The 144,179-nt window shown below is 41.9% G+C and overlaps 1 protein-coding gene and 1 long non-coding RNA gene across 6 annotated transcripts; one reads left to right on the top strand and one right to left on the bottom strand.

Annotated features, from left to right (window-relative positions):
* Positions 1–44,061: 44,061 nt before the first annotated feature.
* LOC110145252 (uncharacterized) lies at positions 44,062–83,380 on the bottom strand. 4 transcript variants are annotated; one of them, XR_011483371.1, is made up of 5 exons: positions 83,249–83,380; positions 80,450–80,612; positions 67,971–68,083; positions 60,465–60,694; positions 44,062–44,295 (listed from the first exon to the last, which is right to left on the bottom strand). It is a non-coding gene; the product is annotated as an uncharacterized lncRNA (long non-coding RNA). The 4 variants fall into 4 exon arrangements; XR_011483372.1 differs by having other exon boundaries at positions 68,034–68,083; XR_011483373.1 differs by lacking the exons at positions 44,062–44,295; positions 60,465–60,694 and adding an exon at positions 67,709–67,940 and having other exon boundaries at positions 68,034–68,083.
* A 46-nt stretch (positions 83,381–83,426) lies between these two features.
* Positions 83,427–123,924, top strand: DYRK2 (dual specificity tyrosine phosphorylation regulated kinase 2). 2 transcript variants are annotated; one of them, XM_020905476.2, is made up of 5 exons: positions 83,427–83,560; positions 94,550–94,626; positions 104,912–104,954; positions 105,626–105,787; positions 115,940–123,924. In XM_020905476.2, the coding sequence occupies exon 5, from the start codon at positions 115,961–115,963 to the stop codon at positions 117,539–117,541; it is 1,581 nt and encodes a 526-aa protein (XP_020761135.1). In that variant the 5' UTR covers positions 83,427–83,560; positions 94,550–94,626; positions 104,912–104,954; positions 105,626–105,787; positions 115,940–115,960; the 3' UTR covers positions 117,542–123,924. The 2 variants fall into 2 exon arrangements, with proteins under 2 accessions (XP_020761135.1, XP_070310736.1); XM_070454635.1 differs by lacking the exons at positions 83,427–83,560; positions 94,550–94,626; positions 104,912–104,954; positions 105,626–105,787 and adding exons at positions 107,204–107,707; positions 108,297–108,445.
* The last annotated feature ends 20,255 nt before the right edge of the window (positions 123,925–144,179 follow it).

The raw sequence follows: 144,179 nt of genomic DNA, 5'->3' as shown, positions 1-144,179 counted from the left end.
GGAGTGAGAGAACACAGCCTTATTGTCAGTTCTTGACTCTCTGGGGATAAGCCTGTAGCCTCTGGTAGAGAAACAGGAGGTTGCATTCTGGAATGACACTGATACCATAAGAAGCAAATACTTTTCTCTTTCAGCTGCCATAGGTTCCCCGGTGGCTTAGACAGTAAAGAATTTGCCTGCAATGCAGGAGACTGGAGTTCGATCCCTGGATCAGAAAGATCCCTGGGAGAAGGGAATGGCAGCCCACTCCAGTATTCTTGCCTGGAGAATCCCATGGACAGAGCAGTCTGGCAGGCTATAGACCATAAGTTTGCAAAGATTCGGACACTACTGAGCAACTAAGACTTTCACTTTGCCCTAGCCACCGAAGGATTGATCAAGTGGCTGGAGGTTGCAGGGAGACACCACTGTTTAAGAATCTCTGCTCAATGTTATGTGGCAGCCTGGATTGGAGGGGAATTGGGGGAAGAATGAATACATGTATATGTATGACTGAATCCCTTTGTTGTTCACCTGAAACTATCGCAACATTGTTTGTTAATTGGCTATACCCTGATACAAAATAAAAAGCTAAAAAAAAGAATCTTGATGGGTTTTATAATTTGAGTATTTTGAAATGTAGTATTATTCCGGGAGCTTTACCTCATATATTTTGGTTGATGTACTTGTTTAAATTGATACATTTTAAATCAATAAAATAAATGTGCATGCACTTAGTTTTTAAAATCAATATACCTGGTTTGCATGCACACTTGTAAAGTTCTTAGAAGTCTTGGAGACACTGAAGGCTTTACAACTTTTTAAAAGGATTTCCCATTTATCCTCTTATTTTATGTCAAAACCCCACCGAAGGAGGCAGAGCTGGAATAAGCTATTTCCTCCAGTGTGGTTGACTCACAGGTCACCCTTCCGGATGCTGTGTCTTCTTCCTGCTTCTGTGGCTGTTCTCCTCTTCATCTTCCAACCATGACATGTTGGCACGACCTAGGACTCAGCCTCTGGGCATCTGCTTTCCTCTACACTGGTCTCCCTGGTGGCCTCATTTGTTCCCTCGACTTGAAGTTACCATGTTGATGCTGATGATGTTCAAGTGTCTATTTCCAGCTCAGTTCTGTCTCTCTGACATCTCTATTAGCCCATTTGACACCTCCGTTCAGTTGTCTCAGGGGTATTTCAAACTTAACTTCCCCAGACTGGGGCTTCCAAAGTTGTTCCTTTCAGCCTTCCCCATCTCAGCAAAAGACCACTCCATGCTGCTAATTGCTAGGCCAAAGACCTGGGGCCATCCCTGACACTCCCCTTCTGATCTGTCATAAGTTCTGTTTCTACTTTACAAATATGGTGTGTCCAAGACCTGGCTTTTTTTGTGTGTGTGTGTGACATTCTGCAGTTGCCGCCCTGGGCCAGACCACTGTCCGCTTTTTCCTGGTTAGCTGCAACAACCTCTTAGCTGGCCTCCTGATTCTTCTTTGCTGCCCTATGGCCTCTTCTCAGCACAGTGGCCAGAGGGATTCTGTTGTCAGATTCTGACCCTTCTGCACCCCAAATGCTCCAAGGATGTCCCCCGTCACTTAAAGCCCGTGACCCTCAGTCACTTCCACCACCGCCACGCTCTGGTTCCCTTTCCTCTGGTGAATCCCCGACTACTTCCCACCCACTCCTCCTTGCCACCCTTCAACATTCCCTGCTTCAGGTCCTTTGTACTTGCTCTCCTGTCTGCCTAGAGTGCCTTCCCTCACTCCCATAGATTTCTGTGGTTTTCCCCTGGCTTCCTTTAGGTCTTTATTCAAATGTTACTTTCATGACACTCCCTCACCACCCGATTTAAAATTGCCAGGTGACCTGGCCCTCCCCACCCTCCTTCCATGCGTCTTCATAACACCTAGGTCACTATGTAGCATTCTACAGGTGTTATCATAAGCCTTATTTCCTACCTGATATAAACATAGAGATCATAATGGTCATGATGTTATCAAGTTGTTGTGAGGATTAAACAAGGTGGTGCTTGACGCAGAGTGAGCTCCTGGCACGTGTTCACATCCTTATATTTTGCACACCAGAGTCCTCAGCTCAGTGTCTTTTTATTCAAAGTATAATTGATTTACAATGCTGTGTTAATTTCTGCTGTACAACAAAGTGATTCAATATACATATATATTCTTTTCCATTATGTTTTATCTCTGGATATTGAATATAGTTCCCTGTGCTATACAGTAGGACTTTTTGTTTTATCTATCCTATATACAGTAGTTTGCATCCGCTAATCCCAAACTCCCAGTCCATCCCTTCCCCCTCCTCTTGGCGAGCAAAGATCTGTTCTGTGTGTCTGTGAGTCTATTTCGATTTGTAGACAGGTTCATGCGTGCCGTATGTTAGATTAAACACATCAGTGATACCATATGATATTTCTCTTTATCCTGACTTAGTTCACTTAGTATGATAATCTCCAGTTACCTCCTGTTGCTCCAGGTGGCGTTATTTTGTTCCTTTCTGTGGCTGATCAGTATTCCATTGTGTGTATGTACCATTTCTTCTTTATCCATTCATCTGATGACAGACATTTCAGTTGTTTCCATGTTTTGGCTATTGTAAACAGTTCTGCTATGAACATAGGGGTGCATGTATCATTTTGAATTATAGTTTTGTCCGGGTATATTCCCAGGAATGGGATTGCTCCATCATACGGTAATCCTATTTTCAGTTTTCTGAGGAATATCCAGGCTGTTCTCCATAGCAGCTGTCCAATGCATGTTCCCACTAACAGTGTAGGAGGGTTCTCTTTTCTCTGCATTCTCTCTAGCATTTGCCATCTGGAGATTTTTCATGATGGCCATTCTAACTGGTGTGAAGTGGTGCCTCACTGTAGTTTTGATTATTTCTCTAATAATTTCAGCTCAGTGTCTTAGTGCAGTAATGCCCGATACATTGCTTTTAAACAAGTGAAAGACTTGAGTTGTTGGTCAGCATTTCCATCCTTGACTTTGTTCTGGAGAATAGGGGTGGGGGTGGGTAGCATGACACCAAGATGATGCTTGAACACAACCCCCGACTGTTGTAGCCACTACTGCTTTAGCAGTGATCCGAATCAGTCTGACTTCAGTAAAGGTTCTGAAAAGTAGGAAGGCTTGCCCCAAAGAGAAAGCTGCTCCATAGGAGTGTGACCTTTAACATGTACTCAGTAATAATGCCTTCTGAAACTTTGATGCAACTAGGTGTGTTTCATTAATCATGTTCTCTGAGCTAAGCAATTTGAAGAACATGTTCCCTTCTATCTCATTGTCATGTTTGCATCAGTTCTTCCACAAATTAATCCGAATAAAAGCAACTTCCCCTCAGCGGTGAGTTAAAATAAGCCACCATCCACCTGATTATTACTTCATTGTGCTTTTACGCACATTCCTTGGTGCTTTTTAATTATATATAATTACCAGGGAACAGGGAGTAAAATCTGTTTAATCTAAAATGAAACATGCTAAATAGATAATGTTTCCAGTTCCTGTTTTTTTGAAGGTATCTCTCTAACTCAGGGAGACCAGGTTCAAGAGTGTAGACCCAGAGCTTGGAGAAAGTGCAGGCTTCATGATTAAATGTTATTTATTTCATGGGTGTGCGATACTTTTCTTAAATCGTCATGCAACTTGGTGACTCAAGTAGTGACATCTGGGGTGCAGTTATTTTAAATGCCAATGTTTTTTCACCTTATAAAATAATTGCAATTAACTGCAAACAAGAGTGAAACTTGAGGGCAGCATATGGTGACTTCCATACAACAGCATGTTTTTACTTCAGTTTTCAATGTGTGTGTTTTCAAGGATGGACAATTTGATTAAAGCTTGTTACAGCAATCATTTTTAAATGCATGGTCAAGAGGTGCCCTAGCTCAGTAGTTAAGATCTCAGGCCCTGGAGACAGACTTCCTGTTCCTGAATCTAGTTCTACCTTCTGCATTAGTTATACAATTTGCATAACTTCTCTGTACCTCTGTCTCTTTATCTGTGCCACAAGGATGCAACACTAGTCATCGTGAAGGTGTGTTATGAGGATTAAATAAGGATATATAAAGTGGTAAGAATTGTGACCCCACGGACTCTAACCTACCAGGCTCCTCTGTCCATGGGGATTCTCCAGGCAAAAATACTGGAGTGGGTTGCCTTTCCCTTCTCCAGCCAATCTTCCAAACCCAGAGATCGAATCCAGGTCTTCTGCATTGCAGGGAGAGTATGTACCATCTGAGGCACCAGGGAAGCTCACAGAACACTCAGGGATAGTTAATTATTATTATCAGGATTGGCAAGGTTAACTTAACAAATAACTGCAAAATCCCAGTGTCTTCTAATAGCAAAGATTTATTTTGTACTTAGGCTACATGTCCCTCATGGAGTAGCCATCATCTCAAATGCTGCCAGTTACTGTGGCAGAAAGAAAGATAATTCTGGAGGGTCTTGCACCAACAATGAAATGCTCCAGGCTGGAAGTGGTGCTGTCTCTTCTGCATCTAACTCATAGGCCTAAATTAGTCACACGGCCACACTTGACCACCTAGAGACCAGGACGTGACATGCTGTATCACATGTCCAGAAGGAAGAGGGCAGGGATTTTTGGCAGACACCACTTAGGACATCCACAGACTCTATTGATATGTTTCTATAGTGAGAGAGTTTGGTGCTCTATGTCTGAGTGGCCTTAACCTTTTTGGTCTCTGACTGTCACCATGAGTTAAGGCAAGCTGCAGGATTCCAGGAAGGGCTCTAAAGGTAGAGCATGAGGGTGTCTTGGAGAGCAGCAGGCTGAGCAGAAGGCTCTATTTAACTTTTGCATGTCAGTCGGAGCCACTGAACCATCTACAATATAAATGACTTATCAATGTTCTCCATTAAAAACAAAAAGACCAGTTCTGACACTGTAAACGTGTCAGGTCAAATGCAGCATTGGAAATACCGTCCATACCTTCCCCTCATTGAGGTCCACCCCCTCTATTCAAAGCTCTGCATGGTTTCCAGAAGCATGGTAGATGTGGTTTTCTTCAGACATCCCCAGGCCTACATTCATATATTTGCCTTGAAGTCCTATAGGGCCATCCACATGCTAAAAACAAATGACCTACAGTTAGCCCTTGATTATCTAGGCAAATTGCTGGTGACCTTGAACAACGTGTACTTGCCTTTGATCATGCTTTTTCTGTTCTGTCGCCAAGATCCCTACTCCTTACCCTTCCAATCCTCCTGAGGCTCCTTATAACATAGGAAGCATCACCCATTTTATTGATTTCTGGTCTCCTGTCATTTGTCAAATGGACTGGGCTCCTGTTTGAGGGTGTGGGTTTTTGGTTTATTTATCATATCTGAATACTTTGATAATTTATTCTGGGCTTTCCTGTTGCTATAGCATTGATGGAGAAGAGAGAAGCACAGATTAGACTTCAGAAGTCAAGACTGGTTTAGGAAAGGGAGATCAAAGTGGATTCCTTTTCCTACAAAAATATTACTGAAGGAAAAGTCACAGTCATTGTCACTCCCAGCCTCCACCTACCATGATAATACATACCTCCTTGCCTTTCCTTATACCGTCTCCCAACCAACCGGCTTGGGCTCTGGAGGCAGAAATATCTGCATTCAAATTGTAGGACTATACTCATTATTGCTGTAGGACTTAGGGGAAATTACCCAGCTCCTCTGACCTTCAGTTTCTTCATCTGTAAAGTAAGGTTTAGTAACATAATGTGAAGGGCTGTTGTGACAATTAGAAAATACATGTCAGTTCTTGACATAGTCCTTGGCAAAAAGGATTCTAAATTAATCATAGCTGTTAGTTAAAGCCTAGATTTGGTTTTATTTCTTCTAGGAACTCTATCCAGACTACTTCAAATCCTTCTAGACAGTGTGCATGCATGTACACTAAGTCAGTTCAGTCATGTTCAACTCTTTATGACCCTATGGACTATAGCTCACCAGGCTCTTCTGTCCATGGGATGCTCCAGGCAAGAATACTGGAGTGGGTTGCCAGGCCCTCCTCCAGGCTGATTGTCCCAACTCAGGGATTGAACCCATGTCTCTTATGTCTCCTGCATTGGTAAGTGGGTTCTTTATCACTAGCAGCACCTGGGAAGCCCTCTAAATGATGTATTGGTCTTATATATTGATTAGATTGGACTAAATTCTTATGACCAACAGGCCCAAAGTATATTACTAGCTTAAATGTAGTAGAGACTTTTTTTTTTAATTTATTTTTATTTTTTGGCCACCTTGCACAGCATGCAGACCTAGATCCTGAACAAGGAGGGAAGCTGTGCCCCCTGCAATGGAAGTCTTAACACTGGGCCACCAGGGAAGCCCCTGTAGTAGAGGTTTATTTCTCCTATTATAGTCCAGGGAAGAAGTCCCAGGCTGTGGATGAGGGGCGTTGGTAGGCAATCATCTCCTCCCTGTCCAGTCATTTAGGAACTCAAGGTGATGTCACCCTGCTGTTCTCAGTACATATGCCTCAATGTCACTCTAGTCACTGTCTGGCAAATGTGAGATATTATATGACCCAAGCATCCCAACCGTGTCATGGAGAAATTGATCAATACAGGTTATTGCAAGGGAGGATGGGAAATGTGCTTAGTTGATCTTCCAGATACCCTACTGCTAAGAGGTGATCATCTCCCTATCTCAGATTTAGACCCTTGTCAATGTGTTAGGAGTATCTTTTCAAAGGCAATATTGGTTGCTTGAATTACAGATCTTGTTTTAAACTTAACCTACAAAGTTATGTTTATGCATTGTTAAAGTCATCCTAAGAATACTTCTTGAACTGACAGTACTCCTAAATGAATAGAAGTATATTCTTTGGGTAAATATATCTGAGTTGGTCTCCACTGAATCTGAATGCAACTCCTTAGTTACTTGTGAGCAAAACAAAATCAAGTTTTAACAGGTTGGGTTAGGGATTACGTGTCTTGGACAATTCATTCTTTGCAATAATTCAAACAAAGCCAATAACAACAAAAGCACTGAGCATTTTCCAGTGATATGTGAATTCCATTAGCAATATTGTTTCTAAAGTTATTCATTATAATTATTTACTGAAACATTATAGAGTCCACTAGGTTCTCTGTATTATTTTTCAGTGGTCTTTTACAATTGCAGATAAATATGTATCATTTTCCTGATAATAAATAGCATTTATGAAAATAAGTATGGTGGAGACATCATAATTTCGTAGGGCTTCAGGTTAGAAAAAAATCTGCTGTTATTATTATTTTTTTCATCTCTAGTTTTAATCTAAAAGTCTAAAAAAGACAACATATTGGGGTTGGTAAGACAATTTTCTTACCTTAGTTATTATTGTTTTTTTTGTTTGGCTGCATCAGGTCTTAGTTGTGTCAAACAGGATCTTTCATTTCAGTGCAGGAATTCTCAAGCTGTGGCGTGTGGGCTCAGGTGCCCCAAGGCAGGTGGGATCTTAGTTCCCCAATCAGAGATCAAATCCACGTCCCCTGCATCGTAAGGTGGATTTTTAACCAGTGGACCACCAGGGAAGTCCCTTACCTTAGTTATGATAGGAAGTTTGCAAACAGGAGCCAAGCCAAATATAGGAGGCAGATCACTAGATTGGGTATAAATTATGATAAAGTGAAACAAAATATTTTAAAATGTTCCTTCCTCTAGGCACATGTGCCAACTGGCCTTTCTTCCCTACTCCTTTGTGATGTCAACCAGACTTGAGTCTGCAAAGCATGTTTTTGCTTTGCCAGCTGCTTTCAGGTTCAGCTCTGTGGACTGCATGTGCTAAAAACAAGAAGATAGGAGGAGGGTTTAGTAAAGGCACTTCCTTCTTTCCATTCGGCTCCTGTCCTTGAATCACCCAAGCAAAGCTTCACCTCCTCAGTCACATTTCATTCCTGGAGAGGCAGTTGGATCCAGGAGACAGTTTTCCTAACACTCAGAATCAGCCTCCTCACATCCCTCTGAGAAGTCAGCAGCTGCTGGGTGAAGCCCTTTCTTTCCGGGTCTGGGTCCCAGGTCCACAGAACCCACCCTCCACCCTGAGGAAACTGGCACCACCCAAACAGCTGCCCCTTTTTCCGAATCGTAGTTCGGCAGACTTGTAATTCTGGGTTCATTTCAGCTGCACAGCAGACTGTCAGTATTTTGGCTGCTGCTGCTGCTGCTAAGTCACGTCAGTCGTGTCCAACTCTGTGCGACCCCATAGACGGCAGCCCACCAGGCTCCCCCGTCCCTGGGATTCTCCAGGCAAGAACACTGGAGTGGGTTGCCATTTCCTTCTCCAATGCGTGAAAGTGAAAAGTGAAAGTCAAGTCGCTCAGTCGTGTCCGACTCTTCGAGACGCCGTGGACTGCAGCCTACCAGGCTCCTCTGTCCATGGGATTTTCCAGGCAAGAGGACTGGAGTGGGTGCCACTGCCTTCTCTGCAGTATTTTGGCAGTTACATTCTATTATCTGTGATTGCAAGATAATTAGTCTAATGCCCTTTCTAAGGCATTTGAGTCTCAGCTCCCTGGCACCCCACCTCCAAGGGTAAGTTTTACTGGTTCCAACATCTTTCCTTTGCTCCTCCAGGTCTAGGATTGGTAGCTGCTTCCTGCTGCTGCTGCCTCCATGATAGCGTTCTCTGTTCCTTTTCAGTGAGTGTTTCAGCACCAAGTTAACAGCTTTTTATATTGTCTTCTCTCTGTTAAAGTGACTGGCATCATGTCTATCTCCTGACTTGATCTCAATTGGTACCATATTTGAAGTTCTTTTCAACATGCGAGACCACCAGAATGCTATATATTTGAGTCACATCATCTCCCCTGGAGATTTGGATTTTTTGAAGGTTCAGTTTAATGATATGCTCTTTTACTAGAAGTTATACTTAACAATGGGTTTCCTGGTGGCTCAGATGGTAAAGCGTCTGCCTGCAATGTGGGAGACCTGGGTTTGATCCCTGGGTTGGGACGATCCCCTGGAGAAGGAAATGGCAACCCACTCCAGTACTCTTGCCTGGAAAATTCCATGGACAGAGGAGTCTGGTAGGCTACAGTCCATGGGGTCGTAAAGAGTCGGACATGACTGAGCAGCCTCACTCACTCACTCATACTTAACAACTTGGGGAGATTTGCTTTTGCATCTGGTATTTGGATGAGGCCTTGAGAATGAATGGAGTTTTTTGGATAAGTTTTGTCACTGATTCTATTATCTTGGAGCCAGATGTTTCTCTGTGCCTCATTTTCCCCTAGCTGTCCTAAGGGAAAATAGGGCCTGCCACCTAGTGACCTTTACAGTGCCTTACACAGGTGGACTATAGATCATATTGTCATATGGCTAGGGACAAAATGACTTATAGATGGGGACTCTTCTGAAGTGCTGACATTTGCAAATGTTTGGGAGAGGTTCCTAAAATACTAAACTTACTTCCTGAAATTCTTAAGCAGATATGCTTAGCATATTTAGATTTTTTTTCTAATTAGCTCAGGTCCATAATCATTATCCTTAATGGTCATATTGCATTAGGATACATTTTCCTCCTTAGAGGTCATTGGTAAGTGGAGGTATGTTTCCCCACAAACAAAATTGCCCCAAATTAATGGTGGTGCTGGTGGTAAAGAACCTGCCGGCAAATGTAGGAGATGGAAGAGAAATGGGTTTGATCTCTGGGTTGGGAAGATCAGCTAGGGAAGGGCATGATAACCCACTCCAGTATCCTTGCCTGGAGAATTCCACGGACAGAGGAGCCTAGCAGGCTGTAGCTCATAGGACTGCAAAGAGTTGGACATGACTGAACCAACGTAGCAAGCAGCAACTGTAATAAAGATGGAAGGAACAAGACAATTGTAACTATGGCTAACTGTTACTGAACTCTTACTAAATGCCAGGTGCCTTTTTAAGTCCTTTGTACACATGGCCTCATTTAAGCCTCCAACAGCCCTACAAAGGAGGTCCTGTGATTTTTCCCTTCTTACTAATGAGTAGATTAGGGACAGATAGAATTCATGTCCAAGATTCCACAGACGGTATTAACAGAGCCAGAACTGAAGTCCATATGATTCCAGAAGCCACCCTCTACTTCTCTATGCTTTTATGGGTTCTGTTTATTTGCTTTTACTTCTTACAGTTATGTATGAAAGAAATTCAGGACCAGTTATGTGAAAGTCATTATGTTCACTCCTCATACCAACATGAGGAAGATATAGCCTTGCCTTTAAGGAATTTACAAGCCGGGTGGTTCCGTGGTAAAGAATCCACCTGCCAAGCAGAAAACACGAGTTCAATCCCTGGGTTGAGAAGATCCAAGGAGAAGGAATGACAACCCACCCTTGCCCATTCTTGCCTGGGAAATCCCGTGGGCAGAGAAGCCTGGAGAGCTACAGTCCATAGGATCACAAAGAGTAGGACACAACTTTGCAACTAAACAACAACTGCTATATGTGAGAACCTGGAAGGTGTTAGATTGAGGATAAACGGGTGAGACATTAGAACCTAAAACACAGAAGGAAAATAATAACTTCAAAGTGGCTCGTACCATGCCTGAGTCTGAGGGCTTTAAATCTTCACAACTACTCTAGGAAGCAGGGACGGTCATTCTCTCCTTTTGACAGTGGGAAATGTGAAGCTTAGAGGGGTTCAGTAACTTACCTAGGGTCACTCAGCTAGTAAGTGGCTCAACTGGGATTTGAACCCCATCTGTCTTGCTCCGCAGTCTGCTGGTCTTGATCACTATTATGCGATGCCATTAAAAAAAAAACTGTAAAGAGAGGGTAAAGTCAACCCTCTCTGAAGTTTTTCCTGAATGCAAATAGTGCTCAGAGGGAATTCTCTTCCCATCCTTCCTCTGTCCCATGGTATGTTATGCTTTCCCAGGGTAGGGACTTGCCACAGTGGACTCTGCCACCCAGAAAGTTGGTCTGGTCTTGAGGAGGGGACAGTGTCTCAGCCATCAGTAGGTGTTCAGTGCCTGGTGAGTGCCTAGCTTGTGCTATTCTGAGCATCTTGACTGAACAACTGTGTTCTCTCTGGGAAAAGATAGACATCTTAAATGGTTGCACTTAGCTCTCTACTATAAAACGAAAGAAGTGTCCTCTTACATAATTTTGAATTTAAAGAAACTTTTCCTCCAGGTGGGGTCAGTCATTTCAAGATCCAAAGAAATGAAGCCATCTGTGACTCTTCTTGTCGCTGGCCTGGCAACTTTCTGATTTTAGACAAACAAACAAACAAAACCCTGAAAACCATTGTGTCTTTTCTGGATGCCAAGAATAACCGATGGAAATGAGACAAGTTCAAATGAAAGGAGATTTACTTACAAGGGGAGAAATATCAATGCAAACCACAGCCTCACTATTGAAGTTTAAAGATTCTGGTGGAGTAATAGCGGAGACTTCATCTTTTTTGAACTACTCTGATTTGTCTCTCATCTCCTGAGAATTTCCCAGGAAGAGAATTAGAATATACTTTTTAAACCTGAAGTGAAAAAAAAAAAATAAAAATAAAGCTGAAGTGGGCAAAAATTTATCTTTTGTTTATGATTTTGAAGCTCATTTAGGATATTGCACAATGTTGTAACCATTAATATGAACACTACCTGTTTTCACAAAGATCATTCTGATTATTTGAACTTTGAGGTGTTTCAATTTTAGATAAATAAGAGTTTATGTTCATATCTATGAAAAAGAAACAGATTCAGATATAGAGAACAGATTTTTGGTTGCCTAGGGAGAGGAGGTGGGGGGAGGGATAGATTGAGAGTTTCAGATTAGAAGATGTAAATTAATATGTATAAGGAGGATAAACAACAATGTGGTCCTATCATATAGCACTGGGGACTATATTCAATATCCTGGATAAACCATAATGGAAATGGATATATAAAATATATATATATATATATGAAAAGTGAAAAGTGAAAGTGAAGTCGCTCAGTCGTGTCCGACTCTTTGCGACTCCATGGACTGTTGCTTACCAGGCTCCTCAGGTGACAGTCCATGGAGTTTTTCAGGCATGAGTACTGGAGTGGGTTGCCATTTCCTTCTGGGATCTTCCCAACCCAGGGATTGAACCTGGGTCTCCCGCATTACAGGCAGACGCTTTACCATCTGAGCCACAGGAAAGAATTAGTATATATATAATATATATAATAATATATATTATATATATATATATAATATATATAATATATATATATACATATGTCATGCTAGTGTATGCGCCTCGGTTCTTTGTCTCCTCACAACAAAAATTTGGAGTGACGGACAGTGAAGCCCCCTTGGTGGGTCGCAGCTCTTGGAGGACAGACCGTGTTATAGCTCTTAAATAAATCAGTGTTACAGCTCTATTTATTTAGATAATAGCAGGAAAATCCATCTTCGAGGCATGAGGGCACGTCAATCCAAATACACCAAGAGAAGATCGCCCCATCGCGCGCGGAGGGGTAGGGGGTGGGGGAGGGAGAGAGAGGGAGAGAGAGAAGAGGGCCTTGGCTCCTCTTTTTATATGCTTTTTGTTCCCCCGGGCCTGTCCTATGCAAATCGGGCTTAGGCAGGAGGGTTGTTTGTTTTACCTGAGATTCTCACTCTGGTCCTCGGACCTTCCTTTGTTCTGTTTTCGGGGGCTTTTCCCTTCCAGGTCTTTTAGTCACCGCCATTTTGGACTCCTTTTCCCTATTCTAACTACCTAACATATATATATATGTATATATATACACACATTTATATAACTGAATCACTTTGCTGTATAGCAGAAATGAATGAAACATTAAATCAACTGTACTTCAATAAAATAAAAAAAGAACTTTTAATGTTCAGAGTTTGCATGAAACTTTTGGAGTTTAAATTTACCAAAATTTTAGGATAATAAAAATAATAAAGAAAATGCCTGTTTATAAGCATGATTGCAACCTAGAAGGAGTTTAGAGATGACTAAATCTCGTGATTGTTTATTTTCCAGGCTCACTCAGGAGTAACTGCATGTCTAAGTTGGACTTCAGAACTGAGTCTCAGCACTCACTCCTCAGGGCTGTTTCTCTGTCTAAATATTTCTGACTAACAGAGCAAGGCCTGACTGCCTGTCTCTGATATTGCCTCCATCTCAGTGAGGTGGTTTAGCTATCAGTGGCGATGAACAGCTTAGAGGAATCCAAATCTGACTGTTTCTTTAACCTTTTTATCTTCCCCCTGATATCAAACGGAAAGAGTGGAAAATAGTTGGTGTCAGACATAATAGTACTTACACTCAAATCAGGAATTGCAAAGTCATTTGCTCTTCACTTCGCCCATATGCTGTGGTACAAATGCTAAGGTTTTAGAGCTTATTTTGCAGCTGTGCAGAGACTCTAAATCTAAATCCAATTTTCCTTCATTGACCTAAGTAAGCAATATTTTTAGGTAAAGTTAATTTAATGCCTCTGAATAGAAAACCAATTAAAAGTACCTTTAGCCACACTGAAGTAGACTCTGGAGGCTCATAAAATACCCTCTTGGTTACCCATGCTTGATGCTACCTAGAGAGGAGAAGGGCTCTGTGTGCAGTTTTTTAGCTACTTGTACAAATCATGCCCCTTCTCTGCTGTCCAGGCCAGATCTGCTTTTCCCATAACCCTGCAGAACCCCGGGAAGGCTTCAAGGCACAGCTTTGCTGCTCACAGCTCCATTTGTTGTTTTCTAATTCACAGCTACTGTGCCCAGCCTTTGGGAAAGGAGTATGTCAAGGCTGTATATTGTCATCCTGCTTATTTAACTTATATGCGGAGTATATCATGCCAAATGCCAGGCTGGATGAAGCACAAGCTGGAATCAAGATTGCTGGGAGAAATATCAATAACCTCAGATATGCAGATGACACCACGCTTATGGCAGAAAGCGAAGAGGAACCAAGAGTCTCTTGATGAAAGAAAGTGGAAGAGGAGAATGGAAAAGCTGGCTTAAAATTCAGAATTCTAACAATGAAGATCATGGCATCCAGTCCCATCACATCGTGGCAAATAGATGGGATAACAATGGAAACAGTGACAGACTTTATTTTGGGGGGCTCCAAAATCACTACAGATGGTGACTGCAGGCAAGAAATTAAAAGATGCTTGCTTCTTGGAAGAAAAGCTATGACAAACCTAGACAGCGTAGTAAAATTCAGAGACATCACTTTGCCGACAAAGGTCCATCTAGTCAAAGCTATAGTTTTTCCAGTAGTCAGGTATGGATGTGAGAGTTGGACCATAAAGAAAGCTGAGCACTGAAAAATTGATGCTTTTGAACTGTGGTGTTGGAGAAGACTCTTGAGAGTTCCTTGGACTGCAAGGAGACCAAACCAGTCAATCCTAAAGGAAATCAACTCTAAACATTCTTTGGAAGGACAGGTGCTGAAGCTGAAGCTCCAATACTTTGGCCATCTGATGTGAAGACTCATTGGACTGACTCATTGGAAAAGAACCTGATGCTGGGAAAGATTGAAGGCAGGAAACGAAGGGGATGACAGAGGCTGAGATGGGCGGATGGCATCACCGATTTGAAGGACATGAGTTTGAGCAAAGTCCAGGAGTTGGTGATGGACAGGGAAGCCTGGCGTGCTGCAGTCCATGAGGTTGCAAAGAGTCGGACACGACTGATTGACTGCACTGCACTGAACTGAACTGTGCTCAGCCTTATCAAATGGAAGAGCCACTGAAAGTCCATCCTTACCTCCCTCATTTCAAGCAAAGGCAGGGATTAAGGTTTAAATGATTTTTTTTACATATGTATAACTCCATTCACAAGCTTAGAGCTCATAATACTCTTCTTCTGAGTGTCATTTTACCTACCAGATTGCTGGTCTGGTATTTTGTGAAATGCAAACTCTGCTCAAAAGAAAGGTGATTTAAGGATACTAAACTGACCCAGCCTGCAATGGGAATCAATCAGTTGGTTTTGGTGGGCCTGAGACAAACTTTTAGTACCTTTTTAATGTTCAGAGGAATTGAGGCCATTTGACAGGAAGTTTATTAATTTAGCAGGGATTTCATAATCCCATTGGCTTTCTCCCAGTCCATTCATCTGTCTTAAGTGCCTAAGTGTGGTTTTGCTCTCCAACCTTTGATTTGTTTTCTTGGTCATCTGAAAGATCAATACTTGGTGAGTCCAAGGAAAATATGGCCAAAATGGAAAGTACCCCAACTTTGTCATTGTTAGAGAAATGCATGGAAGGTAATCAATGAAGAGAGAATTGCCTTTGGGTAAAAGCAAGAAATATTATGTGAAAACACAAGCTTAAGGTGCAGAATGGGAGAGACTTCAGAAATTATGTTGCTAGTTATGAATCTTTGATTGCAAGTAGCAGAAAGTGATTAGTTAGACAAAATTTTTTTAAAAATTCTATTAAAAATAGAATGGATACTGAAGTATTTCACCAGCATCTGAGAAGAACAGCTTCAGAAAGTCTCCCCTAACAAAATCAAGCTCCAATGACTCTCTCTGAATTTGGAGTGTGTGTGTGTGTGTGTGTGTGTGTGTGTGTGTTCTGAATGGAACAGGCATCCACTTGGACTCATCAGCCAAGGCCAGGATGCAGCAAGATCTCATGTTTTAGATATGTCTGTCGAGGATCCACCTCTGGGCTGAGTAAATCTCAAAAAAGCTGGCAAGCCATACTCAGAAGTATCTAAGACCCGTCTTTCCTTGTTGGCTTGAACACTGTGTTCACAGCATATTTCTGGAAGGGTTTGGCAAATAGGTAGCAGGGGCTGGAGGAAAGAACCTGAAGGTCAGGTTTAATGATAAAGCACTGCCGTTTGCCAACTTTGTGACCTTCACTTTCTTATGCCTCAGGTTCTTTATCTGTTAAATATCTACCCTGTGTGCCTTACAAAGGCATTGTGAGGATGAAAGGAGGTGGCAGATGTGAAGGGTACCTTGGAGCACACCCGGGGGGACTAAGCTTGTCCTGGTACTGTTATGTAAGGAGCACTGGTTATCTGAGCTCTCCAGTCTGGGCACTGGAGTCCTGACTTTCCTTGGCAGAGGGGTCTATCTGTCTAGACCTGTTAGATACCTATCTGTTAAGAGAAAATCCTGAAAGGATTCTTTACCTTGGGAGTTTAAATATCTATATAAATTCAAAATGATTGCACATAAGCTATAGAGTAAGAATCATATTGAATTCTACTACATGGTATCTTCAGTACAGCCATCATGGTAACAACAATAATATGTTCCTTTGGATTCCTGCCCGTGAAGGAAGTGATGAAACTACCTTTGATTTGGTCCAGTTGATGCCCTTTCCTGCTCTCCATCATCTAACTCACTGATGCATTCTTCCAGTGCCATTTTGGAATGTCCTTTTCTCTCGAGTGTTGTTTAGTTGCTAAGTTGTGTCCGACTCTTTTACAACGCTGTGGACTGTCCAGGCTCCTCTGTCCATGGGGTTTCCCAGGCAAGATTACTGCAGCGGGTTGCCATTTCCTTCTCTAGGAGGTCTTCCCAACCCAGGGATCAAACCTGCGTCTCCTGTATTGGCAGGCGGGTTCTTCACCGCTGACCCACCAGGGTAGGACTTCCAACAACAGCTGCAGCAGCTTCTCTGCTTCTTAGTCTCATTGTTTGAGGTCGTCTCAGTCCATTTGGGGTACTGTAGCAAAAATGCCACAGACTAAGTGGTTTATAAGCAATAAATATTTATCTCTCATCCTTCTGGAGGAGCTTCTGGAGTTTAGTGTCCGATAAATGCCAGATTCCTGCTTCTTAGGTAATTTTTCTCTGCATCTTCAGATAAGGGGAGAGGCATGGGGCCTTTGGGGTCCCTTTCTCAAGGGCATGATTTCCATTCACAAGGACAGAGTCCCCAAGACCTAAGCACATCCCTGAGGCCCTACCTCCAAGTGCCATCATTTTAGGGATTAGGTTTCAGCACATTAATTTGGAGAGGACACATATATTCACTCTCAAGCAAAAATGTAGCCTTGTGTTAGGATTTTTACCAATTTTTTTCCCTTGTTTTTTCCAGCTGCTTCTGTTCTTCAAATTTGGGAGGTTCCAGTTTCTATGATGTGCTGTTTGGAATGTGTGTTGCTGGTAACTAATTGTTCTGGGTATGACTTCTCTGGGAGCTGTCCAGCTCCCCATCTTCCTCTAAATGGAGCCAACACTGATTTATATGTCTGTGAATCTCTGCTGAATCGCAGAGGTATTTGTGGAGGGGGTTGAAGCAGTACCATTTGCCCTGACTTCAAGCTCAAAAAAAGAGTCAAATTTTGGCTGCCATTCAACACCAAAATTTGGGCAGAAGAGCAGAATTAGGTCTTAATTGTACAGAAATGTGATTCTGACTAGAATTCATCAATTCTCATTACTGGTTAACTTGCTTTCAAAGTTGGGAAGAGGCAGTTCTGAACGTTTTCTAGGATCTCCATGCCATCTCCGAGAGTTTCTCAGCCCCTCTGGGCTGGAACCAGAGTGTTAAAAACACCCTTCCCCTGAAAATCCTTCTGGCCTTTGCATCTGATTGTTCCACATCCAGGGGTGTTTAGGTCACCATGCCACCTTGGAGAAAGCAGTGCCCTCCAGGCTGACTGTGACACAGCAGATTCTCCAGACATGCTTGCATCCATGAGGAATAAACAGCATCCATAGGCTGGGAGAAATAGGATTTTGGCAAATGTTTCCTGGCTTCGCACTCCACTACCTTTCAGCATTCCCTTAGGAAAATTCCACCCTTCACTTTTCCACACCTCTTCAGGCAATCCAGTATCGCCACCGGATATGGAGCTTTGAGTCAGACGTAGATGGAGGAATTGACGGAGGGAGGTGGGCATAGGTGAAATGGTGATGCAGGACCCCCCCACCCCCCACCAAGAGAACTCACTCTGCTCCAGAGCCCTTGTGTGACTGGAGGGAAAGCAACACTGAAACCCTAAAGCCAAATGTTTCCAAGGTGGTTTTAATGCAACTCTCTGCTTTTCCCCAAGTATTTACACTTCCTTTTCAATTCTCACCATTTGCTACTCTGCATTCTGGAATGCTGAATTCACAAAGAAAATAGCAAACGTGTAAAACCTTTGAGGAGGTGGTTTGTGTATATTTCTGACACTGTTTGTTTGTTTCCTAGGATTTTCAGATGATAGGTTATACTTATTTTTAGTCTTAGTTGGATGATCTAGGTAATTATGAATTAAGACTCTGTGTTTCTAATACAACAGGAGGCATCAGAGAAAGGCTAGAAACACACCTTATTCAGGATAGACTGACTGGGTTGTGTTGTCATAACACCGCCTCTCAAATCACAGGAGTAACTACATTAAAGTTCTTGCTTTTGCTTGAGCTATGTACTCACATCATGGGTCAGCTGAACTGTCTACCATGTGGCTTTCATCCTGGGGCCCTAGAGGATGGAGTGGTATCTCTCTAGAAACATTAATAATACTCTTACAGGGGGTACTGAAACACGGGAGGCATTCTTGAAGCTCCTGTTCTTATGTGATATCTGTCATTCCTGCTTGCATTTGATTGACCAATGAGTTATATGGCCCCATCTAAGTTGAACAGGGCAGTTTATCCTCCTGCAGGAGGTGTACTATAGAAAGGGACTAGGTTATGGTAATAATATCAATAATTTATAGTAGTGGCTGTTGAAGGCTTCTTTATGTGTGAAAAAAAGGTGAAAATTATAAAGGCCAAGGTAAAGCTGACCAAATGAAAATAAAATCCTTCAATAAGGAAAAAAGAACATTAACAGAACTGAAAGGTAACAGCAAATAGGATTAAAGTATTTGCAGTTTAAATAGCAAGGAGTCAATATTATGAATAGAAGAATTCTTATTCATCAGAAAGATAAAGCAGTTGCTCTGGTTGGTTGTTCTAAACACCTGGTGTTACAACGTGGGGGCTCTCTCCACCCTTTCCCTGTCACCCCAAAGTCATCGATCTTTCCAAAGTGTCGAAGAACTAATAATCCAGCCAAGGAGTTGAAGAAAGGGACTCCAGGAGCCTCCAATTCTCTTTCCCAGAAAATGTTTTCATGCAACCTTCTGGAAACATTGTCCCCCTCTCTGTAATATGACCCAGATGAGGAATTTTATGTTAGAAGAAAGGGTGGGACATTTACCAGAAATCTTCCCTGTTTTTCTCTTCTTTCTATCCGAGTGATTCTTTCTCCATTGAAGACCCAAAGATCTTCTGTATATCTAAGAAAGTCAGGGTGATGAGGGAGGCTTTTTAGGACCCCAGAGTTCTCAGGTTCCCAGCTCTACTCCTGCCAAAGAAGACTGGTCTTTTTTCCCAATATGCAAATTATTGATAAATGATTCCCAAGCAGCTCTCACTCACTGCCTAATCTAGAGTTCTTAAGAGCAATCAGATTTTAGCCTGGAAGCTTCCCCAGAACATATTTCCCCCATTTCGTGTGCTATTAGATTTGCTTCCATCTCTCCTGGGCAAAATAGAGGTCAGAAACAAAATGACTTCCTGTATCAACATTAGCTTTATCAAGCAGATGGCAAGCGCTTTCAGCCTCAAAGGAGGACAGTGGCCTCAGGCAGAACTACAGCCAGATGCTACCTTTTACAGTGAAATGTTTGGAAGCCTTAGAAATACTCCAAATTCCTCCAGAATAACCTCAATAATTTCCCCCTTACTTCTCTTAAATCTGTCTCTCTCTCTCTGACTACCTCAACCCACCTGGATTCTAGATTCTAATTTCTAATCAGCTAACACATTTCTCTTCTGTGATCTGCAGTTTCAGGTTAAATATTTACAAAAGTACTTTGTGTTGTTAATTCTCTTATTTTGTGAACTTTAGCCAGTCTACCTGTAGGCCGCCACAAGAACCTGTGAGAATCAGAAGGCAGAGAGTGGCTTTGTTCCATGTAAACCTTTAGTCGGCTGGTGTAGCAGCTGGCACTTGGTAAGACAAGGAACAATTGTTGAATGAATTTGTTGCTAAGGGTTTCCACCATGAGGGTAAGCAGTGTGTTGGTTAGAGCTGAGCCATGGCATTGGTGGACCAGCGATGTCAAATTGTTGAGGGCTGGACACTTTCTTTTAGCCTTCTGTTGGATCTTTCTGAAAACCAGGACAAATTGTTAATGCCCACAGCGGGAAAGTTCATTTCCGTAATGACTACATCAGTCACATGGCTGGCTGAACATCTTAGGAGAATCCCCTCAGATTGGCCCAGCTGCCTTCAAAGCAGGACGGCCATGGGTTGCTGAGTGAGGGTTCAACATCCTCGGAGTCGTTGGAGCCCTACTCATATTTAGCGAAGAGAGACTTTGAAGTGAAAGTAGTCAGATTTGACATCTTAGCTTCTCTGTGCCTCAGTTTCCTCATATACAAAGTGGAGATGGTAGTTTATACTATACAGTTATGAGATTCAAATACGATAATAGGGGTAAGGCGTTCAGTATCTGGTACAGAGTGAGTCCTGCATAATTGTTAGCTACTATGGGTTTTATATAACTCACCAGTGTGTCCCATGGTACCTCCAGGGATGTGAAGCCACAGTCCATTACCAAAAAGGACATAATCTTAACAATGGTGGATCCTCAGTCTGCACCCCAAATCCAAGAAATGGGGCTTTGCTCTTTGAATCAGATTTCCCTGCAGCCGTGCAGAGTCAAGTTGGGGTTATGCTTTTGGCTTTCTTCTGGCCCTCCCCAGATCCAGTCGGCTGTATTCCACTGACTTCTCAAGTGGCACTCCACGTGGTCAGGGCCAAAAGACCCACTGCCTTCCCAAGTGGCAGTCAGAGCCAAAAGACCCATGTAGACAAGGTTGGTTTGCAATGGGCTTCTGTAGCAGCAGGCCGAGGACTTTTGGAATGTAATCATACCTTACCACCTTTTCCATGGCCACCATCCTCTTCCCTCTAGGACACTGCAATCCCTGCCAAACATCCTCTTGCCTTGTATCCCTGCCTCCTGCAAGGCATTCTCCCCGCAGCAGCAGATCGACTCCTAGAACTACTCTGCTTAGAGTTCTCCAGGGGTGGGCTTCCCTAGAGGTTCAGTGGTCAGGAAACTGCCTGCCAATATAGGAGATGTGGGTTCAATTCCTGATCCAGGAAAACCCCACACACCATGGAGGAACTAAGACTGTATGCCACAACTACGGAGCCTGTGCTCTAAAATCTGGGAGTGCAGTTACTGAAGCCCATGTACCTAGACTCCGTGCTCCAAAGCAAGACAAGTCAGTGCAAGAAGTTCTCGCGCTGCAAGGAGAGAGTAGCCCCCGCTTGTCCCAGCTAGAGGAAGGCCTGCAAAGCAGCAAAGACCAGCACAGCCAATAAAATAAACAAGTAAATAAGTAAAAAAATAATTTTTGGAAAAGCTCTAGTCGTACTAGAATAAAATCCCATCTTTGCCTTGATTTACAAAGTCCTGAGTAAGCTGAACTCTAAGTCTGTGTATTCTCCAGGCTTCAGCTACACAGACTCTCATTTCACTGCTTCCAATGCAGGATGTGTGTTCCTGCCTCCAGGCTCTATCCTTCCTCTCCTGGGTTCCCTCTGCCTGGGATGCTCGGCCCTGCATCCTCACGTGGCTGGCTCCCTTCTGACATTTCCATGCTTAGAGGCCTTCCCTGACCAGGTCGTTTAAGCACCATTATCTTTCCCCATTACTCTTGAGCCCCTTGTGACATTTCATATTGTTCACAGCAGCTGCTGCCATTTAATATCATTTGTTTGGGGTTTATTGTCTTTCTGCTCCCACTAGAGGGAAAACTTCATGATGACAGAGCCTTATCTGTCCCCCTGTTCAACACTGCATTTCTAGTTCCTGGCACATGGTATGTACTCAATAAATACTGGAGGAATGAATAATTCCTTCAGAGGATTTTATCTATTTAAAAGACCTTTCTTTTGCTATTACTGACAGCACGACTCTGATGGCTTATTGTGCTATAAAACCTCCTCTCCGCAGCAAGGAGAGAAAAGAGGGTGAGTGGGGCCGAAAAGCATATCTTTGCCACAGTGAGAGGCTGATGTTTCTGTTGATTGTCTTAGGGCATCGGCCTGTGGAGAGACGCTTTATAGGGCAGGATGCTGTGTCTCCAACAAGAACGCAGGTCCTCTTTCAGAGATGCCTGAGGTACAAAGATGCCTGGGTATTTTTCAGGGGTGTCATGTTTACTCTTGGCTCAAGCTTATACCCAGAAACTTGGATAAAATTCTACACTGGACAACCCGGTAGTTGGCAACACTCCCCAACCTGTAAGTGAGCTGACTGCAACACAATAAAAGGGGAACTTTAAAAAAACAAAAAAAGAATCAAAACTTAGATAAATTCAAAGAACTGAAAATTCCACAGTACTACATCATCCCAAATAAGGAAGCTGCTTGGCACAGTGAGAAAAATATGGAATATGGATCCCCAAAGCCTGGGTTTCAAACATAGTTTCACCACAAAGAAGCCGAGTGAATAGGTAAATTTATTTTAATTCTCTAATACCTTGGTTTGGCAGCAATGAAAGCACACTACTCAGATCTCCTGCTGCAGGCGCCTCATCCCCTTCCTCTACCCCCTTCACTTTCTCTCTCCTTCACCCCCCTCTTTCATCCCCCCTCCATCCTTCTCCTCTACACCCCTCCTCCACCTACTCTTCCATCCCATCTCCCCCCTTCATCCCATCCCCTTCCTCCATCCCGTGCCATGTGCTGCCCTTTCAGATCCACCCCAGCCAAGTTTCCTGCAGGCTCTTTCCAGCCAGCAACAGGCACAGTGGAGATCAAGGTAGATCCATTCTGGACACGCTGAGACTTCCCCAGGGCAACTTTGGCTTGATGACCTTGCTAAACCTGGCCGAGCCTTTCTTGGAACTACCCTGCAGCCCTAGACTCTTCCTAGTCCTCCTGCTTTCTTGCTCTTCTTCCTCACGGGGGTCAGACTGGCATTGCGTCTGAGGCGCTTCCTGCCTACTCTTGTTCTTTTCTTCAATAAATCACTTGCAGTTTTAAGCTGTCTTGGATTCTGCTACTTGCTGGACCCAAACAACACATTTGGTTTTCTTGTTTGTAAAACAAAACTCCTTGCTTTACTCCCATTTGGATGGAATGGAGGGAATGTGTCCTTAAATCACCATGAAATTGTATCGTTGTTAGGGTTGGAAAATGAGGTTTGCAAAATTGCTGAGCATGGCATTGACATAGAGCTGGCACTCAGTTAAGAACCGAGGAATCTGAATAAATTTCCTCTACTTTCAGGCAAGTTCCTGGATGAGGAAGATCTCTCTGTGAACTGCTGTGTTACCCCAAAGAAAGACCAAACTTGCGTGTTCAGGGTACCTGTGACTCAGAGGCACTGTATTTTTTTCTTGTCAAATTATTTGATGTCCTAGGGGAAAAACAGAATTTCTTGGGCTCTTTCATACTTATTTTATGGCTTGTCATTGTTTATTTAAGCACTGACTCTGTGTGGAAGACTGCATTGTATTCCTCTCAATGCTGAGGGCTTCTGTGGGTCTTAACTGGTCCCTGCATCTTCTCCTTCCATGACGGGCCCTTGGCCGCCAAGTTAAGCAGTTCCGTACCTTCTCCTGGGCCACTGTCTATTCGCTGGTGCCTGCGTACTGTGGTTAATTTGATCATGCTGGCAGACAGATTCCCGAGCAGTTTCTGCCTCTTTTGCATTTATTCTTCCTGTTCTCACTCAGACCTCTGCAGACCCAGAAGTCCTAGGGAGTAGGGTAGACAGGATCACTTTAGAATGGCTCTAAGTAACCACATCTCTGGTCCCTGGGGGAGGTGGCTGGATGACAGTAGTGCTGACCATGGTCATGGGGATCTTCTGGATCATGACCTCTGTCTCCCCTCCAAACCCTGCCTGGCTGCACCCTTCCTCGGGGAAGCAGTCCCTATTTTATTTGTCTATGATTTTGTTGAAGGGTGCGTCATTGAAACCCTCTGATTCATCCCTTGGGCAATACAGGAAATTTGTCATTCAAATCTCTGTGATTCCCGGTGACAAGGACGGCAACACCTCCTCCATCAAGAGGCTTCCTAATACAACTTGAATGCTCTCTATAGTTTTAGGCATTTTTGAGACTTTTCATTCATGGACTTTTAATGAAATCTGAAGTATTCTTGTTAAGAATGATTTCTTAAAAGGAGATAAGAGACCTGTAAACAGGAAAGAAAAGGGGATGACAGAGAGGTAGATTCTGCATGGTGGTTTTGGAGAAGCAAAGTAATCACAGAGGGCTCCAAAGCCCTCTGAGTGGGAATCAAGGACCCAGGAATTAGGAAATGCAGAAAGCACTGAATGTTGGGACAAAGAACTGCATAGAGCAAACTGTTACTTAGTATGCGGTAAACTGAGAATGCTTTCAGTTACTTAAACATATTGACTGGCATACGATGAAACCTGTAGGGACTGCCAGCATTGTGGAAAAATTAGGGGGTTTTGGAGCCAAATAAATCTATTTGGGTCTCAGAGGGTACTTGTCTTTTTGTGGGTGTTTGTTTTTTAATTTTCAAATTTTATATATTTTTAAAATGAAGTGTAGCTGATTTACAATGTTGTGTTAGTTTCAGGTCCAGATGTACTTGTAGCTTGGGGACAAATTTTAAAGTCTAATGAGACTTTAGAAGACATCAACCAGAAGGTTATGGAATCAGGGAGTTCCCTAGTGGTCTAGTGGTTAAGACTGCATGCTTCCAATGCAGTTCAACCCCAGGTCAGGGAACTGAAATCCCACATGCCAGGCAGCCTGGCCAAAGAGTAAATAAAATAAAATAAAATAAAATAAAAGATGGGCTCGTATTCCCTCATCCCTATGTAAAAAATAATAAGAAGGCTATGGAATCACTCTTCCAGCCCACAGACATACAGGGGCTTGTCCCAAAGGTTGTATTCACCTTAGACAAATTACCTAATCACCATTAACATTCATTTCCTCAGCTAGGAGATGAAGATACACAAGATAACGCATGTACAGCAGTTGGTGTCAAAATTAGAACTCATTCATTCATTCACTCAGCAATTGCTTTTCGAGTGCCAGTTATGTGACTTTATCCTAAGAGATACAGCTATAAACAAATCTACAAAATTTGTGCCTTCATTGACCTACAATCCAGTGAGAGTAGATAGACAAATAACGTACCAAGATTAAGTGGTGTGTTTGGAGGAGTCCTGCGAAAACATTGAGAGAAGACAGGGAGGGGTGTTGCAGTTTGAAGAACCTGGTCAGGGAAGGCTTCCTGAGAGGCTGACAGCTGAACAAGTTCCGGGAGGAGATGAGGGAAGGACACTGTGTGCAGTCATGTAGGGGGACGGCATTCCAGGCTGGAAACAGCCAGTGCTAAGACACAGAGGTGGCCGCACACTAAGCCAGCCCCATCTGGCTGCACCGGCATGAGTGAGGGGAGAGTGACGGATGATGGGGGGGCCAAGGAGGACATGCCGGCCCTGCAGGCTCTGCAGGTCACTGCTCTGACTTCCTTTTCATTCCTAACAGCATGAGAACCTACTGGAGAGTTCTTAGCAGAATGTGAGCTGACTTCTTATTGCAGGATCACTCTGACTGCTGCATGGAGGGTAGATCAATGCAGGGCAACAGCAGCCACGAGATCAGTACGGAGGCTGTTGTAATAACCCAGCAAAGAGACCAAAGTCATTTGGACCTAGATGGTAGTGATGCACGTTGTGAGCCATGGTGAGACTTTAAATCCAACAGGATTGTTCATAGATCTGATATGAGTTATGGTAGAAAGAGAGGTGTCAGGGATGACTGAATAATTTGGGCCTAAAGGATGGGATTACCAATCCGTGAGATGGGGAAATGAAGCAGGATTGTGGAGGCAAGGCAGGATGAGAGTTAGATTTTGTATGTGTTAAGATTGAGGTGCCTACTGAATAGAAATAATGGTGGGAGTGTTGAGAAGGTATATGAAAACATGTACAATTCATATATCCTTCTGGAGAGATCAACAGGCTTGAGGTATATATTTGAGAACCATTCTCCTTGGAAGGAAAGTTATGACCAATCTAGATAGCATATTAAAAAGCAGAGGCATTACTTTGCCAACACAGGTTCGTCTGGTCAAGGCTATGGTTTTTCCAGTGGTCATGTATGGATGTGAGAGTTGGACTATAAAGAAAGCTGAGCGCTGAAAAATTGATGCTTTTGAACTATGGAGTTGGAGAAGACTCTTGAGAGTCCCTAGGATTGCAAGGAGATCCAACCTATCCATCCTAAAGGAGATCAGCCCTGGGTGTTCATTGGAAGGACTGATGCTGAAGCTGAAACTTCAATACTTTGGCCACCTGATGCGAAGAGTTGACTCATTGGAAAAGACCCTGATGCTGGGAGGGATTGGGGGCAGGAGGAGAAGGGGACGACAGAGGAAGAGATGGCTGGATGGCATCACCGACTCAATGCACATGAGTTTGAGCAAGCTCCGGGAGTTGGTGATGGACAGGGAGGCCTGGCGTGCTGCAAATCATGGGGTCGCAAAGAGTCAGACACGACTAAGCGACTGAACTGAACTGAACTGAACTGAACACATGGATGGTATTTAAAAGCTGTGGGACTAGATTATGTAGGGAGTGAGTGCTAAGAATAAAGAAAAAAGGTCCCCAAGCTGGGGAGACTGTCTCCAAGTAAGGGAGTAGAAGGAAAATCAGGAAAGTGGGAGGGTTGGCTTGGAGATCTGCTGAAGAACTATTTCATGGATGAGGGAGCAATCAGGCATGTCAAATGGGCCATGAAGATGAGAACTGGACTTGGCAATGTTGCCAATGATTTTGACAGTAGCAATTCCAGGGAACTGATAGGGAATGAATACCATCTGAACTGGGTTCTGGAGGGAATGGAAATGGAGCGGAGGCAGCCAATACAGACAGTCCTTTCAAGGACTTTTGCTTTAAAGCAACGATTCTCAAAGTATGGTGTCTGGACAAGCAGCATTAGCACCATCTGAGATCTTAAAAATTCACAGTCTTGGGCTCCATCCAACTGAATCAAAAATTCTGGCAGTGGGACCCACCATAAAGGTTATAAAACTGAAACTATCAAGGACAAACCCCTATGATACTTGTTACCACCCTTCCCTGGAGAAGATTACCCTGTAATCTTCAATAGTGGGGCACCTGGTAAAACATTTAAACCCAGTGATCGCTCCCATGAAGGTTCTAATTCAGAAGGTCAGCAACTTGAGAAAACGCATTTGTTCTGTGTGCATGCACGCTGAGTCTTTTCAATCATGTCTGACTCTTTGCAACTCCACAGACTGTAGCCTGCCAGGTTCCTCTGTCTGGAGTACTGGAGTGGGTTGCCATGCTCTCCTCCAGAGAATTCTCCCGACTCAGGGATCAAACTGGCGTCTCCTGCATCTCCTCCATTGGCAGGCTCCTTCTTTACTGCTAGCACCACTCGGGAAGCCTGCATTTGTAACTAAGTAACCCAAATGGTTCTTAGATGGGGAAACTGTGGGAAGCTCTGCCCTGAAGGACTCATGCTTGGGGGAGCCCGCTTGAATTTTTGACCTGACACTGAGGCCAGCAAACACTCAAGGTCTGGAATCATTTGATCTAGATTAGTTTAGCTACAGAATTTTGCAATTGTATAACTGCATATTTTATAGTGCATTTCTCTTTTCCCAGTGGTTTCCTTTTGCAGTTCTAGGGTAACATGTCTGATGTAAAGCAATGTACTAATCTGGTTAAGTTTGGGGCCTGGAATTCAGGAGAAATTACATAAAAATCATCACATCAATCAATATTGACGGTCTTCAAATCACAGAACCTGGGCTTAAATATATCCTCAAATACAAATACAAAAAAAAGAAAAGAAAAGAAAATCCCAAACATATGAAGATGCCACTGCCCCATCTTCTGTTTCCATCTGGGAGTCGCTGATGCCATGGAAACTGCAGGGAGAGAAATATAAAAGTTCAGGAGTAAAGGAAGAAAAGAAATGGTGACAAGCCTGGGTAGTTAGGGACAGGTTTCCTTGAAGAGTCTGGCTAGCCAGTTTCTTGGGCCTGCCCCTCGCATGCCTCTGCCCACTCTGCTTGAGCGTTTCTCCCATAGGTACTCTTCTGGAAACATCATTCAAGGAGCTAGCCACACTCTCACTTCTATGTCAGTTAATTAGGTTAGATATGAGTTTCTTCTTTGGATTTTAGTTGAGGTCAGTGGCAACACGTATCAGCGAGGGGCAGAAGGCAGGAGGAAGGTCACTGTACATAGGTCGGGCTGGGGGAGGGATATGCCTTGAAGCCCTGGGACAGCAAAGAGATAGAGAGCCTCTCAGAGGTGAAAGAGAACATAAGAGAGAGGAGGGTAGAGGCTAAATATGAATTTCACATTCCTTCAGTTTAGTGTGAGAATTTATTCTGTGTGGCAGTGGCTTTGTGGGAGAGATGAGGTAGTTTGGGACAAGGCAAGGAGAATTCTGTTTCCGTAGAGACTCTTGCCCAGAAAATCCCATGAACAGAGGAGCCTGGTGGGCTGCAGTCCATGGGGTCGCTAGGAGTCGGACACGACTGAGCAACTTCACTTTCACTTTTCACTTTCACACATTGGAGAAGGAGATGGCAACCCACTCCAGTATTCTTGCCTGGAGAATCCCAGGGACAGGGGAGCCTGGTGAGCGGCTGTCTGTGAGGTCGCACAGAGTCGGACACGACTGAAGCAACTTAGCAGCAGCAGAGATTTAGCGCATCACCAAACCAATGACACACTGTGATAATGTTAGAAAGAGAATTAACAGATGACTGTGGCAGAGAGTAGTATGGGGGATGGGACATGGCTACTTCTGATAACTGGTCAGGAAACCTCTGGGAGTGACACTGGAACTAACTGAAGGATATAAAGGATCCAGATGAAGTGCTGGAGAGTCCCTTGGACTGCAAGGAGATCAAACCAGTCCATCCTAAAGGAAATCAACCCTGAATATTCTCTGGAAGGACTGATGCTGAAGCTGAAGCTCCAATACTTTGGCCACCTGATATGAAGAGCTGACTCACTGGAAAAGACCCTGATGGTGGGAAAGATTGAAGGCAGGAGGAGAAGGGGACGACAGAGGATGAAATGGTGGGATGACATCACCGACTCAACGGACATGAGTTTGAGAAAACTCTGGGAGATGGTGAAGGACAGGGAAGCCTAGAGTGCTGCATTCCATGGGGTCACAGAGTCGGACATGACTGAGCCACTGAACAATGAAGTGTTAAGGATTGGCTTTTCTGCCCAAGGGAACAGCACATGCAAAGGCCCTGTGGAATAGAGAAGCATTGTTCTCTGGAGGGAAACCAGTGTGGCTGGAGCAGTGAAAGCAAAGGCCTCTGGAAAGCTATGGCTGGCAGGCTGAGGCAGGGGCTAAATGATGCAGAACTCTGCCGGCAACTTGAAGAGTTATCATTTTTCCTAAGAACAATGGGAAGTCCTTGGGGATTGTGAATGGGTCACATCTGAGTTTCAGGAAGTTTACTCTGGCTGCAAGAGGAAGAGTAAGCCGGGGAAGCCAGGATTTAACACAGGGAGGTGGTTAGGAGGCTGCTGGGGTTCTCAGAGGGTAGCTTGGACCCAGAGTTTGTGGTGGAGATGGAGAGAAGTAGAGAGAGTTTCCCTGGTGGCTCAGATGGTAAAGAATATGCCTACAATGCAGGAGACCTGGGTTTGATCCCTGAGTCAGGAAGATCCCCTGGAGAAGGGAATGGCAACCCACTCCAGTACTCTTGCCTGGAGAATCCCATGGACAGGTGGGCTATAGTCCATGGAGTCACAAAGAGCAACCGAGCAACTAACACACACCGCCCCCCTCCCACACACACACGTGCACAGACTAGGTGAGGACCAGGGAGAAAGGCAGCGTCCAGGGTAACTCCTGGCTGTGTGAGTGGGTAGCTGCAGGGACAGTGATGGACAGCCCTGCTGGCGTTTGAACTCTTTCTTTAGGTGTGTCCTCAGAGTTTTGCTTCTGTATCCCAAGAGGCCCTGTACCCGCCATTCAGCACGTCTGGCTATCTGAATACTCTGATCAGTTCCCCTCAGCTTTATATAAAACAGCTTTATTAAGATATGATTTACATACCATACAATGCACCCATCTAAAGTGTATGATTCAGTGATTTTTAGTATATTCACAGATATGTGCAACCATCAACACAGTCAATTTTAGAACATTTCTCAAAAAGAAACATAAAATCCTTTAGCAATCTTCCTTTATTCTCCCCTTCTCTTGCCCTCATTCATAGACAGTCATGAATCTAATTTATGTCTCATAGATATCCCTGTTCTGGGCATTTTCTATGAATAAAATCATATATGATCATACATGGTTTTCACTAGAACGAAATCATATGTGATCATACGTGGTCCTTTGTGACCGGCTTCTTTCTTTTAGATTCATCCATCTTATGGCATATGTCAGACCTTCTTTTCTTTTTATAGGCAAATAACATTCCATTGTCTCGATATACCCCATTTTGTTTTTCTTTCATCAGTTGATGGATATTTGGGTTTTTCCACCTTCTGGCTATTATTAATCTAAACAGAGCTCCCATAAACATCTGTGTACCAGTCTCTGTGAAGACAAATTTCTTGGCATGTGTACAACCTGCCTGAATGCTCTGATCGCATCCAGGGCAGAATAAACAGCAGGGGTTTGGATGGGATAAGGTGGTCCCATATTTGCCTGTCAAGGGAAGGGGCTTCAGTTTTACACCCATGAAACACAGCCTTTTGTTTGTTTTATGATGAAAAGAGTTTCTTTGTTTTTCTCCTACAACCTCTGTGTCCACTTACAATTTTCTCCAGCTGGTAAGGAAAAGGAGGCAAAATTCAAGGACCTGGCTGATTTAACCATTCCTTGTAACAAGTCTAAACTTTCCTCTGTTCATGAACCCATTTGTTCCCTCCTTATCCACTAAATGCTCCCCTCACTCCAGGATGCTTCTGAGTATTTAAGATAACTAGAACTGTGACCGCCCACCAGCCCCTCTCCCTCTCTTCCCCTGGTGGAAGGCTTGGCCACCTGCTAGTCACAGCAGAGTGCCTTGATTCCTTCGGCACGTGTTCAAGAGGGTCCCCTGTGTGTGCAGCTTCTGGGCATAGCTCTGTTGCCAGGGCAAGAGGAGCCTGGCTGCTTCTCATCTTTCCAGGCCATTGTTGTGGGACTGGGGGGTTTCAGCTTTGAACTTTACCCAAAGTGCAGCTGAGCATTATTGACTATCTGAGTCCTTAGCAGATCTCAAGGATTCCCTGGTGGCTCAAATGGTAAATGCAGGAGACCCTGTTTGATCCCTGGGTCAGGAAGATCCCCTGGAGAAGGGAATGGCAACCCTCTCCAGTATCCTTGCCTGGAGAATTCCATGGACAGAGGAGCCTGGCAGGCTACAGTCCACGGGATCACAAAGAGTCATCTGAACAACGAACACATTTCTAAAAAAAATAAATAAGCATCTATGATAAAGCACATTGAAATTTCTATCAGATCTTCACTGTAGATTCTGTCCCAGCCAGCGCCCATGGAGATGGGGTGGTGACCTCTCAGGATGCCTGGAGATGGCAGCCTCTTGCAAAGAGCTGCTCGAGGACCTGCAGAAGTTGGCCCCTGTGACCTAGTGTTCGCTGAACTCTTATACTCCAGCTACTGGTTCTTGTCTGTCCGTCTCCTCCGCTTCTGAAATGTTCACAAAGGCAGTGGTGTCCTGGGGTCCGTTTGTACCAGCCCCCGAGAGCTGATTGCTTTCCTACCTTCCCAGCTCTGCATTCAGTCCTGTCACATTGGTAGTTTGAAATCAGCCAGGGTAAGTATTTCCTTTACAGAAACGGGCACATGCCAAGACTCAGAGCCTTGTTTACCTCCTGGAGAGTCTGTTGTTAAACATTTACTAGCACCTAAGTGCTGCTCTGCAGTGAGAAAGAGCTGCCTCTCTGGTTTTGATGGGCACAGTGGAGTCTTTGGTTAATAAAAAATAAGAGTTGCAATAACAAAAAAAAACAAGCAACCGAGTCAAAAAATGGGCAGGGGTTACCAGTCTTGGGGTAATGGTAATGCTGAGTAGACAACAAATCCTCCAGCACTTGGGGTACAATGCCTTTTTCTGAGAACAATTTGTTACTATAACCTTAAAGGAAAAAAATCTCCACTGGTGAAGAAGAAAAAGGAACATGCATGTTTTGAAGGTCCCACCATTCTCTATTTTGGTTTTGGGGTTTTTTTGCCATTTGTGATAGTTAATGGGGACCCATTGAGACTGATTTAGTGCAACAGAATCATTAAATTAACTGTTTATGGTCCTTGGGCTTCCCAGGTAGCACAGTGGTATAGAATCCACCTGCCAACGCAGAAAACGCGAGAGACCTGGGTCTGGAAGATCCGCTGGAGGAGGAAATGGCTACCCACTCCAGTATTCTTGCCTGGAAAATTTCATGGACAGAGGAACAGGGTGGGCTACAGTCCATGGGGTCACAAAAAGTCTGACACAACTGAGTGATTAAGCACACACATGGTCCATTGAGGCAAAATTCTGAGATTCTCCAACATGTTAAGAATCTCAGCTTTAGACTTATTTCTCAGCTGGTGTGTGAGGTGGTCCATGAGGAGGTCAGTGAAGCTGTTGACTATTGAGACTCAAAAGGCCCCAAGTGATGGATAGATGGATGGCAGCAGTGTCCTGGGCATCTCCCTTCAGCCAGCACCGTCAAGCATCCTCTATGTAGATGGGGCCATGTTAGCCTCTTATAGAGCAGAGGGAAGAAATACACCGTACGACCTAGCCCTTCTGAGGGTTTAGAGGTGAGTTGAGCAGCTATGTGAAGCGGTTCTGTCCCTCCTCTTTTTCAAAGACCATACTCCTGGTGACCTGTGTTCACCACAGAACTCTGTGTGACATGCTGAAGATGCTTTGTGAAAGGTCCCGGCATGACAGGACCAGAAAGACAACCAAGTTGAGCCCAGTAAGAGCTATGAAGTTTCTTCTGCCCCATATAGAAAAGTCTGTGATAGAATATTGAGGCAAGTGTCATAGTGACCCCAAGAATGTTCATCAGATTTCACACTTAACAAAGAAAGAGGGAAGGAGACTATACTGACCAGAAACTCCTCTTCATAAGACAATTGCCATGTCATATTGCAAAGGTAGGTTAGTCCCTGCCATCATCAAGCATCAAGTTATTTTGCATCACCCTTTGACTTCAGAAGTAATCTGTAACCTGAGCAACACTTATTTTTTTTATTTGACATTTATTTTAGCTTCATTAGTTTTTTTTTTTTTTTGACAATTTCATTGAATAGGATATTCATGAGCAGGGGAATTAAAGAACAGTGCTATTCTTCTACTTCTCTATTTGTTTCCCTAAGCACTTGCAAGAATAAAATAATCAGATTCTACAGCAGGAGTCTGCCTGCTGCATCCTATGAGCCAAATCTGGCTTGCCACCTGCTTTTGTAAATAAAGTTTTATTGGATAAGTTTATCCATTTACATACACTTTCACACTCAGTTGAGTAGTTGTAAAAAGACTTGATGGTCCACAAAGCTGAAAATATTTCCTATGTGGTTCTGTATAAGAAAAAATTTTGCCAACCCCTGCTCTTTAGAAATACGACTTCTTAGTAAAACACAAGTCCAGTAAAACAAAAATCTTTTTGTAAAAGTTCCCCTCCTAATCCCTCACTCTTTGGGGGGAGAAAAGCTTATTATGATATTGATTTTGACCAGACTTGAGTTCTAATCACAAACTTTCATAGGACATCTGACAATAGTTGAATAGAATTAAAAAAAGATTTTATTTGTGGAATCCACAAAGCTATTTCCCCCATTGTGTGCTGATTTCTGAGTGTTAGGCAAATTCAACTTTTAACAGGAACTCAGAAAGAGGGAAATCAGAGTAATTTTAAGCCAAAATCATGATAGCAATATCACATGTAAATCTCAAACACATAACTCAGGACAGAGATAATTCCTTTCACCGTAGGGAACACAGCTCCAAGTCGCAATTAAGCAAATTGATCATTTCAACTGTTTAGTCTACGCTGCTTGATAAAAACAATAATGGAAGAGATTATCTGGCAGATGTGTAAGTTAATCATAAACGTCTTCTGGCTTCCCACTTTCCAAGGGCCTGACGTATCTTTCTGGTTGAGAACAGCAGGGCTGGGTGATTCGAGTCTGTAGTCAGATCGTGTGGATCTCTACTGAGAGCTCGAGAGTCTAGAATGGCTTCTTGCTGGAAGTCAGCCCAGAGCTATCCTGGAGACACTGGCACTAGAGGTTCTTTCTGTGGGTATGGTGGGTGTGTGATAGCCCCTCCCACATCCCTAACCTCATTTCCCACCTCCCACCACTCTGACCCCATGCTCACTCCAGCCACACGGCTCTCCCGGGTGTTCCTCAAGCACGCCCAGCAGCCTCATGCTTTTGCATTTGAACTTCTCATGCTCATTACTCTTCTTAAATATGTGCTTGGCACCAGTATCTGCTCCAGTATCAAATGTCCTCTTAACAGAGAAGCCTTTCCTGGCCACCCATTATAACGGGGCACCCTGCCTTCTTGCTATCACTCTGACCTTCTTAATTGCTTTTTCCTTTTTTTCATGGCATTTATTGCCATATGGCGTATCATGTATTTATTTGCTTTGTACTGCCCGTTTCCTTCCTTGAGGGAAGACACTTTTGATTTATTCACTGATGGATTACTAACTTCTAGAACTTATGCTTGGCACATACTACACTTTCAATAAAGGTTTTTGAATGAAAGAAAATGTATTTGAATATGTAGTGAAGCTGGCTTTTTATTGAGAAAGGGAGAAATAGAGGAACTGTCTTGTCTTCTCTGTATTAAGCCTTTGAAACATACCTTGTATCTCCATTTCACTAATGACAGTGCAAAGAAGCCATTAGGAACACATATTTATTCCATAGACAGACCTGAGTTCAGGTCTTCACTTTGACATTTAATAACTATGTTCGTGACTTAATCTCTCTAACTCTTATTTTTTTCACCTATAAGGTGGCTATAGCAACAGCACTTATTTTATAGATTTGTTAGAATTAAATGAGGCAGTAAATGTAAAGGTCTTACCTTGACATATGTGTTTTAAAACACTATCTTTGTTCTTTTAAGCATATTTCAATAGTGCACATTTCAGTTCAAGGTGACCATCACCAGACTCCTAAATATGGATCCATACTGTATAACTAGCTGCTAAACTAGAATCTTTACTATGATTTCAAAAGAAACAGTTAAAGTGATTAAATGGTAGATTAAGGTGATATTACAAGGCTAGGAGAAAACTGAAGATCAGTTCAGTTGAGTGATCATGTTTGATATTTTTCCTCTACAGAGAATTTTAAAACATATCGTGTCAAATTAATTGATTTTCCCCTTATGATTTTAGTTTTTGCAGCACTCTTGGAAATACTTTCCTCACTCCAAGATCATAGGGACATTAATATATTATTTTCCTATAAAGTTTTTATGATTATTTTCTGTATTTAAATGTCTAGATTTATCTTGATACATGAAGTTGCTTTTTTTCAAAAGAGCTATTAATGTATCCTTAATTAAATAATTCAGTACTGCAGTGTTGATAATTTGGAGCATAATAGCACATTTTGACTCTTTAGTAGAATTAGTCTCCTTCTTTCATCCTTTTAATTCCAATTGGGAATAAGCTTTTTGATGGTTTAATCACTATCATGTTATTTTTATTTTTAAAAAATCATTATATTGATAATATCAAATCTCTCTGCCTATGAATAAGATATCTACTTCTTTTTATTTGGTTAGTTTTATGCCCTTTAGTCATATTTTAAAGTTTTAAAAATATACGTTTTAGTTAGCGTTTTGTGATTGCATGCCAGAGACTATAACTCTGTCCAACTTAATCATATATTAGAAAGGTACTGGAGAGTTCACATAGTCAAAAGGAAGGCCAGAGAATCAGGCTGAGAAATAAGACAGGAACCAGGATAAAAATTGCCTGATCATTAAGGAAACACCTTAACACCTGGAACCAATGAACTGTTAGCAGTTTCTTTTGTCTTCACATCAGTCTGTTCAGGAAAGTCTTAAGAGAAAACTTGATTGTCTAAGCTTAGGACACATGCCTGCCCCGTGGATGTACTGAGGCAGCAAGAAGAAGGATCAGGCAGAACAAATTTCAGGAACCTTTCAAGAGGGCAGAACACCTGGATAATCTTTGGCATCAAGGCTGAACATAGTATTTTTAGACAAAAAATTTCCAAGATGAAACAGAATTTGTAGAAAATGAAAGTTGTCCACTATCAGAAGAGAGTAGACATTTATTGGAAAACCATTCCAAGCTGGTGAAATAGAATTTTGTTTAAATCATCAACTACTCATTGATTTCCTTGGAAGATATTTGTATCCCTAGAGAGATTAAGTTTATCAAAGAGATCCAGTTTTTCTCCCAGTCTCACCCAAACATGAAATGGCTGCTTTGGGATGAGAGCATGGCTCATTCAAACCTCATCCCACTCATCTTTTCTTCAAGGGCAGGTAACGAGTGAAGACTCCACAGAGGAAATAGGAACCCATTGAACAGACAGTAAGCAGGAAGAAATTTTGGCAGCAAGGAGTGAGATACATCCAGCTATCTCCAATGTTAGATTATGTGGGTACTAAGTATTAATTCTGGAGCGGGAAATGGCAACCCACTCTAGTATTCTTGCCTGGAGAATTTCATGGACAGAGGAGCCTGGCAGGCTACAGTCCATGGGGTCACAAAGAGTCAGACACGACTGAGCAGCTAACACAGACACACACAAGTATTAATTCATTAATTTATTTGCTTGCCTAATAAAAGCATACTGATTCCTATGTGACATTACGGCATTGGCAGGACAGGTCTAGTGGTAAAGATAGTCATTTTTAATTTTATTTTTCAATTTATTCAACAAGTGTTTATTTAACAACTGCTATTTGCCACATACTGTTCTTGGTTTGGTGTAGAAAGCCTATAGGAAGCTCTGTTGTAATCATTAGAATTTGCCCAATCTGCTCTTCGGATAACGACACAGGCTGAATTGTGTCCTCCCAAAATTCATTTATGTTGAAGCCCCTCAGCCCTAGAGTGATGGTATTTGGAGACCTGGCTTTTCAAAGATAATCAGATTTAGCTGAGGTCATGAGGGTGAGGCCCTCAGGATGGGATGGTGTGTGTGCGCTAAGTCACTCTGTTGTGTCCGACTCTTTGCGACCTCAAGGACTGTAGCCTGCCAGGTCCCTATGTCCATGGGATTACCTGGGCAAGAGTCCCAGAGTGGGTCACAATTTCCTTCTGCAGGGGATCTTCCCCACCCAGGGATCGAACCCAGGGATCTCCTGCACTGCCAGCAGGTTCTTCACCACTGAGCCACCAGAAAAGCCCGGAGTTGGCATTAGCACTCTTACACCAAGGAACCTGCACTTTCTCTTTCTCTCTTGCTCTCACTCTGCCATGTGAGAACACAGCCATCTGCAGATCAGGAAGAAAGCTTTCACAGAAACTGACCATGCTGCACCTAGATCTTGGATTTCCAGTCTCCATAACTGAGAGAAAATCAGTGTCTGTCATTTAAGCCACACAGACCATGGCATTTTGCTATGGCAACTTGAGATAACTAATACAGATGGAGTCTAGATCTGCCTGAGGGAGGCATACTCTAAAACTGGGCATTTTGTTCACTGAAGCTTCATCTGAAATATTGGAAACTTTGGTAGCAGAAATCTCAGAGGCACTCCATTAAGAAACTCCTTTATTCTGAATGGTGAGGGAGCTGTTGTGATAGGTCCAGGAAGATTCTTTGACACCTGATTTCTCCAGCTTCAAATTTGTTGATAAGTAAACTAAATATACTGCTAATAAACACAGTGAAATAAACTTTGGGAGTAAGCAGAGATTACAACAGATGAGGGCTAGCAGGAAGTTCGGTTCTATCAAGTGACAGATGTGAACATAGCTGCATCACAACTTGCTGAGACATTAGGCTGTCCATCAAAGAAATGCCGTATGATTATAACAGCAGGAGAGTGAGAATGGAAAGATATTTCTGGAAAGGAGTTATTGAGTTGGTCCAAAAGTTTGTCCAGTTTTTTCCATTAGGTGGTGTGGAAAAACTGAATTAACTTTTGAGCCAACCCATATAATAAGTGAGCAGCATGACGTGTTAAGTTTTGTTCAAAAGATGGTTGAAAGTGCAGAACGCCTGAAAGACCTGAGGTTATCTACAGAGCAGCAGCTGATTAAAGGATGCACAAAGAGACATAGATCATTGGAGGGACATTTGACCCACTGTCAGAAACAGAGTGTGGGGTGTTCCTCCTTCCTCAAGAGTCATGCCCTCCTAGGACCTAAGTGTCTTTGGCTCTGAACACAGGAAATTCTAAGTCCTGCATCTTTCCCAGCTGGTTTCATACCTTTGCAGGAGGTCAAAGGGCTCCATAGGTATCATTCTAACATGTGGACAATGCAATAATGACCCTGTTTTTTTTTTTCTTTTACCATTTTAACCAATTCTGGTTTCTCTTCATATTCAACATAATTATAATAATATGAAGAAGAATTTTTCTATTTCCTCTGTTAGTAAAGTTCTTAGAACTATCCCAATACACAATCTCTGTGAATGACTTTATTAGATTATGCACATGGAACCAGATCCTAGTGACTATCTGCTCACGTAGAAGGCAGAATAATGCCCCCTCCCCAAAGATGTTTACATCCTAATTCCTGGAACCTGTGAATATGTTATATTACATGGTAAAGGGGAATCAAGGTTGCAGATGGAGTTAAAGTTGCTCATCAGCTGATTTTAAAGTAGGGAGATTATCCTGGCTTATCTAGACGGACCCACATAATTACAGGGATTTTTAAATGTGAAAGATGAAGGTGAAGAGTTAGCTTTAGATTGATGCTAATGAGGGAGTGAGGATTTGACCTGCCATCACTGGCTTTGAAGGTGGAGAGCAGCCATGAGCCAAGGAATGCAGGTGACCTATAAAAACTGGAAAAGGCAGGGAACAGATTTACCTCTAGAGCTTCTAGGAAAAAAAAAACACAGCCCCATGGACATTTGATTTTAGTCCAGTTTGACTTATATTGGGCTTCCCTCATAGCTCAGTTGGTAAAGAATGTCCCTGCAATGCAGGAGACCTGGGTTCAATCCCTGGGTCAGGAAGATCCCATGAAGATGGAAATGGCAACTCACTTCAGTATTCTTGCCTGGATAATCCCACAGACAGAGGAGCCTGGCAGGCTACAGTCCATGGGGTTGCAAGCGTCGGACATGACTTAGCGACTAAACCACCACCACCATGACCATTTCAGAAATTCCCTGGCAGCTCAGTACACAAAGAATCTGACTGCAGTTCAGGACACCCAGATTTGATCTCTGGGTCAGGAAGATCCCTTGGAGAAGGAAATGGCAACCCACTCCAGTATTCTTGACTATAAAATCCCATGGACAGAGGAGCCTGGTGGGCTACAGTCCATGGGGTCGCAAGAGTTAGACATGACTTGGTGATTAAACTACGACCAGACTCATGCTGGACTTCTGATCCTCAGAACAGTAAGATAATAGAGTTGTTCTAAGCCATTATGCTGGTGGTGATTTGTTACAGCAACCGTAGGAAATTAATATACTTGCTAGTGTTAGACACATTTGTCTAATACTACAAAGGCAGAGCATGTAAATGGTTAGAGCAATTAGGCAACTCAAGAATATGGTTCTATATCTCATGGGATTCTGATCAAAAGCATGTAGAAGTACAACATAGAAGTTGAGTCTCTTCAAATAGTAATATGTAGATCAGAAGGAATTTTGATCATTCATGTAACGATTGAAATAAAAATCACAAAAGCTGGTGAAAATAGCTTTTTCCTCAGATGCAGAACAGCCTTATGGCAGGTTTAAAAACCAAGTCTAAATTTCAGTTTCTTTGAAATAATGGATCCTTTGAACCGTTTTGCTTTTTACCAGATTAGAGGACATCTAAAATGAAGCATGAAGGAAATTCAATCTATGAAAACAGATCTTTTAAAACTGTTATAGTAATTATTCCTGATCCCAAGTTCTTATGCAAAATTTCCATATTTTTTTGGTAACTGGAAAATGTGTATTTCTTATATAGCTAAATTGTGAGTTCTGCTCACTGGGAATAAGTGGGATAATAATAATGAGTTACTCCTTATTCTTTCTTGTTTCTCTTAGATGGACTTGGCTTGTCCACACAAAAGTGTATCTGGAATGAACAAACTAATGAACTAAAATGTAATTAGCACCTTACAATGGGGTGACCAGATGTGCAAAAGGATAACAATAATAAAATAATATTTGCATAGTAGTTTATACTTTACAAAGAGATTTCACGAGTGTTCATCTGTAAAAATTCTGTGAAGTAGACAAGAATTATTCTCTTTTTTCTTTAATAGACAAAGAAATAAGTTGACTTGCCCCTGACCACACCTTATACGTGGGAGAATCCAGGTCCTCTGGTTACACACTTGCCACCATCCCTCATTCCACTGGGGAAAAAGAATTGCTACCCAGCTCTTCAGACTCACAGCAAAAGAGAACTTGAAATCCACAGCAGGGATGTGTGTGTTTGTTGTGATGCGACTTACAGGGCTCATTACAGGAAGAGATGCTTTTCTTTTTAATGGAGTTAATGCCTTGTCTCTGACTTCTGTGCTCTGAGCTGTTGCTATTTTTGCTTCTTTATCTCCTTCCTCAGCAATTTGTTGGACTCTAAGTCTCAACTTTGGTAATTTGTCCTGTGCCTCACCCCATATTCCCTTGACATTGATTGATCTATTTGGGACATACTCCCCCGGTTCCCCTTTAGTGCTTCAGGGCACCGGTTTTCTATTTGCTCTCTGGTCTCATGCAGACTGGCAGGAGGTGCAAGGCAGCCAGCCTGCCTTCCATCCCATCCCCACCTCCCACAGCCAAGTCTATGGGAAGTGCTCACCCTCCTCCAGCCCAGGAGAGCTTTTGTCCCTACCTGCCATATCTTTTTTGGAGAGAGAGGCAAAGCAAGTACCCCACACCATCACGAGTTTCAAACGGTGAAAACGTCTCATTGATTGTCTTTACAGAGTGTGCTATTGCAATTACTTCATTGAAATTGATAGAAAGGTATTTGTAAGAAACTTTTAAGGTTTACAGTGAATCCTAGCTCTATAGTCCTGTTTTTGTTTTTGTTTTTTCTTTCTGCATGATCTTTCATTTCTCAAATATAAATTCTTCTACCTTGGAGATTTTCAGAAATCAAATTTTCTACATCTGGTGAGGAATTATATTGAAAATATGGACTGCTTACATTATACAATATTTGAGATTTTAATTAGGTGTCATTTCCAAAAACATCATCACCTTTTCAATGAGATCATTTTTTAAAATAAAAGCATGTAGGAGATTTTAAGGATAGTGCTTTCAAGCAGTCTCACCCAGATGAGATGCAAATTACCATTTTATTAAACTAGAGCAGCAATTGTCTTTAATATCCAACAGGGAAACAGCTGTAGTTGGGTTTGAGATCGAATGCAAGGCTGTCAGAACAGAAATCCCTACACTGGAAGCACACTTTTGCCATACAGCTTTATCTGTAGTGGCCTGGAAGAGATCTGATTACTGGCCTGCATCTAAGGAAGTTTATTGAAGGCTAAGATGAAAGTCTCTGGGTAACGTGGCAAGCATCCTGCTGATGGCTATGGTATTTCCTGGACTTTTCAAGGTGCCCAAGTAGCTTCTCCCTCCTGAGTTTGGCTTTATTATGGTTAATGTCAGGGAGTCATAGCATTGTTGGGAATGATGAAGAGGATCCCAGATAAGTGAGAATTGCTCAGGATGGGCATTGCCGAGAAGCTGCCATTCTTTGGTCAGGTGCCACAAAGGACAATCAGATCCTCCTGTGATGTAATTAGCACCTTACAGCAGGGTGACCAGATGTGCAAAAGGGTAACAATAATAAAATAATATTTGCATAGCAGTTTATACTTTCCGAAGAGATTTCATGAGTACTTATCTGTAAAAATTCTATGAAGCAGACAAGAAAAATTATCTTTTTTTTTTTAAATAAATGAAGAAATAGAGAGACTGACTTGCCCCTGATCACACCTAATATGTGGGAGAATCCAGGTCCTCGGGTTACATGCTTGCCAACATGCCTCACTCCGCTGGGGAAAGAGTTGCTACCCAGCTCTTCAGACTCACGGCAAAAGAGAATGTGAAATCCACAGCAAGGATGTGTGTGTTTGTTGCAGTGCTACTTACAGGGCTCATTACAGGAAAAGATGCTTTTTTTTAACAGGGGATAAACAAGAATGGAAAAGAAAGTGAAAGTAATAGAATGAGGTAGGTAGGGCTTGAGGAGAAATTGAGAAGCAAAATGAGATTTGGGAACTAAAACTGAAAACCAAAATGAATCCAAATGTTTTCTCAGGAAAAAAAGACTAAAAGGGAGAAAACCCACAAACATGAGATCACTTGTGACCCCAGCCCTAATCTCAGAATAGCAAAACACTGTCATTAACAAGAAACACCTGGATAAACACACAGCATGAACTCACTTTTTTGAACCTCCTTATTTGGAAGGGGCATCGCATCCGAACCTGGAGAAGGGGATGGGAAACCCACTCCAGTATTCTTGCCTGGAGAATTCCATGGACAGAGGAGACTGGTGAGCTGCAGTCCGTGGGGTTGCAAAGAGTCATACATGACTAAGCAACTAACATTTTGCGTCTGAAAGAATGGCAACACCCATAAAGCAGGATGAAAACCGGCTCAAGTTGGGCAAAAGTTTTCCCAAGATTGGCAGCTCAGTGGGGGCAAGTATAGGTGACGGAGCCAGTGGGTGACCAGCTCCAGGGAGCAGGGCTCATGCTTCCATTTTTCATCACCCCAGCCTCACTGCCTCCCAGGTGTTCTGTGTGACTTGGAGACAGCTAATGGGAGTGAGGAGGAAACCTGCGTCTGTGCTCTGGTCCCTCAGCCGCTCTGACTTGGTCACTTCATTGCATTGAGCCTGAACAATTCTTTAAAACTAGGAGGGAAGGCAAATATCTAGTGTGCTCTTCACCCATGTTGGACATTGCCTGTCAACCACTTTTTTCTTTCCACCAGGCCTGGACACAGCTAGTTATGCCATTGTCATCAATCCACCAATCCGAATTATCATGATGAATGACAATCCCCTTTGCCAACCTTCTCCTAGCTATTTGGGTAACTCAGAAGGCCTGTAACTCTTTTGTGACAGACAGAAGTCCAAGTTGCAGGTGGTGGCATGCAACCTTAGGGGAAGCTGGGATGAGTTCAGATCTCCCTGGTGAATGCTTGCTCCCATCTTTCCATGGGCTAGTCGTTAACTACTCAAGCCCTTTGTCAGATGTAGAGGCAAGAATGGGAAAGTTAAGGAGAAAGGTCACACAAATTTGGACCACCCCAAAGGATACAGGGAAATAGGTGCTCTTGGAAACATATCTGGTGACTGTGGACAAAAATAAATGGGCCAAAACCAACTCATCCTGGGATAGTGTATCATCACAACCAAAACTCAAACAAAATCAAATAAAACAGCGGTGGTGAAAGAAAAACAAGGAGAGGATCTCTAGCTGCTTAGGTTTTTCAAAGAAAGGTGTCTGACTTCCTCTATCTTTACATGTCCGGTGTAACCCTAAAGCCACAAAATAAGTCAACAGTGATTTACTGGCTCTAGGAAATAATGTGTTGCTGTTTTGTGTCTCAAACTGAACCTCAATTTGGTAGTGAATTGAACTTAGCTATGGTAAAATGCAAACTCCGTTTAGTATTGGGCTAGAGCCTAATGTCAAAACAATCCCTTGTTTCAATCACAGAAGTGGTTGATTTGGGGGAAAAGAAAACAATTGTTTGAGTGGCTTGGTAGAAAAGATCTCAACCCAGAATCTCAACCCAGGCCCAGCTATTGAGCCTGTGGTCATGTCATGCTCCCTCCCTGCAGACTGTGCTCTCTCAAAGGCACCAATGTTTTGTGATTATCTGATGAGACCATTAGAAACCCTGAATGGGTGGGTTGTCTCTCCTGCCAGTCTCTTTTTCTCATAACTAAGGCTTATTATGTGTGAAAGAAAGAAAAAATATGCTAAGTTGAAAAGTGATAGAATTGAAAAGACAATGAACAGCTGAATTTAAATATATCTTTTCAATTTAGTGCTTTATTTAAGGGTTTCAACTCAAAGCTTACACACATTAGGTTTTCTTGAGCCCATCCAGGAAGTCATATCAGTTTCAAGAAGGTTGACTCACTTGAGCCCTTATTTGCATGACCATTTAATGGAGAAGATAAAGGGCTGTATTAGCTTCACTGCTTTGTCCTTTGCGGGATTCCATCTGCATTCTCTCCAGTCCCCCACATGCTTTTTTCCAAAGACCTATTGAGGATAGAGAGGGTTAGTACTTCAAATGCAATTTGGTTAGGTGTACAAAAGAAAAATGCTTAAATATCAGAAACCACTCTCTGAGCTAATTGCCCTTTGAGTACAAAGTAATAAAGTTGAGAATCTATGGCAAAATTAGAAATGCTTCCAACATGACAATTTGAGCCTTGGGTTAAGGTCAAATTACTTACACTTCTCCATAAATGAAGTTTCCCCTCCTTGTTTTACTACTGTAAATTATATAGCACATTGAATAATAATATAAAAGTTCCAAACATATGTTTGATGTAGTAGTTTGGGGATTGGGAAGATATAAAAGGGCCCAAATTCTAAAACTGAGATTTATATTTTCTCACTGTATGCACTTATTGTCCCTTTTATAGTGATTAATATTTCCCCCATTATCTTAGCATTCCCCCATTATCCATATATATTCCATATGTACATTTTATTATCTTTTTACTGGTATGACTCTTCATTTGGACAACTGTTCTTTAGACCTGTGAGAGTGGGGACCCTGTTGGGGCAGCTGATCAGTTCTAAGATTAAAAACTCATTAATGTTCACAAGTTTATTACAGTGTCCATGCCTAAGTAATGTAAATTGCATTTAACATACAAATCCCTTGAGAAGTCAAAGTTAAAAAATACGGTAGAAGTTGACGTGACTTCAAGAAAACCTTATTTGTTCCATCATCATCTCTGTTTAAATTTCCTTATTCCTTTTTAGCTTTTTCCAACCATCTTCCAACATTTCCATTTGTACTGAACAATGTTGAGCATAATTCATTTCTCTCTAAATCTGTGGAATATTTTCCCAACTTTTCTTCTGTTAGATTACTCATAACTTATGAAAATTTAGTGGATAGGCTATCAATAAAAGGGGAGCATTGACCAAATAGAACCACTAGGAAATTGTGTGAGGTTAGGAGGCTACTGTGCCTTTTGGGGCAGGGCTGATGATTATGAAATCAAGACTATTCAGAGTAAATGGGAACTAGTAGGGATGGTGGGTTCATTCTAGGACTGCATAGGAAGAGGGATGAAAATTACACCCATGGGAATTCACATTTTTTAACTTTTCATATTGGTAAAAAAATAAAAGCATGAAGATGTATGAAAACTCATAAGTCTTTGGCAAGCATGTACATTGATAAACTCTATTGAATGCCAATATCTATTAGAATTATCATTGCATATACATTTTGATTCAGAAATCCTATCTCTAGGAATTCATTGTACACATCCATATGTGTGCAGAGCTATATGTAGGAAGATATTCCTTGTAGCATTGCTTATAGTAACAACTGAAATAAACAGTTGAGAGAAATGGTAAAATAAATAAAATAAGGTACATACAATGCAATGCTGAGTGTAGCCATTTTTAAAAACGAGGCAGCTCTCTATGTACTAATGTGGAACAACCTTTGCACTGGTTATCTATTGCCACCATAATGTCATGCAACACATCATGCAGAGTTTGGTGGCTTAACATAGTAATTATTTATTTAGCTAAAGAGTCTGTAGGTTGTTGACTTAGGCTGAGCAGTTCTTCTGGTTTTGGCTGGATATTGGCCAAAGTAATCAAGGAGCATAGTCTTACCTTCCACCACCAAATGTGCATCATACCTGTGTTGGTACCCAACTATATTGTCTTCCCTTGGCCCAGAGGGGGTGTGCTGTTCTGCCTCCTGTCTCAGGCTCACTTCTCTATAAGGTTCCCTATTCAACGACATTGACTCTGTAGTTGCCGCCCTCTCTTGCATCATCCGCTTTCCCTCTATGCTATATAATTAAAAACAAAGCATGTTGTGCTGCCTTGCATCTAAAAACAAAATAGCTTTATAAATCCACAGACCCATTTCCTGCTTCCTCTTTTCAGCAAGAATCCAGAGTGGTCTATACTCATTATCTCCATTTCCTCATCTTCCTTTCTTTCTTGAGCTCTGACCTATGTCCCCATCATAGCTATTGCTTTGTCCCACATCTCCAGTCATTTCCACACTGTCATGTTAAATGGCTCCTTCTTGGTCCTCACCTTACTGAACCTCTTGGTGGCATTTGTCAGGGCTGATTCCTCCACCCTTCCTGAATCTTTCTTCTCTTCGCGAGTGGAAAACTACTCTCCTTGTTCTCCATCTACCTCACAGGCCACACGTCTTGTTGTCTCTGACTGTATCCTCTCCATCTTCCCGACCCCCTCATATTGCAGTGCTCCAGGACTCATTCCTCAAAATATTTTCTTTTCCCACTAGTTTCCTAGGCAATTTCATCCTGTAAATAGCAACTGTATGTTGATGGATCTCAAATTAATTGTCTTTTATGAGAGATTTCCTTTTTTTTTTTTTTTTGCAACTGTGGGAAGAAATGCAGTAAATACCTTTACATATGTATCCTTGATTTCTTGATTAATATTAATTTTACTTGTAGATAGTTGGGTGAAATGGCATATCTATTTTAAAATTTACCAGCTATTATTAAATTGTTTTTAAAAAGACAGCAATGCCACATTTCCACCAGAAATCTATGAAAGCATAATTTTTCTTGTACCTTTGCAAGTAATAGGTGTTATCATTTCATTTTTGTGTCTGATAGGTGTAAGGAGATGTCAGCATTCAGGAACTGGGTAGCACCAGTGAATCTAGTGTAACTAACAAGAGTAGTGGAGGGAAAGGCAGTGGGAGGGTTATTATTGAAATAACAAACTTTCTGTACTGGGTACTCTAAAGGAAGACGAGATGATAAGATAGCATTTTCGGCAAAGGTCTTAGTAGAACAACTGAGCAAGCTTCCTAGTATGAGGAAGATAATGGCTCAGAGACTTTTGGAAATATAATAAATGTCTACTTCAGCCAGTTGCCTTGGTTAATATCAGGTTTAGCTGGAAGTAGCAGAGGCTCATGATAACACTGGAAAAAACAATCTCTTATGCAGTAGTCTGGATGCAACAGTTTAAGAAGTTGTCTAGAAGACTTGTAAGGCTCTGTCATCATGTCAGTTTTTTCTGTTTCTGCAGCACATGTGGCCTCAATTCCCCAGATAACCTCATAATCAAATATAGGCTGCTGGAGCTCCAGCAATTACATTCCCCTCAAGCAGCGGAAAGAAGGAAAGAAGAAAAGCACATTTCCTTCCTTGAACATTTCTAGAAATTGTGCACGTTAATTCTGCTTATAACTCATTGGCAAGACCAGGAAATATCTTGTTCTGAACACCCAGCTAGAAATCAGAGGTTATTCTTGCAGGATAAGGAAGAAAGAAAAACAAATAGTGGGAAAAACTAGAAGCTTCTGTCATAGGTATCACTGGGCCCCAACTAGAAATTGTTTAAGAAAAGGCTTAGCTACAATGATGACAACACGTCTCCAGGTTTGGATTATTACACAGAGCCTTAGATGGGAACTGATTATCTTGAAAAAATAGGCATGATTGTGTTCATTTCTGCTAAACATCCTAAACTAGCAGTTCTTAATGGGAGGTGATTTTGTCCCCATTACCCAAGAGACAGTCGGTAATTTGAGACATTTTGACTTGTCCCAATTGTCCAAAAGAGAGGAAGGGGGATGGGGTTGGGGGGTAGGTGCTACTGGCATTAGTGAATGGAGGCTAAACATGCCATAATACACAAGATAGCCACCACAACTAAGAATTCTCCAGTCCAAAACATGCCAAGGTTGATAAATGCTGCCCTAGACAACTGATAGATGTTTGGGTCAACTTTCAGGGTCTGAGCAAAGAAGAGTGTATATTGCCAATTTTTAATGATTAAAGTAATTAAGTTCCATAGTTCTTTGGCTTCATTTGTGCTGTGGAATCCTCATTTGATCCATTAGGCCAAAAATTAAGGAACTGTTTTGCAGATACATAGTGACCTCTTTTATGCAGAACTATGTTGCTCTGTGACAACATGACTCTCTTTATAACATTAGTATGTCCATTTCATAATCATTTTTAACCCTCTAGACCCATGTATCCTCCTACATTGCCCTGAAATGGGTAAAATATTTCTGCTTCTCATTGCTTCCCTTTCACTGCCCTTACCACATAGTGCAGGGATCAGATGTTGAAGTGTCTGAATCCCCTACTGTGTTGCAAGCTTGTGGAAATCAAAGACCATATTCCCTTTATCTTTGTAGTTCTAGTACCCAGTTCAGAGTATGCAACTTAGCAGGTGCAACAATATTAATTGAACTGAACTGAACTCCTGTTTATTCTTAGAGTGTTCTTCATGCCAGGCCTGGTTGGATATGTTCTGGTTTGGCTCCCACGGGAAAAATTGCAGTGCTACTTATGTTAAGCAAAATGTTTCCCATTCTGTTACTTTATCTCAAATCCAGAGTATGGGAAAATTCAGAGACCAGGGGCTGAGGTGTAAATAGTTTGGTTCTTCTGTGACTTCTCTGGGTGGGCTACCTCTCTATGGTTATATTTTTGCCCCATCATAGCTGACTTTCAAACACAAATATGTACTAGAAATTCATTGAGATGATTTCTGTTGTACCCAACAGAAATTGAGTATGTTCCATTTTGAAGTGTTCTTGAGAGAAAGAAGATCGGAGTTGGCATCAATTTGGTAGGTTGGGTGCAAGGAAGTTGAAGAATAAAGATGGAGGAGGCAGAAAGCCATTGAGATACAGCAGCTGGCAGTCATTGGAACAGAGCAAGGGGAATTTGCAGCGACTTGGCATATAGTATTAATTCTATATTTTGGTTAGTGAAAAAGATTAGCTTTTAGGGGAGCTAGTACTCACACATCTTTTACCAGGTTCCTTCTGAAAGGTTGCCCTGCCTGGAGGCTAGTTATGGTGATTTCTCTTTCTTTTTTCTGCACTGGATCCATAGAACCCAGCACATCCTATTTTGAGATTTCCTTGAGAACAACATTTTTACAATCTAACATCTGTTAGTTAGAGAAGGAGGATCTTCTCATGGCACTTTAAATAGAGCCCGCTCTTTCTGACCACACATCCACCCCTATGGTTCTTCGGAGGATGTTGGGTTGAGACTTTATCTAATAAGTGGCTAGTGAATCTTGTCCTCTATAAGATTCAGGAATAAGTATCTTCTGTAATGCTGCAGTAACCTCTGATGAGGCTCACTGAATGGCCATGCATGTAGTCTTAACTAAGATCATTTACTCTTTCATTCACTCTTGTATTCATGTATGCAATCACACATTTAATTAATGTTTATTGAGCTCCTATGAGGATTTAGATGCTCATAAGAATTGTAAGACATTTAAATCATGGCACTGCCCTGATAGAATCCAGGTGAGAAGGTAAAGCATAAATGGGAACAGTATCATAAGACCAACTATGACTAAGAGTCTAGGAGTTTGGGGCTCTTAATAAAGAACAGAAATGGGTCTACCTCCCAAGAACCTGGAGTCAGTTGTTAGTTTACTGAAGAATGACAAAGTTTCCTAGCTATAGATAATGACAAAGGCCTATACCTACCTCATGGATACATGAGGGTAACAACCTATGGAGAGTGGAAGCTTTCCCCTTTCCTGTTAGGTGGTATAACCCACATGTAGGTTGATTCTGGGAGGATGCTAAATGTACCGATCAGGCAGTTCTTTCATTTGGGAAATTCCGAATGAAGCTCATATCAGATTTCAAAGAATAAAATTTAGTTCCTCTTGTGGCTTCCACTGAACTGGAACGTCCTTGAGAAATTCTGAGATTGCACACCCTCCCCTCTGCCTACCACCAACTTGCTCCTACCTCTTCCTACCTTCATTCCCTTTCACTTCAGCTTTCTCAGTTCTGGCTTACATGTGGGAAACTGATTTAGTTCTAGAGCCTCCCAAGCATTCAGTCATAAAAGAACGTCCCAGAGGCAGCATGAAGCCAAGTGACCCTGTTTACTGCCATCATGAGCCAAACACCATCCTGCCAGCTCTTCTCCCTTCCCTGGGGTGCCCTTCAACTCGACCATGCACTCCTTGAGGACAGGGCCTAAGTGTAATAAATCCTTGGTCTCCACATTCTATTCTGTGATTCAAGCAGAAAATCTTCCTGGTGTATTTGTCATGTGACTCAGGAATGGCTCAGCTGTTCAGATGCAGTTTACCAGTTCTTATCTATTAATAATAGGAAGCCTATTGGGGACTGTGCAGAGCCAGTCTTTTCAAGGCTGAGTGGGATCAGCCCCACTGACTCTGGTTCGGAGGGAGAGCAGTTTCAGTGACCTACAAATTGTTCCTCAGCTGATAATAATGGGAGAGTCTCTTTGCTTAACCATCTCACCTTCCCCTCTTATGTCCTTATGCGCTTGTGCTCAGAAAGGCTCCTAGGTTCCGGTTTCACTTTCAACAGGTTTGGCCCTCTCTACTTTTAGTCTTAGCAATGTGAGTAGGGTCAGGCTCCTTACTTGGGAGGTGGCTGGGCAAGTATTAATGATTTCAGGTCAGAGCTGCAGTAGAACTGAGACAAATAAGAAATGACAGTATCCCATTCTGTGACCTGAAAGAAATCTTACAGATCTATTAAGATGTTTAAAAATGACTCTCTTCTTACTTTACAACTAATAAAAATAAGTGAAAAAAAAAATGACTCTCTTCTGCTCCATGTGAAATTGCTCACACTATGTGTATTATTCACACGCAAAATAAACACATGAATGACGTGTCTGTTCATTTCACCACCCTGCCTTGTAAATACAATTCTGACCATTGGAAGAGTTGGAAGATCAGTAGAAAGGGCCTGAGAATCAGGTTCTAACTTCCCAATAATTTAATTGGCTTTATTCTTCTCAACTGTAAAATGAGGAGCTGGACTAGAATGGCTCCTAAGAGCACTTCTAGCACTCAGATTCCCTGACTCATTAGCCTGCCAGAAAAATACATCACCTGCCAAATATGGACTCAGCGCCGACGTGTTACAGAAGCTCCCAGGCTAGCCCTCCACACTTCCCTGGCTTCAGCCTCCTACTTCCCAAGCCTCTCAGGTACTATTGCCAGCCCATTCCTAAAAAAAAAGAAATGACTTTCTCTTCTTTTATCAGCCCTTTCTCTCTGCTTCCTCTTACTGTATTTAATTCATATTGGTGGTCCAGTGACTAAGATTCCACACTCCTACTGCAGGGGTCACAGGTTTAGTCCCTGGCTAGAGAACTAAGATCCTGCATGTTGTGCCATGTGGCAATAAATACATAAATTAAATAACTATTCTCATTTTAAAATAAATAAATCATATTGGTGACCAGTATGTTTTTTTCTCTCTGACTTCCATTAAGAATGCATAGTCATTCATTTTAGTTATTCCTCAGACATATGTTAAGCAACCAAACATTTCCCATGTCTTGGGCTAGGTTGTGAATTTACCAAGACAGGAAAATGTAAGCTCATGGAGCTGGGTCTCCTGTGTGACTTTCATGCACCCTAGGCACTCTCAATTTCCTGGGCCCCTTCCTCCATGAAAAAGATTAAAAGTGGTATTTTATAACTGTGTTACTATGAAGATGAAATTTTAAGCTTATTAGGTATTTAAATATTTTCTTTAGCCTCAGAATTCTCTGGGGGAGGGAGGTGGTGCCTAATGCATAGGTTGGCCCTGGAAAAGACAAAGTAAGTGACTGCAGAGCAATATGGCAATTATATACATGCCCTATGAAGAAAATTTCTACTTCTAGACCTATAGCCGCACCCCCCCCCCCTCCAAATTCCATTGTGTCTTCTGTGGAAAGAGAAAGACAGGGCAGAAACAACCCAGGAAAGCTAGAAATGGTAAATTAGGGCTCCAGGAAATCCTTCTTTACTGGGATGGGCTCCTGTGACCTTGAGAGCAGCCCATTTGCTCTACATGGCATGCGTCATTCATTCACTCACTGAGTATCTTCTATGTTTCAGGCACTGACCTAGGTTCTTGGGGGTACATCGGTAAGGAGAACAATGTTTCTTGCCCTAACTCATCTGTCACATAAATCTGCAACTGGAAACAGAGCTTTTTGAAATGCATATTTCCCACTTTGTACACTGGGAGCAAAGGCCTGCTGTATTTCCCAGATGAGTAGATACTTATCTACTTCCATGCTCCCTGGCATGCTCGGTGGGGAAGAGCCCAGCTACCAAGAAGTGGGTACCTGAGGAGCCTCTCAGTGGCAGTTCGCATGATCACTTTTTTCTGAACCCTAATTGCTGTTCTGAAGCATGATTTGGGCAAGTTTCTGGCAGACTTTTTATTTCTCTAGGAGTTTCATGTTAAATACACCTATTGAGTATTAATGTAAATTTTGCAACAAATATTTTGCCTTAAAATAGCAGTCTTGGTTCCATTTAGATTTTTAATGACAAAATGGATGACCTATTTTTATTTTCAACAGGTGGATGCTTCCAAAGTTTCTACATGGCAGAAAGAAAAAGAACACCAAATGTTGCATTTTCAGGGAAAACTCAAAGCATAGCTAATTCAAGCAACATCACCTATGAATGTATCACAGGTAGGAGGTGCAAAGAGGACTTTGAAACTGAACATTAGTAATTTCACATAAGGGTCCTCCTTGCTGTTGGCCATTTTTCTAGACAATTTGTATTCTTGTTGTTCAATCAGACTTGATGCTATTCTCCCATTAGTTTAAACTCTGAGCTGGCTGATCTCATTGTTTCTAAAGTTCTAGAAGAAAATGTTGGCTCCCAGTTGAAAAGAAGGTCTTTCCAGGTGGTAAAGAACCCGCCTGCCAATGCAGGAGACATAAGAGATGCGGGTTCAATCCCTGGCTTGGGAAGATCCCCCGGAGGAGGGCATGGCCACCCACTCCAGTATTCTTGCCTGAAGAATCCCATGGACAGAGGAGCCTGGTGGGCTACAGTCCATAGGGTCACAAAGAGTTGGGCATGACTGAAGTGACTTAGCAGGCATGCACTCACGCAATGGGAAAGAAAGAGGGATAGTAGATGCTATCCTGTTGAGGGTGATGCATCTTCTTTCCAGGCTGATACATAGAAATCAGTCCTGTGAAAGACAATCAGATGAGATGCTGCCAAAGATGGAGGTTCTGCCAGTCTCCATTCTAAGTCTTCACTGTGTCAAAGTGCTCATCATGTTCCATAGACACCATTCCTCCTGGGTTAGAGCCACAGCACTGAGTATATGATTAGATTAAAGGAATAAATGGGCTTCCCTGTGGCTCAGACTGTAAAGAATACACCTGCATTGCAGGAGACCTGGGTTCGATCCCTGGGCTGGAAAGATCCCCTAGAGGAGGGCATGGCAACCCACTTCAGTATTCTTGCTCGGAGAATCCCCATGGACAGAGGAACCTGGCGGCTACACAGTCCATGCAGTCGCGAAGAGTTAGACATGACTGAATGGCTAAGCACAGCACAGCACAAGGAATAAGCAGTCATTGGAACATCAACTGTTACAGGACCGAGTTACTCTTTAACAAAAAAAATAAATAAAAGATATATTAAGTGAGTTTAATTATCTATTGCTTATAGTAACAGTCTTATGAACAGCAAGTGGACTTTTGAAAACAGAATCCTCCCACTGAGATTTTAGCTTGAACTGCAGTGTGAATGGTCTGGAGTCTATATTGTGAACTAATAAATTCTGTTTAGCCTACTCCTCATATGAGTTCATTTCCATGACTTTCTGTTTCTCTTAGATTTCTTGTTTTGCAGGGTGATCAACTATAGACTGACAACAAAAAGAAATACAGACAGACTTCCATGCCCAAGGATGAAGGAATCATTTAAGCCTAAACATGTGACATGTACTTCTATTCTGGCCTTTTGTTTTGTTTGGGGTTAGTGTTAGCTGGAATCCCGGGAGAACTTTGGCAAAGAGAACAGTATTGAATTAAAACTTCCTTGTGTCCTTTTAGTCCATTGAATGTAGCAGCAGGAAAGAAGGAAGTTATTAGTCACTATGGATAGAGAAAAGGCAGCCTGGGCTGTATATCACTGAGATGCTGGGATTCCTCCAGATGTGGGCTCCCACGGGGCCGAGACACAACCCATGGGTCCCAGGAGTCCTCCAAGTTCAGAGATCAGGCCCAGCAGCGTTAGCAAGGCAAGTCAGCGAGGAGTAGACAACAGGGATCAATTAGTTGCATACGCCATTGGTCAGACTTTTCTGGTGGCTCAGATAATAAAGAATCTGCCCGCAATGTGAGAGACCTGCACTGGTCTACGGTTGGGTAGCTGGTGCGAAGAGAGTTTTTATGGAGGTTTTAAGGGAACTGACTAAAGGAGGAAAAAAAAAAGATGATCACAACTCTTCACAGGCTTGCTCTCTAAGGAGATACCATAAAAGAGACAAGGAGCCTCGTCTGCAATAATTAGAGGCACAGTGTTGTCTACACATAAATATTTTACATTTTGGCACATGTAACAAGTTTGTCATAAATACCGAGATTGAAGGAATCCTGACACCAAGCTGATCTCAAAAGACAGCATAAATGGTTCTGACAAGAAGACTGATTCCGAAGCCTTTTGAAAATCACATGAAATGAAGAAAAAAGCCCATCCAAAGCATCATTTTACAAACCATCACATGTGATTAGAGAAAATTGCACTTTACATGGCAAAATAAGGTCAGTGCAAACATGGACATAAAATCCAATCCAGGTACGTGTTATACATTGTTTCATTAGAGGGAAATTGTCTAAGAAAGCTTCTATTTCCCTCCATGGCTTTCTCTCTGGAAAGGAAAATCTAAAAATTATGACAAACATTAAATTTTTCAGTTATTCCTGATACACAACTGAATTTGATTCAAGATACTGAATCTTATCTTCAAAGCTCTGAATAAATTAGATCTGGGCTGTCTTTCCAGCAAAGAATGATAATGGAATCACCAAAGTTTTAGTGATTATCAGCTTCTGTGGTACAGTTTTTCAAGCCCCGAAAATTGTAATTTTGAGTCAGAACAGAGAACAGAGAATGACTGTGCCAGTAGTGTTATAAATAACCACACCTTCTAGGCTCCCAAACAAATGCTACATCATCACCATTATTTCTCTTAAAGCAGTTGTAAACCAGTGTCCTTGACTTTGCTTCCACAGAGTCAACAAACAAAATTTTCTTGACCCCAAACCCTGTGGTCATTGCCCTGGAGAAAACTTAGAGGTTATTATTGCAGTTTGGTATCATCCAAGGGAAAAAGTCTTCCTTGCTCATTATCAGGTCAAGCACATTCAGGTCTCAACTGACCTTTATGGAAAGTTATCTTAACCTGTGACAATTGCACCTTGGTTGTTAGGATAAAAATCTGTAACATGTAAACAGAACATTTGAATGTTGCATATACCACCTTATATTGTAATTTAAATGATTTATCAATTCCAATAATAGAATCTGATAAACTCTATGAATGTATTAAGCAGTACTATCTGTTCATAAGTTCTCTAGAATCTTAAGTCAATATCAGGAAACATAGATTTTATACTTCAGCTAATATTATAATAGATTGATTTTATTATAATGTATGCATATTTATGAATACACCAATCCATTAATTATCCATAATTCCAAGATATTAAAATTTATGAAAACTGAAACTAATTTGGTGGCAAAACCTAAACTAACCTGACCTCATTTAGCAGCACAACCCAGCCTGGCTGACATAAGCCTGTGTGTGTGTATGTGTGTGTGTGTGTGTGTGTGTGTGTGTGTGTGGGTGTGTGTGTGCATGCGAGTGTGGGGGTTCAGTGGCTTCAGTCATGTTCGGCTCTTTGTAACCCTGAGGACTGTAGTCCATCCGTCTCCTCTGTCCATGGGATTCTCCAGGCAAGAATACTGGTGTGCTGCCATTTCTTTCTCCAGGGGATCTTCCCGACCCAGGGATTGAATCATGTCTCCTGCATTGCATGTGAATTCTTTACCACTGAGCCACCTGGGAAGCCCCATTTATTCTTTAACTCATTGGATCTAAATATTAACATTTCTATAGAAATATCAGTGTGTCTGATTATAGGGTACTATACTGGAGCTTCCATGTATTATAAGCAGCACTGTAAAATGCGTTTCTAGATCCCGTCTAAAATTTAAAAAGTCCTGTATCCTATATCTGTCTAGAAAATTTCCCTAAGGAATTGAGGATGTCTTTTACCTGTCTATTAGGTATGAATATCAATTCTCAAGCTATGGTGTGCAAAAAAACAACAGTACAAAACTTGACTTTCTTTGTTTCCTTTAAAACAACTTAAAGTTGAATCTGAGTCCCCTAATGTACTTGGCCACAACTGACAGACCTTCTTCCCTCATGGGTAACTTCCAGGTGCAAAAGCTATACATGGAGCTACAAATCAGAAAGTTTTTGTTTTTTTTTGTTTTTGTCTTTTTAAATAATATGTATTTATTATCTGGCTATGCTGGGTCTTAGTTGTGGCATGTAGGATCTAGTTCTCTGACTGGGAATCGAACGTGGGCCACCTGCATTGAGAGTATGGAGACTTCGCCACTGGACCCCAAGGGAAGTCCCAGAGAAGGTCTTCTTATCTCTATGCCATCACGGCTGCCACTTAGTTACCCTTGGGGTAACCAATCCATCCTATTTATCCAGGGCTTCCCTGGTTTTAGTACAGAAGATCCCATGTCTCATGGACTGTCCCAAGCAACATGGGCTTTGCTCTCTGGAGGCCGCTGATAGGTCTGTTACTTCCTTGGGACACAGCCAAGGAATGGTTTCAAATCTCAGGTGCTCATGAAATCCACAGATTTCCCCTTCCCGTTCCTTCCCCACTTCCTTGTCTTGGAAAGCATCCATCTTCTCCCTGCCTTAACCAAGATGCTTCCTGTATCTTCTTGAGTTTTTGTTTTACAAGTGGCAGAAAAGAACACTCAATTCAAGTGCCCTCTTCCTTCTTCCTAGTGAAAATACCTGAGGCATAGAAACCCTAGAAACCTACTTCCAATGAACATTAAAATACATGAACAAACTGCCCTCCTGCAATAGGTGTATTTTAGAGAATCCTCCTTCCTTATCGATCGGGCAGACCTGGAAGTCTTTAGAGGAAATGTCTTTCTCATCAGTATTTTGTTTGGACAGTGAGCACTGGCTGTAGTAATATCTTATACTCTTTAGTTGTTTTATTTTTTACTTTACACTGTGTGTGTTTTAATCATTCAATGAGTTAGACTCATTGAGACCTCATGGACTGTAGCCCGCCAGGCTCCTCTGTTGGTGGAATTCTCTAGGAAGAATGCTACAGTGGGTTGCCATTCCCTTCTCCAGAGGATCTTCCTAACCCAGGGATTAAAGCTGGGTCTCCCACATTGCAGGGAGATTCTTTACCCTCTGAGCCACCAGGAAATTACAGAACTCTTTCACATACATTATCTCATAGCAGGGCAGGTATTAGAATCCTTGCATCTAGATGGAGAAATAAGGACTTGGAGGAGTTGAAATGGCATCAACACCAGCACTCTTCAGATTAATTTTTTGGCAACTCCAACAAATAGTTTTTAAAAGTCTTAAAAGTCAAATGTGGCCATCCAAATTGCTAAAACTTGGTGTCCTAAATTCAGAAGTTTTCTTCTTTAAAAAAGATTCTTCAAGAGTTGATATCTCCAAATATAAATAGTTGGCATTATAAAGTGGATGCAAGTACAAAAATAAAAACATACTGCATTTCTACTCTTGTCAGAGGACAAGAAAATCTCAGAAACAATTAGCCACAAATATGTTCAACACACAATTGGGTATGCCACCCCAATACAGTAACCTATATCTGAGAGAAAGAATGATTTGGAAAGAATTATATATGGTAATTAGATGCCAAGGTGGCATCCATTTTCACTTTTTCATTCCTAACAAAATTCTAAATTCATTCAGGTATCTACCCTTCTCCATGAACCTCAGGGGGACAAACTGAATTTCAGGAGTGGATCTAATAGGCCTAAATCAATGTCATCCCTCTTCTCAAGAATTAGTATGTGATCCAATCCAGGTTAAAAAGGCCTAAGGAAACATTTGCTGGAAGCTTCTGGTAAAGTTCTTTTGCATAGTTAAGAAAGGCCCAGGGAGTCAATTTCTCTCCTCCACCTGATTAGAATACTGGAAAGAGGTTGCCCCAAACACTGTGGGCAGTCATGCTACAACACTGCAGGAGCCAAACTGTGATGGTAGAGAACAGAGTGATAGAAGTACCCGTGTCCTTGATAAAATCAGTGAATCACTAACACAGCCAGCCAGTGCTGAAGCCTGTCCTAACTCTGGACTTCCTTTCATGAGGACTTTCTTTTCTTTAGTATTTATCTTCACTATTCAAGCCAGTTGGAATTGAGTTTGCTGTTCCTGGCAGCCAAAAGCGTCCTAACTGATGCAGAGACCTATTCCTTCTCCAGTCTGTCTTCCTCTTAGAAATGAAGAAACAAGGCCAAGAGAGGCTCCCTAATGTCCCAAGTTTTCATAACCAAGATTAAATGCCAATTTATAAACCTGAGATGAGTTGTAAAAGAAACTGAAGAAATGGCTTTCAACACGGATTGGATAGCTGATTTACAACACAGTCTGGCTGATGCTTAGAACAGTAGAAAGTTTTAAGTTAAGGTTTACTCAATAGGGAGCCTCAGATAACTTCAACTGGCCAATTGGTAACCTGAGGTTTCAATCCAACAAGTTCTTATCCTCACTCATTGTGTCTGCAGCGCACGTACCTGGGATGTCCCAGACAATAAGAAGTTCTATTTAACACTTTTCTTATAAGCCAAGGGCCAGGCTTAAGAGGCCAGATTCTTTTCCTCTTTCCTTTCTTTAAGATTCTGTCTTGGCTTCAAGACTATCAGAATCAAGTTGTCCACAGAGCAGGAACCACAGTCCAAATTGGAGAGAGAGAGAGAGTTTGGATCCTGAAGATCCTCAAATCCTCATTGGCTCAAAGCTTTCCTCAGTGATACCTGTCTTCAGAACATAAACTCCCAGAAAGTTCTAAAGATATGTTGTAGCTCTCAAGCCACACCCCACCTCCAGGGTTAGAATGGCTCAGAATTCTTTCGGGTTATGCTTTCTTCTCTCTTTCTCTACACTTCCCACAACTCCCTCCAACCACCATCTCTAGCCTTGTAAGAGTTTCCAATATGGCTTGGGAAGAGGGATTCAGTGATGTATCACTCCCAACCCAGGTCTCAGCCCCAGGGTGGGAAACTATTCCATCTCCTAATTTTTATACATCTCCTGTGGTTCCTGACTCCAAATTCTCCACAGAGGTTCTCAATGACACCGGGGCTCTGTCTGAGGAAAATAGAAACCTGGGGTCAGTAATCTCTCGACCCTCACCGATTAATCTGATGTCTCAGGGTCTGTGTTGGCAACCTGGGGTGCTATTTGGCACCTGCCTTTGGTAGGCAGCTCTTTTTCAGAATCTCTCTGCTGCTCCTTATCGTTTGAATCTCCTTTTTTGTTTTTAATGTTGATAAATTGACTCTTCTGATTAAAAATAACTTTCTGTATTATTTCACAACCTGTTTCCTTTTTCAGTTTGTGGCATTATGTTAAGAGAATAAAATGTGATAGGTGTGGAGAGGAGTCTATTCCTTCTAAGGCAGTTAAAGGAACTCTTTGTTGTGCAGGCTGGCACCAAAGCAGGAAGAAGTGGTTATTTTTTGTTGGCTGTGCTCTGAGACTTTTCCCAGAGGCTTAATAGGAGACGTTCCTCTGTGAAGGATGCTGGCAGAATCAGAAGCATGTTCAGTGCTCAGGGGAGCATGCTGAGAGCTCCTTTTTAAGCAGCACACACAAAATGATGCTAATGCTACTTCTTGCTTCCCTGTCAGTATCTTTCCTGCCCTTAGGCCTTCAGAGTGAGAGTGATGGAGAACAAGAGAGAAGGAGGTGTGCCCTGGCAACCATTGCCAGAAAACAGGTTTCACTGACGCTATAAATTAGATAACCCACTTCCGGGAGGTGGGTTCATAGGCAACACTGAAAAATCTGCCTGTGTGGGAAACATTGCTGCCTTTAGTTTCAGTTTAAAAAATACCACTTATGTTTGCTAGTTACATACAAGTATAAAGAAGGAAAAGAATGGCTCAGTATTCTATCATTGTATAATCCCTGTTAACATTTTTCTCATATAAATGTTTTCTTATATAAAAATGATCAAAGTACATGGTGAAACAGATCAAACAGAAAAGTACAAAAGAGAAAGTAAAAATCTGTTTACATATGATTCCAGAAACTACCTTATTTTTGTGTGTATGCTCTTTTATTTACTTACATAACATAGGTAATGCAGCTCATATTTTTTTTCTTGCATCTGGATTTTTCACTTTTGGGAACTCTGATATTTTAATTCAACGCTGTATCATATTTTACTGAAACAATCTCCTTTGCAGATGTACTGGTGGACATTGTTTTCAATGAATTTTTAAGGGATTTTGACACTTCAGAATCAAGATAGGGAGGAGGTATTGAGATGGTAGAGTAGAAGGTTGTGAAGTTCACCTCCTGCCACAAATAGAATAAAAGAGTGATCAAAAACGATTACTTCAATTATCATTCATTAGTTTATGCACCTATTCAACAAGCACTTATTGACTACTGACAACAAGCACTATCTAGAATAGAACCAGAGGCTTTGTTAGATGCTGGGAATATCAAAGAAAGGCAGTGGTCCCCGTGCCAAATGGGTTATAGCCCAAATGGAGGGAGAGAGCTCACTGTCAGTCGTTACTATCACTGCTGAGATACAGCTCAGCGAAGGATGCTGCAACTACAGAGATTAGATGCTTGTGTGTGCCTGCTCAGTCGAGTCTCTTTGCGACCCTATGGACTGTAGCCCACCAGGTTCCTCTGTCCATGGGATTTCCCAGGCAAGAATACTGGAGTGGGCTATCATTTCCTCCAGGAGATCTTCCCGACCCAGGGATCGAACCCACGTCTCCTGTGTCTCCTGCATTGGCAGGCAAATTCTTCACCACTGAGTCACCTGGGAACCCCTGATCCACCTTGACACCCAGAATAAACTTAAAATTAGAGGGTTAGGGAGGAGGAATTCTCAGAGGAAGCCACAGGTGGGAAGGCTTGGAGCCATGAACCAGCTCAGTGTTCAAGTTTCTGCAAGGATTTTGGAGGTGTCAGAGTGCAAGTTTCATGAGGGGGCCCTGGAAGGACCTTAAGCTAAAGTTAGAGGCTGAGGTCAAAGCTGTATCCCAAAGACTTCTGGAATCTGAACTTTGTCCTAAAAGCCAATTGAGGTTCTAAGTATTGATGGGGGAAGGGAATTGCTGGATGACATGAAGATTTTTAGATAATCAGAGGAGCTTGGCAGGCTACAGTCCATGGGGTCTCAAAGACTCAGACCCAACTGGGCATATACACACATACACACTCCAATTAAAAAAAAAAAAAAAGCAGAGATAAAACATAAAAATAGGAAGAAAAAAAAAACCTGGCTACAGATTAGTTCTCAGCACAGAAAGGGAATAAGAGATGCTGCTGCTGCTGCTGTCGCTTCAGTCGTGTCCGACTCTGTGCGACCCCATAGACGGCAGCCCACCAGGCTCCCCGTCCCTGGGATTCTCCAGGCAAGAACACTGGACTGGGTTGCCATTTCCTTCTCCAGTGCATGAAAGTGAAAAGTGAAAGTGAAGTTGCTCAGTTGCGTCCTACTCTTAGCGACCCCATGGACTGCAGCCTACCAGGCTCCTCGGTCCATGGGATTTTCCAGGCAAGAGGACTGGAGTGGGGTGCCATCGCCTTCTCCAGAATAAGAGCTAGGTAGGAACAAGAGACAGACTTCAAAAAATGAGCATCCCTTCTAGAGTAATGGAAATAAAAACAAAAGTAGATAAGTGGGAACTAATTAAACTTAAAAGCTTTTGCGCTGCAAAAGAAACACTAAACAAAGTGAAAAGACAACCCTCAGAATGGGAGAAAATAATAGCAAATGAAACAACTGACAAAGGGTTAATTTCCAAAATATACAAGCGGCTCATTCAACTCAATGCCAAAAAAACAAACAACCCAATCAAAAAGTGGGAAAAAGACCTAAACGGACATTTCTCCAAAGACATACAGATGACTAACAAACACATCGCTATTATTAAAGAAATGCAAATCAAAACTACAATGAGATATCACCTCACACCAGTCAGAATGTCCATGATCAAAAAGTCTACAAACAATAAATGCTGGAGAGGGTATGGAGAAAAGGGAACGGTCTTGCACTGCTGGTGGGAATGTAAATTGATACAGCCACTGTGGAAGACGGCGTGGAGATTCCTTAAAAAACTAGGAATAAACGACCATATGACCCAGCAATTCCACTCCTAGGCGTATACCCTGAGGAAACCAAAATTGACACATGTATCCCATTGTTCATAGCAGCACTATAGCTAGAACATGGAAGCCACCTAGATGTCCATCAACAGATGAATGGATAAAGAAGTTGTGGTACATACACACAATGGAATATTACTCAGCCATAAAAAGAAACGCCTTTGAGTCAGTTCAAATGAGGTGGATGAACCTAGAACCTATTATACAGAGTGAAGTAAGTCAGAAAGGGAAAGATAAATATCGTATCCTAACACATAAATGTCATATTCTAACATATATATGGAATCTAGAAAAATGGTACTGAAGAATTTGCTTACAGGGCAGCCATGGAGAAACAGACACAGAGAATAGCCAAAAAAAAAAAAAAAAAGAGCATGGTAGGGTATTGAGAATATGACCAAGATGCCAAGTTTCTAAAGGAAAGTAAAGAAAGTTAAGGAACATTTTCGATAGAATTATTTTAATTTCAATCACTTGGATAAAGCTTAATTCTTAATAGACATATCTTCAGGACCTGCATCAGGTAAGACAGACCTTGGCAAAGGAAAACAGAGTCCTTCCAGTGGTATGTTGGAGCCAGCAAAATCGGTCATGGTGGGAGTATTTATACTATGGAAACTAGCAAACACTACAAATCAGATTTAAATTTTTTTTCTCTTCAGAATGCCTGTAGACAATTTTCAGCACATCACTGATCCCTTTGCAGTGAAAGAGCTGGGAATCATTAAAAACATTCACAGTTTAGTTCCTATTCCCCTTTCCAAATCCCTTAAGTTCTAAAATCCATTTCACTATTAAGATTATCAGCATTTCAAAAAAAAAATAAATTCTGAAAGATGTCATTAAAAGCATAGAGAGATAAAAACTTTACAAAATATAAAGACAGGTCCTGTGATTCTTACGCCCAGCCCTGGGAAGACCAAGAAGTTGGCAAGTGGAGATATGGCAGCTCTCCCTTTTAAAAGCCTGTTTCCCACAGGTGAGGTGGACCTGGGCTCATGGGTGCCAGCCCATCTGAGGCCTGAGGTTATTCTGATGATTCACAGGAAAGCAATCCAGCTCGTTCGGCCAGTTCCTGGTTTGTTTTCCTGACCGCTTTGGAACCACTGAAGTCTCCTCTGATCACCCAAAGTTTTATTTCTTCTATGAAATTCAAAGAGAAGTATTGATCCTACTGCTACCATGTCGGTATCATTTTATGTCTTCTCTGTCCATAAGCCAATATACTAGAGCCAGAGCAGTAGGGCTGGATCTGTCCTTTTGCACTGGTCCATGATGGTACTACAGAGACGCCCACAGCCTCAGAGCTCCAGAGCCGAAAGAAAACAACAGGCTTTTCATCAGGCAGTCTGTACACCCCTGCAGGTCACCGCAGCAGGATCCTGGCCCTGCCAACCTCTTTCCATGCTCCTGGGGAGGATGGGGGTGCAGAGGACAGAGCTGAGGCGTTGCGAAGGGAGGAGGTGAGATGAATTGAGGGGTTGGGGTTGACATATACACACTACTGATACCGTGTATAATACAGATGACTAATGAGAACCTATTGTACCACACAGGGGCGTCTACTTGGTGCTCTGTGGTGCCCTAAACGGGAAGGAAATCCAAAAGTAGGGGGATTGTATGTATAGGTATAGCACTGTAAAGCAGCTATACTTCAATAAAAATTAACTGAAAAAAACAATTGAGCTGAGTTGAACAACTCAAAGCTGTTGGGAGCTCAAAGTTCAAGTTGAGATAATTGCTTTATTGGCGTGGTTTTTAAAAAAATGACCATCCTGCATCATCTCAACAGGATGAATAATTTCCCATGATTGTGAAAGTGCATGAAATACCAGACAGCTCTCTGGATGTGCGTGGGAAGGGATAGGAGGAAGTGGGGAGAGCAGAGCTGCCTGGGAGTAGGCTCTGGGCTCAGAGATTCCCACTCTCACAACCAGCATAGAACACTGGGATCTGCCAATGGGCACAGAAAAGTGAGTCAGGCCTGATTTTAAGGATGGTATCTTGATTAATTTCAGTTTTTTAAATTAATATATTGCTAAGTATCAGTTATAATGATTTTTCTATCTCCTTCTCAACAATGGCCACCCAGTTTACCCCTTTCTCTGAAAACCTCTTTGCTTATAGCCCAGACATATGGGAACAACTTGGTGTCTTTCCCATAGAGAGGATGGTGAAAGAAGATGTTAGCATCAGCCAGCATCCTTATTATCAAGTAACTTCATTATTGCTAGGGCAACAAGCAACTCTGATTTGCTGGGGGCTGCAGGGTCTCCAGAAAGCAGGGCTTTCTGCATTGATTGTGAAAATCGAGAAAGTTCCTGGCAAATTGGAATCAGTTGCTCATCCTAATTATATCAGTATCTCATGAGGTACCAAATGAGTAAGAGAGACAATAAAGGCTATTGAAGGTTGGAATCAGTAACATCACAGGAGCTTGGAGTTTTGTTAAGTGCTTTGTATTTTACAGAGCATTTTCATATACCATCTCATTTTAATCTTATAACAAATTAAGAAGGCGGAGAAGGTACTATTATTGTTTTATGTCTAAAAAATCGGGCCACCAGGATTCAGGGACTTGCCCAGTGGAACACAGCTGGCTGATAACAAAACCTCAGGTGTGGCCTCCACCTCCCTGAGAAGTAGTGGGCTATGACTGAGAGCCAGTGTTCTGTCCATGGTACCGCGTTGCCTCTCTAGTCATAGGCAAAAGGGAATGACTTTTTCTCTAGTTCCTTGGCTTTTTTGCCATGACACTTTGTTGTAGAGTGACAATCTTGCAGTGAAGAAAAATTAAGTAAGAATTTACGACTATTTTCTCCCCAACAGGTAGCACAGATGAGAGCTATGACTTCCATTCAAAGGCAAGAAAAAGGCTGTTGCCAGAGAGAATTCAAGAACTTGTGATGGTTTCCTGTTGGAAGGAAGAGCTGAAGGCAGAGCCAGGCTAGCATAGAATGCTAAGTGGAGAATCTCAGGAGTCTGACCAAGCCATCCACCTTAAGCAAGCAACCACTGGTGAACGGCCCCAGGACCTAGAAGTGTGAAGCTCCCAAGGTTCCAAGATAAGAAACATGACTCAGCATTTATCTTTTCTCATAAAACATAGCAATGTGTTAAGGTTACCTTTGAAATTTGACTCTAAGACCAGTGACAACATCTAATTTGTCGTCATGAGATATAAAACTTGATGTCAGGTAGAAGGGAAACCCTTTGAACTAGAGAAGGTACAAACTCCAACTTATCAATCCTGTATATAATTTTCAATGACAGTCACAAAAGTATAAATATCCAGGGGGCAGGCATCATGAATCTATGGTTTCTCTAGCCAGTTGCCAGAGACATTTTCAAAACTTCAAGCAGTGTATCATTTATGAAAATGGCTTCGGGTTTCAAGTTTAAATTTGGGTTGATACGCTGTCTTTTAAAGCAGGAGAACCTGATGGATATATAAGAATGCTATAAGCACAACCTACAATGTAAATTTAATGGTTTTATGCTAGCCAAAAAAAAAAAAGGCTCTGAGATGTAGTAGAAACGATATGGTATGTTTGCACATATGGGAGAGAAAAAAGAATGTGGGCTTCACAATCAGATTCAAGTTCAAACCCCAACTGTGATGAGTATGTGGACTTGAGTATCAAGTCTTGATTTTTTCCACCTGTGATGAGACTAATAGTGCACAGACCTCACAGATTTGTTGTACTCTTTTCATGGGATGATGCACACAGATTGCCCAGTATAGAACCTGGTGTGCAACAGGCCATCATTCTTTGTCAATCCTTCTCTCTCTTTCTCTCTTGCAGTTAACTGCTGCCCCATGAGCTACCCTAGGCGTCCCTCTTTCCCCAAGCCTGGATGTAGAAACACAGTCTCCTCAGCTCCTTCTGCCTTGCTGTCTCTGACAAAGCACATAGAACATGGAACATAAGAAAGTTCCCAAGGATTTAAAGTCTTATGAAATTCCAAGTACTGGTTCCAAGACTAGAGACCCTGCCACATCTGGGATGACCCATGGTAAGCTCCTCCCACTGCTTGGCACCATCTCTCCTACACTAGAATTAAGCCATAATATTTGTCTTACAAATGGTACCTTAAACTCATTTGAAGCAAATGAAATGCTCCTGTATAGAAAACTATCTCCAGCCCACCTTAGAAAAAGTTTCATGGATCTTTTCTTCCCTTAATATAAAATAGTGGCATACCTGGGCACTCTGAGGCGTACAGAACAATATTGGCAATTCAGATCTCCTGGCCCTTCACACTGGGTCATACCCGTTTTAATGGCACAACTGAGATATTTTGTTGCTTACAGAGAGGCTATAAGACTAAATAGCATAATGGCTTATAAAAGCTCCTAGAAGGGTACTTACCTCAAAAAATAAATGCAGTCTTCTGTTTCCAACTTTGTCTCTGGATTCTAAAGTTACTGAGATATTTTACATTTGATATCAAGCTAATTTTTCTTTCCAATGTATACTTAAGAATGAATTCTGATGGCCGTATATGTTTTTAGAAAGGGGGCCTAGGGAAGTAATTTTTCTCCTAAATTATCTAAAAGTCTCATTGCATAAAGTTATACTATCAATATTATTATTATTATTCAGTTGTTTGGAAATTGCATAAATACAGATAAGATAAATGTTGAATTATACTGCTTCTAGTTCTCTCCTATCAGCCTTTGTATAGTAGGGATTTCATATCAATGTTAGTTTAATGTTAATATTTTATGTTGTAATGAGTTGTCAATGTTTTTGACTAGAATGGGTCATGTTGCTGTCCCTGATGAAGTGTGTAAAATAAAAATACATGTAAGTGAAGCTGTAGGTGCCTTTATTCATGATGAAAGAAACCTCAGAATTCTTAGATAAACGTGTTCAGACGTATTTGGTTAGAGAAATGGTTGAAAATTTCAGAATTTTAAAACATTTTTCTGTATATTCTATATCTAACCACATTCAGATAACATATATGTGTATTTATACCTTTTTCCATGTTGGGATACTCTGTCTTTCTCTAAAAATCAAGGATGACAACAAGCAATAAATTGGAAAAAGGAAAATTGAGATTGAGTTGATTTGGATAAAAATGTGCATTTCTTTCTATTTAAGTTTTCACAATATTAATGATCTCATATAAAATCTTCGTTGTTGGTCAGTTTCACCATGGTTGAAATGATACATCACAGGAATAAAATAAATCTTAAACAAAGAATATCTTCTAAATGTTAGCCAAGAAAAAAAATGACAATAAGGCTTATCTACTGTTAAAGACTGAATGTTTAGTTCATTCCCAAATTCTTACACTGAAGCTTAACTCTCCAAGTGATGATATTTGAAGATGGGCTGTTTGGTGGGTAACTAGGGTTAGATGAGGCCAGGAGGGTGCAGACTGGTCGATGGGATTAGTGTCCCTGTAACAAGAGACACCAGAGAGTTTATACCTCTCTGCCACCTGAGGACACAGCAGAAGGTGGCCGTCTATAAGCTGGGAAGAGAGTGCTCACCAGAATCCAAACCATGCTGGCATCTTGATCTTGGACTTCCAGGCTCCAGACTGTGAGAAAATAAAATTCTGTCATTTAAGCCATCCAATCTATGGTATGTTGCAGCCTGGGCAGATTAATTTTTCTAGCAAAGTGACTTATACACTATTGCCAGGAAGGAATGATCATATATCATTGTACCTTAATGTAGTGTGATGTCTCCTCTGAAAATTTAACTTGTGCTTGCAATTTTTATTTGCTGGTTGTTTTTGTTTGCTTGTTTGTTTGCTCCTGGATCACCCTTGAAAAAATAAGTCACTACCAGCAACAACATAATTTCATACCCAGAGAGAGGGCAGGGAAGCTAGACCCTCTGGGAGCAGTCAAGGCCCAATGTCAGGTAAAGGCAAGAAGACCTTTACTGCTCGGAGTGCCTGGGACCTACGAGGCAATAAATGGAATCCAATGGAGCAGAAAAATGAAAGGTTGAAAACCTATGTAATGATTACAAGTAGAAAAGTCTGTAATAAAGTAAAAATTTTAAACAGTTTTTTTAAAATAGCCTGTGATAGATGCTTCCCTGGTGGCTGAGACAGTAGAGAATCTGCCTGCAATGTGGGAGGCCTGAGATCAACCCCTGGGTTGAGAAGATCCCCTGGAGGAGGGTATGGCAGTCCACTCCAGTATTCTTGCAGGGAGAATCTCCATGGATAGAGGAGCCTGGCAGACTACAGTCCAACGAGTCACAAAGAGTTGGATATGACTGAGCGACTAAGCACAGCACATTGTGGACGAGGTCTGTAGATGAGAAGCTTCCCAGGTTCACACTTGACATTCAAATCCCTGCAAAAATAAAAGGGAGGCTGATTGGGGGGTCCTCAAATGGTGGGCTATTGGGCCTCTTGTGACATGGGGCAGCTGGTGTCTTGGAGGATAGTTTAAAATTAAATTGTAAACCTGGAATTCAAGTGAAGAGACTCCTTGCCTAAGCTTGGCCTGAGGAAGGAACTTAGCCTCATTCAAAGATACAACATGGTAGAATCAGCTTCCTTCAAGGTGTGATTCTTCATTCCCATCCACCCACAGGGATGTGGGCCAGAAATATCTCCTTGGCCTTTAGATTTTATGGAATTTTACTTTAGTCACACTCTGTGTTGGTGAAAATTATGACAGTAAATGGCTGAGCTCTGCTTGGATATGGAAATCAGATGGAATCCCTCTCAGTTCAGTTCAGTTCAGTCACTCAGTGGTGTCCAACTTTTGGCAACCCCATGGACTGCAGCACACCAGGCTTCCCTGTCCATCACCAACTCCTGGAGCTTGCTCAACTCCAAGTCCATTGAGTTGGTGATGCCATCCAACCATCTCATCCTCTGTCATCCCCTTCTCCTCCTGCCTTCGATCTTTCCCAGCATCAGAGTCTTTTCTAATGAGTCAGTTCTTCACATCAGGTGGCCAAAGTATTGGAGCTTCACTATTGGAATCCCTCTATTAGACTGTATATACCCTTGGGGTTCTTAGATGTTGAAAGGAAAGGCATAGCCTCAAGAGTAAGAGATGAAACTTCTTGCTTATCTGGCATGGCAATAAGCTCAGGCTTATTTAAAATTTTAATTGAGAACATAAAATAAATGTGCTCATCCTTACAGTGGACAAGTTTGATTGACAACCAGGCATGCCTCAAGTAGTGGGTGCATATTACTTGAAAGGAGGTGCTCTTGGGAAGACTTGAGGCCAAATGGTTGGTGATTCAGAAAGGAATCATAGTTTGTGTGTTACTTTTCAAAGGAACTGATGAAGAATTTCCTTCCCATATTGTTAACATGCTGTTGAATATAAAACTAAATGAGACCGAAAATTACAAACTCATTTCTATATTTGATCTTTTTGGCAACGTTCTCTTAATTCCTCTCTCAAACTACTTTCTCAGGTAAAATAAATTGGAGAAATGTGTAAAATCTTAACTCTGCAAAAGAATAGAGTTATAATTTCATTCTCCACTTGTGAATCTCCATGAATATGAAATCGCTGATGAGAGCAAATCAAGTTGGGTTGATGCTCCAGTGCACAGGCAGGTATAAAATCTGGATATTAATGGACCATATTAACTACCTAATTAAGTTTTTAAAAATGAAAATCAATTATGTTTTCTAGTATTAAATGAGTTGAACTAGAGCTAACTTTTTTTTTCTCTCACCTTCATGAACACAGTAATACTTCCAGATTCTACAACACTTTCCAATGAAAGGAGATTGAGTTTTAATCATAATTTCCATTAAGCTTTTTATCTTGGCATCTCTTCACTTTCCTTCATTTCATGTATAAATCTCAGTTCCACTCCCAATCATTTATAAAAGAACTTTTTTAAATTGAGCTCATTAGCATTCTGATAATGCTTTTATTCAAGAAGAGTATATAGATTTGAATTATTACATTATGAAGACTCTTGTTAAGACCGAAAATACACATTTCTTATGCCTTCAAAATGAATCTTATTTTTCTAAGCTTTAAGCCTATCCATGTATTATATAGAACAGAATGAACCCTAATTAATATTTAAGAAAACAAAACGGTGAGTTCTTGGTTGACTTTCGGTTGCTGCTGCCCCTGCGTTATGTCCGACTTTTGGGGAACTGCTGGACTGTAGCTCTCTGTCCATGGGATTTCCCAGGAGAGAATACTGGAGTGAGTTGCCATTTCCTTTTCCAGGGGATCTTCCGGACCCAGGGATCAAACCCACATCTGGCTCACTGTAGGCAGATTCTTTACCACTGAGCCACCTGGAAGCATCCTGACTTTCAGCTAACTTAAAAAAGAAATATGTGTAAGAAAAGTAGTCTGATACCTTGAAAAAGAAATATGTGTAATAAAAATATTCTTATACTTGTACCCTGAATAGTTGGTTCTAATCGCCTTGCTCCAGAAGGGCGAAGGACATGTAGAATTTCTTTTATCATGATAAAAATAGGAAAATTGTATCAAAACCATCATGGGCTTGACTAGTCACAGACATTTATAGCATCTGCAGATCAGCAGGTTAATAGTTCTCAGTCTGCCATTCCTATTCAAAAACAAACTCTAGCTTTTGTTGAAGATTTATTAGATTGGCCATTTTGTCTTTTCTTGTGAAATGGTTCATATTCACACACTGAAATCTGTTTGTATCTGTGGTTGGCAAAGAAAATGGCAACATCGAGCTTAACTGTGAAGAGGTGGATGACCTATTAAAATAACGATTAGACAAAGGAATCCAAAAAAAGATGAAACTTTCTGTCCTTTCTGAAATCCATATGCTTTCCGGTATGATCCTAGCCTTGTTTTTGTGGCTGGCAGAATGTTTTGTAGTTATAGATTTGGGCTCAATAACTGTGTTTTAGTTCAGAAAGGCCAACTGCATGTAGTTAATTGTTGGACTGTTTACATTAGTCTCATTTCTAACTGGAAATGGGCCCTGGAAAATGTTTTCAGCATCCAACAGAGACAAATTTTAATGTGGAACATTTCAAATGAAGCACTGTTTTCCAATACATCAGTTGCTTTAAAATATTTTCTTTGCTGAAATGTACCCAGTATAGCGCCATGAATGATAAGTTATCTTAATCCTCCTCTTAGATACTGGAAATTTCTGGTGGACTTTGGTATATCAGTACATATATGTTTGATAATTAGGCTGGCAGTTTACTCCAGGTACTATGGCTTGCATACATTTTCCACAGTACTGGTCACTGATTAACCACATTATTACCATTTACTTGTCTGTCTGTTCCACTAGGTCATGAGCTCCTTGAGACCGGGAACTGAGGTTTTTATCCCATATACTGCTGCCTAAGACAATCCCATCATTGTAGGCACACATTTGCTTCTCTTTAAATATTCACTGTATACATGCTAAGTCTAAGGCACGGTGTCAAGGCTTTCAGTTTAGTCACTCACTTTACATCTACAGACTAACCTAAAGGCATAAGTGTATCAACATCCTCATTTTCTGGATAAGGAAATGAAGTTATCAAGAAGGTAGACCATGACTGAGCCATGGCAGAACCAGGCTTCAAACCAGGGAGCCTGAACTCAGAGGCTCTACTCTTATTCTCACCACTATTGCTTTATAGAAATGATCTGGGGTAAAGGCAGATGAGAAAGAAGAGTGGTGAACCTGGCCCTAAAAAGATGCAATTAGGTGGATAATAGACTATAATCTTCCAAATCTGTAGGTCAGAGCTCTGAAAGTCTTTGATTGTGCAGCTCAAGTCTTCATTCCCTCAACTACTCTCTTATATTGCCTTTAATTTCCTAGAAATAGTTCTGTATCCATTTTATGGACACAGTTATACTTTCCAGAGGCAGTTAAATAAGAACGGAAGTGTGCCATTCAGAAATCCATAATCCAAGCGTGCTTAGTTAAAAGTGGAAGGATCTTTTTTTTTTAAGAGACAATTCTTTTTTTTTTGAAGTATGATTTGATTTACAGTGTTGTGCTAGTTTCAAATGTATAGCAAAGTGATTCGTATATATATATATATTCAGATACTTTTCCTTTATAGGTTATTACAAGATATTGAGTATAGTTCCCTGTGCTATATAGTAGGTCATTGTTGCTTACCTAGTTTACATACAGTAGTATGTATATGTGTATCCCAAACTCCTAATTTATCTCTTTCCAACCCCCATCATGCCCTTTGGGAACCATACGTTTGTTTTCTATATCTGTGAGTCTGTTTCTGTTTTGCATATACACTCATATTATTTTTTAGATTTCACATAAAAGTGATATCATACAGTACTTGCTTTCTCTTTCTGACTTATTCCACAAAGCATAATATTCTCAAGGTTTATCTTGGGCTTCACTAGTGGCTCAGCTGGTAAAGAATCCGCCTGGAATGTGGGAGACCTGGGTTCAATCCCTGGGTTGGGAAGCTGCCCTGGAGAAGGGAAAGGCTACCAGCTCCATTATTCTGGCCTGGAGAATTCCATAGACTGTATAGGCCACGGGGTTGCAAAGAGTTGGACAGGACTGAGCAACTTTCTCTTTCCTTTTTACTTTTTTCCATATGTGTCACTGCAAAAGGTAACATTTCATTCTTTTTATAGCTGAGTAATATTCCATTGTTTATATAAACCACATCTTTTTAAACCAATCATCTGTTGATTGGCACATGGATTGCTTCCCCACCCTCTTCTGAATGAGGCTATCAACCATGATCAATTGTGAATCGCCAAAGTAGTTTGTCACAAAATCTCCCTTTCTCTCTCTACCTTATGAGCTCATAAATCTTGGCATTATCTCTATCACATATGACTACTTTTGACTAATAATAATTAATTATTCCAAAAATTATCCATTAAATGATGCTATTTGTCACTTGCTGATACTTTCTTTGCACAGTCTCTGCAAAGATCTGGTCCATGTATAGAGAGACAGGTAAGCATGTAACCAGCAAGTGGGAGCAGAGGAGATCAGACTTGCAAAAGGGCCTACATAAAAAGTTACAAGGTCCTAATGTCCTATTAAATGACTACAAGCCAAGCTAATTCAAGCACTGTATAACAGATTTTCCAGGGTGATAGCAGCCTCCCCTGGTTTCCCCCTCCTCTCTGAATACACAAATTTGATAGTGGAGAATAATAGGGGATAAATACAGCTACACATCTTTGTCCCCAGTTGAATAAGTCCATGTGGTCTACGGGGGTAATCCAGAGGATATTAGCAGAAGTATCACAATAGTACTTCTAAACACATCTCAGTGAAGGATTACCCTTAAATCTATGCCAACAGAGGAAAAAGAAATCTACCACATTTGACATTCACATAGTAAAGAAGATGAATTCATAATCCTGTTTTTCTGCCATTACTATTATATCTACTGTTTGGCATGAACATTTCTGTAGGCTGTTTATAGTTATGGGCCTCTCTGCTGGCTCAGCAGTAAAGAACCCACCTGCCAGTGCAGGAGATGCAGGTTTGATCCCTGCGTTGGGAAGATCCCCCTGGAAAAGAAAATGGCAACACACTCCAGTATTCTTGCCTGGGAAATCCCATGGACAGAGGAGACTGTCAGGCTACAGTGCATGGGTCACAGAGAGTTGGACACAACTTAGTAACTGAAGAACAAAAACAAATTCATATTTATAGGACTGTTTTTGATTTAGGTACTTATTCCAGGGATAAGGATTTCAGTTTTCCTTAAAAAATACTATAGGTTTTCAGTGCAATAATTCTCAAAAAAAAAAAAAAAATCACAGCATTCTAATTACTGAACTTTGAGAAATTCTTCAATATTTGGTCTTTTCTTTTGATAGGGAAATTTTTTTAGGGGATTTATAAGGCTAAATTTATTCAACTTTCACTCCTAAGAACTTAGGGCCGGAAAAGACTGACTTCTTTGCCTCTCCCTTCTTTCTAAGTTCAAGTGTAAAATATTTGAGAGAGATTTTTATTGACACTGTCCTTAAATATCTATGAAGTGGGAGATCTCATATCACCCTCTCACAGCTGTGGAGAAACCACATCACATTGCTATTTATAAGCTTCACTTTACTCCATTCAGTATAAAAATTAGGCTATGTCTCCATAAACTTGGCCTTGTGTGTGCTGTGTGCTCTTGTTTCTGTCGTGTCTGACTCTTTGCAACCCGATGGACTGTAGCCCACCAGGCTCCTCTGTCCCTGGAATTTTCCAGGCAAGAATACTGGAGTGGGTTGCCATTCCCTCCTCCAGCGGATCTTCCCAACCCAGGGATCGAACCTATTTCTCTTACGTCTCAAGCATTGGCAGGCAAGTTCTTTATCACTAAAAACACCTGGGAAGCCCTGACCTGGCCTTGATCTCTGGTTTAAATTATGTGGCATCAAGAGGAGCTTCAAAGTTACTGAGAACTGCAGCGAAGGGACTGCAGACCAGTAGCTCACTCATTTCTTCGCAAAAGTCTCATTTCCTAAGAAGCTTTCTCTGACCACCTATAGTTGGTTAGGACTACACTTAAAAATTTCCCCAGGGTAACTTGTACTTTTCTTTCATAGATTTTCACAGTGTGAGCTCTTTGAAGCAGAAAGACTATCTCTTTTGCTTCCTTCTGAATCCCTAGTTATCAAGTTCAATGCTGGCAAATACCAGGCAACCAAAAAATACTTGATGAGTGGATGAAGGACTCAGTGGGTGATAGATGATTCCTGTGCAGCCTCCTAGAAGTGGCCTCTTTCTTCCGGTATCTTTCTACTCAAAATTATCTGTGGCCAGGACTACTATGTATTTATTGGTGTCTATTTCCTCCAGTTCATAGAGGCTGTAGACAGCCAGCCTACATTTTTCCAGTCTCTTTTGCAGTTAGATTTGGCCACATGGCTGATTTTTTACCAATGAAACGTGGTCAGAAGACGTCTATGTTCCTTTCATAACTGCCCTATAAATTCCTGTGTGATCCTCCACATGCTCTTCTCCTTCCACTGGGGAAACACAGAGGCTTCGGTAAAGAACGGTGAGTCTCTAGAGGACGGCAGAGCCACAAGATGTCTAAATGGCTCTAGAGGATTTTGTGTTAATTTGCGAGAGCTGCCATCACTAAGTATCACAAACTGGGTGGCTTACACAACAGAAATTTGTCTCCCAGTTTGAGAGGCTAGAGGCTTCTGTTCAAAATTCGGCAAGAGTGAGCACCTCCCGAGGACTGCAAGCAGCGCTGTCCTCTGACTCTCTCGGCTCATAGAGGCCTGTTCATCCTCAGGTATGGGCACCTGTGTCTCATTTTATAAAGACACCAGACCTATTGGATTAGAGGCCCAACCCACTCATCTACTAATCACATTTGCAACAACAGCTCCATTTTCAAACGAGATCATGTTCTGAGGTACTGGGGCTTAGGACTTCAACACGATCAGTTTTTTTTCAGCCCATAGCAGGCCACAGGGAAGGTCATCTGCCAAAGAGGGCCATCTTCATTAGACACAGTGTGAGACAATTTTGCTGTTTGCTGTCATAGTAACTACTGCCTCCTACCATAACTATGACACCATCCCATCACACTAACCTTGGCCTCGAGAGTAACAAAGAAAAGTACCTACCTACCTATGTATTAGGACGTCCTTGGTGTCTCAGCCGGTAAAGAATCTGCCTGCAAGGCAGGAGACTTGGGTTCGATTCCTGGGTCAGAAAGATCCCTTGGAGAAGGAAATGGCAAACCACACCAGTTTTCTTGCCTGGAGAATCCCATGGACAGAGGAGCCTTGGTGGGCTACAGTCTATGGAGTTGCAGAGAGTTGGGCACAACTGAGCAACTAACACATACACACACTACCTATATATTATGCTTTTTGGAAATTTTTTTTAAAAGCTTCAGATTGTCCCTCAGCCTTCAGACCTGTAATTTTGCATGGACTTCCCAACACTGAACTGGTCGCTGTCTGAAGAGGGTCACTCTTGGTCATGCAATGGCAGGAGAAAGAGCTTTGGAGGACTCAAGTTTCAGCGCTGGCTCAGCCCCCAAAGAACAGCTTGCCCTTAGGTAAATCACATCTTTCTCTCTGCCATTGTTTACTCATCTGCTGAAAGAAAACAATACTCCCCTTCTGGGATTATTGGAAGGATTAATCAAATTAAATTAATCTTCCCAATTAGCACAAAGTCTGGCATGGAGTAAAGGTATAATGTGGCTTTTTAAAAAGGTAAGAGGCAGGTTTCTTATCTGGAAACTGTGCTCTCACCCTTCAACTCTGGCATTCAATGTCTGAGGCACATAGGATTCAGCAGCTGCCATAGTAAATTAAACCTGGGGCAGATATTTGAACGGATGGCCTGAAGAGGAATTACACTCAGAGAGGCTAAAAGGATTTTAACTCGACAAGAATTTCCTATCACTCAGGCCTACCTAAAGCTAAGCTGCTTTGTAAGGTAGTGAGTTTTCTGTCCCCACATGTATTCAAGATGACAAGACCCTCTGGTGGAGACCAGTAGCTCACTCTTATTTCTTCTCAAATGTCTCATTCTCTAAGAAGCTTTCTCTGACCATCTACAGTAAGTTAGGACTACATTTAAAAATCTCCCCAGGGTAACTTGTACTTTTCTTTCATAGTTTATCACAGTGCAAGTTCTTTGAAACAGAAAGACGATCTCTTTTGTTTCCTGCTGAATTTCTGGTAATCATTATTCCTCAATTCAGGTATTATTGAGGCATTTATTCATAGGATAAGTAGTTCGAATAGATTTACAACATGCATACTGCATGATTATCAGAATGGTGGGGCCAATTAATATAGGATTAGATATAAAACAGTTACATTCTTTTGGAATCCAGAGAGACAAAAAGTTTGCATGAAAACATGCCCAGGGGAGAAACTCTATCTAGTGGTGGGCTACAGCAGCAGAGATGATGGAGTCATGGGAAAGGGTAGAGAGGAAGGCACCAGAATGGAAGAAAAAGAGTGGTTTCTAAACTCAAGAGTATATTTCCCCTGTGACACAGCTTTTCAGAGAACTGGCCCTATAGTATGATTGGAAAGGGCAGAATACTTCTCAAGGGCCATGCTCACTGTCACCACCCTGCTCCTGTGCTTTAGGTCTCCAGAGACCTCTCCATCAAAACCAAGCTCACAGCTTACCCCTAGGGGATATCCTACCCGTGCATCAGCCTGAGCCATGCTCAGCATTAGACCACTACCCCTTAGGACCTGGTGGGACGTTCCTGTGTGCAGGGGCCAGGCTGCTGAGCGAGAGACTCCCTCTCAAAGAGCGTGGTTCTGAGCAACTGGAAAGCAGATTTTTGACCACAGATGTTCTGGACTCAGAGTGGGGATTGCCAAATCCTACCCAGGACTTCAAAGGGGGATGCTTTTGAAAACCTTGTGGTCAATTAAACTCATCACGCCTAGCATTCTTCTTCCCTCAATTACTGGCTGAGATGGAAGACTTTTTGGCTTCTGTGCTCATCCCCACTGAGCTTAGGGCTTCTCTTCCTCTGCACACATCCTCCCACGGCTCCCTTTTCCCTCATCAGTTGCCCCGTGTACCATGTGGAAGCTCTATGCCACCGCAAATAACACTTTCTACCACCAGCTCCATCACCTGATTGAAGCCTGGCCATCTCCCTGGACCCAACACGTTTCTTACAATTGTTCATTCTTACACGTGATGCACAAGCTGAGGAGAGGTGAGTTGGGCCATCAAGCACTCCCCCAGCATCACTTCCAGATTGTTACTCCTCTGCCGTAGCAGAGGAAACCTTGCTCCTGGGAAGCCTTCTGCCATCTGGATCTGCTTTCAACTACATGCTTAATTGCTCTGCAAATGGTAGAAAGGACTAATTTTAGCATTTCCATCATTTACCAAGTCATAAATTTTGCAGCATGAATTAATCCCACTTAATCTAGGTTGGAATCCTTGCTCTGCTAGTTACTAGTTGCTTGGCCTTTGGCAAGTTATTTAATCTTCCAGATCTCCGATATCTTTATCTAGGAAATGGGGATAAAAATGTCTACCAAAGGAGACTGCTATGAATTGAAATACACAATAGATATGAAATCATAAGAAGCATAAAATGTGAACTGAATCTGGATATAAATATCTTCAATAGTGTGAACATAATTATCCCTGTGGTAATTAAGAGTTAGTTATTATTTTCTTAATATGAAAAACTATTTGGTAAAACTATTCTGTATTATGGGGCTTCCCAGACAGCTCTGTGGTAAAGAATCTGTCTGCCAGTGCAGGAAATGTGGATTTGACCCCTGGATCAGGAAGATCCTCTGGAGAAGGAAATAGCAACCCCCTCCAGTATTCTTGCCTGGAAAATCCTATGGACAGAGGAGCCTGGCAGGCTACAGTCCATGAGGCTCAAAGATTCAGACATGACTGAGCATGCTCGCGTGCACATTCTGTATGATACAGTAGTGGTAGGTACATGTCATTATATATTTGTTAAAATCATAGAATGTACAGTACAAAGAGTGAACCCTAAAATGAACTGTGGATTTTAGTTCATAATAATGTCTCAGTATTGTCTCATCAATTGTAACAAATGTACCACAGTGACTCAAGATGTCAATAATAGGGGCAACTGGGAAAAGAGAGAAAGGAATATATGAGAATTCTGTTTCACTTAATTTGTCTGTAAATCTGAAAGTGCTCAAAATGTAGTCTATCAGTTTAAAAAAAAAACTACACATTCTCATGCGTTGAGAATTATTGAAGCTGGTGATAGGAGCATGAGGTTCATTATGTATCTTCTCTCCAAATTTTCCATTAAAATAAAGTTTTAAACAATGTATTTGTTCAAATTGAGTCTTTCAACCAATATCTTCAACTATCAGGTATTCACTTTAACCCATCTAAACTTTACTGATGGTATTTTAATCATCAAACTCAGTGGTAGACATAGTGGGAGGTTTAAGAACCCTTTAAAACATGGTAGATCCCTCAGTCGGGAAGCTGAAGCTTGTTGCAGAGACAAGAGGTTCACTTGTGAAGTGAGTGAGTCACACCAGAAAAACAACTCAGTAGAGAACTTAAATTCCCGGCTCGGAATGTAAGTTCTATGAGAAACCTGGAGAAAATGGAATTAAAATTCTATCAGTATCCAGCCTGGCACCCTGTGACAATCGAGGGTGTGGGAAGGAAAGCACAAAAAGCAGAGGTTTTATATATATGTGTGTGTGTATATATAATTACGGCTGATTCATGCTGATGTATGCAGAGACCACCACCACAACATAAAGCAATTAACCTCCAATTTAAAAAATGTTATCAATAAATCTGAAGGTTTATAAACATCTTGAATGTCAGGAGTTCTACCAGGAAAATTATGTGGGTCTTTGACTTTGTGGCATAGGAAATCACATATTGCTCAACTTGTATTTTTTTAAATTCCAAAATAAAGGACAGATGATGTTGAAACCAGGGAGTAAGATCTCACTCTTGAATTGAGAGCAAGGAAAAGATGAAACTACACAAAAGTATGTATACAGGCTTGCTGCTGCTGCTGCTGCTAAGTCGCTTCAGTCGTGTCCGACTCTGTGCGACCCCATAGACGGCAGCCCACCAGGCTCTCCCGTCCCTGGGATTCTCCAGGCAAGAACACTGGAGTGGGTTGCCATTTCCTTCTCCAGTGCATGAAAGGGAAAAGTGAAAGTGAAGTCGCTCAGTCGTGTCCAACTCTTAGCGACCCCATGGACTGCAGCCCACCAGGCTCCTCCATCCATGGGATTTTCCAGGCAAGAGGACTGGAGTGGGGTGCCATTGCCTTCTCCATGTAAACAGGCCTAGCCGTGTCCAAAGCTGAGCTGGATGCTGTTTTCTGAGCAGAGGGCAGGGCCAAGCACTGAGTTGTTGATGAAATGATCATTCAGGTGGTTGTTAGCTTTAGACGATCAGTATGGCTTCTGTGAAGAGTTCAGATAAGGAAGACGGTTTTATTTTAGATCAGTTAAAAATAAAAATATGTCTATGTACATACCTTTTATAGATTTATTTTGGCCTTTGTAAATATCACTGAGCCTTTACAGAGTACTTTAGTATATTTTGCCTTATTGGAGAATTGTTCAATTAATGATGGTTCTGCACAAGATTCTAGTGTTGCTTCTCACAGAATTTATATATTGAGTGATTTATCCCCTTTCCTGCAAAGAGAAAAAAAAAAAAAAAACAGAAATAGAAGACTATATATTTAGATTTTCATAGAGAAACTCAGAAATTGTAATTCCTTGAGAAACAGGAAAATTTGAGACTCTCTGTGGAGGACTAGTTGTTATTCTAAAATTAGATCACAAAATCAAATTTCCTGAAATACAAAATCAAGGGGGTTGTAAATTTCAAGTTTTGGCAGCTTGGGCAGCACACAGGTAACTGTGGGAACATCTGATTTAGATCCGGGAAAAGAGAGTGGGGATTTGGATCTAATGAATCTTCATCTTTTTTAACTTGTGTAGTCTTTTGAATAGTAAATAAACTTCTGTGGATGCAGAAGAATATCTCTACCGTGGAACTGCTTTCTCTGACTTCTTAGGGGAGCTTCTAAATCATTCCCTGTGCTCCTAACTGCTGCCAATTCCTAGAAATTTCTCTGGTTTTAAGAAATAAATCCAAGAAACCGCAGCATTTATCTGGAGAGGAGAAAGAAAGGGATTTGTGAGCACACTTTAATGCTACAGGGATGGAGTAGAAATGAGGTACAGAAGGTAAAGTGCTAGGTAGGGCTGATGCATTACCTATATCAGTTCATTAAATCCTGCAACCACTCTGCCAAGGAGCTACCCATATTTTCAGAGGAAGAAACTGAGGATCAATTTGCAATGTACCAAAGGACACATTGGCTTGTATGTGGCTAAGAATTTGAATCTAGATTTGTCTGAGCCCCACAGCCTTGGCTTCCCATCATGATGCTTTTATATTGTTGACTCTGGGGCAACATTTCAAGCAGAGGAGAAGAGGTAACATTTTATCTCATTCTCTGAACCTGTTCCAATTCTTATTAAAAAGATCACCCATATATAAAAAAGAAGAAAGTTGGCTCTTCTTAGGATCTTCTGAGGGCTTAAAACATGTTCCTTTCCTCCCATCTATATAACTGCTATTTCATACATTATTGGAAATTCCATCAGTATTTATTCAATTGCATGCGTGCTCAGTCATGTTCAACTCTTTGCCACCCTGTGGACTGTAGTCCTCCAGACACCTCTATCCATGGAGTTTTCCAGGCAAGAATACTGGAGTGGGTGGCCATTTCCTTCTCCACGGAATCTTCCTGACCCAGGGATTGAACCTGAGACTCTTGCATCTCCTGCATTGGAAGGCGGGTTCTTTAGCAGCTGAGCCACCAGGGGAGTCCTTTGTGTTAAATACTTCTTTCTCTTGGTTCTTCTTTTTGAAAGGAAAATATACCCAAGGAAAGGATGTTATATTAATGATTAAAACCAAAGTCTTAACAGTTAATTTACATACCCTTTGAACCAGAGGATTCCAGATTACTAGAAAAGGAAAGATATGCTCTGTGGGTTCATAACTGGGCTTGTAAGGCAACTAGGAAAGTAGTAACTGAGAAGAGGTTAATAAAACTAGTTCTGATATTAAAACAAATTGTACATTCATTGGAAAAGGTTTTCATACTTTTAGGGGGGAAAAGCTTAGTTTTGCTTAGCTTTACATTGAAATAACAGTGTAATGAAACTTTGTCCTGAAATCCCAGGGGTAGTCACTGGGTGCCTACTCACGCAGGTAAGCTCAGAAGGGTAAGAACTGCATGGTCAGGGAGCTTGTACTGCCCAGATACCCTGGTGGGGGCTTATAGACCTCATCACATTCTACTTTCACAGTGACTCTCAAAGAGAAGTTAGCAGACCCTCTATGCAGATGTTGCTAGTAGTAGCTATAAACATTCTCAATTTTAAAAAGATGCACAGAAAATTATTCCTTAATTGCAGATCATTTTACAAAGATAAAAACCAATGTTAGCTTAGGCATCACTGGCATATGGCAGAGTATGGAATTTTAAACCCGAAAACCTGTTTTTAAGCTCTGTGTTTGCCATTATGAGTTGTATAACTTTAAGCTAGGCATCTTGTTTTAAGCCTCAGTTCTTATCTGCTGTATAAAGGAGTTTATTAATAACCGAACACCCAAAGCTTTGCGATGAAGTAGCTAGTCCGGTTTATTTGGGTAATGATTCATCACAGATACTCAGAGGAAGAGGCAAGAATGGGGGATGGACGGTAAATTGTCAGTCCTCAGAAGGAACCCTGGGTCTATCTCACAATATTGCTCAAAGCCATCTCTTCTCCCTAAATAACTTCTTTACTCACCCGCACCATTGTGGTTCTTTATCCAGCTGTAACTGTCAGGTTTCTATAAAACTGCCATAGATTACAAGATTTAAAAATTTAAAGGCTTACATGCTCAGTATGAAAATCTCTAAAGTACGTGCGTCACATGTATAAATAATATAAAAATGACTATATTTCCGGATTAGCTGGAGGGGAACATCAGGTAAACACAGTGTAACACCTGTGACCAGGAATCAAAACTACACATTTCAGGAGACTGAGGAACGATTCCACTGAGTATCTTGATTCCTTATCGAATAAAAAATGGACTAAAACAGAGATCGAACAAGAGAGGTGTTCCAAGATGATGATCCAGTGAATGGGAGACACTTTCCTGGCACAGAACACCCACTGTTGGAGGAAATTTAGAAGTAATATTGAGACTAGCTCCTCCAATCCTAAATGTTTAAGGTTTCAAGCTCACATCTTCTTCCCACCTCTTCCCTGTGGCTAAATGGAGAAGTAAGGTTTTCTGGAATATTTCCATAATGTTTCTCTTGCCGAGCTGTTCTCTATGGGAGATCAAGGTGGTCACGGCGACACGAAGTTGCCCCCTTGAATGCAGACCTGGCAATTCTAAAAGGCAGTTTAGAATGTTAGCATGTAACTAAGCAATCTCCCTGTCGGCGCGGGCTGCAGATCTGAGGCTTAACTGGGGCTAAAGGATCAGCTTCCAAACTCACCCACAGGGCAGCTGGCTCATGCTCTACTAAGTTTGTTATGGACTGACTGGAAAGAAATCCAGGAAAGTAAGTGACTGCCAAGCTAAGTAAGGAATTTCAGTAAGGATGGTAGGATGCGGACCTCCCATCCTCCCCCTACTTTGGGGTATTAAATTGTGATGGTACTGTGTCTTTTTATGACTAAGGGGTCATAAAATGCAGTGTTTTGCTAGAGCTGGTGTGAAGTTCATACCATGGCTTTCATTGCTCAAATGAAGGAGCTGAAATATCTATGTGACCATTGGTTAAAAAACCCTAATGTCCACTCCCACTAAACTGAAAACTAGGGACTACCATAACAAGTTTGTATCAAGGGTTCCAACTCTTGGGAGAGGGATTTCCAACAAAATATTTAAAAGCACCAGAAGGGTGAAGCACAGTGAGAAGCAAGCTTTGGAGAAAAGAGCGGCTCACCTGCATGAACTCAGCGAGTTCTTCCAGGAAACGGCCTTTTTGGGGAACTAAGAGTTAAGTCCTGGAAGTGTTAGGTTGGCTTTGTGTCAGGACAATATTCACAATTCCCACCATTATAATCACCAGGCCTTGAATCTGGAGGGAAAATACACTTTGTTGGAAAAGTGGTCTGAATGCCCACATGCTTAACTTGTTCTGGAGGGAGGCTTGGAACAATTGAGGCCACAAAGGTGTAGAAAAGTGAGCCAACTATGCCATGAGGACTTCCAGAAGAAAGAAAACATCTCAGGGTTTGAATTCATCAAGCCAAACTGCCTTTCAATGGAATGGCGCTCTAAAAATGCTGATTTTCCCAGCCTTTCAAGGGCAAAAACTTAATTTAAAAAAAAAAAACAACCTATGTTTTTAAAATAATAGATACCCATTTTTACTAGTAAGAAAATTAAGTGGCTTGCCTTTGAAAAACTAACAACCTTCCTTCTCCAAAAAGAAAGGCAGTGATGTCTTTATCAAGCCTGACATTAATGTGGGCTGTCACTGAACAAAACTAACAGAGTGAAATATCAAACTAGCAAACAACGATGCTCTTCTATCTGTAATGTCTATATAGAGGTTTTAACGCGTTCATCAAGAGTTGCAAATTTGCATCAGCTTTTCTTCCACACTTCCTACAAGAACACTGTAGGTATACAGAGTTTAGATTTGTTGCTTTTTACACGAAATATTTACATACATTTATATGAAATATTTATCCTGTGCATCTATGGTAGTACTTTTAGGTTTTGACCTATCTTAAAATCTCCATAAAGCCAGCTTCATGAATAATTTGGTAAATGTTAACGTACCACACTGTCTGAGTTACCGGGGAAGCCCAACATATCCTAGTTAGCACCAAATAGACTGTCACTAATTCATTTTACTCAGATTGATAGCAAGTTAATGGTTTGACACTAGAAAATTTATAAGAGTCTTCAATGAAGATCTTCTGGTATATCCTATATGCTTGTATTCATATTATACCTCTGACTAGATGAAAAGATTTTAATTTTTTTTTTAATTAAAAAAATGTGGCTCCGTGGTAAAGAGTCCACCTGCATTACAGGAGATGTGTGTTCAATCCCCAGGTTGAAAAGTTCCCTTGGAAGAGGGCATGGCAACCCACTCCAGTATTCTTGACTGGAGAATCCCATGGACAGAGGAGCCTGGTAGGCTACAGTCCATGGGGTCACAAAGAGTCAGACATGGCTGAAGCAACTGAGCAAGCATACTTTGAAAATAGCTTTATCTTATTCTAAAGTACTCTTAAAAGTTTATGTGCAAAAAATTAAACAGATTTGTACATTAAAATATATAATTTATAGTAAAACAGAAGTGTTAGAAATATTATACATAAATATTTATTATCAATGCTGTGTAATAGAAATATAAGAAAAAATACCCTTCCATGACATCACCATTTAAAAATGATGACTTTTAATAGTTTAATGGATTTCCACTAAGGTTTTATTTCTATCATTTTTTTTATATGCTCAGGCCATGTGCTGAACTTTATTTCATCCTGCAAACATCATTATAAATATCATTAATTTTTCATAAAATATTTAAAGTTGTATAACACTTCTTAATATGGATTAAGTGTTATTTAACTCTCTTTTCTTTGGAATATATATATATATATATATATATATATATATACATATATATATATATATGATTTCTCTCTAAAACTGCAATTTAACTTTTTTGTTGCATTATTTCCTAAACAAACTTTCCCAGGAGTACAAGGCCAAAAGATGTGATACCTTTTCAGATTTATAGTCCACAGTATCACATTGCTTTCTGTTCACCAGCAGGGAGAACAGAGATGTTCTCACTCCCAAACAGTCTGAGAATGTGTTTCACTAACTTTCTATATTCTCATCTGAATATTCTAATATTCTCTTTTTTCTTCTCAAAATTCATTTAAGTACCTCATGATTGCTTTGCATTTTTTTTGCAGCTAAACAGTTTTTGTCAGATTTATTATCTATTTATCTTCTGTAAGATATCTTCTCTAGTGCATTTTGGAAACACTCTTTATGTGGCTTTTCCTTTGAACTGATAACAAAACATGTCTAGGACCAGTTCCTAGAAAATACATTTTATTTTGATACGGTAAAAACACAAGAATCTGGAAGTGAGGCTTTCTCTAATGTTGGCTTTGTTCCCAAGGTTCACATAGAGCATTTGATTCAATGATGCTTTAACATTCTGCAGGACAATTATGTAGCTATAATGATCAATTCTTATACCACATCATTCATCTCCTGCTCCTTCACATAAAAACTCTTACCACTCCTTATTTTGAAATAATATTTAAAAATCAGAATTAAAATCACATTTTTTTATATTCCATCTTAAAACATCCTAAAAATCAACTTGACTGTGAATTCTGGAAAAATATCTCGCCACAGGTCATAACATCCCTGTGCACCACAATAACTTGGCTGAGAAATACTGGATAAGACTCAGACATATAGGAGGAAATTCTTCTTTGGTACAGAATTGGCTGCCCAAGAAAATGAAAGTGGAAACGATCAACTAAGAAAGATAATTTTCTTATTTATAAAAATAGAGCTCATTTCCCAAATAGGGCTTATGTACTCAAAATGTAAGGCAAAGCTTGCCACGCTTCCAGGCCCTCCATTTGACTCAGAACGGATCTCAGATCCTATACACCTCGTGCCTACCTCTGCCACCTCCTCTCTGCCTCGCCCTTCCCCTTCATCCCTTTCATTCATTCTGCTCCAACCCTTCTGGCCTCTGGGCTGTTCCTGGAATAAGCTGGGCAAACTCCTACTCCAGATCTGGCCTTTGCATCAGCTGTTCTCTGCCTACATTTTCTTCCCCTCAACATCCATGTGCAAACACTTGCTTACTCTAACACTTGCTCACATGACTCCCTCTTGATGAGGCCTATCTAACTCCCTTATTTAAAGTTACAACCTGTCCCCTGTCCTCACATATCTGAACCCCCTTGTCCTGCTCTGCATTTTCTCTCCATAAAAATCATCACCTAACTTTTTTGTTATGTCTATTGTCACTCTCCTTGTTAGAATATTAAGCTCCAGCAGGGTAGAGATCCTTGTTTTATTCTCCAACGTCTATCCCAAGGACCTAGAGTAGTATCTGGCAAATTGGCATTCAAATATTATTTGTGGAATGAATTAAAAATATTTTTAAAGGAAAGTATAGACAGTATGCTATGGACAGCATTTGTCTGGGTATCCATGACCTACCTTCGTCTCATGTCAACTTTTTGATAATATAGATCAATGTGTTGACTTGTTGATCTGACAAATAGTCATCAGTCAGACTATGTATCAGCACTGTCCTAGGTCCCAGCAATCCAAGGAAGAGAAAATATAATCTCTATCATCAGTGAATGTGCAGACTAGCAGCACACAGCAGGGGCACCCAACCCGGTCCAACTGGGGGCGGGGGGTGCTCAGGAAAGACAGATCATCAAACGGAGAGCTGAGGCAGGAGGAGGCTGGATGAAGGGCACAAAGTGTGCAGAAGACACTCCAGATGAAGGAGGAAGGATGCTCAAAGGTCTGGCATGATATGGCTGCTACCTACCATCAGTTCTATGCTATGGTATTTGGACTTTATCCTGAGAGTGGTAGGGAGTCATGGAAACATTGAAATAGAGTGTAACATGACCAGATTTACCTCTTAGAAAGAGCACACTGTCCTCTAACTCTCAAAGTGTGTTAAACAAGCATTTTATCAAATGCTTACAATAATCAAAATGCTTTTTCTTTGTGCTTTGGGGGAAATTAGAAGGTATGCGTAAGGAAAGAAATTTTAAACTGTATTGGTAAATCATGTTTTAAGCATAAGAATAAGAGGTATTGAAAAAAAGCTTTGTTTTTCCAAAGTTAATTACAATATGGAAAAGATATAAAAATTTTTTTCAGTTTAAATGAATTATTTTCCTTTTAATTAATTTCACTATTATTAAATAAGTTAAACAAATTCAGTTTTATTTCCTAGAATTAAAAACTAAAGGTTCAAAAAGCTGACTGAGAAGGAATACATTTACAACTTTCAATGTCAGAAAACTTTGTTGTTGCTTCAGAAATGTGCAGCAGAAGCAAGCTGACATGTATTCTGAAAGTATGTTTGATACACGTGACTAGAATTTACAAAGACGAAGTTACATTCTTTATAAGCCTCTGGCCTTTTCTGCCTGGGAAGGCTAACCATCCTGTCATCAGTGTAATACCCTACCACGAGTATAACTGAGGTGTCCAGAGTTACCCCTCCCTGCTACACTCTCCAAATAGCCAATGGTGTCCTGAGATTCCTGGTAGGGGCCTCAATAAAAAGAATCTCTGGGGCAGAATATCCTTCTGTACCCTTATTCCACCTTTCTGATGTTAAATGATCTCTAACCACTTTCACGATTTCGTATCAGAGAGTTGAGGATTGTGGGGAGGTAAAAAGCATTTCCAGAAGAGGTAAAATTGCTTGAGGCTAGAGTTTTACATTCTTGATTAAATATATGTGTTCAAATTTTGTCAAACTCAAAACAGTGCTAGTGATTCTGCAAGAGAGAGATTTTATCAGGTACCTCCATCAGAACTTATGAATAAGACTTTAAATAACTCTCAGTGAGGATTCTTATCTCATTGGCAATATTTGAGTTGTGTTTTTGTATTTCTGGCGTGTTTTCCAATATCACCAAGTTAATTCTCCAATGCTCAGCAGATACTGGGTGTCCTAGCAATTTAACTCAAATCCCACAGATTAAGAGTTTAATCTTCAGCCCCCTCTCTCCTAATTCTCAGACATCAGTGGGTGGTACTGAAAGTTCCAACACTCCAATCATTTGCTCTTTCTGGTGACAGCCCTTTTCTGAGACCATCTAGAAGACTAAGTTTAAGCTGCTACACTAATATATACTCAGATATCTGTGCTCCAAAGGGGTTCTTTCTTGTGAATAATAGAAGTCACTCTTAGCTCCCATGAAATTTCAAGGATTTTAGGAGATCTGCCAGAAAACTGGGGACAAAGACCAGATATATTTTTTATTATGTGTGTGTGCTCAGTCATGTCCGACTCTGTGACCCCATGGACTGTAGCCTGCCAGGTTCCTCTGTCCATAGGATTTCCCAGGCAAGAATATTGGAGCAGGTTGCCATTTCCCACTCCAGGGGATCTTCCTGACCCAGGGATTGAACCCACGTCTCTTGTGTCTTCTGCATTGGCAGGTGGATTTTTTTTTACCATTGTGCCTGGGAAGCCTTTTATTATACTACAGTATTATTTCCTTTTTTTATAGCCATGGGTAAGAGAATGAACTCTAGAACCAGACTACCTGCGTCCAAACCAACTGCTGCAACTAACTAGCTTTGTGACCTTAGGTCAAATTACTTAACCTCTTTTTGACTCAGTCTCCTCATCTGTAAAATGGAGATAATAACAGTGATGGGCTTTACACACAAAATACGCCACCTTGACATGTTAAATTTCTTACACTGAAGGAATTTAAAACAAAGCAGAAGCAGGAAGATCACTCTAACCTCCTCACTCTTGCCCTTCTTCCCTGAAACTGACTAAAACTTCCACATGAGAAATGTCCTCCACGTACCAAGAGGAAGGAAGACACTCTTACAGAGATAGGGAATCAGGGGCTAAGAAACAGGTACAAACAAACTTTGTTAAACTAGACTCATTCTTCCTAGTTACTTCTTCATTGCTTATTACCCCTAGGCCAATCCTTTCATCTTATCAGTTCTTCACAAATTTATTGTTTCTCTGTCTAAAATGTATAAAAGCTTCCTGCTCTGGTTACTTCCTCACATCTTGTGAAGGTTTCCATGTATAATGTAAAAAATACAGTCACACTTAATATGCTTTTCACCTATTAATCTGTCTTTGTCAGTTAAATTTTCTGACCCAGAAGAAGGTCGGAGACAACCTTTTCCTCTTGTATGACAGTCTCCACTTCACAGCATTGCAATTAGTTAATATGCTTAAGCCCAGGGAACAGTGCCTGTACAAGGTGAGAGTTTTGTAAATATGAGCTATGATTATCTGTCAAGTCTTATGTTGTCCCACGGTGCTTTGAATAAAAGTCAGCATTAAAGAATCCCCTGAAATAGGTGAATGGCAATTCCAGAATTAATAAGTGCATTGGGTAATTGGTCACATCATGTTTTAACTTATTTAGTGGCATATGCAATGAACAAGGATCACACCCATGCAAAATTAACCCTGACAAACAAAAGTCAGAAACTTTAAGATGGTTAATCTGTGGTTATTTTGTTTTGTTTTATCATTGTTCCTACTTCTCTGTTGGGTTTTTTTTTTTTTTGTCTTTCTCCTGCAGTTATATTTTTTTCAAATTCAGAAGCATGATGCATTTAAATAATATAGCCGAATGGGCTTCCCCGATTGCTCAGTTGGTAAAGAATCTGCCTGCAATGCAGGAGACCCCAGTTCGATTCCTGGATTGGGAAGATCCACTGGAGAAGGGATAGGCTACCCACTCCAGTATTCTTGGGCTTCCCTTGTGGCTCAGCTGGTAAAGAATCCACCTGCAGTGCGGGAGACTTGGGTTCAATCCCGGGTTGGGACCATCCCCTGGAGAAGGGAAAGGTTAACCACTCCAGTATTCTGGCCTGGAGAATTCCATGGACTGTATAGTCCATGGATCACAAAGAGTCGGACATGACTGAGCGACTTTCACTTTCACTTTCAATGGCTGTAAGGTCTTAACCCACATTAAGGTGTTGGAACTGTTAAAAGATAAATGGAAGACTATGAAAAATTTTAAGAGTTGATGTGAGCAAAAATCAATTTGAATCTGGCAGTACCCAACTGGAAATTGTTAGGAGCCCTCTGCCCACAGGAGCTGGGGGACATGCTTTTTGAGGCAGAAGTATGCAAGGACACTGTTTGATTGGCCGTAGCTTACGCATTTGCATTATTTGGGATAGCCTAGTTCCCTGTTTGTGGTGAGTTGTCCTCAGGTTTCAAGACCTTAACCTTGAGGGACAGACACGCTAAGGTTTTGGTTTCTTTATGCACGTGGGCTACCGAGGCATTAGAACCACCTCGGTATAATGGTCTCCTTGTTTAATTAATTGAGCAAAACAAATACAGCAGTCAATGATGCCACTGAATTAACAGAGAGGACCTCAGACCCGGAACCATGCCCCACATAATAGCCGAAGCATGTCTCCCCAAAGGGCCTATTTAAGAAGCACTGGGATCCTCAGTGCAGTTGACAAGAGACAAAATAATACCAAAACTGGAATCCTTTACCCCTTAGCTTGACTTAACTTGAAATAGCAAATTTTCCTTTCATCAGATATTTAAGGTTCCACATGTTTAGAATTCAGCAGGAGGGATTAACTTTGATAAATCAAGAATTGCTGCTCATATCCAGAAAATATAAGAAATAAACCTTTTCTATTTTGGTTTCCGTTCATTTAAAGATCACATAAATATGCTCATGATTGGAAGCATGCATTCTTCTTTGTAGACTTCAGTGATGAAAATAGAATAATTAAAAAGTGGGTGGCATTTCTACCTAATCCATTCATCAAGTATTTATTGAGGAACTATTATGTCTAAGGCACTGTCCTGGATACTGAAAAGAGCAATGGAAAAGTCCTTGCCCTCATAAAGCACTCATTGTGGAGTGTATACACTGCACAGTGAACACATAACAGAGTGTATATGTTGCAGAGGCAGACAAGGAAAAAACAAGTGAGGGCAATATGCTATGTGACAAAGAGAAAATTAATTAAATAGAGTGGTCAGGGAAGACCTGACCATGAGGAAATGTTTAGCAAAGACCTCAAGGAGATGAGGCTTGCCTGGTGGCTTAGATGGTAAAGAATCTCCGCTGCAATGTTGGAGACAATTCAATCTGTGGTTCAGGAAGATCCCCTGGAGAAGGAAATGGCACCCCACTCCAGTATTCTTGCCTGGAGAGTCCCATGGACAGAGGTGCCTTGTGGGCTACAGTCCGTGCGGTCGCAGAGAATCAGACATGACTGAGTTCAGATTTGAGGATTTTCTAAGGGAAGAGCATTCTAGGCAAAGGACCCAGAGATACCAAAGCTCTGAGGTGGGGCATGTGTATCTGAGGAATGGGAACAGGATCAGTCTGACTGCAGCAGACTGAGCAAGGCCAGGTGCAAGAACAGGATGTACGTTTAGAGACATCAGGATGAGGGGACAGCATGTAAACCACATAGTGACCTGGGCCACTCTAAGGATTTTGGATTCTCGTCTGGAAAACGGGAAATTTGGGGAGTGTTGGGGAGTGTCCCGATCTTACATTTAAGAAGAGCGGTCTGGTTATTGTTTAGAGAATGAACTAAAGGGGACAAGAGAGACCAGGTAACAGCCTACTTCTGTAAATCAGGTGAGAGATAACAGTGCCTTTGGTTATGCTGATATTAATGGCAGTAGTGAGGAATGGATGGATTCTGGACATTTTTGGATGTGCAACCAACAGGATTTGCAAATGGATGAAATGTGAGGTATAAGAACAAGAGAGAAATCAAGAATGACTCCAAGGCTTTTAGCCTGAACAACTGAAAGGCTGGAGTTGCCATTTGCTGAATAGGAATCCCGCTGGGATTAACAGGTTTGGAGAGATGAAATTAGACATGTACTATTAGACACAATAAGTTTGAGACACCTGTTTATTAGCTATCTAAGCAGCAGTGTGGAATATGCAGTTGACTTTCTGATTCTTCTGTATCCTGAATATAGTCCTTCCAGCTACATGTTTCTACACTACTGAGACATACATGAATTGCCACTTGATATAAAACATGTTTGTGAACTTCTAGAAGAAATTTGGAACCTCAATGCTGCTTTCAGAGAAAGCAAAATACTAACAGGAAGAATATAATTGTTATGCTTTTGAGTAGAAAGAGTCCCAGATAGAGCTAATTCTGCCTACAGCAGCTGCAACAGGCACCAAAGGGTAAAAGCAGGTTTAACTGCAGTGCAATCTCAAATAGGCCATGGTTTTAAGCGTCTCCATGGTCTTTGGTACTAAGTATAGATTGATTTGATTTTCAAGCACACGGGCAAACAATGTTTCCTGTGCCAGATATGTATTTTTGCACAAAATAGTTTGAAAGCTCTCAGCAGGAACACTCCAGCTGCAACTGACCTCTGTCAGGGGCGGAATTGCACCAGGACATGGAGCATGAGAAATAGAAAAAGAAATGAAGAGATAAATTTGGAGCAGCAGGGAATGGCAGTGAGGAAATTTCAGGAAATACAAAACGTAAAGTAGAGGCTAGAAAACCAAATGCCTTCTGGAGAAAGGCAGGTAGTGTCAACGGGTAAAGCCAGCCTCCTGCGCACATGCGCACAGACGCACAATAACAGGAAGTGGTGGGGACCGAGTTGATCCATCAGCCGGGCACAGGTTTCCTCCGAAAGGGAGCTTGTCGGGTCGAGGGGGTTGGGGGGAAGGCTCTTTGTTGTCATTCAAGACTGGGAGTACAGAGTGGCCAGATCTTACCTGATTTTAAGAAAAGCCAGACATCTAGATTTGTACGTGAAATCTCCTGATTTGTAAATATTGTCATTTAGCTCACATTTCCAAAAGGCATTATGTAAGCCAGGCAAAACATTATCTGCAAGCTGCTTTCAGTCTTTAAGTCCCCACTTCACAACTTTTAACACTGCTATTTACATACAAATAGTTTTAACTATTGACTAAATTGAGCCATTAAACTCCAACATAGTTATGACAACTATTTCTCCTACACAGGAGAATCCATTCTTTTCTTGTGTAGGACCTGGAGTTTCTGTTTTACTATGAAGTCCTAATATAAAGAATAAATATAAGATAATCATATAATAAAAATAATTCCTTTTGGGGGTTTTTAAAAATAAAAGTTACTGATTTTTTGTTACCATTCTTGCATAAATCTCCTCAAACTAAAGTCTACATTAAATTAAGTATAATGCAGAATGAGGCAGCCATGCCCTGCTGCTTCCAAAATAGGTTGACATTTTGCAAACTTCTCGTGAAATATTCTTTTGAGGATGCTCAGCTTCAGAAATTATATAGGCTGGTGGGAAAGGACTGGTTCTAACTGGAATGGACAAATGGAGGGAGCAGTTTTCATTATGATTAAGGTCAGTCTACATAGCCTTTCCTATAACTCATTTTCTCCATCATTCAATATAGAAATTTTCATTAAAAAGCAAGCATACTGGATGAGTGAAGAGCTTTAGAGGAATGCTTGAATTCCTTTGGTTTGCATCCGGATGTCCTCTAAGCTGGGATAACCCAAGCAGACAGCTAGACCAGGGTTCGGGCCCTGTGATTTGAAAAAGATCCGGGCAGAGTTCTGTCTTCCAGGAAACTCTCCTTAGGGACGCTTGCCCTATGGTGGCTTCATTTCTACCCATACAGATAGATGGGGCAGCAGGCAGGAGTCTTCATTCTTTTTACTAAAATAATTGAGAAAGCAGATACCCCAGAGTAGGGTGATGTCTTAAAAAACACTTATTAGCTAACACGTTATGCGAGAGAGTGACTTTTAATTTTTTTTCTGTTCTCAACAGGGGCAGGGAGCTGAGACAGCAAGAGCAAGGAAGAAATGACAGAGGCTCCAGAAGTCTGGAAAGGAGATGAACTGGAGGTGTGATGTGTCGATTAATTCTGCCTAGTGCTAGTTCCAATTCCCAGGAGAGCGAGGGTGCAGATAGAGACTTCAAATCTCCATGCAGTGACAAATCAAAATGCTCTCAGGCTTTTTGGGGGAATTTTTTTTTTTTTTAAAGTATCTGTTGCTCCAGATGAAAATAGAAAAGAACTTAGAATTTAGAGACAGGAAGGATCATTTTAGTTTATTTCACCCAAGCCCCATTTTGTATATAATCTCTGATGCCTTCAGGGAAACTTTCCTGACTGTGGAAAAGATGTGTGGAAAACTGTGGAGGAAAAAACAAAGTGGAAGAGCTTGGCTCCGAGTTGACAAATCTATCTTGGTCAGTTACCTGTAAAAGGAGCAGGTCTTCCTAGGCAAACTTTGGAGAGATTTGCTGACATCGGGCTGAGGAGGGGTAAGCCTGAGGTCAGAAACTGCTGTTGAAAATGTGACCCTGCTCACAAATAAGGAAGTTCTCTGCTGTAGACTCTGGTGCAAACGCCTGCTAGCCATGTTTGCTCAGTGATTTCTTTGGCACTTTGTAAAACCCCATAGGATTTCAAGATATTAGTGCTTCCTCCTGACTTACTCTTCATAAACGAACCTTTTAGACACCCTTTACTATCAGTTAGCTTCATGCGAAACCCCTTTTATTGAAAAAGGGAATAAAGGGAAGTGTCTTTTCACTTTTCCCTTGCCTTATCAGGTTAAAGAATATTATTTCTTTTTAGAGGGTCAGCATATTATTTCATTCTCGTTAAATACTTGGGTTATGGATGTTAGTCATCTCATGAGATCCATGGTCTCCGTCCACAACAGTTTTAGATAAAGGGGTGCTTACAGCAAAAGATTATGTTGACTTTTTATTTCTCAATGAAGAAAAACCCACCAAATACCATGCATGAGACAAGTGCTCAGGGCTGGTGCACTGGGAAGACCCAGAGGGATGGGATGGAGAGGGAGGCGGGAGGGGGGATCGGGATGGGGAACACATGTAAATCCATGGCTGATGTATGGCAAAAACCACTACAATATTGTAAAGTAATTAGCCTCCAACTAATAAAAATAAATGAAAAATAAATAAATAAAAGAAAATATATATATTAAAAAAAAGGAAAACCCATCACATACTATGCAGTAAACACCTCTGTGTTTCAAAGATCTGAAATAGAAGATAGTAGGTTCTTGGTGTTGGATAATCTTTCTTTACTGAGATTATTATTTAACATTTTCATTTACAAATAGCATAATACTTGACTGAACCACATCAGAAATGGGTAATTCTCTACTAGTTCATATAGTTGATACTTCATTTCTTTGCCTAAATCCCCTGGGTCTTGCTTCATCATTTCCCAGATTCTGTCTTAATAGCTCAGTAGTTAGAGGAAGCAATTCTGTTCAACTGAGGGAAGGGAAGACAAAATGCAGGCCAAGCTGGGAAACAGCACCATGGAAACAGACCTACAGCAAAAGAGGAAGTGGCCCTGGGTTCTGCTTAGGTTGCACACACGAATGGCAGGACTTCTATGGAGGGGAATTCTCTGTCTTTCCACTACTCAGCCATTGAGGGGAAGTACAGAAATACCAGCAGGGAAGTGAAGGTGACACTGTCAGGTCAGATGGAGCTCCGTGGGCATCCTTCGTGCCCCAAGCAGTATGCAGTCTGAGAACTATATGCCATTGCCTACTTAATCAGTTCTGGATGGATAAGAGTGAGCTCTGTGTTTCCCTGAATCCTAATCTGTTCACTGCCCATTACTAACAACTCACTGAGACCTGAGTTTCATCTCTAAAATCAGGATAATACTATACCTGCTCCATTGAATTGTAGGGTAATTAAAGGAGATGATCCAGACAAACCAGTGTAGAAGCACAGAACTTGACACACAGCTCCAGGAGAAAGCAATTAAGAATTTTTGTTTTTTTTGCTAAAGTGTGTATGTATTACATGAAACGTTTGGCAGGTTCCTCAGTTGCTGTGGATTAGGCAAAGTGGAAAGATGATAAAGCATTGGTGGGAGAGGAGAAAGAGGGGAAGTCAGAGCACTGGAATGGAACAACCCCAGGGAGAGGGGACCACAGATAACTCTACATGGAAAGAGGCAGACAAAGCAACAGAGAGACCCTTAGGTAAGGTAAGCCACAGGCACAACTGTGTGTATATTTAGAAAATCATGCGATTTGAGCATTCTGGTCCCACTGCAGTCCTGTGTTTTGTTTGCTCCCTTTTATCTTGAGTTCAGCCTCACCTCACACATTTCACCATGCCCCTCTTCTTCCTGATGAGATTTTCTGTAAGGTTCCTCCCCCTTCTCCTCCCTCATTCTTGCTCTCTTCATGCACCCATTTTTTCCCCTCTTAATTCTTACTGGTACTTTCTTTATGATTTAGTTCTCTTTTGCTGTTCTTGTAAAGCATTACTCTCTCTACCCTGCCAGCTACCTTATTTTTCTCCCTTCCAGATCATGAGAAAACTATTTTTTCTTTCTCCAAAAGCAGTCCTCTTTTTACTTCACAAACTCCTCTCTTCTTCATATCCATTATTATCTGCCCCACTGGTCGCTCATGTTCTCTTGGCTGATTTTTGTTATTCATGCCACCTGGAGATGCTCAGGGGCCATTCACCTGTACATGTGCTAAATGCAGGTGTTTGCTTACTGGCCTTCAGATTTTCTGTATTTCAAAACCTTTGTTAGAGAACACTGCTATGTGAACAGAGGGCCTTGTCCATTATCATGTTGTTAGAAATAACTAGCAAGTACAATGTAATAGTCCATAGTGATATTTAGAGTGGTTTTTCTTCAAAAAAAAGATATTTTGGAATATAAAAGTGTTAAAAAATTGTCCTGGACTATTTAACAACAAGTACCCAAATTACTCACCAAAAATGACTTCCCTTGCTTTTTCCAAGGTAACTGAAGACGAAAGTGGGTCTGGCTTAGCTGATCCACTGATTGTTTATACTACCTTAATGAGCATGAGCATTGTTAAGTCAGACTTTAACCTGAATAACAGTGTAGACACATGTAAATGTGTGATTTAATGAAGAGCAATTCCCCAAGAACTTTACGTGGTCTAGATTCCACCATGGGAAGGCCATGTTGGTTGAGAGGACCCACTTCAACTAATATAGATACCTCTTTTCCATTTGCCTGAGGCAAAGGGCTGGTTTGCTACAAATAATATAAAGAAGAAATTAGTTACTTGTCTTTGGACACTTTGTGACTCTGGTGAAGTTAAGTCTTTAATTCTGGTTTTTAATTAGGGCCAGACTGAAATCATTCTTGGGGGAAGCCACAATAAAAAATTTGTCCCCAAAGTCCCAATGTTTTAAGACTTGTCCTTTATGTGGCATGCATACATCCCTCTAAGGAGTATATATCCCTTTATCTCTGAAATGGAGGAAATTTTATAATTACTTAGTTTGGGAGAAAAAAAACACTGTATTACAATCGATAAAACTGAATTCTGACCATAGTGCCTCCTCTACTCCTAACGGTGGTTCTGGGCATGGTATGTCACTTTGCTGTTTTCATCTCACTCTGAAAGTGAAAGTGTGAAACTGTTAATCACTCAGTCATGTCCAGTTCTTTGCAACCCCATGGTCCAAAGCCCACCAGAATCCTCTGTCCAAGGAATTCTCACTCTACTCATCTATTATGTATGCTTGCCTTGAGTTATTGGTTACCAAGGATAACCAGAGAGCTGAATGACCATATAAACATGAGGGGGTTCCCCCAAAGTTCACTGTGCGCTTAAAATGCTATTGTTGGTAATAATGAGGTTGAAGTCATCATGGTGGTGATCTTATCAAATCTCTTGTTGTTGTTCAATCAAGTTGTGTCCAACTCTTTGCAATTCCATGGACTGCAGCATGCCACACCTCCCTGTCCCTCACCATCTCCAGGAGTTTGTCCAAGTTCATGTCCATTGGATTGGTGATGCATTCCAACCATCTCATCCTCTGCCATCCTCTTCTCCTTCTGTCTTCAATCTTTCATAGCATTAGGGTCTTTTCCAATGAGCTGGCTGTTCGCATCAGGTGGCCCAAGTATTGAAGCTTCAGCTTTAGCATCAGTCCTTCTAATGAGTATTCAGGGTTGATTTACTTTAGGATTGATTGGTTTGATCTCCTTACAGTCCAAGGGACTCTCAAGAGTCTTCCCTAGGACCAAAGTTCAAAAGCATCAATTCTTTGATGCTCAGCCTTTTTTATAGTCCAACTCTCACATCCGTACATGACTACTGGAAAGACCATAGCTTCGACTATACAGATCTTTTTTGGCAAAGTGATGTCTCTGCTTTTTAATATGCTGTCTAGGTTTGTCATAGCTTTTCTTCCAAGGAGCAAGCCTCTTTTAATTTCATGGGTGCAGTCACCATCCTCAGTGATTTTGGAGCCTGCCCAAAAGAAAATCTATCACTGTTTTCACTTCTCCTCTATTTGCCAGAAAGTGATGGCACCATTATTCATACTTATAATACCTTATTTTCTCCTTGAGTGATTGGCAAATCTTTTCTACAGACCACTGAGAAAGGTCATGATAGGAGAATCTTTTTGGATTCAAAGCTTTTTGAATCTGTAAGTTCTTAGTTATGTCTCACTTTTAGCAGATCATTTAATGAGGTTTACTGCAAAATGCCTAGATAAGTAGCTTTAAGAATTGTGTCTGCTTCTGAAACCCAGACGTAGCAAGGAAACCATCTGCGCCCTCCATTACTTCTAGCCTCTCCCCATTTCAAAGACCTCTCTCTTGAGATCTAGTGAGAGTGAAAGCATTAGTCACTCAGTCGTGTCTGACTCTTTGCGATCCCATAACCCACCAGACTCCTCTTGTCCATCGACTTCACCAGGCAAGGATGCTGGAGGGGTTTGCCATCCCCTTCTCCAGGGAATCTTCCCCACTCAGGGATCAAACCTGGGTTTCCTGCGTCGCAAGCAGGTTCTTTACCGGATGGGCCACCAGGGAAGCCCCCTCCAGCCAAATTGATCTACATTTCTTGCTTAACATGGAAATCTCCAGGGGCTCCGCGTTTCCATCTACACCAAGTAGAAACTCTGCTGTCCAGCTGCCCCTGTAGTCTGGGACCTGGGCACACGCACTCTGCCGCCCGCCATCTTGTTTTCTGGCCTCTTCTCTACTCTAGGGGCTGTTGCTTCTCCAGTGCTGATTCCCACTGCTCTGCCTTCCCCCACATGGTTCCCCTGACCCAGAGTGCCTTTTCTTCTGCTTAAGAGAAGCCTGCCCATTTTCTGAGGCCTAGATCAAATTCTATCTTCTCCAAGATTCCTATACTGACTTTTCCGACAAACCCAGATTCTTCTGGCCCTTTCAGGTTCTATGGTTATCTAGATCCCATAACCTATACTATATAGGACTTATATGTATGTTATCTTCCATATCACTTAAGTGTACTTCATTGCCCAGTCATGCCCGACTCTTTGTGATCCTTTAGACTGGTCGTCTGCCAGGCTTCTCTGTCCATGGAGTTCTTCAGCATCCTGGAGTGGTTTGCCATTTCCTCCTCCAGGGGATCTTCCTGACCTAGGGATCAAATCTGCGTCTCTTGTGTCTCTTGATTGGTTGGCAGATTCTTTACCTGCTGAGCCTGTTGCTTACCTTCTTTACTTGCTGGGGAAGCTCAATTATCACTTAGGACCCAGTGGGGGGAAAAAAAAAAAACCATGACACAGAGTTTAACTAAAAGACTGCGAAAGTATGGGTTGGGTAAAGAGAAATAAGCAAGGGGAAATGAAGCAGGATGAAGCTAGCAACTTCGGGAAATTCTTAACCACCTGTAGGCTTGAAAGGGCAAGGGAACTGAATGGTTTCGAGAACTCCAAGCTGTCTCTGTAGGAAAAGGCTATCTGACAAGAGCTGAGGGCAAGGAACCTGGCCGGTCTGTGGAAAGCTGTCATGGCAGGAAGACAGGAAGATCAAGAGCTTGACCTCATTGTCCTGAGCCTTGGGTTTCTTGCCAGAACTTTCCATCAGCTAAATCCAGCTGGAAGCCAGTGGGTATGAGAGCTCATTGATGCTGTCTGTAAAGCCCCTTGTGGCACAGAGTAGGGTGGGAACAATGGATCTGAGGGGCAAAAGGAAAACACACAACATGTGGTCTTTACTGTGGGGTTGAAAAGTTTCCTGGAGTATACGTTTTCTCCCAAACTAGACTTAAAGGGTAGAGACCACGACTTGTGTTTGGCCTTTGTCTTCCACAGTGCTTAGCTCAGTGTGAACTAGGAAAAGTGAAAAAATGCATATACATTGAGATTGTATGAAAAATAAAGGGGGAGAGGGCTGGTTCTAACCTCCCGCACCTTTTTTTCTCTTTTTTTAAATTGGAGGATAATTGCTTTGCAATGTTGTGTTGGTATCTGCCACACAACAACACAACATAATTATAGGTGGTGATAATAGTAAAGAACTCCAGTGCAGGAGATGTAAGAAATTCAGGTTCGATCTCTGGGTTGGGAAAGTCCCCTAGAGGAGGGCATGGCAACCCACTCCAGTGTTCTTGCCTGGAGAATCCCATGGATATAGGAACTTTGTGGGTTACAGTCCATAGAGTTGCAAGGAGTTGGACATAACTGAAGTGACTTAGCACACATGCACACATATATATGCAATCTCCCTTCTCTCTTGAACCTCCTTCTCCCTACTTCCCAATTTTGGTTTGGTATCTTTTGAAGCATCTAAGCCTTACTTACTTACTTACTTACTTACATCTAAGCCTTTACCAACTCAAAGTAAAATTCATGTGGCTTTAGCTGTCCCTTTGACCTCAACCTTGTGACTTCCTAGCTCTTGCCCATGCCACTGCTCTAGCCATATGCCCTCTAGCTGTGCCCCAAGTATATTTCCACTTCAGGGCCTGTGCATCTGCTGGGCCCTTTGCCTGCAGATTTCCACATGCTTTGTACTTCTTTCAAGTCTGCTATAATGTTATCTTATCAGAGAGGCCTTCACTGATGATCCTCAGTAAAACAGTACCATCTCCCATTTCTCCATCCCCTCTTATATCACATCATGTTCTGTATACTACTTATCACTCTCTGACATGTGATGTATGTATTGTCCATTACTTGTTATCCTCCTTGCACCAGAAGACAAGACCCACGCAGCAGGGATCTTATTTGCTTTGTTTCAAATACCAAGATCAATGCCTGTCATGTAGTAGGAGCTGATAATTGCTTATATATATACATATATAGTTTCCCCCACTATTCAAAGTACAGCATTCCTTTGAAACCTTTCATAAGCCAAAATGGCATCAAGTGGAGAAATAGTGACCTTAGGACATAGCCTGCTAACAAAGGAGCAGAATAAGTCCAGATAAAGCAGAGAAGTTCAAAGCGATGGTGCCTTTGTGCTGAGATGCAGTTTCAGGGGAAAGAACTTGGTGGCGTCACTCTGGTTCCTTGGGATGTGTGATGCCTCTAAGAACTCACTGCAAAACAAATTTGAAGGGTGTTATTTTTGCTTTCACCTTTTTTTTTTTTTTTTTTTTTTTGTAAAAATGAAAATCCACTTTGGATTTCTTTCTGTTAGGGAAAGCAGGTAATCTTATAGGTCTTTTGTAGAAGTAGAGTGGAATCCCTTTTCATTGTTAAGTTTGAATGTGGATGTTCACTCTTAGCCCATCCTAGGCTAAGCTAAATTGTGCACCATTTAAATGTTTTTATTGAGTCTGTGCTAAGGCAAGCCAGGAGCAGTCCCCATTGCAGCCCTGGGCACCCACTCCTTCCCACTAGCTCCTTCCTAGCTTCAGATTCCTGGAGAAGGAAATGGCAACCCACTCCAGTGTTCTTGCCTGGAGAATCCCAGGGATGATGGGGCCCTGGTGGGCTGCCGTCTATGGGGTCGCACAGAGTTGGACATGACTAAAGCGACTTAGCAGCAGCAGCAGCAGCAGCAGCAGCTTCTAGATGGCATTACTTTTGGTTATAGTGTCAGCAAAGATCCCAAGAGCTGGAACCACAGGTCCTGTCCCCTACTCTTCTCTGGCTTGCAGAATTGTACCACTATTTCTTTTACAGCAGACTTCCCAGTAGAGAGTCACTCTTGGAGCTGCTGGACTATTCTTATTTATTCGTTCCTTGCCAGGTGCAAGGACCTGCATGGTTGCTGGTGTCCTGGAATCAGCTTGTTTCTGGGTGGTAGCTCCCAGTGTGGCCTGGTGGTCCTGTCTCCTGGTGACTGACTCTACTAGCAAGTGCTCTGTGAATTGAGCCAATGGCAGGGGATGCCCTGGCCTAGGGGCCTGCTGCTGGGGGCCCTACCTAGTGGTGGCCCTCCTATCCCTCTGAAGCTCCTGGACACACTGGGCACCACTCTGCTGGCACTTGTCCTGGTGGCATCAAAGATAGAGGCCCCACACAGCACTCTCCACATCCAGGATATAGCTTTCTCCTTTCTCTGCTTACTTCTTTTTAACATTAACTCTGTCCTTAGGACACAGTTGGGAAAAAAAGCAGATGAACCATCCATAAGAAATGCTAGACAATATGCCTAGCCTTTCCAGATACCTAGTTCACCTAGGGGACAAATGCATCCTCCTTTCCCAGGACCAAGGAAACTGGCTCTGTAAGTACCCTGACCAGAACACTACCAACCTGCTTAGACACTTCAGATCACCAGCTCTCTAGTGGTACACACATTTCTTCCAGATTTCCACATCAGCAGTGGCCACAGAGCCAAATGCAAACACCAGCGGCCATTTGGTTATGACATCCATGCCCCCTACATCTGAGGAGGTAACATTCCTGAATGTCAGCCCATGTGGTCTTGATATTCTTCTCTAGATGGTTCTGGACCTTGGCGATGGACACAGGGATGATACCATCAGTAAATAGTACTAAGTACTAAGGGGCATTCAGACGGTAAAGCGTCTATCTGCAATGCTGGAGACTTGGGTTCAATCCCTGGGTTGGGAAGATCCCCTGGAGAAGGAAATGGAAACCCACTCCAGTATTCTTGCCTGGAAAATCCCATGGACAGAGAAGCCTGGTAGGCTACAGTCCATGGGGTCACAAAGAGTTGGACATGACTGGGCAACTTTACTTACTTTACTAAGGGGCGTTAGGCCTAACTGACAGGTCTAGGTTATCCAAAATGAGTCAGTTCCTTAGGAATTACCTTAGTTGCTTTAAAAGACTTTGTACTTTGCTTCCATATTTCCACAGCTAGTAAAGTTTCAGATCATTCTTACCCCAAATGTATCATCAGTATCCCTAACCTTGTAAACAGCAGTACTAACCCTCTCTCCCTGCCACTTCCAGCTTCCTCTGTTCTGAACTGCTTACACTTCTCCCAAAGGACACTATGTTTTCTTCTACTGGGTGCCACTGCACATCCTATTCTTCTGCCTAGAAGGTCCTAGTCTGGCTTGTCTGGCTGCCAAACTCCCAAGTATCTCTAACATCACAGCACTTTTGAGGCCAGTCACCACTTAAGCTGAAGTCATGATTCCTTCCCATGGACCACCACTGTGCCTCCTGCCTGCCTTGATTTCTGTCCCATCGCGTCATTAAGTATCTCATCTCCCCTACTGGATTGTGATTATTAATATCCATGGCCAGAGCCAAGGATTCTTTATTTAAATGTACAGCTCCAGTATCAATAGTGTCAAAAATATGTTAGGTGCTTACTGCTTATTGCTTCATTGAATAAAAGAACGAGGTCCTAACAGACTGCCTGACTGAAGCCTTTCCCACTACATCTGATGATTCATCCTGTCCTCTAGGCCCAGCACATACTAAATTCTTTGTAAATGTTTCTGGGATAAAGATATTAAGTGAGTGAATAAGTTTTGAAACCAGCAATGTTCTTATACATTTGCAATTTTCTCTGTGATTAGCACTTTTCCTAGTGAAGAATCAACTCCCTTCTACAAGACACCAGGCTGAATTCCCCGAAGTTTCTTTCTCGCTCACCCTGCCTACCTGTTATTTCAATCTGGATTTTGTAAACATTCAGAGCAAATGACGTTTTTACAATGGGCAAGAACCAAGGAGCAGAGTCTTACTAACTGAATGGAGTCCTGATGTGGTTACGATTAACATCAATACAACTCTGGTCTGGTTATGAGTTGTGACGATTAAACACGATAGTATTTGTGAAAGGGTTCTATACAGAGATTAATGTAGTGTAATTAGTCATGAAGCATTAGAATAATAAAGTTTGAGGGTAACTCCTAGGATTCACCTAGTTCACTCTCCTTGAAAGCTCGGGGAGTTCATTTGTTCATCTTTCTATATTTGTCATTAATACAGGTTGGAGTCATCAATAAATAGAATGAGAGAAGTCCAAGCAATTGTAAGTACTAATTCAGAGGTCAGTAAGAATAAGATTTTTAAGTCTTTGACAGGTGTAGCATTTGTAATTAAAATAGCGAAAGATATTAGACTAATTGCAAATTTTCCTTAAGAAAGCAAAAAATTAAAAAATGGAAATTGCACTTGTCATGTCATAAAGCAGTATACTAGGAAAAGTTCTCTAAACATACAGTTTTTCTTTGGTCAAAGTTAATGATTCATTGTGTCCCTTCGCTGGAAAAAACGTCAGTGTTCCTTTCCGTCATGTTTAATGTGGAAATTAATATTACTAATATGGATTTCACAAACTATGACATCTAGCAGTTATTGTTTTTCTTATTCATGAAAAAGCAGGAGAATATTTAGTTTCTGTTGAAGTAATATAATAATTATTTGAGTAAAATAACAGTGTAACATTATATCAAAATTGAATTTTCGGCTTCACATTTTTCATTTGAACATCAGTTGTATGGAAGGCTCATTAAGAAAAGGAAAACAGTGTGAAAATAATTGTTTTGAAAGGGAAGGAAGGAAAAGAGGTGTGCAGTTTCTTAAAAAGCCAAGGTAGTGTAACAGAGAGCAGAGTTAGAAGGACTCAGAAAATGAGTTCTAGCTTCAACTCTGCTACTAAGGAATCTCTTTTCATTGATAATACTAAATATGTTTCTCTAGGCGAATCTGAATGTGATAGCCTGCGATGACAAGCAAAGGGGACTATCCTCTTCTGGGACCAGATCAGGACCAGATCTTCTTTTGTAAAGGCTTATCATTGGATTGACTGTTTCACTATGGTTCTACTTTATTAAGAGAAGGCACACAGAGGATCCGTTTGAGGTACCTATTACCAGGCACAATTTTATGCTTTGCCACCTGTTCTCTCTGCCAATGCCCTCAATCCTTGCTGCCCCATGTGGGATCCCTGGAGACTCTGAGAGGGTCACACTGTAACTTTGAAACACCCATTTGGGGGCATTTGTATAAAACTGAGAGTGATGTTGCTGGGAGGTTGCTATGACAATTTGCAGACAGTAGAGGGGATGGGCCCCCATTCTGACTTGAGTCTGCACTAGCTCAGGCCTGCACACTTGGTCTGGCCAGCGGCCGCAGAGTCCCAGGACAGACTTAGCGGAGCTAGGCCCCCAGGAGAACTTAAGAAACCAGGCAAATCTTAGGAAGAAAGCGCAAGGCGAGCTTCCCGCTTCCCGTCTCCCCTCCCGCTGAAGTAACAAAACCTGTGACCTTTGCACGAAGACCTGTGCCACAGACCACACGAGGCGAGTGTGAGAAGGGCAAGCAGTTTTTCCGTCTGCAAGGGAAAGAGAGGCTGTATATGGCAAAATAAAAAGGGAAATTCTCCACGTGTCTTGGATGGGAAAGGGAAAGAGACTTTGTGTCTCTGGAGGAGAGGAATTGAAGGTATCGCTTGGGAAGGTGTGTCTCTCCCAGTGGCCGCGGAGGGAAAGGCTCGGAGTTGTTAAGGAAATGGGAGGTGTCTCTGATGTTTATTTTTGCTTAGCAACCCACAGCCAGCTGCTTCCCCGGCAGCCGTCCACACGCGCCTCGCTGCCTCCCCTCGTCCTAGCGACTGGAGAGCGGTCATTTGGTGTCAGTAAACCGGGGAGGGAGGACGTGTGGTGGAGGTGGAGGTGGAAGTGGGAGGGCAGCCCCCTCCTTGGCCCACGTTCTGGGTCACCAGGCTAAGACCCGGCCCTCCCACGGGGCTAGACTTACCTTAGCCAGGTGACCCTCACACAACTAAGTTATTCCCGTGATCAGATGGGGCGATGGGGTGGTTAAGCCACTGGGACCCGGAAGGCGGGGAGGGGGGCGGGCAGCATTGTCTGGGAGCAGCCATTAGGTTCGGAAAGCTGAAAATGCATACGTGTTTGGGGAAAGCGCTCGGCAGGGGAGGAGGGGGTTTCTGCAGCGATTTCAGCGGGAGGGAAGCAGTGGTGGGTTGCGCTGGGCGGGGAGAGGACGAGCCGGGGAGGGCAGAAGGTCGTTAGCTGAGGCGCCGAGGGGAGCAGTGCAGATGGCCGGAGGGGGAGGCGAAGGGCGAGCGGAGGCTGCGGAGTTTTCCGGGGAGTGGAGGGGTGTCGACGCCGACGACGGGGGGCGGGGGCGAGCGGGGAGGGACTTCGGTGGGCGGCTGGGTGGGGGAGGGGTGGGCGCGGGAGCCCGGGGGCGGGGCCTGCCCGGCGGCGGCGGGAGCGGGGGCGGGGCGGGGCTGCCCTCCTGGGCCGGGCGGCGCGCGGGCGCCCGGCGAGTGTGCGCGGGGGCGCGCCTGCGCGGGCCCGGGAGGAGGCGCGCGGGCCCGGGAGGAGGCTCCCGAGCGAGTCGGCCCAGGCGGCGCAGCCCGCCGCTCCCCCGCGCCCTATGTGAGGGAATCGGGGAGGCCCGCGGCGCGCCGGGGAGGGCGAGGCATGTGCACGGGCCGGAGGGTGCTGCGGCCGCCCGAGGAAGAGGAGGACGGCGGCGGCGGCGAGGAGAGCGGGGGGCTCGCGGCGGCGGGCCCGGGCCGAGGGGATGCAGCGGACTGTGTGTGTCTGACTGTAGCTGACGCGAGGCGGCGAGGAGGCGCCGGAGATCCGCCAAAGGGGCGACCAGGGGGCGGCCGCGGTGGCGGCCGCGAGAAGTAGCAGCAGGACGGGCGGCGGCGGCGGCGGAGACGGCAGCCTTGAGATGCATTTTCTTCTCCAGCGGCCATGTTAACCAGGAAACCTTCGGCCGCCGCTCCCGCCGCCTACCCGACCGGTAAGGAGGCCCGGGCCCCGCGCCCCCGGCCCCCGGGCCAGCCCTCGTGGCGCCGGCGCCCGCTGCCAGCAGGACCTCGAACAAAGTCTGCGCCGCGGCTGGGCGGCTCGGGGTTCCCCGGGTGGACGGCGCGCCCTCGCCTCGGCTCATTGTTAACACGCGGGCCCCGAGGCTCCTCGGAGCTGAGCCCTCTGGCCGGACGGGAACCGTTCCTGACCTCCCCAGTCCCGTGCTCGGCGATGCGGCGGCGCCCGGGTCAGCAGTCCAGTCGCGCTCCGGGCCTACGGACGCCCTCAGAGTGGACCACCGGCCCGGCCCAGCCCGGCTCCCTGGCGGGGTCGCGAACTCGCTCGCGCGAGGGGAACCCTACTTAACTTTGCAGCCGCCGGAGCCCCGCCCGCGGGCGCGCCGGGTTTCTGCGTCCCGGGCCTCCCGCCGCTCCCCGGGCGCTCGTACTCTAGGTCCCTGGCTCGGCCCGGGGGAGAGCGGGCTCTGCAGCCTGGAGGGGTGGGGTGGGGCGGGGCCACGGGGTCCTAGTGACTTTCTCCCCCTTGACCCTCTTTTGTCTCCTCCCGCGCGTGGCTGCCAGGCCGAGGAGGGGACAGCGCCGTTCGCCAGCTTCAGGCTTCCCCGGGGCTCGGTGCGGGGGCCCCCCGGAGCGGAGTGGGGACCGGCCCGCCCTCCCCCATCGCCCTGCCGCCTCTCCGAGCCAGCAACGCTGCCACCGCAGCCCACACGGTGAGACCCAGCCCGCGGGCGGCTGGGAGGGGGGACGGGGGACGGGGGGTGGGAGAGGGGCCCGGGGCACCAGCACCCGGACTTGGAGGGTTCTGCAGCCGGGAGAGGGGAGAGAGGTCGAAGTGCGGGTGTCTCCACGCCCCTGGCCAGTGGCTTGTCCGGGACGCCGCCCTCTGGAACTTGGGCGAGCCCAAAGCTGCAGCCACAAAGGAGGATTCGTGGCACGGGCCCCTCACTTCCCCTCCGGAGCCCGCCCACCCCTGCGCTCCTCTTCCTTCGAACTTCCTCCGGCTCTTTTCCCCTCTTTTTTAACCCCCCGTCCTTGCTTCCTCGAGCTCGCTTCCCTGACCCGATAAACATCCCTCCCCCTCCGCCACCACGTTGGGTAGTGGATATTTATAGAAATAGATATGTGTTAGGGTCAGCCCGGCTGTCCTGCCCGGAAAATAGATCCCCCAAAGAGCCTCGCAGGCCTGGCCTCAGCCAGCAGGGAGCACCGCCAGTTGTCCCCCGCGTGTGGAAGCATGTTTTATGAGTGCTACAGGTTTGAGCAAAGCAGAAATTGTAATTAACATTAACAAAAATAAGAGCCGCAGCCGCAGTCAAAACAAGCCACCCCTGTAGGTTTCTGCAGTTGGGTATTATTCAAAAGGAAAGGGCCAGCTTTGCTTCCCGGGGAGGTGGGAAGGGCAGGGCGCCTGACAGGGCCCAGAGGGAGGGGAGAGCCCAGCTTGACTTCGGCGTGTACCTCTTTTCTCGGTCCCAGAGAGAGCCCTTGGATGGTGGCTGACAGCCTAGCGGAGCTGCGCCCCGGAGGAGGTGATGGTTTCCAGGGTCTTGTTTACATATTCCTCTGGATCTTTCAGAGGAAACGCCTAAGATGGTTCTACATGAGGGGCGCTTGCTAGGGATATGGCTTTGTTTGCCAAGTGAAAGTTAAGTTCTTGTAGAAAAGGCTATTTCTAGCCTACAGCGGGATAGCTCTGAGGGTCATGTGCTCTGCGGAAACTTGTTTATCAGGGGAGAATTTGTGAGGGAATGGCTAAAGTGGAATGTTTTCTGTTAGACCTGATTATCTGTGTACAGTTCCACTGGAAAATGTTTTCTTGTTAAATCTTCTATCTCTCTCTCCTCCTTTTTCTGTCTCTCATGACACATCTGGACCCAGGGGCTAAGAATTGACTGCACAGAAGTTAACCAATCTGTTGGGGCTGTGGCTGATGGAAGCTGAATCAGTAGACTGCTGATTCTGCGTGTTCTTGTTGCGGGTGATGTTTTAGTTGAGAAATTGCCATTGGGTTTTAGGTGTTTCAGTTTGTTTGTTTGGTTTGGAATCATCTGACAACTTGGAAAGTATAACATCCAGTTTTTTTCCATGTCTGAATGTAATCATATGACTTGGTGTCACCTGGAAATGAAATACTACTTGGTTTGCATCTGGATTCTGGTTTTCTAAGAGTGGGCTTTGCTTGATCAGAACCTCTTTGCAAATGAAATGTGTATGAGATGATGGAAAATGAAAGGTGATTACTATAGGAGTAGTCTGTGGGAGACCAGAAATGAAAAGATTATGTGGGTGCTTCTCAGCTCTCCTAATGATAGTGCTTATATTTTGCTGTGGTATCTATTTGATTCACCTAGAACTTCAATGTGCCATTGATTAGAAGCTTGGTTTTGAAAGTATGAACTTTGGTTCTGGTTGTTGTTTAGTTTTGGTTTTATTTACACAATATTGCAGACTTTCTCAAATGGGTGAGTAAAAGGACCGCGGGGTTTTATCTGGTTCTATGCCTTCATTTTATGGATGAGGAGAGCCGACAAGTTAACTGGTTTGGTCAAGATGCCCGAGCTAGTTTCTGTGAAAGCTGGAGCTAAAGCCCAGGCCCTCCTGAGTCCAGCTTTGCATACTGCTTGCCTGCTAATTCTAGGAAATTGAACTGGTTTGGTTATAAATGCACAAACCTTAAAGATCCATGTTTCTGTACGTCTTTGAGATTTTTAAAAGTTTTTAGTTTTTAACTCCACAGCGGTTACAACTAGGAATAGCTATTAATGATTGAGTAGGGGAAGGGCATTATGAAGAAGAAACTAGTGTTTGCCTGTTTTCCCTTGTGAGTGATGATGTAGGTAGATAAATATATGACTATGAGAATTGTAAACTTTGGAATTTATCTAGTGCATTGCCCTCTTCTTCCTTGTCTCCATGGATATCTTGTATTTAGTCATTTTGTTTATGTCTTTTGGTCCTAAAAGCACACCTAGTAACTACTCTGATTCTTAATAGTTTTTTCTTTTTAGTGTTTTAGGGGGGATGCTAATTTGCTTATTTTTAAAATTCTGAAATATTAATATTGTATCACTTTCATAACTGCTTAATGTTTAAAACACTCTCCAGTTACCAGTTTTACTGTTGTAAAATAATTGGAGTTGAAGAATGAATATTTCCACTTTAAAAAATAGTAGAGTTTGGTAGAAGAAAAGTAGACATTTGACTCAGGGCCACACAGACCATCAGTGTTTGAGGAGGAGCTAAAATTCCAATCTTTTTGGACTCAGTTCTGTTCCCATAACACTATATAGCATTTCTAAGATGACTCCAGTGAAATTTTAAAACTCCCAGAAATGTTAACATAGGGAAGTATGTGCGATTTTCCCTTTTATTTTTGGAAGAGATTGAAACTACCAAATTGGCTAGACTATTGTTCTTACATAATTTTTAGTGCAAAAATGTTTCATGGTCAAAGAGGGCTTTTTTAGGTATCTCTGCTTTAATCCATACATTTTAGGTATCTAACAGTTACATCCACTCACTGTGTTATTTTTAAATTCAACAGGCACTGTGCTAGGTAGGCATTGGCAGAAAAGGAAAAAGCAAGTAAGAGGTTTTAAACATCCTTAAGTTTATGGTATAGTCCTGGCCTGTGTATTCTGGAAATGTTTTGGCATTTCTAGGGTTTTTTTCCCCCTTTTTATAGAACAGTTAATTGCGCTTCTGACCCACGTTGTGATTGTAGAGTCCTATGGTGTTTAAGACAATATCCTCCTTTACTGGAGCCCCTCAAATGGATTTCCTTAACATCTGGAAAGTTTTTAAGATTCCACATGTCACTTTTAGGTATTTAGTTGATGCTATTATTCTTTTAACAGGCTGTCCTTGCCTCCGTGTCTCTGCTTATGTATTGCAATCCTAACATTTTGTGACCTGAGTCACCAGGGACAAGTCTTAATTCCCTGGGTGTTGACTTCATGTTTTCTTATGAAGGTACAAAGGTAGTTCTCAAGAATAACTCAAAAGAGGTGAGAGTTAAAAAGGAGTTACTGACATGCATTCTTCCATTCAGCAGAAATTGACTGAGTGCTTACTGTATGTTTGGATTTATGTCAATAAGGATTTAAAAAGATAAGAGGTGACCCCACCCTGGAACTGCTCACATCCTGGTTGGTATATCAGGTGTGAAAACAGGTGTGAAATGAAATAAGTATTTTAATATATCAGTGCTCTGTAAGCACCCTGGAAGGGAAAAGGACCTTTTCCAAGAGGAGGTGAGAGTTGAACTGGCCTTTGAAGGGTGAGTAGGAGTTTTCCACATAGCCCACTTTAGCAAGGAGATTTCAGGCAGCACTTGGAAAGGAGAATGGTTCTAGCTCTCCTTTCAGTTCAGTTCAGTCGTGTCCAACTCTTTGTGACCCCATGAACCGCAGCACGCCAGGCCTCCCTGTCCATCACCAACTCCTGGAGTCCACCCAAACCTATGTCCATTTAGTTGGTGACGCCATCCAACTGTTTCATCCTCTGTTGTCCCCTTCTCTTCTTGCCCTCCATCTTTCCCAGTATCAGGGTCTTTTCAAATGAGTCAGCTCTTTACATCAGGCGGCCAAAGTATTGGAGTTTCAGCTTCAACATCAGTCCTTCCAATCAACACCCAGGACTGATCTCCTTTAGGATGGACTGGTTGGATCTCCTTGCAGTCCAAGGGACTCTCAAGAGTCTTTTCCAACACCACAGTTCAAAAGCATCAATTCTTCGGCGCTCAGCTTTCTTCATAGTTCAACTCTCACATTCATACGTGACCACTGGAAAAATCATAGCCTTGACTAGACAGACCTTTGTTGACAAAGTAATGTCTCTGCTTACTCACTACTATACTAAGCACACTGTGCCTTTTACCTTGTTTAACCCTCCTAATGCCCCTAATGAGGCAGGTTTGTTACCCTCTTTATACCAATAAGGACCCTGAGGTTCAGAGAGCTTAATTGCCTAAGGTCACATAGTTTGAAGTGGTGGAGCTTCGATTCATTTCCCTTGTGTCTAATTGAAAATCCCTGAACACCTAACCATTATGAAACATGACCTCACCGAAAAGAGAGGAATGTAAAAGAGTGGTATCTCCATGGGTCATAGGGAATCCAGCTTATTCTTCTCAGAGTGTGACAGTGGTGTAGGTGACACTGGAAAGACTCAGGTCATTTAGGCTCAGCATTTTAGAACCTCATGTTCTTGCCTGCAAGTTCTTGAGTTCTTTGTGGAAATGGAGTGCCCACATGAGCCTTAAGCAAAGTCAGGTGCAGTGTGAGTGACAATTTTCAGTGGTAACTCCAGAAGTGGCAGAGAGAAGAGATGGTGAATTCTAGGCTTACAAGCAAAAGGACATATGAGGAGGTGCTGCTTCCATTGTCCCAGTAAAAGACACAGGAATGCCAGGTGGAATAGCATGGCTGGAGGGGAGTGGGTCAGTTAGAAGTGACAGTGGGGCTTCATGGTGACTTGGGAAGGTACAGGAGATATGGAGATGGACTGAGTGACTATTTGGGAGGGTGACTCAGTAGGTAAAGAATCTGCCTGCCAATGCAAGAGACCCAAATTTGATCCCTCTGTAGGGAAGATACCCTGGAGGAGGAAATAGCCACCCACTCCAGTATTGCCTGAAAAATCCCATGGACATTGAAGCCTGTTGGGCTGCAGTCCATGGGGTCTCAGAGTTGGACACAGCTGAGCACAGCAGCACAGTCTTTTCTTGGCCAGAAATTTAGGGTTATGGGAGGAAGAAGTGGTTTGAGCGGAAAAAGTGCAAGTGGAGTTTGAGTTGCCCATGAGGAAGGCAGCTGATCTGTAGTTGGACACAGCGAGTCTTGAGTTCAGGAGTTACGGATTGGGCTTGTCTAAGCTGGAGGTGTTCCAGGAGAGTTCCGGGAGTGAAAAGCCATGAGCAACTTGAGGCTTGAACTCTGGGGGAACCCTGGAACCCTCCTTGATTGCTGCTGTGGAGGAGACCAAGAGAAGGTAGTTGGGAGAGACAGAAGGTCATCCAATTAATTGGCAAACTCTAGTTCTAGTCACTCAGCTTTTGTGATGGTGTTTTAAATTATGCAGAACATTAAAATTGCTATTATAAAAATTGAAGTCGGTTTCTGAAGCTCAGAATGTTTTACTTTACCCTCTTTTTAGAACTTCCTATAGCTCCAAGGTCAGTTTTGTCCCCAGTGAAGCCTCATGCTTTTGTCCTGTGTATACTGGTAATGTTGGTTTTTCTTCTGAAATTTCTCCAGGCTGCCCTGAAGAGAATGGTTCTCTTGGAGACATATATTTCTAATTTCAGGTCCTTTCATTCCTGGTACTTGAAAGACCACAGTGGGGAGGAGGAGAGGTACAGAGAGTGAGGCTTGGACAAAAACCACTGGACAAGCCTGTACTGCTTTTATATATATATCCAGGACTTCCCTAATTCATTTTTATGAACTGCTTTGCTTTTGGCAAAGAATGAGGATAAAATAACTTGTCTAGCTACAGTGACAGGAGATAAGTTCATTTAGCATAGAATATCATCTGTGAGCTTAGTAGAAGGGTTCAACTAGAAGTCTTGCAGAAATCTAAGAAGTAAAATCCCTCAGTCATTGAAATCACACTTCAGACAGGCCCAAGTACTGAACTGTATTCTCCTTTGTTTTAGAAGCTTGCAGAGAGAAAGCGCATGCCTCAGATAGTGCATCAGTTAAAGAAAATTTGAAGGTCTTGGACTCCTAGTAAGAAGGACTTGGAATTTCATTTTGTAATCTAGGTAGTCCCAAACCATTTCTTGAATTATGATGTTACATAGAACACTTCTACGCATTTAGTGATATTTAAAGCCCAAGAGATATAGGGTTTAGGAAATGATGGGGAAAATACTGAAAGTTGAGGACTTCAGATAATTGACCGTATACTCCTGAAGGGCTGTGTGGCCAGACCTCAGAGAACATTGAATGAATGAGATGGATTGCAAACAGCAAGTTGATCTTTAAGCTTTCATATTAAAAAAATCATCTACTGGGATGCTTTTAAGACTTGTGAGTTACTGTCTGAGGCTGGCAAGAATTCCTAACTGGGAGGGGATCCTGGCTGTTAGTTTTCTTCCACCCCTCACTTCTTGGCCATAATAATGCTTGAGAGAAATCCCAAGTAGATTCTCTGTAAGAAGGCTGGGGCCCCCTGGCTTATGCCATCACTTTGTTCATACAGGAATGTTCAGGGATGGCTTGTGTGCCTGAAATAGAAATCGCTACGTTGTATTCCTTGTTGGAAAGCTGAGTATCCCAGCAGCCGGGAGAAATACATGTTTTGAGAGAGCCAAGCCATTGACCAAAGGAAGGCCCTAGTGTGGCAGTTGGATTGTTGGGCTGGATGGCCTTAAATGGTCATCACAGTCAGTAAAGCCCAGAGACTTAAAATAGGTTTGGGGTTTATAAGATACTACAGTACATATCTACATGGGAATCTTTTCCAGCCTAAAAGTACAATTCTCTTTGCTTCTGGATCATGTACTTTGCTACGTGTAATTAGTTTGATTTGCAAGTAGTGGAGAACACCAGGAATGAAGACAGCAGTGCTCTCAGAATAGAGCTAGATGCCAAAGATGGAGTTGTAAACAAGACCAGCCTGGTCCCTGCCCTCGTGGTAATAAAGAAGCTACCAAGTGAAGTGTGAAAAACGTTGTAATCCAGCGGCGGGAGATCCTGTAGAGTGCCAACGTGTCCATGCTCTTTCTGTATCCTTTCATCTTGATATCAAGTATGGGTTGAATGGAATGTCTGTGATACCACAATGCCTGTGCTAAATGTTAGGTAGAGAATGATGGCCAAGAAACCTGATCTCTGCCTCCAGTGAGAACTAAAAACTCTTAAGGACCCTGAAAATGTGCACGGCAAACTCTTTGTTAGGTGCAGCAGTTCTGGGGTCCTTTCTCTTTTTCCGGATCCCTAGTTCCATGGCCACCCCCAGCCCCTCAGCCTCCTCTGCCTCTGTCTGAGGCTGTCTGCATCACCGTGTCCACTCCCCCTGTGGCTGTGTCGCTGAGGTCCCTGCTGCGCTCACAGCTCCTTTCCTTTGAAGAAGCCTGATACCAGCTGTACATCCAAACCCAATTGGATTTCGTGAAGGTGGGGGTGGGAGCCAGCTTATAACATGGCCCTTGGGAGCGAACCGCTTCTGCCCACTGATGTTCCCTCTCTGCATTCCAGATCGGCAGTGGTAAGCACACGATGAATGACCACCTACATGTCAGCAGCCACGGACAGATCCAGGTTCAGCAGCTGTTTGAGGACAACAGTAACAAGCGGACCGTGCTCACGACACAGCCGAATGGGCTGACCACGGTGGGCAAAACGGGGCTACCAGTGGTGCCGGAGCGGCAGCTGGACAGCATCCACCGCCGGCAGGGGAGTTCCACTTCTCTGAAGTCTCTGGAAGGCATGGGAAAGGTGAAGGCCAGCCCCATGACGCCCGAGCAAGCAATGAAGCAATACATGCAAAAACTAACCAGCTTTGAACACCATGAGATTTTCAGCTACCCCGAAATATACTTCTTGGGTCCAAATGCAAAGAAGCGCCAGGGCATGACAGGCGGGCCCAACAACGGTGGCTATGACGACGACCAGGGATCCTATGTGCAGGTGCCCCACGATCACGTGGCTTACAGGTACGAGGTCCTCAAGGTCATTGGGAAGGGGAGCTTTGGGCAGGTGGTCAAGGCCTACGACCACAAAGTCCACCAGCACGTGGCCCTGAAGATGGTGCGGAACGAGAAGCGCTTCCACCGGCAGGCGGCCGAGGAGATCCGCATCCTGGAGCACCTGCGTAAGCAGGACAAGGACAACACCATGAACGTCATCCACATGCTGGAGAACTTCACCTTCCGCAACCACATCTGCATGACCTTCGAGCTGCTCAGCATGAACCTCTACGAGCTCATCAAGAAGAACAAGTTCCAAGGCTTCAGTCTGCCTCTGGTCCGCAAGTTCGCCCACTCCATCCTGCAGTGCCTGGACGCTCTGCACAAAAACAGGATAATTCACTGTGACTTGAAGCCCGAGAACATTTTATTGAAGCAGCAGGGTAGAAGTGGGATTAAAGTGATTGATTTTGGCTCCAGCTGTTATGAGCACCAGCGGGTCTACACATACATCCAGTCCCGTTTCTACCGGGCCCCGGAAGTGATCCTTGGCGCCAGGTACGGGATGCCCATCGACATGTGGAGCCTGGGCTGCATCCTCGCAGAGCTCCTGACCGGTTACCCCCTCTTGCCTGGGGAGGATGAAGGGGACCAGCTGGCCTGTATGATTGAACTGCTGGGCATGCCCTCCCAGAAACTGCTGGATGCATCCAAACGAGCCAAAAATTTTGTGAGCTCCAAGGGTTATCCTCGTTACTGCACTGTCACGACTCTCTCAGACGGCTCCGTGGTTCTCAACGGTGGCCGTTCCCGGAGGGGGAAACTGAGGGGCCCACCGGAGAGCAGAGAGTGGGGGAATGCACTGAAGGGGTGTGATGACCCCCTCTTCCTTGACTTCTTAAAACAGTGTTTAGAATGGGATCCTGCAGTTCGCATGACCCCTGGCCAGGCTTTGCGGCACCCCTGGCTGAGGCGGCGGCTGCCAAAGCCTCCGACGGGGGAGAAGCCGTCTGTGAAGAGGATCCCTGAGAGCACTGGTGCTATCACATCCATTTCCAAGTTACCTCCACCTTCCAGCTCGGCCTCCAAGCTGAGGACTAACCTGGCACAGATGACCGATGCCAATGGGAATATTCAGCAGAGGACAGTGTTGCCAAAACTGGTGAGCTGAGCCGAGCGCCCCGATGCTGGTAATCCTGAGAGATACGACATTGCTGAGCCTTATTGGGTTGAAAAAGAGTAGCTCAGACTTGTTTTTATTTGCTCAATAACTCGACTCATTTGTATCTTTTCGGCACTTGTTTTAATGTAAGAAAGTTGTTTTGTTTTATAAAATACATGGGGACAATGCTTTAAGTTTTTATACTTTCTGAAACTGTTTTTGTGTTCTCACAGTACGATGAGCCTTACTGTAATTAGTGTGGCAGAGTAATAAACATCAGTGGCAGGCCATTGATCACGTCGTGACTGCCGCGCATCTACAGATCGGTGTCAGAGACATTCACTATGTCTTCATGGTTCGTAGTGTGTTCTCCCCCAGGTGATTGCCTCTGAAGGGCCCCCACCCCCACGCCCTTCTCTCTCCACACTCCAGGTTCATGCACAGGTGCAGCATGTCCTTCGTTTTCCATAAGTTACCTGGCTGGTAGTGATGGTGGGAGGAGGAGGATCAGGACGAAAATGGTATTGTAAGAAAAACTGCACCTTAGAGGTTTTTTTCCCTGAAATAGTGCTCAGAGACAAAATCCCCACAGTTGAAACGCCCAGTTAGCATTTTGACGTTCTAAAGGCCGGCCAAGCAGACCTGGTGGATGAATGGAAATGCGTGTGTCCCTCCAAATTCTCCAGTGTGATCAGCGAGCTGTTTTGCAAAGAAGTCTCGTTTAACAGAATTTGGTTTTGCGCCTAAAATTAGAAATGTATTCCATGAACTAACTGTTCTTCCCTTCTTTTTGCTTTTCTCCCCACTGTTCCTCTTTCACCACACATCTGTTGCTTGCATCTAATTTCTTTTCCTTCCTTCACATACATATCCCAGACTGTTAATACAGAAGAGAGACATTTTTGGCTGTGATTATGACCATCTTTTTCATGTTCCAATTTAAAAAAGAACAGCCTAGCTACTTAAGGTGGGGATTTCCATAGTTCCAAAGACGGTTTAGCAGACTTGAGTGAGTTCACACTTCAGGTGCCACAGTAAGGTTCTTTTAGCCTGGGAAAGCATCACCTCTTTAAAAAGAAAGAGGGTTGAAAATCCTCTTCATGAACAGACATCAATTGTCCTTGTCCAGCAAGGCCAATTTTAACAAATTCTAAGGAGGAAAAGTTCAGCCTCAAGTTAAATGGTTTGACTTACTCTATGCATCATTAGAAGAACCACAGACATTGCATTCCTCTGTTTTATTTTACTTTGGTTTGGATTGCACTTGATTGTTTTTGTGGGAATGACACTTTACCTGGAAAAGTACTCTTGAGAGTTAGGTAAAAGAATATTTTCTCCTCTGAATAAGAATTATTTTCACAGTGAAAATTTCAGTATTTTATCACTAATGTATGAGCAGTGATACATATCGGTTTCAAGGCACGTGGAAAAAAATTTAGTTATGTGCAATTTAATATAGAAAGATTTCTGCCTGTTTGGACAATAGGTTTGGGTAGTATAAAATAGGATAAATACTCTTTTATATGCACAGATATTATTGTATGGATTGCCTGTAAATTGATTTACAAGTACTTAAAGCATGGTCCCCAGTGAGGCCAAGAAAGTTTCCGGTTAAGTTCTTTTAATATTAATGCTACAGTTTCTCTTGCTTTAAAAAAGAGAGTCGTTTTGAACAAAACACTTTACTTATCTTGAGACTTTGTCAGTTGATGGTGGAGAAAAATGCTCAGGAAATATTACAGATATTTGCCAAAAAATCAGTAATAAGATTAGCTTATTAATAAGGTAGTGGTGTTGATATTTGCTTTACTATTTAAGGGTGTCACTGATTAATTTATACTTCTGTATTTAGAAATTATAGCTTCTTTCCCCTAGTCAAATTCTTTAGCCTGTTGTACCCATTTCTGTGTAATCTGTGGAAGTGCAATAATGTTAGTAAGTTGCATTTTAAATGATGCTCATGTGATCAGTCAGTGGCTTATAGAATTTAAAGATTGTGTATTATTAAAATTTTGGCTTAAAGGCATAAGAAGTGTAAGACTTTGTGGTGGCTTTTTAAAACCATAAGCCTCTTAATGATGGTTAGCGTCTTTAGGTCATTAAAAACAAACAGAAGCATAAAGGCTATTTTCCCCTTGCAATGCTCCTCTTCCGCCGTAGCCACTCTCAAGATTTTCACTGAAATAAATGAACCTGAGCCTGCCATTAATAGGAATTTCCCTATAGAATGATTATCCATGTTAAAATTTATAAACAGACTAATACTGCTTGTCTCCTCTCCCACCACACAGAACTGGTTCTTAAGATGCCAACAGTGCATTTGTGACTACCTTTATTCACAAATGTAACCGGAAACTTTTCAGCCAAACTAAAACTGCAGCACTATGGGGGCTGCCCCCACACCGCACCTCCTAAATACAGTGGAATTTCCCTTATTCACAAAGAGCCACCACGTTCAGTGTTTAGTGATTGAGCTGCTTTTTACGTCTAGCTTAATTATAATGTCAAAAAAGAAAAAGACAAATGTTGCATCGTTGAGATTTTCAAACATCAACCAGTGAAGGGCTCTGATAGGCTACTAGGAGTCGGCTTGGAAACAGTCCTTGGTCTCACAGGTTGCCGTTGTCTAGGGATGTCTGAGCTGTTTGCAGATTGAGGAAGAGCACAGCGTGGTTTGGTCTTCGGTTGTGGTCTCATCTGGCTCCGTTTCTTGCACCCCAGAGCGTGCATTACCACTTACGTGTACTGCTGCAACGGTGATGCAGGGCAGTGTAGGTTAACAGCAGAGGAGAACTTGTGCCCTCAGTGATAGCAATGTGCCTTTTGTTCTGAATGCCATGTTGTAGGGCATGCGTTGTTTGGCCTCTTTAACTCTTTGAATACTAGGCAGTAAGAATGGAACCCACCTCTGCAAAGAGACATCTGTCTTAAACATCCAGATACTTACTAGCCTTAATAGAAACCATAAGGCATAAATCATCGTCAGGCACCAAAAAAGGTCGCCACTGGTTAGTTACACATGGAATTCCTATGTTTAAGGGGTTAAAGATGGTCTCTGTTGTATCTTAACATCAGACTGATTTTTTAAATATTTTTTTTTTTGTTATGCTAACACTAGACAAAAATCGACTGTATTTGTAAAAATTTACCTCAAACCATTTAATTTTATAGTGTGATTAATCCCAGGGCATTTGGTATGAACCAAAGTGCATTCCTTTTATATATGCCTGGCTCTAGTAAGGATGGCCAGGGATTTTTACAATTTGGGTGCAAGGCACTTAAGCCACTTTTAAACTTACTAGGTGGTTTGGAGTCATGTGGAAGAACTCCATCAGAATGTTAGGAAACACTTTAGGCATCAGTAGCATTGGGCCATATTGGAATCTTCAAAGGGTGAATTATTTTCAAGAGAGCATTCATTTTTGTAATTTTTCTCATCAAGAATATTCTGGTAAGCAGAAGACTTAAAACTGATTTGGTTGGTAAAGGTTTTAATATTGCCCAACATAATGCTGTGGTAGCATTTAAAAAAAAAAGTATTTGTGAACTCTGTTTCTTAGGGGCTTGTACATCTCTGCTATGGACATAGATAAAATTAATTGTAATTATACTCAGCTCAACTGCTACAGTTATGTCTAGGCAGTGGCTTGGGTTTCTATCGAGCAACAACTTAGACACGTGACTGTAATATGCTGCAACTGTGTGTACTGAAAATATGTGAAAATGGTTGAATGTGGACTGTGTATATATGTATGTAAAAATTTCTGTGAGAAGCTGCTGTCGCCACTTAACATGAAATATGTTCTAGTGGATTTTAATCCTAGTGGCCAGTTCTATGATACTGTATGTATTGTATAGCTGATGACAGGAGTAAGACTGTTCAGTGAATATTTGTTAAATTTTATTGTCGTGGCCAGAGATAATTTCAGAATAAAATTTTAATGTCCTACCTTACTTTTCTCCCCTTTTCTAACTGTAATTTTATTCCTGATCTATTTCTGGTGTTAGTCTTGGTCTGGTAGCCTGGAAAGAGTTTAGAATACAAATATTTTTCAGCAATCACCGATTATTTTTTTATTAGTTCCATATAAATGTACAAATGCCAAGTCAGAAAGGCTGGAGTTTTAATTAGATCACTCTTGCTTTTTCTCAATGTATTCTGTTCTTTACCTTTAGTTTTTTTGTGAGCCTCTGCTATATTCTCTATCTTATATTTAGTATCTTGCTAGAACATCAGATCTTTAGTGTGTATGTGTGTTTTTTAATTTCTTTTTAATTTTCAGGGCCGTGGGAGCAGAGTTGAAATTATTTCCCACTGGTCTTCATTTTTCCCTGTACTTAAAGTCCTGGTAAATTATTCTTAATGTGCTCTCACCAGCTCCCCCGTATTTTGTTAATGCGTATGCTTTTGCAGTTCTTGTACTCGATGGTCTCTTTGGTTCACATTTTTGGGAGTTTTTCGTGGCTCCTCTAGTCATGGCTGGAACAGAAAATGAGACCTGTGAACTGCAGCTAGCTCATGATTTGTCAAGTTCAGTTAATACCAGGCGGAGAGTTTACTCCCAGATGACAGTGAGCAGATGCTGTGGTGATTTGTCAGACATTGCAGGGTTATTGTGTAGACAAATATTTCCCTCTTGTGGAAAGAACTACCTCACATTTTTATGTACACCCGTCCTGCCACCAGCAGCAGAGGAACTTAGTGTGGCTTCCTGCAGCAGAAGGGGGCTATGCTGAAAACAAGGGCATGCAATAGGAGTTCCCAGCCCCAGACTTGGTCTTATCACAGCCCAGGCCATGGACTAATGTAACTGCTTCTCTGGTTTCTCAGAGTTCTTACCCAGTGAAAAACTACCAACCAACCAAGAAACCCAGTATATTTGATACAGATTTTTAAGAGATGTGCATTATGTATGAAAATGAAAGTTTACGCTAAAGCTACAGTTTGAAATATTGTCCAGACTTGACAGAGCAGATGATAGTTTTTCTTCATTCTCTATCATCAGATCCTCTCAAAGCTCTTACTTAAATTGAATTTCTGTAACCTTTTCCCTTTTGGAATAAATACACAAATATTCTTGGAACCTCAAAGTTGTCTTCAAACTAGCACTGGAGGGTGTTCCTAGCTGGCATTGGTATTGATCTTTTAGAGCAAAAAGAAATCAGTTTATTTTCTGTTTTGGAAAAAGAACTGTTGAGAGAGTTTTGAAAAAAGGGTGTTTGTGACTTTGTTTCATTGCTGTTTTAAAAAAGTTTGAATTACGCTGCATTTCCTTTGGGCCATTAGGCAAATAAACACATGTCATGAGTGATGGTTAACACCTTCCAAAATGAAAAATGACTTGCCAGCACATTACACATACATAAGAAAATTGCATCTTACTGCAAAGGATTTGGTTTATTTGGTTTGACTTTGACTTAGTGTTTTGCTGTGGTCACATCCTTAATATCTGTGCTATATTTCATATATGGGAAGAAGAAACATAATTGCCATACCTTTGCATCTCAAGGACGTTTAATGAGCAAACTAATAAATTAATATTCATTCCTTTGAGGAAAGCTGACATTTTAGGAGTATTAACTAGCCATCTATAGAAGGGAGCAACAAGGTATATAATAACTCCCATGTGTTCCAGAGCTTCTTGTATGCTCTTTATGAAGAAAGCCTCCCAGATCTCATGGTGGTGTATGAACGTCACTTCAGCCTTATTCATCTCTCTGAATTGTAATTACCCAGTTTGATATTTGAGGAAACTGAAGTGCCTTGCTCCAAAGTGACTGCAAAAAACTGGGCCTCAGATTGCAATCAGATGAACTTTGGTCTCGGACAATAAAGGAAAATCCCTCATTGTACATCACAACCAAAAATTTAGAAAGGGGAAAGAATTTGAGCTAGCAATGGGCGTTTCTATTATTTGAATAAATTGTGTATCAGTTTCCAGGAATATTTTTTAAAAGGGAAGAAACTACAAAGAAAAAAAAAGCAAAATGAAGCTGAGGACTAAGAGTAGCTTAGTTTCTTTTGGCATATCTAATAACTAAATGCACTGTCAGCACACCCTTCAGTTAATTTAAGAAAGAGGGACTTCTCATATTGCCATGTGGGGGGAGATGAATTATAATGGCTTTATTCTTTATTGTTCTTAACATGTGCTTTTACATTTGAATGTATGAAAATATTTTTGACTCTTCATTAAATCTCAGGGATTAAAAGTTAAGTTTGACTGACTAGCAGCAGGTAAATCTCTTAAATTCAAACTTACTCAGGTTTCCTCTCCTTTGCCTCCCTATTTAAGAAACAGAATGCCTGCCAAAGACATATATAAAAATTAAAATTCCAAATATAATTTTAAAATACCAAATTGTAAATAAAGCAATTTTACACACAGAAATATTGTGTCTTTCCTTGCTTTTTACTCCAAATTACTTCCCCTCCTAAGTTTGAGGAGTTTTAAGTATCTAAACTATTTCTTCACTTACAGAAATGAAGTGTGTTATTTACAAAACAAAAACCCATGAACAGGCTTGCATCATTTAAAGTAAGAGCTTATTAATAGTTTTCTGTTGTCTAGGGGGAAATACGATCAGCGTACAAGCAGTTTATAAAGATTTTCAGGAAAAAGTGTATGGGTACGTTTGGACTGATATTTTTATCCTTTTTTTCTGAAGAGGGATACCTAACCTAATTTACCTTTTATCTAGAGTTCAATTTATTTGAATTTTTGGCTTCAGTAGCCTTAAATTTTAAAAAAGAACACAAAAACCACCCTCCCAGATGTCCATCTTATTAATATCTATTGTAGATGGCATTCATTTGTCAAATATTTATTAAATGCCTACTACATGTCAGGTATTATTTAGGTACTAATGACAAATGTTGGTGAACAAAAGAATTCGTACCTTTAGGTTTTTAGACTGAGAAACAAGCCGTTAGACAAGTAAATATATGAATAAATACTGTTGTAAGTGTAAAAATCTGTAAAGAAAAAGTACAGTGGTGCTGTGTAGTGTGGATAATGAAAGTGGGGAGGTTGCGTTGTATGGATCAAGAAAGGCTTCACTAGTGAACAGAGCTTTTGTGAACAGAGGAAGGAGAGCGTAGACAGAAATACTGAGCTAAGCTCAAGGCATGTGTGAGCGATTAAAGGAAGGTCCTTGCAGCTGAAACTCGCAAGATCCGCAAGAATGAGAGAACTTGGTGTGACATGAAGCAGGGGCGCTAACTGGGCCCCAGGCCATGCCAAGCCTTGTAGGTGCTGTCAAAGATTTTGGTTTTTATCCTATGTGCAAGCAACCATGGGCTTTTAAGGAGGAAAATGCCATGAGCCGATGGGCTCTCCCTGGCTGTCTTTAGCAGAATGTGCTGAGCGGGGTCAGAATAGAGGAAGGAAAACCAGTGAAAAGTGTTCTCAGGAGATGTAAATTGAGAGCCGAGGGCAGGAATGGAGATTTTCAAAGAGAAAGGCTTGGAGGGCTTTTTAAGATGCAGAACTATTAAGGTAGAGATAATAGTGGTGTTTCTTTGTGCATGAAAAGTAGCTGTTGCTATTTTAGTGTCTGATTTGCTACATTGCATCAAAAGGAAATAGTTTCTGGTTTGCTGGAGAAAAGAGAAGGGTGAAGATTAATGCCTTTGGATGTAGAGTTATTATAAAGTATTAGTAAGCTATTTATCTCTAGCTGAAATTTGAGGACTTTAAGTCAAATCTCATTTATTAATTGAATTAAAAAATTTTCAGGAATTGTATGTTTAAAAGAATTTGTAAAAACGAAAGAAAAAAGATGGAAAAAGGGGACTGTGGAGGTCGGCTAAGCCAAATCTCCCCCCAACAGCTATCCTCTTCTTGGGGTTTCCCTCCATCTCTTTCTCCCTCTCTTCTTCCTTCCACAGAAGTCATACTTTTAGTGTACAGACATTTGAATACAACAAAACAAAATAAACCCCCCCCCAATAAAAAATAAGAGAAAAGGTGAAGGAGATAGATTCCAGTTAACTTTATGTTAACTGAGAAGATAAGATTAGATAGAAAAATTAATAAGAGATAAAATTCTGAGCAAGAAAAGGTTATTTGTGCTGCTGCTGGGTAAGGAAAGCTTCAGGGAGCAGGTCTCCAGCCAGGTCTTGGTGGTCCAGCTGCCAGAGAGAAAAAGAGCATTCTAGAAGAGACTTACTACAGCTGGGCCTGTCACGTATCATACATTCTTCTGGTCATCCAATATTAAGCATTTGGTGTATATGATTTTTGTCCTTGGCATAGTGTAAGGGCTAGGCAGAGACTGAGCTTTTTCTGTTTGTTTGCTTTTTGCAGAATAAGAAAGTGAAGGATAATTCCTTTGTTTTGAAGGGTGAAGCCTTTTTGCCTTGTGGTTTCCTCAAACGTGCCACATTCTCAAGTCACAACAACTGTACAAATGCATGCCCTGTGAAGAATGCCTTTCCCCAAACTGTTTCTCCGTGGGCCTCAGCTCAGGCCAGACATCATCACTCCCTCTCCAGAGCCCTCCTTTACCTGAGCTTCGGCAAGGGGGCCCTTCCCAAAAGCTGACATTGGCAACCTTAGCACCTGGGAGGAAGTTTTGCTGAGTAGAAGGTGAGTGGACATGACGTGAGATCCTTTGCCCTGCTTCCCTCCATCTTACCCTCTGGGCATTCACTGCCAACCGCGCTGAGAGGTGTCTGGAGATACCATTTTAATAGGGGAGGGGGGCCAGATGTTTAACAGATAATCCTGAAAATGTCAGGTATAAATCATGAGAAGTGCCATGAGGGAAAAGGAGCTAGCTATTGTGAGAAAGAAAAGTGGACTGGGCAGTCAGCAAAGGCCCCTCTGGTGTGACGGTGTTGGTGTGGTATTCTGAAGGGCGAGGGCAGCTCAGAGAAGCCCAGGACATGTACACAGTGCCCTTTAAAATACTTAAATGAGGGTCTGCTCTGTAGCACAGAGAACTGTTTAACACTATGTAACCACCTAAGTGGGGAAAGAATTTGAAAGAGAATAGATACATGAATTTATATAACTGAATCGCTTTGCTATACACCAGAAACACCCACAACATTGTTAATTAACTGTGTGTGTGTGTGTTCAGTCATGTCTGACTCTCTCTGACCCCCATGGACTAGCCAACCAGGCCATGGAATTTTCCAGGCGAGAACACTGACTGGAGCGCGTCGCCATTCCCTTCGCCAGAGGATCTTCCAGACCCAGGGATCGAACCTGTGTTCCTGTGTCTCCTGTATTGGCAGGTGGCTGTGTACCACTGCGCCCCCTGGGAAGTGCTAATCAACTATATTCCAATGTAAGATTAAAAAGTTTAAAAAAATTAAATAGGCTGATTCATGTCAATGTATGACAAAAACCACTACAGTATTGTAAAGTGATTAGCCTCCAACTAATAAAAAAAATTAATTAATTAAATAGAATTACTTAAAAGAGAAAAAGGAAATCCCGGGGCATGGCAGAAGGCCTGTGAGCCTGGAATTTGGGGTTTGGTGACCAACTACCACAACGTTGTTAATCAGCTGTGTGTGTGTGTATGTTCAATCCTATCTGACTCTCTGTGACCCCCATGGACTGTAGCCCACCAGGCTCCTCTGTCCATGGAATTTTCCAAGCAAGAATACTGACTGGGGTCGAAGGGAAAGATGACACATGAGGAGGAGGAAGAGATAAGGAGGTCAGACCACAGAGAAGGCTGTTTAGACCATGTTGAGGAGTTGGGAATTTGTTCTGAATGCCCCAGGAAGCCACTGAAGCATTTAAAGCAGATTTTTAAACAGTCATTCAGATTTCCTATGGAGAAACACTGGAAGGGAGCCAAGTGGAAATGGTGAGACTTGGTGAGACAGCGTGAGCCGTAACCGCCTGAGAGGACTTAGGACAACGTGTCTGATAGGATTAATAAAGGCCCCACACCACAGGTTCTGTGTAGGAAGTGAGGTGAGGTGGGGGTTAAAAGACCACACCAAAGGTGCCATTTGTGTTGTTACTGTTATAACTAGAGTCGCATAGACTGGGGTGAAAATACGTTTTATAAAATATGACTATATAAAAATTACAGGTAAGTAAAAGATTTCTTTCTGACAAATTTGAGAGAGGACTACTTGCCTATAAAATCTCAAGGTGCACCAATTCAATTTAATTAATTTATTAAGGACTTTTTAAATCACTAAGAAAAACACACTAATAAACCACAAACATGATAAATGACATGTTTGAAAATTTTATATAAGAAATATAAATTGACCAAAAAAAAATTAAAATTGTGATCCAAACTAATGTCAATTAGAACAATGAAAAAATTTTAACCCATAAAAATAAATAATAAATAAAAATTTAAAAATTAATAAAACATCAACAATTAATAAAAAAAAAAATCCTCCATGCTAGTAAGGGTGTGGGGTGGTTCAAAGCATTCATTTGATGCTGCTGGGATATAATTAGCAGAACCTCTCTGGAGAGCAACTTGGTGACCTGCATGACAAACTTCAGAAAATCTCACATCCTTTTACCTGGCAATTCTACTTCCAGAAATATCTCTCAGAATAATCCATGATATAAACAAAGATTTGTGTACAAGGATAATCGTAATTATATATCAGTTCAGTTCAGTCGCTCAGTTGTGTCTGACTCTTTGTGTCCCCATGGACTGCAGCATGCCAGGCTTCCCTGTCCATCACCAACTCCTGGAGCTTGCTCAAACTCTTGTCCATCAAGTCGGTGATGCCATCCAATCATCTCATCCTCTGTTGTCCCCTTCTCCTCCTGCCTTCAAACTAAGGAAAAACCTTGTATCCATTAGAGAATTGCTTAAGGTAAAGAAATTTATGCATTTTCATGGGGAAAATGTTCACATCAAAATAATGAAGCCAAAAACTTTCCCCTTCAAAAATAAAATAAGATTCCAAACTGAATGCCCTCTCCAAAAGAGACGGAGGCAGAGAGATGGCAAAGAAAAAACAAAGAGAAATATACCAGTGTTTTAGCAGGGAGTTGATTTTAATTTTCTTCAGATATTTTTCATCAATTTTCACAATGAGCATTCACATCTTAATATTTTTTCAAATCTAATATACTTTAAGAAGAAAGCGTTTGTAAAGGAAGACAGAAGTAGATTGCTGCGGCCCGTGTGAGCAGAGCACTTCAGTAGTGAGTAGGCAGTTCATTTCCCGTCTCCTCCGGCTCTCGGGCACACTGCTGGACCATTTCGGCTCCTGATGCTTGCTGTGCTCTTCTCACCTCCAGTTTCCACCACCTGGATGTGGTTCTCCCCCTCTCTGCAGCCTGGCTAGTGCTTGCTGACCTTAAGCCTCAGGTGACCATGCTCTCCCTGCCCTCCCTGTCCCCCACACCACGCAGGCCTCCCCAGGCTGTCTGAGCTGCTCCACTGTGCTTTCCCATTAATAACCCACAAGCCTCGCCTTCATAGACCTTCAGCTTCATTGTGAGGACTGGCTTGACTGTTGGCCTTTAAGTTTCATGAGGTCCAGGACTGCTTACCATGGAACCCCCGGAGTTTGAGTTTGGGGCAAAATGGTGCCTCAGTAAAAACTCCTGAGTAAGTAAAAGTGCTTTGGAGAGGGTCAAAGAGAGATGTGTGCAAAAGGCTTCAGGAGAGTGAAGGAAATGGAGCGTTTCAAGTGGTGAAGGAAGAAGGCTGTGTGAGGAAATGGTATGATGGGTGCAGATCCAGTCCCAGAGGTGGGCAGATGCTGATAAAGATGGCTAGCAAAGGTGGGTCAAGTGAAGATGTTTTTCCAAATAGGCAACAGTAAATCAGGCTATTGTGCCTTCTTCTACTTAAATTTTCCACTGCCCTCTCATCACACTGATAAAACAGGCCATTTCCTTGACCTTCCTTCAAAACCCTCCACCATCTGTTTCCCATCACTTTCCAACCTTATTTGACTTTATTCTCCCCAGCCCAGTATGATCTCGCCATACTTGTCTTCTGTGTGTCCCCTGGATGTCTGTCTCATTCCTGCCTCAAGACCTTTGTACTTCCTGCTCCCTCCACTGAGATGCTCCTCCCCTCCTTGCTTGACTCATCATTCATTAGCTCTGACTCCACCTGTTCAGATAGCACTTTCCTGACTACCCTACCAATGCCCACCCCCCAACCCCAGTCCTTCTCCATCATACTACCCTATTTTATTGTTTTTTAAGCATTTATTATTATCTGGAATTATCTTGTTTGTAAGTTTAATGATTGTTTATTGTCTGCCTCCCTCATTAAGTGTAACTTACATGAGACTAGTTGTTCAGTTGCTCAGTCATATCTGACTCTTTGTGACCCCATGGACTATAGCATGCCAGGCTTCCCTATCCTTCACTGTCTCCTGGAGTTTACTCAAACTCATGTCCATTGAGTCAATGATGCCATCCACCCTCTCATCCTCTGTCACCCGCTTCTCCTCTTGCCCTCAATCTTTTCCAGCATCAGGGTCTTTTCCAATGAGTTGGCTCTTCGCATCAGGTGGTCAAGGTATTGGAGCTTCAGCTTCAGCATCAGTCCTTCCAATGAATATTCAGAGTTGATTTCTTTTAGGATTGACTGGTTTGGTCTCCTTACTAGAGATCATGCTGATTCTTGCTATCTCTGTATTTCCATTGCCTTAAATGCTGCTTGGCACACAGTGTATGTGTGTGTTCAGTTGCTTCAGTCATGTCCAACTCTTTGCTACGCTATGGACTGTAGCCTGCCAGGCTCCTCTGTCCTTGGGATTCTCCAGGCAAGAATACTGAGTGGGTTGCTATGCCGTCCACCAGGGGATCTTCCCTATGCAGGAATAGAATCCATGTCTCTTGCCTGGCTCCTGCATCGGCAGGTGGGTTTTTGCCACAGGCACCACCTGGGAAGCCCAACACACAATCAGTCCTCCACAAATATTTGCTGTTGAGAGTAAGGTCTATGTATATTTGGAGGAAGTGAGGAAAAAGACAGTAGCAAGGGAGAAATTAGAAATATTGTATACCAGGAAGGCAGGAAAGGTACCATATTTAGTGTCAGCCCTGAATAGTGGCTACCTAGAATCTTGCCTTGGGACTTTAAAGTTTCCTCTGGGTTCATAGGAAATAATGCTGTGATTGATTAGCAATGTCTGCCATGGGCATGGGAAGGGTTTAATGGTCGAACAGACTTTTCTATATTCCACTAAGCATTGCCTCAAGTCTTGTCTTGGTGTGTGGACATTGTGTTCAGGACATGGCAGAGACTAGACCTTAGTTAATGTATAGGTGTTTGTTTTTCTCTTTTTTTTGAGGAACCAACATAACGTGAAGGGCATAAATGCTTTTTATATCAGTACGGCTTGTGTGTGTATTTCCTATCACTGTTAGATCTTTCAGGTGATATCAGAATGGTAGCTAATTCTGGATAAAAATTTATTACCAAGCATCTGACCAGCAATAAGAGGTGGACTAGTAGAGATGACAGGGAGGAAACTGCAGATTTTCATTCTTCAGATACTTGCTGTCTCCTTTGAGCCTTGGAATCTGCAAATTTCTTACTCCCCGAGCTAATTATTTCCTCTTGAGAACAGTAAGGCCTTTTATCAAGATGGCCACATCCCTGTGTGTCCTGACACATGAATGATGAATAATGGGCCTGATTAACCCAGTGACCTTCATGAACAATAAAAGGGGAATATCCACATGGGAGGTTTTGCCTTCTTCGGGAATCAGGAGTTTCTTCCCCTTGGACTTACAGAGGCAACTCCTTTATGACACACAGTGAGCTGTGCTTGTTTCTTGTCTTTTTCATGCATCATGCAATCTTGAAATGTGGATTTTAAAACCCAGTGCAGAATGTTTGACCCCCAGGCCCTTCCCCAGGATCTGCTCAGCACACACCATTTAACCATGTTCAGAGTAACCCCTGGGCACCTGCAAGTTACCTGAGTGTTGCAACCATCCCAGCCCCAAGGTTTGGAGAGCTCTATACCACTGCCGCATTCCCCTTTTACTCTGAGCACATGCTCAAGTTGATCTTGCCCTGCACTGGTGCCAGAGAGGAAGGGAAGCCAGCTCTCTGTTTGGAAGTGGCCCAGGCATCCATGACAACCAAAGGGCGTGGTCTCGCACAGTGTCATAACTCCAGTCCTGTCTGTGATCAGCCCACCATTGTGCCTTCACTTGCCCTCAGGAGCGGATTATGGTGGGGCTGAAATTCGAAGCTCAAAGCAGGCAGAACAATGGCTGTACCAAACATGTCCTTGTCCTAATTCCCAGAGGCTCTGAATATGTTAGAGGACATGATGTTATGGACTGAACTGTGCTTGCCCCTCCCCAAACTCATGTGTTGAAACTTGTGATATTGTAATAGAATAAGGAATGTGTACTTGACCTTAGTTCCTAGTTTCTGACACAAGATCTTCTAAGATCCTTGGAATCTCCATAGTGATAAGAATGTCTTTTTGTAACCCAATGAGATGACCGGTGACTGGGGGCCCCTAGGTGGTGTCAGCATAGGGTTGGTCCCTGGCAAAACCAAGTCCTACCCTCTGATCTCAGGGGAGGGAAGAGGGGTTGGAGAGTGGGTTAGTAACCTATCATGCCTGTCTGTGACAAAGCCTTCATAAAAACCTCTCAGCTGGAGGGTTTGGAGAGGTTCTGGGTTGGTGGTTGGCATCCATAAGTAGGAAGATCGGTGCACCCCAACTCCACAAGAATAGACGCTTCTGAGCTCGGGGCTCTTCTGGATCTCACCCTTATGTGCCTTTTCATCTTTTATTATATCCTTTATAATAAACTGGTAAACTTAGATAAAGTGTTTCCTTGAATTCTGTGAGCGCTGATAGCAAATTGAGCCTGGGAGGGAGTAGTGGGAACCCCCAGTTTATAGCGGGTTGGTCAGCAGCACAGCTGAGAACCTGGGACTTATGCCAGGTGTCTGAAGTGGGAGAAGTCTTGTAGGACTGAATCCTTGGTGGACTGTACTGCGTAGTAGAAACTAACTCCAGTAGTTAGTGTCAGAATTGAATTCACTTGTAGGACAACTGTTTGGTGTCTGGAGAATCGAAGAATTGGTTTTTTGAGATCAGGAAAAACCCCACACTTTTGATGTCAGAACTATTGTTAAGTATTAATAGTTGTGGTGCACAGGCTTCTCAGCATATGGAATCTTCCCAGACCAGGGATCAAACCTATGTCTCCTGTACTCGCGGGTGGATTCTTAACCACTGGAATGCCAGGGAATTCATGCAAAAGTATTTCTGAGTAACAGTTAATTCTGTCCTTCATCAATCATTACTTTTGAATGTGTGTGTGATTTTCAGGGTGCACAGTTACTGAAGACAGCTTCCCATGACTGTATTTTTGAAGGTCAGGACAGCTTCCCCATTCTTTCTGGTTTTCTATTCCCTCTTGTCAGTAATCTGTTTTCATTAGTTGTTGAAAAACAACCACCCTTATATCTATCCTGACTTCTGAAAGGTCAACTTTCTAGGTATGCCTGGTTCCTAATAGTTCATCATCTCTGGGGAAATATAAAAAGCCAGCACTCCTAGTTAGGCGGACACACATTCTCCTCTCGATAGTTGGAAGAAAGTGATTGTCTTATTCCATTCCCCTCTGTTCTTTGACCTGCTGTGCCATGTTTGATTTGTATCAGTTGCTTGCACTGACTCTTTCCACACCTTTCTTAAGACCTCGAGCTCTTCTGCAGCCTTAGGTAATGCTTTTAGAATTCTCCTTTCCACAGAACATACCTTTTAACGAACTTTAAAAGAAGATATCTATATTTAAAATTGAGACTGAAGATGATTATGTGCTTGTAGGCAGACATAAATATTGTGGTTCTGCTCTCTTGAGTATTTTTAAAGTGTGCTGGAAGTTTGGCCATGATTAGAACTGGTTTATAACTGCAAACGGTTTTAATGATAATATCCTGAAATGCCTTTACTCTGCACTCATATATAAAAGGTAACAAAAAACAATGATCCTAAGAGTATGCCTTCCTTTAATTTTCATACTTTACTTATTTCAATATTGAGACAGAATTTGCTGAAGTATTTAAGATTTTCTTATGGTTTTGAGTTGTTTAAATATTGATACATATTTTTCCAAACATGACCTCATTGGAGAGTCACTGTATTTGGCTAAAAATTAAACAAGATTTATAAGCTTATTAAACGATTCATAATACAGCAAGTTAAGAAAGAATACTTGTGCACTGGCTTATTCTCATTGGTCTGTCTTTTGTGATGTCAGGTGAATAGTTTCATTATATCTTTCTATTTCTGCTCTTGGGCAAATGGGCATGTTGCTGAGACTTAATCATATGAATGTTTAAATTTTTGTTCTCTGACATCAACCATTTGTGGAAGCCACTGGGTATCCAAAAGCATATTTATAAGCTTCATTCCACTGTGGTTTTACATTATTCATCAAGTAAATATTTACTGAGTGCCTTTGTTTACCATTGCATCTCAGGTCCCAGGACAGGAATAAAAGTTAATGCTAATAGTTCCCAGTAATCAGGAATATTAATTATGTCCTGGGCACTGCTCCCCATAGTCTTAGGATGTAGGTGTTATAGTTCTCCCAGTTTTACAAATGGAAAGCTAAACCACAGAGGAAGTAACTCACCCAAGGCCTTATAGCTACAAGTGGTACAGCTGGAATTTGAACCCAGATTCTGTGTTTCTACCCACTAGTTGCTGAGTGTATAGCTAAGTAAGAGTCCCAAATATCTCTAAACGGAATGAAAACTATACTGGAAAATGAAACTTTCTGGCTGGTTTGGGAGGATTCCATATTCCTCATCTGATTCCTCCTGAAATATTCAAAAAACACACCCAGCATTGCTCGGCTACACTGATATGGAAGGACTTCTGCACACAGCTCTGGAGACTGTGACAGCGGGGTCACCTCAGCACCACTGACCTCCCACAGAAGATGCCCTGAAGAAGACTTTTTAAGACTTTATAAGTCTTTGTAATGTGTTTAAGGCATGAGTGAGAAACTTGGGGAAAAAAGGCAAATTCTTATTACCTGCAAAATGATTGCTTTTATAATGTTACTGTCTTTTAGAAATCTTTGCTATCGATATACTGCTGTTCTTGGACTAGCTCTGAGTTTGTAAAATAGGTGCAAGAGCAGACGTGATTGCTAAGAATATAGCGATGACCTCTATGTAAAATTTATAGGCCTGGAACATACTGTGCGGAGGCTTTTGATCAAGATCTTTGAAAGTATTGCATGCATACACTTCAAGTAAAAGATCACCCTAATTATTTTATTCTTCATGCAAAGGATCTTTGTGAGTAATTGGAAACTCTTTAATGAGCTTTGATTTATAACACTGTTTTTAATTTGAAACTTTAGATTATCATAATCCTAGTGGTTGTCAAAATAAGGACTATGATTGATCTAGCATAAACTCGAAGTTCGTGCCATTTCCGGGTGTGACAGAGAGGAGGGTGTGGAAAGCAGTGTTTACTGAGCGCTGCCTGTGTGCCAGGCTGTCTGCTGGCACATCTTACAATACGTCACCATTGTATTTCATCCTCAGAACAGCCCTGAAAGGCCTCTGTATTTTATCAGTGGGGACAACTAATGTTTAGAAAGTTTACACAGTTCTACACCTGGTAAAAGCTAGAACCCCAGATCCATTTCCTGGCCTATCCTTTCTCACCACTGTTCTACACTGCCGCTGAGCTGATGAGCCAGACAGGTCCGGAGAGCAGTGAGGGTTCTCAGAGGAAGTCATGTTTGAGCTGTCCCCCAGAACCTGAGCAAGGGGATTCCAGTTGAATGAGGAGAGGAAGGGCATGTCAGGCAAAAGAAAGGAGGTATGGGAGAGTGTGACATCACAGAGAACTAAAAATAGCTGCCCAGGCCTAGAGCGCAGGGTGTGTTTATGAGGCTTGCAGGAGAGCCAGTCATGACGGTAGGGGGTCCGCGGCAGGGCCACCAATGCCAGGTCATGCCAGCTGCTGCCACACACCTGTAGGAACTGGAAGACTTCTCCCCAAATTACCACTGACCACAGAAAGTGACTGTTGATTTATCAGAGGAAGCAAGGGTGGGATAACAAATTTTGCCTGCGATGACTTCTTAGCTTCGTGCCAGCTTTTCAGCTCTGATTCCTCATAGTCAACATTCCACAAATGTTATTGACATAGTCCACTTGGCCCAGAGAATGGAAAAGATACTAAAGAATGGAAAAGATTCTTGCTGTCTAGAGGCTGATGGCATCATTTCATGTACATCTGAATCCATCTTCCTTAACCAAAGTTGTAGAAGAAAGGCACTTTAATAAATCTGATAAAATTGACTATGAAAATAATTTAATGAATTTGAATAAATAGACTCCATGAAAATAGACTGCAGATCTTCCTAGTGTATTATTGAACCACTAATACCTAGCACATAGTAGTTTCCTAAACAACTCTCTTTAACAAACAGATTTTGAAAACTCCTACAAAATTCCTATAAAATGTTTTGGTCTTTCATCAGATTTATAAATTTTTCCAGATATATTAATATACTCAGAAGCCTTTTCTTGTGCAGTAGTTTTAAAATGTGCTCTTCAAGGAACTGAAGGCAGGGGATATTCCAAGGGTACATATCACAAAAATATTTGTATTAGCTGATAACTGTACCATGTCATTTTGTCAGGCAATATTTTGTTTGAATTTTAAAACTGTCTGCTATATTGGGATGTCACTATACTGATGTTTTAGATTGGGATAATGCTTTTCTTTATCTTCTTTTAATTGATCTTTAAGTTTTAAATATATTTTAACTAGTAATAATTTTATAACGATCTGAGACTCTTAGGAAAAGTTTCATTTTTTGCTAATGAGAAATACATTGGGGTTTGAAGCTGCATTTCAAATACTTGAGGTGTCCCAGGTGGCTCAGGTCTGTTGTAAAGAATCTACCTGCAATACAGGAGACCCAGGGACCCAGATCCAGGTCATTCCCTGAACTGAAAAGATCCCCTGGAGAAGGGAATGGCAACCCACTCCAGTATTCTTGCCTGGAGAATTTCATGGACAGAGGAGCCTGGCAGGCTACAGTCCATGAGGTTGCAAAAAGTTGGACCCAAAGGAGTGACTAACACTTTCAAATACTTAAAAATATATATAGTGAATTCAGTTGCATGATTCAGTCCGACTTGGAACAATTCATCTCCAAATGTCTTCCTCATCCCATAGTACCATTCTTTACAAAATAACTAAAATTGTGTTTTAAAATGACCTTTATATAAGTGATAAAGTAATTGTGTATAAGTTAGAAGCTGGACTAGAGAGCCTGGAAATTCTTGGATGAAAATTCTCCTTGCTATCATCCCATAACTCTATGGCTTTTAAATATATCACCATTACAGAGAGTCTTTCCAGCAGGTGCTGGTGGTGCGTGTCTCGGGCAGTGAAACAACTGGACAGTGTGGATGCATGTTGTGGGAGGAAGGACTGGGTCACTGTAAACCAGCTTCCAGTTTCATTCCCCTAGGCATCACACTGAATTCTTTTAGAGAGATGGGGGATGACCTGAAGAAAATGATCAGAATGATAGGAAGACTAAAAATTCAAAGAGGCATAGTTAGTAAAACTAGAAATATTTGACCTGGGGAAGATAGGAGGATATAAAATTAGTGTCGAATATTTGGAGAGCCTAAGTAGAAATTCAACCTTGTTTGCATGATCCTATGACTGGCCTTCAGTGGAAGCTATAAGGAGTTTTTTGCCCAAAGATAAGAAAGAAATCTTATGAAGGACAGGGAAGGCTGGTGCACTGCAGTCCATGGGGTCGCAAAGAGTCGGACTTGATTCAGCAACTGAGCAACAAAAATGAAGGAATCACAAAGGTGTCCAAGGAGACAATGGGAATTCTCGTTCAAGATGGCAGGCAGAGTGGATACGTGCATCTCTTTTTGGCTCTCAAATCCCATAGTGACGTCAGTCAAGAGGAACAGAAAATAATACATGAAAGATAGTCCTGGGCACAGGAGAAGGGGCATTGGGAAACTAGAGATAGAAACACATTGCTCAGAAGTAAAAACTACTCGGAACTGTATTAACAGATTCAATCGCATTTACAGGAGAGGGCTGCAGTCGGGGCCAGAGTTATTTTTTCCTGGCAGCAGACTCACAGAGAGGCTCAAAACTTGGAGCATGAGAGAAAGTTGGACAGAAGTCAACTGTGGAATAACTGTGAGTCATAGCCTGCATTCCCCTTCCCTGCGTCACATGCTTAGGCTAAAACCAGAGGATTAGTCTTTTGAGATAGTTGAGAAGTGTCTGCTTAGGATGTAGCCCTGGAAGGGGTGATGCCCACTCTGAATAAAATTCTCCTTCAGGCTGGGAGGTGAAAGGGAGGGACATCCTCCACCTCCTCTCTCCCCTCAAGGTCAAAAGGCCCACCCACATGGACAGAAGGTGAGACCAACTGAGGCAAGCAGAGCTATCTATTAAATAAGCTGGTCTGCCTCAGTTATAACTGTTAATTGATAACCAAAGGATCATAAACATCTGAGAAAAAATGAGGACAGAAAGGCAGGTAGCAATAAACTGACCCTGGAGGAAATAGCTAATGCAGAAAGATATTTTTCAAATAATTCTATTTCCTCAGAGAAGAAAATTTAAAAAAAATTAAAAAAAAAAAAGCACTTGTGAAGCAAAATGGGCTGCTAATGAAAAGAGCAATTTAACCTAAGAAGTGTCCTTAAAATGAAAACAGTAATTGGCAAAGTTAAAAATTCAGCAGATGAAAGAATGGAAGAACTATCTCTGCATGTAGAACAAAAAGTTAAAGGGGTGGATAACATGGGAGAAAAAATGAAGAGATTAGAGAACTGTCTAAAACTTCTAATATCCAAAAGGATGTTCGGAATGAGAAAACTCACAGAACAGAGAAGCATGATAAAGAATTTCTAAGTGTGAACACATAGGACTTCAGATTGTAAGGGCTTAGAAAATGCAGATGATGAGTGAATAAACTCACCCTAAGACACATTTTTGTGACATTTTAGACACTAGGAAGAGAGGGAATATTCTGAAAGCTAATGCAATAGGTCACTCAAAAAGAAATGAAGATCTAGGTGACAGTGAATAGATCATCAGCAGCTCTTTATGGCAGGGAAAAAGCAAAACAATAAACAAACAGCAAGTCTGTAAATGTTGAGGGGAAAAATGTTTTTGAATCTAGAATTCTGTACCTAGCCAAACTATAAGTTGAGAGTGAGACATTTTCAAACATGTAAGGGCTCAGACCATTTACCACCCACAAACTATTTCTGAAAGAATTACTCAAGCAAAACAAAGAGAATCCAAGTAACAGGAAGTCACAGGTTCCAAGGAGCAGTGGATCTAACCCAGGATTGTAGTGAAAAGCAATTCCAAAATGAGAACTTTGAAGCAGGCCTAGAGAGCCTTCAGTTCAAATTAGAACCAGAAGTTAGAGGCTCTGTGAAGAATCTCTTTTGGTAGAATATGGGTTTCTTCTAACAAATACAGTGATTAAGAAGTTGGGTGATCTGGTGACAAGGCAAAGGCATGTTACATCATTATAAACCTGTGCCATCCTAACCCTCTCCAAACGCACAAGTTATTTTCTACTTCCGACAGTAAACTGACAAGAGTTACAGGGTTAGTGGTACTTCTACAGGCTTAATAGTACTTCTCAGTTCTGCAATGAACAACATTTCTATACAAACAGTATTGTGGATACTGTTTTTTAGTTTTCAATTAAAAGAAAAAGAATGTAGAGACAATGCATCCAAAAGTAAATGGAGTTACAGAACAAATGTAAAACTAATAGTATTCTGGAATGGAGGTTTAAAGAGAAGGGTAGAGAGGTTAAGCTCGGGGCATATGTGCGCACCTCTCAGACTATCACTCTAATCAAGATAATGAACACACTCATTGGCCCAGAAGTGTCTTCAGATCCCTTTGCAATTCCTTCTTCCTGCTTTTCTCCATTCCGCCTCCTCGGGCAACAACTGTTCTGTTTTCTATGAGAACAGTTTAGTTTGCATTTTCTAATATCTTAGGTAGATGAAATCATACACTATGTACTGTTTATATGACTTCTTTCATTCAGCATACTTATTTTGAGATTCATCCAAGTTACAGAGAGTATCAATAGTGCATCCCTTGTGTGGATAAACCACAATGAACAAATTCACCTGTTGGTAGAAATTTGTTTTTTCCCCTGTTTTTGATCAATTACAAATAGAGCTACTACATCACAAAGGAGCCTGGTAGGCTGCAGTCCATGGGGTTGCTAGGAGTCAGACATGACTGAGCGACTTCACTTCCCTTTTCACTTTCACGCACTGGAGAAGGACATGGCAACCCACTCCAGTGTTCTTGCCTGGAGAATCCCAGGGACGGGGGAGCCTGGTGGGCTGCCGTCTATGGGGTCGCACAGAGTCGGACACGACTGAAGAGACTTGGCAGCAGCATAGCTGATTAACAATCAGGTGGACAGCAGAGAGACTTAGCCTCACATATACAGTATTTGAGTTTTCAAAATATTGTTTTGAATTTTTATATCAGTCATGAGAGAAATTATAGTTTTCTTTTAATCTCTTTGTCTAGTTTTGTTATCAGGATAATGCTGGCTATGTAGAATGAGATGGAAGGTGTTTTCTCCTCTTCAATTTTTTTTGGAAGAATTTGTATGAATTTGATAGAATTCTTTCTTTAATAGATATAAGACTTTTCAGGTTATATCTTTAATCAAATTATTTTGGCAAGAACACTTAACATCATATCTACCCTCCTAACAAATTTCTACGTGCACAATACTGTATTAATATGGGCATAATGTGGGACAGTAGATCTCTGCTACTGCTAAGTCACTTCAGTCGTGTCTGACTCTGTGTGACCCCATCCCTGGGATTCTCCAGGCAAGAACACTGGAGTGGGTTGCCATTTCCTTCTCCAATGCATGAAAGGGAAAAGTGAAAGTGAAGTCGCTCAGTCATGTCCGACTCTTCTCGACCCCATGGACTGCAGCCTACCAGGCTCCTCCGTCCATGGGATTTTCCAGGCAAGAGTACTGGAGTGGGGTGCCATTGCCTTCTCCAACAGTAGATCTCTCGAGCTTATTTATCTTGCATAACTGAACCTATGCTATTGAACAGAACAACACCTTAGTCCCGCCAATACCAAACCCCTGACAATCACCTTCTACTCTTTTACACATATATAAGTGGATTCATGCAGTACTTCTTTTGTGACTGGCTGATTTCACTTAGCATAATGTCCTCCAGGTTCATCCACATTGTTGCATATGGCAGGATTTCCTGAGTAACATTCCATTGTATGTAATACCACATTTTCTTTATCCATTTGTCCATCAGTGTACATGTAGTTTGTTGCTATACCTTGGCTATTATGAGTAACACTGCAATGAACTTGGAAATGCAGTTATTTCTTTGAGATTTTCTTGAATATATTTCAATTCTCTTGAGTATATTTCAAGTTTGAATATATTTCAATATATCCTCTTGAATATATTTCAGTTTTAATTCTCTTGAATATATTCCCAGAAGATGGATTGCTGAATCATATGGTAGTTCAGTTCTTAATTTTTTGAGAAATCTCCATACTACTGATGCAGTGGCTGCATCACTTTACATTTATACATTGCTACCAACAGTGTACAAATATCCCAGTTTCTCCACATCCTCACTAGTTGGCTTTCATTTTTATGATAATAACCATTCTGACAGGTGTGAAATATTTCATTGTGGATTTGATTTATATACATTTCCATGTTGATGAGGGGCTTTCCAGGAGGCACTAGGGGTAAGAACCTGCCTGCCAATGCAGGAGACATAAGAGACACCAGTTCAGTCTCTGGTTTGGGAAGATTCCCTGGAGGAAGGCATGGCAGCCCACTCCAGTATTCTTGCCTGGAGAAGCCTATGGACAGAGGAGCCTGGTGGGCTACAGTCCATGGGGTTGCAAAGAGTTGGACACAGCTGAGTGAGCAGTCACGCAACCATGTTGATTAATGATATTGAGCATCTTTTCACATATCTGTTGCCTATTTGTATATCTTCTTTGAAAAAATATCTACTCAAGTCCCTTGCCCATTTTAAAATCAAAATTTTTTTTTTTGCTGTTAGTTTGCAGGAATTCCTTATACACTTAGTATATTAATCCCTTATCAAATACATGGTTTGAAAATATTTTCTCCCATTCTGTAAATTGCCTTTTCACTCTGTTGACTACATGAAAGGCAATTGACTGTTTCCTTTACTGCACAGAAGCTTTTTAGCTTGATGTGGTCCCACTTGTCTCTTTTTTATTTGTTGCTTATGTTTTTAGTGTCATATCCAAGGTATCATTGCCTACACCAACGTCATGAAGATTTTCCTCTTGTTTTCCTTTAGGAACTTTTTAAGTTTCAGGTTTTATGCTGTAAATCTTTAATCCATGCTAAGTTAATTTTTACCTATGATGTAGGATAAGGGTTCAATTTCATTCTTTTACATGTGAATATCCAGTTTTGTTGAAGAGACTATCTTTTCCCTGTTGTATATTCTTGGCACCTTTGACTGCATATGCACTGGTTTATTTCTGGGCTCTCTATTCTGTTCCAATGGTCTGTTTTTATTCCTGTACCATACTGTTGTATTAGCTTTGTAATATATTGTATTCTGTATTATAATATATTTTAAAAGCAGAAAGTATGGTGCTTCCAGCTTTGTTCTTCTTTCTTAGGATTGCTTTGACTTTTGGAAGTCTTTTGCTGTACTATGTGAATTTTAGGATTAGCTTTGGTAGTTTGTGTCTTTCAAAAATGTTCTATTTCATCTAAGCTGTATATAATTTTGGCATGAAATTTTTTATATACCCTTATTATCCCATTAATATCTAGAATCTGTAGTGATGTCCCCTTTTTCAGTCCTGGTGTTTGTAATTTGTGTCTTCCCTCTTTTTATCCTGACCAATCTGGCTAGAGGCTTATAACTTTTATTGATCTTTAATATCCCCTTTCAGTTTCAGTGATTTTCTTGATTGTCTTTCTGACTTCAGTTTTATTGAATTCCACGCTGATCTTTACTATTTCCTTTCTTCTGCTTATTTTGGGTTTATTTGTTCTTTTTCTGGCTTCTTAAGGGAATGTTGAGATCACTTAATTTGAGATATTTCTTCTCTTTTAATACAGGCATTTAGTGTTACAAATCCCTCCCACCCCACACAAATACTTCTTTAATGACATCCTCCCAACTTTTTTATGTTCTTTTTTTTTCATTTTCAATTAGCTCAAATACTTTCTGTTTCCCCTCTGCCCTCTTCTTTTATCCATGGGTTATTTAGAAGTGTGTTGTTTTGTTTGCAAAAATGTGGGAATTTTCCAGAAATCTTTTTGTTATTGGTTTTTGATTCAATTCTGTTGTACTTAGTTGGACTTGAATTCATTCACATTTATTGAGGCATGGTCTGTCTTGGTTAATGTTACAAGTACACTGGAAGAGTGTATATACAGCTGTTTGATGAGGTATTCTATAAATATCAATTAGGTCATATTAGTGGATAGCTTTGTTCAGGTCTTCTAGCTCTTTACTGATTTTCTCTCCATTGTTCTATTGATTATTAAGAGAGGGGTAGTGATATTTTTGTTTTGGTTGTAGATTTGTTTATGTCTCTTGGTTGCTCAATGAGGTTTTGCTTCATGTATTTGGAATTGCTTTTGTTGGGTACACAAACATTTTAAGATTGTTATGTACTCTTGATGATTTGACTTCTTAGTCATTATGAAATGACCTTTGCGCCTGGTGCTATTCTTTGCTCTGATATTTACTTTGTCTGACGTTAACATAGTCACTTGAGCCTCATTTTGATCCATCTTAACCTGTCTGTTCAGTTTACCGTAACAAAATAAGACAGCCTGGTTGGTGGCTCACACAAGGGAAGTTTTTCAAGTTCTGGAGACTGGAAGTCCAAGATCAAGGTTCCAACAGGTTTGGGCTGGTGAGACCACTTTCTCTGGAGTGTAGCTGGCTGCCTTCTCACTGTGCGCTTGTATGGTCTTGGCTCTGTGTGCTGAGGGCAGAATTACAGAGAGGAAGATGACATACCTCTAGTGTCTCTTCCTCTTCTTGTAAGTCCTATGGGATTAGGGCCCTACACCAATGACCTCATTTAACATCAGTCACCTCTTTAAAGGCCCTGTTTCCAAGCACATTCACATTGAGACTCAGTGTTTTCACATAGGAATTTGTATATGTGTGTTGTGGGGTGCATACACAATTCATTTTGTAATAGCATGGTGTATCTTTTCTACCATTTATGTTTAACTATTTGTTTCTCTGTATGTAAAGTACATTTTTTATAGAAAGAACATAGTTGGATTTTATTTTTTTACTCAACCCTGACAATCTCAATTAGGATATCTAAATAATATTTAATATGATTATTGATATGCTAAGGTTTAGATTTACCACCTTGCTATCTGCTTTATTTATTCCCCTATTGTTTTTTTAATTTTTCCTACTTTTTCTGCCTCTTTTTGGTTTGCCTAAATTCTTTTATGATTCTATTTTATATCCTTTTGTTGTATATAAGCTATAACTTATTTAAAGTTATGTAAATGTGTATAAATGTACATATACATGCTTCCCTGGTGGCTCAAATGGTAAAGAATCTGCCTGCAATGCGGGAGACCTGGGTTCGATCCCT

Source organism: Odocoileus virginianus, chromosome 24 (assembly GCF_023699985.2).
Source record: "Odocoileus virginianus isolate 20LAN1187 ecotype Illinois chromosome 24, Ovbor_1.2, whole genome shotgun sequence".
NCBI lineage: Eukaryota > Metazoa > Chordata > Mammalia > Artiodactyla > Cervidae > Odocoileus > Odocoileus virginianus.
This window is presented reverse-complemented; position numbering and strand designations above follow the sequence as displayed.

What these genes read in the sequence shown, in the direction of transcription:
- DYRK2 (XM_070454635.1), top strand. Translation starts at nt 107,659, where the DNA reads ATGTTAACCAGGAAACCTTCGGCCGCCGCTCCCGCCGCCTACCCGACC. An exon ending in TCCCGCCGCCTACCCGACCG is followed by an intron (nt 107,708 to 108,296) that starts GTAAGGAGGCCC and finishes CGTGGCTGCCAG; the next exon opens with GCCGAGGAGGGGACAGCGCC. An exon ending in CTGCCACCGCAGCCCACACG is followed by an intron (nt 108,446 to 115,939) that starts GTGAGACCCAGC and finishes TCTGCATTCCAG; the next exon opens with ATCGGCAGTGGTAAGCACAC.